The sequence below is a fragment of the Oncorhynchus gorbuscha genome, linkage group LG19, assembly GCF_021184085.1.
Source record: "Oncorhynchus gorbuscha isolate QuinsamMale2020 ecotype Even-year linkage group LG19, OgorEven_v1.0, whole genome shotgun sequence".
Classification (NCBI taxonomy): domain Eukaryota; kingdom Metazoa; phylum Chordata; class Actinopteri; order Salmoniformes; family Salmonidae; genus Oncorhynchus; species Oncorhynchus gorbuscha.
In genome coordinates, this window is record NC_060191.1 from 38,207,972 (window position 1) to 38,350,494 (window position 142,523).

The 142,523-nt window shown below is 43.3% G+C and overlaps 8 protein-coding genes and 1 long non-coding RNA gene across 15 annotated transcripts; 5 read left to right on the forward strand and 4 right to left on the reverse strand.

Moving 5' to 3' along the window:
* The first annotated feature begins 662 nt into the window (after positions 1-662).
* LOC124005012 (glucagon receptor-like) lies at positions 663-33,330 on the forward strand. Its single transcript, XM_046313840.1, has 14 exons — positions 663-832; positions 21,760-21,930; positions 22,419-22,515; positions 22,775-22,882; positions 24,934-25,055; positions 26,544-26,650; positions 27,101-27,254; positions 27,402-27,561; positions 27,645-27,705; positions 27,801-27,870; positions 28,795-28,883; positions 29,772-29,910; positions 30,134-30,175; positions 30,619-33,330. The coding sequence occupies exons 2-14, from the start codon at positions 21,877-21,879 to the stop codon at positions 30,973-30,975; spliced, it is 1,560 nt and encodes a 519-aa protein (XP_046169796.1). The 5' UTR covers positions 663-832; positions 21,760-21,876; the 3' UTR covers positions 30,976-33,330.
* Positions 33,330-45,516, reverse strand: LOC124005013 (cytochrome P450 2M1-like). The gene is made up of 9 exons (XM_046313841.1): positions 45,184-45,516; positions 44,291-44,453; positions 43,994-44,143; positions 43,566-43,726; positions 37,652-37,828; positions 37,298-37,439; positions 36,749-36,936; positions 36,509-36,650; positions 33,330-34,124 (listed from the first exon to the last, which is right to left on the reverse strand). The coding sequence occupies exons 1-9, from the start codon at positions 45,373-45,375 to the stop codon at positions 33,925-33,927; spliced, it is 1,515 nt and encodes a 504-aa protein (XP_046169797.1). The 5' UTR covers positions 45,376-45,516; the 3' UTR covers positions 33,330-33,924.
* On the forward strand, positions 45,444-73,781 carry LOC124005011 (CAP-Gly domain-containing linker protein 3-like). Of its 3 annotated transcripts, none has more exons than XM_046313838.1 (15): positions 45,444-45,554; positions 59,185-59,337; positions 60,234-60,373; positions 64,107-64,200; positions 64,356-64,517; positions 65,095-65,213; positions 67,397-67,633; positions 67,930-67,989; positions 68,756-68,891; positions 69,082-69,231; positions 69,710-69,844; positions 69,964-70,087; positions 70,334-70,401; positions 70,512-70,584; positions 70,718-73,781. In XM_046313838.1, the coding sequence occupies exons 2-15, from the start codon at positions 59,205-59,207 to the stop codon at positions 70,770-70,772; spliced, it is 1,686 nt and encodes a 561-aa protein (XP_046169794.1). In that variant the 5' UTR covers positions 45,444-45,554; positions 59,185-59,204; the 3' UTR covers positions 70,773-73,781. The 3 variants fall into 3 exon arrangements, with proteins under 3 accessions (XP_046169794.1, XP_046169793.1, XP_046169795.1); XM_046313837.1 differs by lacking the exon at positions 45,444-45,554 and adding an exon at positions 51,942-52,077; XM_046313839.1 differs by lacking the exons at positions 45,444-45,554; positions 67,930-67,989 and adding an exon at positions 51,942-52,077.
* Positions 73,782-73,841: 60 nt separating this feature from the next.
* Positions 73,842-75,457, reverse strand: LOC124005014 (homeobox protein goosecoid-like). 2 transcript variants are annotated; one of them, XM_046313844.1, is made up of 4 exons: positions 75,207-75,457; positions 74,630-74,683; positions 74,268-74,455; positions 73,842-74,168 (listed from the first exon to the last, which is right to left on the reverse strand). In XM_046313844.1, exons 1-4 carry the CDS (start codon positions 75,250-75,252, stop codon positions 74,028-74,030), a joined length of 429 nt encoding a protein of 142 aa, XP_046169800.1. In that variant the 5' UTR covers positions 75,253-75,457; the 3' UTR covers positions 73,842-74,027. The 2 variants fall into 2 exon arrangements, with proteins under 2 accessions (XP_046169800.1, XP_046169798.1); XM_046313842.1 differs by lacking the exon at positions 75,207-75,457 and having other exon boundaries at positions 74,630-75,156.
* Positions 75,458-82,729: 7,272 nt separating this feature from the next.
* LOC124006295 (nesprin-2-like) lies at positions 82,730-95,347 on the forward strand. The gene is made up of 10 exons (XM_046316224.1): positions 82,730-84,025; positions 87,401-87,460; positions 90,630-90,723; positions 90,931-91,113; positions 91,354-91,491; positions 91,627-91,758; positions 92,569-92,791; positions 92,964-93,064; positions 93,666-93,927; positions 95,213-95,347. Exons 1-9 carry the CDS (start codon positions 84,018-84,020, stop codon positions 93,861-93,863), a joined length of 1,137 nt encoding a protein of 378 aa, XP_046172180.1. The 5' UTR covers positions 82,730-84,017; the 3' UTR covers positions 93,864-93,927; positions 95,213-95,347.
* An 11,167-nt stretch (positions 95,348-106,514) lies between these two features.
* LOC124004750 (A-kinase anchor protein 12-like) lies at positions 106,515-116,047 on the forward strand. 2 transcript variants are annotated; one of them, XM_046313490.1, is made up of 4 exons: positions 106,515-106,731; positions 110,339-110,416; positions 112,596-114,506; positions 115,489-116,047. In XM_046313490.1, exons 3-4 carry the CDS (start codon positions 112,787-112,789, stop codon positions 115,509-115,511), a joined length of 1,743 nt encoding a protein of 580 aa, XP_046169446.1. In that variant the 5' UTR covers positions 106,515-106,731; positions 110,339-110,416; positions 112,596-112,786; the 3' UTR covers positions 115,512-116,047. The 2 variants fall into 2 exon arrangements, with proteins under 2 accessions (XP_046169446.1, XP_046169445.1); XM_046313489.1 differs by lacking the exon at positions 110,339-110,416.
* On the reverse strand, positions 115,675-129,224 carry zgc:162698 (Transmembrane protein 87A-like). Of its 3 annotated transcripts, none has more exons than XM_046313487.1 (21): positions 129,009-129,224; positions 128,357-128,429; positions 127,939-128,030; positions 127,539-127,658; positions 126,925-126,981; positions 126,749-126,805; positions 124,854-124,940; positions 122,873-123,011; positions 122,710-122,771; positions 122,344-122,527; positions 121,893-121,992; positions 121,645-121,738; positions 120,856-120,924; positions 120,021-120,129; positions 119,825-119,883; positions 119,315-119,418; positions 118,822-118,895; positions 118,473-118,534; positions 118,299-118,351; positions 118,018-118,048; positions 115,675-117,674 (listed from the first exon to the last, which is right to left on the reverse strand). In XM_046313487.1, exons 1-21 carry the CDS (start codon positions 129,141-129,143, stop codon positions 117,633-117,635), a joined length of 1,803 nt encoding a protein of 600 aa, XP_046169443.1. In that variant the 5' UTR covers positions 129,144-129,224; the 3' UTR covers positions 115,675-117,632. The 3 variants fall into 3 exon arrangements, with proteins under 3 accessions (XP_046169443.1, XP_046169444.1, XP_046169442.1); XM_046313488.1 differs by lacking the exon at positions 120,856-120,924 and adding an exon at positions 121,321-121,392 and having other exon boundaries at positions 122,873-123,008; positions 129,009-129,223; XM_046313486.1 differs by lacking the exon at positions 120,856-120,924 and adding an exon at positions 121,321-121,392 and having other exon boundaries at positions 129,009-129,223.
* Positions 129,225-129,620: 396 nt separating this feature from the next.
* On the forward strand, positions 129,621-134,256 carry LOC124004751 (calpain small subunit 1-like). The gene is made up of 11 exons (XM_046313491.1): positions 129,621-129,773; positions 130,041-130,113; positions 130,381-130,417; positions 130,636-130,728; positions 132,188-132,245; positions 132,512-132,576; positions 132,684-132,752; positions 132,974-133,052; positions 133,414-133,530; positions 133,635-133,693; positions 133,828-134,256. Exons 2-11 carry the CDS (start codon positions 130,067-130,069, stop codon positions 133,852-133,854), a joined length of 651 nt encoding a protein of 216 aa, XP_046169447.1. The 5' UTR covers positions 129,621-129,773; positions 130,041-130,066; the 3' UTR covers positions 133,855-134,256.
* A 6,520-nt stretch (positions 134,257-140,776) lies between these two features.
* On the reverse strand, positions 140,777-141,806 carry LOC124004752. The gene is made up of 3 exons (XR_006833522.1): positions 141,546-141,806; positions 141,136-141,227; positions 140,777-140,891 (listed from the first exon to the last, which is right to left on the reverse strand). It is a non-coding gene; the product is annotated as an uncharacterized LOC124004752 (long non-coding RNA).
* Positions 141,807-142,523: the final 717 nt, after the last annotated feature.

Here is a 142,523-nt window from a genome sequence, read left to right on the forward strand (position 1 = left end):
AACAGTGGGATTCTGGCACAGTTAATATTCACCGAATTATGGTTTGTTTGGTAAGACAGTAAAGATTCAAGTATTCTTGTCTTTTGACCTCTGAATATCCTTAATCCAGGGTCATTCTCTGATCAATTTAGAATATAAACTACTTCACATAAATATTTGGTCTTTAAAGGGACAATCTGCAGTTACTACATCCATTTTTGGAATGTTTAATTCATGATAAAGCTTAAACCCATTGATTCTTGAAGAGTATAATTTAAAAATGTCCCTTGGGTTTAGTTCAACTGTCGTATCCCATCAGAAGCTAACCTAAATGCATGTTTTTCCAATGTTTGTAAAGAAAATATATGTAAACTAACACTGTATAGCCTCAAAACATGGTTAGAACTGTCATTTTGATACCATGGATGGTCAGTCCTTGCATCCATAACTCGGTCTATGAATTTGAGTGTGGTTACATTTCTCCAGCCAAATCCCTTAACCTTTTGCCAAAACAGTGAATTGTGAAAATGCTTTGTTATGGTTTCAATTGCGTGAGCGACATCATTTTCCAATTGTATCGTGTTTTTCGTGCATTTCTGAGCGCCCAGCGCAGTCGACAGAGAGTGGGCGAGCCGTGTGCTAATTTGTTTCAATTCCTTGCAGAGTGGTTTCACAAGCTTCACAAGTATTTCAGCGCTACGGGTGGAGGCGCCTCTGTCTCACAAACCTTATTGATTCCTCTACATACCTGTATTTTTGAAATACGCTCTGTATTTGCCGTTTGAAGGCCATTTCACATGCGCACGGGATCTAGAAAAGAAACCTCCACTGAAAGAAAATGATTCCCAGAACGGTAAGATAATGCTTTCATTATGAATTTCAGTGATAGTGTTTATTAATGGTCTAAATTACATTGGCTGGCAACTTTGTAGTCTGCATTGATAGATGCACTTTTGCGGATAAAGTATATAAAATAGATATATTGTTTAAGTGGTTTAGCTCAGTGTGAGGCACATGAGCCACTTGCTGATAATTGTACATCATTTGCCCAATTATGTGTAACATGATTGTCGTTCAGCCACTTCAGGCGTCCAGGATTATGTAATGCTATTTAACATGATCAGAAAGCAGACTTTCGCCCGGAGAAATGTATATTCGGCCTAAATAAAACAATGAATTGATCATTATCACAGTAACAATTGATTAGAAATAGTAGGCTATATTATTAGTATTATTATTTGTTGTAGTAGTAGCTGTAGTGGTAGTAGTAAGCCGAGTGATATTTATATGATAATTTTCCTATTATGTAGAGTAGACTTTATATTCATATGTTATACTTTATATTTTATGCTGCTGCATGTTATTGGTTTTCCTATTAGGCCCTTTCGTTTCCCTTTCCATTAGGCCTATATTTATCTGATATGGTATGGTTACATGTTTGTTTAATTTTCAAACTGACAAGTTTGCAAACGCCAGTAGGCCTGTTGTCACATCAATATTATGATAAGTGCTAGAAAGTTACTACGTTGGAAATAACAAGTCATGGTTGTGCGTGCAGACTGCGGGTATGCTTCACATCTGTGCCTTGCGCACAACTAGCGCTCTCTACCCATGAATTTGCTCTTGACAGCTGTAGTGCAGCATGAGGGCGCGCTTCCAGAAACAAATGGAAAGGAAAGGGAAAGGGGGATACCTAGCCAATGGAAGGCGCTAATCTAATGTATTGATAGTTGGGCAAACAGCTGAAATCTTGTTGGTTTGAGGATTAACCTATTTGGCTAGGATTAACCTATTTTTGTTTTAGACTGTACAACTATTTGTGTGGCGTGGTAAACAATATTTTAATATGGGGGTCTTTCATTTTATAAAGAACGGAAACCTCATTTTACGAGAAAGCATATATAACAATATTGCTCCTTTGTTGAGGTTTGAGGTGAGTTCATGGGTTATTGAACACAGGACCTCGTAAATAAAAAATAAAAAAGAGTTCATTACAGATGTATTTATGTGATGTGTTCGAAACTGGTTGGTCAAGTTCTCATAGCAAGTAGCTGCAAGTAGTCCTATCTACAGGTGAATTATTCTTCAAGAGGCAATGGTGAATTCCTGACAAAAGACAACTGGACACTGACATGCATCATTTTGATTAGATTAGTTGTTCTAAGGCAGCTCCAAAATGCAGGTGTTTCAGCCTAGCTCAGTGCTTTCTGTGGTGGTGCGGCAGCCATCTGAAAATACGGAGCGTAGGGGTTGGTAATGTTTTCTAGTTGTGCCGTGTTTGGCTCAGTGTTCTGTCACTCATAGGGACACTATCGCCGCAAAATCTACACGGAGAGCAAAAAAAAATCAAGCCCCTTGGGAACTGCCATAGAGTTAAATTAGAAGTGCCCATCCATGAAGGCTCAAGGTCATTGGCCACAGATAAAATGTCAACTCACGTTATATCTACAGTAATTTTGATTGGACTGACTTTCAAAATCTTAGCTAGCAAGCTTGCAGTCATCATCATGAATCAAGTCGACAATCTACTGGCAAATTATTTTCAACCCGTGAAATTATTGATAAAACGTATCGGTGCTCATCGGCCTTTGGACATAAACATTGTACAACGAGTTGGAAATCGCAAATGTCACAATGGAAGGAGGGAATCAGGAATCAGTGGCTAACTGCAAGCATTGCAAAGCAATCACTAGCTTGCTATTCAGTGGAGTGGATGTGTGGTCCAAGTCTGGGTTTAAGGGTCTTTTTTACAAGCTTGGAAGGATAAACATTCAACATTGGCCATGCTGTCAATCCAGCATGAATTCTGTCGTTTTCAAAACAACTGGAAACTCAGAACTGGGAAATCTCAGACCTCAGTGAGTTCAAGACAACTGGGAATTCTCTGAAAAAAAGTGCTCCGATTGGAAAAATACATTTTGAAAGGTCATCCAACTCAGAATTCCAAGTCGAGAACCCTAGAGCTCCGACCTGAAGGTCACTAAACATCATGATTTGACCTTGTTTTTTTTTTCAAGTTCCCAGTTGTCTTGAAAGCACCCTAAATCCAGAGAATGCCAGACTTTGACAAAGTTTGATGGCAAAATGTGCCCACAAAGGAATGCAGCGCCAGCTTCCTGTTCAAGTGAGCACAGCACAACAAGGTGAGTCCAAACATGTCTTGTATGCTGCTGCATAAATTATGTAATATGCCAGGGATGTGTGTATACCATAGCTAAGAAAGTAATAGTGTGTGTAGTAAGCTGTTAGTAGCCATTTCACCCTCATACTTTAGCCTACTGTTCTGACTTGGTGGTGCACATGTAGCCTATAGCCTGTTATAGAGAAATGTCATTATTGAATATTGTACGCTTGCTTATATGCCCCCTTTATTTATCCTACGGTTCTGTCTTGGTGTACAAGGAGAATACTGCAAGAATGGCCCATGTTCTAAATTTTGTCACTGTAAATATAAAAAATGCTGAACAAATAGTTATATTGATTACGTCCGTCCTAGCTCGCTCATTAATGTCTTTATCGAAATTCCCTCTAATCTGATCTAATCTGCTTATGCCATAGTTTGTGACCGACCACCTTGATCCGGTCTTACGTAGCAACATTTGAAATTGTTTTTTTATTTTCACAATGGATGAAAGCAGACACAGAGCTATAAAATTGTATATCATACACTGCATTTGAGGAACAATAATTCTGCTTTGAAAGTTGATAGACTTTTAACCTCACTTTTGAGAAAATGGCCTCTGAATGTTTTGGTGCCTACTTGAGAGCTCTTCTTTGTCTACACCCATTCAGCATCATTCACACCCTCTTAACCTTTAGTCCCATCCAACTATTTAAGGGTTGATCCGAGCATTCTGTCCTAACAACAAAAGTCAAACACCCAAGCTAACTGGCTAACATTGGCTAGCTTGCTAGCTATTTCCAGACACAAATGAGAAAACTGCTCACTGACCATTTTACTCCCCCAAGCAGCTGGTTAGGCTGTGTTTATGTTATCCAGAGCGTTGGTGACTGCAACTGTGCTGCTGGCAACAATTAAAACATTTTTGCCAATGTTTACTGACATGACACCGGCCATATTCAACGGATGTCAGGCGTTCATAGATTCATCAGTTATTCTGCGCTCTGGCACACTCAGACGAGATTTCTCTGAAATCGGAGTAGATAGCCAGAGTAAATTTACCAGCTACTGTCTATCAACAGTTGTCACAGTGACATTCTATTGAAATGGTTACTTGCATAGTGGAGTCTTTTGTTAAGAAGTGTAGCTAGCTACCTAGCTAGGTAAACAATGAACCATAATCCCAAGTCATGATGTTACTACCCTGCATGAATCTGCAGTTGGCTAACCAACCAGGTTCAATGTTAGCAAGCTAACATTAGGCTATATCTAGCAAAGCAAATGGCTCTGAGATGCAAATAATAAGATCATACACGTAACGTTAGCTAGCGAGCCAGACAGCCAGCTAACCTAGCTAGCTAACAGTACACTTTAACTTGAAATGAAAATGACTTTCTGTCAAAATTAGAAATGAGTAATATCTGAAAATGTAGCTCTGCTGTGAAGTAGTCACCCGCGACATACGCCTAGTTTCCTGAGACAAGTCACATTTGTATAAGCAAGTCAGCCATATCAGCTATGATTTTTAAAAGGCAGTAAATGTTGCTGAATGAACTGTCATGCTGCCAGACAAGGCTCTGCTGATAGCCAGTTGTAACAGTGGTAAGGCTTTGGAACTGCTGTTGAGACAGCATTATCTAGGCCCTAACAGTTTGTGGGTATCGTTTGTCACTGTTAAAGTCCAATGAATGTATTATTCAGTGTTGTGTAGTGGTTTTCCCAACGAAGATTTACATGCTAAAATCACAACTGATGATCACTATGATTTATGTTTAGAAATGTTAGTTCGGAGTAAAGTGTCAGTACAGTACTGAGTGCTGATAGGCACTCAGAGATTTGGCTGAATGATAATACTGATGGACTGTCACATGTGTTTCTCGTCGCCCTCTGCTCTCCACCCTCCTGTTAGTGGTAGGGGCTTATGCAAACAAAAACCTTGGCTCCCATTGTCACGCTGTACAAAATGACAAACAGTACTGTTCATATTTTCTCTCTTTTTTAGACCAGCGCTGTTTCCTAAACATCATCCCCAAACACAACCACCTCACCACCGTTGCCTTCTACTGGTAAAGCATGCAAGCAAGATGAAAGTTATTTTTGAACATGTGAGAAGGGTAACAGTTCAGCGTGGCTTAGTGCTTCTTCTTTCGTAGCAGGTGCTGTCAGAAAGTTACATGCAATGCATATACACATATTTGTACGTCCAGATGTATTTATATTCACAGAGATGCACTACAGGCCACACAGACACACATCAGCTTAGCAACTCACGCACACATATACTGACTCTCTCTCTCTCTCTCTCTCTCTGTCTCTCTGTCTCTCTCTGTCTCTCTCTGTCTCTCTCTCTCTCTCTCTCTCTCTCTCTCTCTCTCTCTCTCTCTCTCTCTCTCTCTCTCTCTCTCTCTCTCTCTGTCTGTCTCTCTCTCTCTCTGTCTCTCTGTCTCCCTGAGAGACGTGATCACGGAGGCCAGCTGTAGTAACGGTCCCATTACGTAAAATGAGAGCTCTTTCTGCCGGGCGTGTCAGCGTGAATTGGGCTGGCACCTAATGCTCCTCTGTTAGAGGCACAGACAGTTGTGCCGTGTGTCTGTCAATGCGCTGGCCCACGCACCTGACACCACTCAGAATGACAGGGTTGTGACATCAGGCACTCCAGGGATGTGGTGCTAATGGGTTCAGTAATCACTGTTTAGAGCAAAGGAATTTTATACCAGCAGGGGCGTCTGGTTGCTGGGATATGCCACAGCTCCTACACTTTACAAGGAGTCCAGGAGTGCATTGCTGTAACACTCTCTCTCTCTCTCTCTGTCTCTGTCTCTCTCTGTCTGTCTCTCTCTCTGTCTCTGTCTCTCTCTCTGTCTCTCTCTCTCTCTCTCTCTCTCTCTCTCTCTCTCTCTCTCTCTCTCTCTGTCTGTCTGTCGTCTGTCTGTCTGTCTGTCTGTCTGGTCTGTCTGTCTGTCTGTCTCTCTGTCTCCCCTGAGACGTTGCTGTAGTAACGGTCCCATTACGTTGGTGCTGTCTTTCAAGGAGTCCTGCATTGCTGTGGCTTGGTAAACATCCGTGGCTTGCAATTTGTTTAAAGAGAATCCGCCGCAATTACGTGCAGACGGACACAGAATGGATGTCGTGAGCAAGTAAAACGTGTGTGGGCATTGTCCTATGGCACCCGAATGAAATAGATTACTGCCGTATTGACCTATTTGTGCTGACAGTGAGCCAAAGGCCCAATATGTCTTGTTTGACTTTAATGGATTGTATTAAAATATGTGCACGTACAATCTAGGAAGATTGGTCGATGCTTGATCAAGGTGTTCTACTTTTGAAGATTATAAAATGTATCCGTCCTTGAATATTATCAATGATCTTCCAAACATATTTTTTTTTTAGGATTTGTTTGGGATTTTCCGCAATGGATATTGTTTATGTACCGATATCAAGACGGGGAATTTCCTTTGTACCTGTTTGCCGTCTTGAAAATATAAGTAAACAACACAAACATCTTGTAGGTTGTTAATTGATTACTTTCCTCATTTCAATTACACATGCAGTATAATTTTCCATTCAGTCATACCCATGATCCGATCATGCACTCAGATTTTTTTTTTTAAATCTAATTTGGTCAAAGAGGTCAGCATGAATGGGCTATGGAGTCCCTAAATTGTACAGAAGGTTGATCATGGCAGGATAAAGGCCAGTAACAACATATTTTCAGTCAGACAAGCATACTTAAAGCATCTATGACCTTCTCATGAGACACCACCCTGCATAGACAACAACAAAAACAACCCGACAGCAGACAGCAGACAACAACAACAAAAACAAAAAAGTTGCTTTAAACATCCCATCCTGTCATTCACTATGGGACGTTCGCGTCTCGATTTGAAGGGAATACCTTAACTGGTATGCTATTGTTGCAGGTCTTTCTGTTGGCACTTCTACAGTACATGGGAACCCCACGAACAGTTCTCCCCTCATTTCCTTCACCCTCTAACTTAGGTAGACTTCTAAATTGCCTGAGGGGTTTCATTTGTTTCTAATCCTCCTCTATGGGGATGTGCCAAGGCATAGCTCCGCTGCAGCTGGACTGAAGATAGACAGCGCATAGAGCTTTTCTTATCTGCTTCGTGTAGAGAGGGAATCTATGAGGTATCAGTGCAAATATGATATCCGAATCGGTTGACCATTTTAAGGACGATATTGAGATGTGAATCAACTCGCATAGGTCCAGAAGTCCAACCTTGGGTTGATTCTTATAAGCTACAGAGTTCTCATGAATTTACTGGGTCTTTTACAACAGTTAATTTTCTTGTCGCACCAATTGTTCATGTTAGATTCTACTTTGATATGAGTCTTTGGTCTTGACAGAGTAGGTGAAGTCCTATTTGTTCTGTTTACAGTAAGTCGGCTATTGCATTTAGAAGGAAACATTTCTTCTCATGTTTACTCAGTCCTCCATATTTCACCTTTGAACTTACTGACCTATGATTTTGACAGCCGAAGTTACTTCCAGGGAATGTCTGCTTAATGATTGATTAACTGTCTTGCCAAGTCGTGGCTGTTATGTCATGTGTTTAATTACTAATTAAAAGGACTAAGGCGCCACTTATGAGGAAATGGGAAAAATGTGCCTATCATCAAGCATTCAAGACAGAGAAAAATAAACTGGGGATTTTAATGACGCCTCCTCTTTTATTTGGCAATTTTGTTGCCTCATGATTTATCAGGGAAAGACCGTAACGTAACCTATCTGGATAAGAGCGTCTGCTAAATGACTTAAATGTAAATGTATCTGTTATGAGATGTCAGACATGGCTATTGTTTGTTTTAGCATTATTGTGTGTGTGCGTGCGTGCATAACATTAATACATTTAATTTGTATAGCGCTTTTAATTACAGAGTTATCTTAAGCTCTACTGAGGATATATATTTTTTTACAATTATATAATAAAACATTTAGAATCAAGGCAAGTTAAATAGCGATAGTGGGCTAGGTGCTAAATACATTTTGGATTGGGACAATGACTATCAAAAATACATAGGCACGGGAGCAGAAGGCTCGGTCCCCCATCGTTCGAAGATGTGTCTTGGGGACTTGAAGCCTTAGGGAGTGGCTAGAGTGGATAGTGCGAGGTGGCTCACTGATTGAGATGAGGTCGTTGATTTAGGTGGGGCTCAACCCATCAAAGCTTTAAATACAAGCATGAGGATTTTATAGTTGATCCTGTAGTTCACCGGTAGCCAGTGGAGTTGGGCCAGGATTGGGGTGATGTGGTCTGACTAGGGCTGTTTCGGTGACCGTATTACCACCACACCGGTGGTCACGAGTCATGAATACAGTCAAATTCCACGTGACCGTTTAGTCACTGTAATTAGGCTTCTCCAAGCTCTGATGGTCGTGGCGGTCATTAGTAGCCGACCAAACGTTTAATTACCTGGTACTCAGTACTCTATTGTCCCTCTAATCACTCTGACATCAATGCAAATTGAAAATCTAATCAAACACTTCATGAGAGCCCATGAGTTCATGTTGCGCAACATTTCTATAGGCCATGCAATTGCGGGAGAAAACAGAGTAATGGGCTCTATTAAAAAGAGGATGATTCCATCAGCTTTCTATAGGCTAGGCCTACTATATTTATTTCTCAACTTTCCTAATATTGAGCATATTGCTTGTCTTTAAAACAGGAGTATAGCCTACCTAGCTGGTATGAAAATTAATGGAGCCTTGTCACACATATATTATTTAGTATATGTAAAGACAAGATTAAATCAAGAATAATTTGATGGGGAAAAATATTAGCCTATCACTTGTGAATGATATATTATCACTTGATGCCCAGCATAAGGCAAGAAACAATATCTTTTTTTTGCGACTTTTTCGATTCATAGTCACACACCTCATGTAGCCTAGGCCCGCCCATAGGCCTATAGACTTTGATAAGTTTTGAACCACAGCTAAAGTGGTCAAATAACTTCTTAAAATTAAGCACATTAATCTGCTTTACAAGGGATGTAGAGCCTAACTGGCTGCGCGTGTGTTTCAAGTTTGGGAAAGATAATTTTCACCATGAAAATGCACCTTTAGCCTCCCGAGTGGAGGCGCATGGCAGTGCTTGAGGCATCACTACAGACCCGGGTTTGATCCCAGGCTGTGTTACAGTCGGCCGAAACCGGGAGACTCATGAGGCGGTGCACAATTGGCCCAGCGTCGTCCGGGTTAGGGAAGGGGTTTTCCTTGTCCCATGGCACTCTAGTGACTCCTTGTGGCGGGCCGGGTGCAAGGAAGCTGACCTCAATCACCAGCTGGACGGTGTAGCCTCCACACATTGGTGCGGCTGGCTTCCGGGTTCAGCGAGCAGTGCGGCCGTGTTTTTTTTTCCGGGGATGCATGGCTCTCGACCTTCGCCTCTCCTGAGTCCTGAGGGGAGCTTCAGCAATGGGCCAAGGCTGTAACTACCAATTGGATCTCACGAAAAAGGGGTACAAGTCTTTTTTTAAATAATGCAACTTGTGGCAAATTCCTGCATGGAGCCTTCACCGTGGGCTGCAACTTTAAGAGCGCATCAGCAGTCAGAAAGGATGAAATAAAGATGGCTCTTCCGGCTCTCTGGGAGGTAGCTCTCGGTTGGCGTGGCAGTTTGATTGAGGTGTGCAATGCTGCAGAAGTCTTCTCTATTTTCAGCGTGCTGAATTTGTGAAGTGTTTTAACTCGATCATCGGTATTGCCTCTCTAGATCGCGGTTGTTATCTTTTGGGAACGCACCAGTTATTGATGGGATGGATTAGTAGCAACATTGTTACGAAACTTTGACATACAAACAAACAAACCATCAGACGGACAGACTGTGCAACTACAAGCCTGAAGTCAACAGCTAAGACCACTCTCTCTCTCTCTAGCTTCCCTCTATCATTCCAGTGCTTTACACTGCAGCAGACCTTCTATTTTTATCAATGTGCTTCGCTTTGATGTTCAGTGTCGCTGGACTATTATTGCCAGAAGTATCTGGGTTGACATTGTAGTTACAAGGGAGGTTGCTTGCAAGTTTATGGTTTATTGCTATTTGAACTGTATTGATGTGGGGTGATACAATTGACATGTGGCCAAGAAGATTTTGGACATTTTAAGGCCTTTGTTTTGTCTATGAACACCCCCATTCATACACTCCCATTCATACCCTCTGCACTCCTCCACTGGGAGGTAAAGACAGATTATTGCAAATCCGCTAATGTTGATGACTGGGTTCTTTCTTGTAAAATTGTTTGTATGAAGTTGCCGTTAAATTGCTCTGCCATTCTTATTGTATGAGGTATTATTAGTTGGGTTACCCCTGTGCTGTGATGTGGCTATCTGGTAAAAAGGCTACACTCTAGGCAGTCTCTTCTGCTGATGTGTGTGGGTCTGGTAGTGGTACTCTCTCTATCCTACTCTTTTCCTTTCGGCAGGGTTAATACCTACCCCTCTCTAACAATACCGCTACATCCTTTACAATAAAAGCATTACATGCATAATCACATTTGGGGTCACTTTTGATATTGGTGTTTTCCCGCTAATGTAAGATTCGCGCTTATAGCCTACTGCCATGTGCACATGGCTGCCCTTATAATGTGAAGAAATAGCCTAATACTTTATCAACATTGAAAGCTAAATGTGTTGATCTGTTGTGTCAGCCACATTGTGTAAAACTTTTTTTTTTATGGTAGTGCTTGTAGTCATTTGGGATCTATCGCATCCCACAACTCTCCCAGACTATGTTTGGAATATTTATCTTTCACACAGAATAGAATAGGTCAACTTTTATACGTCTTGGGATAGTAGATTGACATAGGCTAGTGCTTTTCCTGTTCGTTAGGTCTACTCATCTTGTTGGCTGACAAAGAGTAAATGTGGACAGTTCTTCCAATATCTTCAATACGCACCTTGGAATTGGTTAAAGAAATGGGTAGTTGCGTCCCCAATGTATCTGTCTTTACTTGTAGAGAAAGAACTGATCACGTGATGGAGAGCCATTTGAGTGACAGGTGCTTCGTACCGTGCAGCACTCAGGGAAAAGGGCACAGCGCAGCTTTCCGGGCCAAGGGCACAACAGCCACACAAAGGGGATGCCGCTGTGAAATTCGAGGGATTGTCAAGTGATTGTCAAATTGCGAATGAGAGACTGATGAAGTGTGTACAGCCTGCTCAAGAACCAAAGCAGAGATCATGCCTTTCAAGAGCCTATTTTCAAGTCATCGTTAGAGTCGCATCATGCAGCATTACAAAGTATTACAAATCAAAACATATAATCCAACGTTTGTAGAACAACTGAAGTTACATTAATAACTCTAAATTAAGCATATAGGAGTACCCATTTCTTTGTTAACCACTCAACAAAGAATAGCCGCTTGTGCGCACTTCCCTCAAATCATTTGGAGAAAATATCCTTTCTATTTTATTCAGCTTTGTTCAATTGTATTCTTCAATCTTAAAAATAAATAATGACAAGGAATTCTAAGCAAATCTTGCCAGATAAATTAACTAGTGTAGCCCACAGCCATATGGCATAGCCAGATCATGCTATTCTGTTCTTCGGAAATGGAGTATTTAAACCTGTCTAAAATAAATCATGGTTTATTGTGAAGGTGTAGGTTATATTATATGGACTTAGACTTTTTAAAATGTAGATGTTCCAAAGGTCTGCATCAGTGGCTTGTAGGCCAGGAGATGCTAAATGTGTTTGTCAATTAACGCAGAGAAGGATAGAGAAGGATCAAACTTGACTCCTAAGCTGGAAGATGACAGAGGACAAGTGGATGGCCTGGCCGCTGATTATAGGGCAGATGTTTCCAGCACTGGTGACCTGCTTGGGTTTCCCAATAAGCATAGCCTCAGTCTTGCTACTGTTCAACTGGAGGAAGATCTGACTTATCCCCAGTGGAGGCTGCTGAGGGCTGGACGGCTCATAATAATGTCTGGAACGGGGCAAATGAAATGGCATCAAACACACGGTAACCATGGTAACCACCTGTTTCATGTATTTGATTCCACTCATTCATTTCCAGCAGGTACCACAAGCCCATCCTCCCCTATTAAGGTGCCACTAACATCCTGTGACCCATACCCATGTGTGTGTGTGCTTTTGTATGTGTGCCCACATCGCCGCCTATTCGCGTGTGCGTCTACACTATGTGCGTGGGTGCTTAGAAGCCTACTGTTTGGGTGTGCACAGGACATACGTGAGATGTAAGGAGAGTTGCATCTTTAGCCATCTTTGTATACATTCTCTTGGAATGTTATCAGCCCTGGTGAACTTTGTGTGGAGACGAGTTTTATGAAAGCAGACAGAGAGGAATCTGTATGTCACAGTCCAGTTCATGTTTTTAGCCTACAAGCTCTGATGTCTTGCCATCCTGTGTAGTCGAAATTGTAATTTAACCACACAGTGCTCTTTGGCATTGGGTCGTTATGATTTATCAGGAGAATCGAGTAAAGTAGCCTCAATCTATTATGTATGCACAGACACACTAATGATCTCATAATTAGAGCCAGGAGTTTTGAGGCACAATGCTTTTACCGGTAATTCCAGCATTGTCCACTAGTGTTGCTGGTTGTGCGTGTACAGCATGTTCGGTAGGGGGGGATTGTCTAAGCCAGGGGAGGCATAGCTCTACAAACCTTAATCCCACACAACCGATTATTTGTCAGGGAATACTATTTGTAGATCAGTCAAATCAAATCAAATCAAATCAAATTGTATTTGTCACATACACATGGTTAGCAGATGTTAATGCGAGTGTAGCGAAATGCTTGTGCTTCTAGTTCCGACAATGCAGTGATAACCAACAAGTAATCTAACTAACAATTCCAAAACTACTGTCTTATACACAGTGTAAGGGGATAAGGAACATGTACATAAGGATATATGAATGAGTGATGGTACAGAGCAGCATACAGTAGATGGTATCGAGTACAGTATATACATATGAGATGAGTGTGTAGACAAAGTAAACAAAGTGGCATAGTTAAAGTGGCTAGTGATACATGTGTTACATAAGGATGCAGTCGATGATGTAGAGTACAGTATATACATATGCATATGAGATGAATAATGTAGGGTAAGTAACATTATATAAGGTAGCATTGTTTAAAGTGGCTAGTGATATATTTACATCATTTCCCATCAATTCCCATTATTAAAATGGCTGGAGTTGGGTCAGTGTCAATGACAGTGTGTTGGCAGCAGCCACTCAATGTTAGTGGTGGCTGTTTAACAGTCTGATGGCCTTGAGATAGAAGCTGTTTTTCAGTCTCTCGGTCCCAGCTTTGATGCACCTGTACTGACCTCGCCTTCTGGATGATAGCGGGGTGAACAGGCAGTGGTTCGGGTGGTTGATGTCCTTGATGATCTTTATGGCCTTCCTGTAACAACGGGTGGTGTAGGTGTCCTGGAGGGCAGGTAGTTTGCCCCCGGTGATGCGTTGTGCAGTCCTCACTACCCTCTGGAGAGCCTTACGGTTGAGGGCGGAGCAGTTGCCGTACCAGGCGGTGATACAGCCCGCCAGGATGCTCTCGATTGTGCAGTGATTCTACTTCTCAATTTGCTCAAGCTGATCCTATCCAACAGACTCAGAAGTTGTATCTAAAAAATAGATCAGTTTAAAAATCTATATATTATTGTTCTTTATTTAACTACACAAGTCAGTTAAGAACAAGTTCTTATTTCCAATGACAGCCTAGGAACAGTGGGTTAATTGCCTTGTTCAGGGGCAGAAGAACAGATTTTTACATTGTCAGCTCAGGGATTCAATCTTGCAAACTTTCAGTTATTAGTCCAATGCTCTAACCACTAGGCTACCTGCCGCCCACAGTTAAAAAGGAGAGTCAATGAAACCAACCATGGAAGTCCATTGGAGTTAATTCAGGGGAGTAGCACTGACCGGGACTCGAACCGATGTCCAGTAACTGTCAAGCCAACACCTTAACCATTACATAACATTTCCTAGGATTTCCTTCTAGCAGCAACACCAGTGGACAATGCTGGAAATACCAGTAATAGCACAATGCCTCAAAAGTGCCCCCAAACTTTTTTCTAATGGATGTCAGACACTGTATTTTATCATTATTGTGTGCATGTGTGGGTGTGTGCTTGCGTGGGTATGCTGGCTTTCGTGCCTGTGCATGTCTTTGCCCATTTCTGTGTACTTTGCCATATAGTATACCGGTATGTGTGCGTAAACATGTGGAAATTACAGCTCTCTCTCTGAAGTAAAAATCACAGTGGTTACTATGTGGATCCCCGCATTCCTCCCCCCCTCCTCCACACAACAACATGATTGAAGATGGATGTCACTCAAGGAGAAGGGCCAACGGGTCCACAGCTTCCTGTAACTTTCCTCTGCTCATCAGAGCTCTGATCTGCCTCAGAGACACAACAACAGCAGGAATTCAGCAACAATTCCTCTCCCCTTCCCTTGTTAGCTATAGTGCTGAATCTGACCCCAGCTTCTGAGTTTGAATGTCTGAATTTGAAAAGGCATTCATTATTCTCATCTCTGTAGCTTACGCCATCCATGCACCACACATTTCATTTTTGAAATATGCTCCCTGTGTGCTAAAGTGCTAATGCATGGAGAAGGTTTATTTTCTCCCCGCTGACAGTGTCTACAGCAGTGGCGACCCCGTCATTCGGGGCAGGTTTTTGAGCCCCATCTGTTCAGCTAAAAAGATATATACAGTACCAGTCAAAAGGTTTGGATACACCTACTCATTCCAGGGTTTTTCTTTATTTTGAATCTTTTCTACATTGTAGAATAATAGTGAAGACATCACAACTATGAAATAACAAATATGGAATCATGTAGTAACCAAAAAAGTGTTAAACAAATCCAAATATATTTTTGATTTTAGATTCTTCAAAGTAGCCACCCTTTGCCTTGATGATAGTGTTGCAAGCTCTTGGTTATTCTCTCAACCAGCTTCTCGAGGAATGCTTTTCCAAACGTCTTGAAGGAGCTCCCACGTATGTTAAGCACTTGTTTGCTGCTTTTCCTTCACTCTGCTCACTCTGCGGTTCAACTCATCCCAAACCATCTCATTTCGGATGTGGTCATGTGATTGTGGAGGCCAGGTCATCTGATCACTCCATCACTCTCTTTCACTCTCCTTCTTGGTCAAATAGCCCATACACAGCCTGGAGGTATGTTTTGGGTCATTGTCCTGTTGAATAACAAGGGATAGTCCCACTAAGAGCAAACCAGATGGGATGGCGTATTGCTGCAGAATGCTGTGGTAGCCAATCTGGTTAAGTGTGCCTTGAATTCTAAATAAATCACAGACAGCGTCACCAGTAAAGCACCCCCACACCATCACACCTCCTCCTCCATGCTTCATGGTGGGAACCACACATGCGGAGATCATCCGTTCACCTACTCTGCATCTCAAATTTGGACTCATCAGACCAAAGGACAGATTTCCACCAGTCTAATGTCCATTGCTTGTGTTTCTTGGCCCTAGCAAGTCTCTTCTTATTATTGGTGTCCTTTAATAGTGGTTTCTTTGCAGCAATTCAACCATGAAGGCCTGATTCACGCAGTCTCCTCTGAACAGTTGATGTTAAGATGTGTCAGTTATTTGAACTCTTGAAAGCATTTATTTGGACTGCAATTTCTGAAGCTGGTAACTCTAATGAACTTATCTTCTGCAGCAGAGGTAACTTGAAGAAAGTTCTTGAAATTTTCCGCATTGACTGACCTATCTTGTCTATCTATCTTGTCACAACACAACTGATGGGCTCAAACACATTAAGAAGGAAAGAAATTCCACCAATTAACTTTTAACAAGGCACACATGTTAATTGAAATGCATTCCAGGTGACCACCTCATGAAGCTGTATGCGAGAATACCAAGAGTGTGCAGAGCAGTCATCAAGGCAAAGGGTGGCTACTTTGAATAATCTCAAATATAAAATATATTTTGATTTATTTAACACTTTTTTTGGTTACTACATGATTCCATATGTGTTATTTCAAAGTTGTGATGTCTTCAATATTATTCTACAATGTAAAAAATTCAGAAAAACCCTTGAATGGTGTCCAAACTTTTGACTGGTACTGTGTATGTCATGCCTGCTCCCGCTCCCCCTCTCTGGCGCTCATTATGCACACCTGTCACCATCGTTTCGCGCATCAACGCCTCATTGGACTCACCTGGACTCCTTCACGTTTTTGATTGCCTCCCCTATATCTGTCTATTCCTCCGTTTCATACCTGTGTCAGCATTAATGTCGTTTTGTTTCCCCTGTTCTGTTTCATGTACGTTGTTTATTAAATGTTCACTCCCTGTACATGCTTCTCGTCTCCCAGTGTCTGTCCTCACAGTATATATATATATATATATATATTTGTTTTTTTGTGGCTGTTTTGCATGTTATTTTGGCATTAATACGTCACATATAAGTTTGCAAACAATGTAAAAAAAAATATATTTAAAAAATCATAGAGTTAATAAAGCCGCATACAAACATGTTCTCTTTTATGCTTTCTTGAGTAAGGCAGCTCTATAATGCAGGTGTTTCAGCCCAGCTCAGTGCTTTCTGTGGTGGTGCGGCAGCCAGCGGTAAATGCAGAGCATAGGGGTTGGTAGTGTTCTCCAGTTGGACTGCCTCTTATCCACTCATTGTTCCCTTATGCCATAGCTTGAACAGCTCAACAGTCAGTAGAAACCACATTTGTTATGCAAGTCAGCCATATCAGCTATGTTTTCTAAAAAGGCAGTAAATGAGACTGCATGAACTGTTTTGTTGCCAGACAAGGCTCAGCTGATAGCCAGGTGTAGCGGTGGTAAGGATTCAATCCATGGTGCTGAAAAGAAAGCTCTGCTGTTAGGGCAGCATTATGTAGGCCCTAACAGTTTGTCAGCACCGTTTGTCACAGTTATAATGCAACGAATGTATTGTTTAGTGTTGTGTTGTGTAGTGGCTTTGCTGGCATGCATCTAAAAAAAAAGAAGAGTTTGCCCCACCAAGATTTACATACTAACTTTGCCACTAGTCTACAGCACTATAAAGTGAGCAGTGGGAAGCTGACTTGCCCCAGCTTGCCGTATAGACGGCGTCTATCTGTCTAAAACTGGCCGGGTCAGGTCGCACCCATCCATTGCCCTAATTATGCACACAAACTCAAATCCCCAGTTCTAATCTTTCCCCTGTTTGAAGCTGCCGCACTTCCAGGCCTTAGTGTTATTACCTTAGTCACAGATGATGAGTTGGAGGGGTCACCGAGGGCCACTGAACTGACCTGAAATAGCCCGGGTGTTAAGGAGATCCAGTAGCCTAGCTCTGATCCTCTTACAGTCTCTGCCGAAACAGTTTCCCGCTTGACCAGGGTGGAGAGGGTCACACATCATCCACCCTGTTTTAAAAGCATGTCTGCCCTTGATGACAGAAAAACTGTGACAGCACTGGTCAGAGACAGTCCCTCTACTGCAAGTTACATGCAACCAGAACCCCTGGCTCATGTGCTTCCTATTACTGTTTGTGATCGGTGAGAGATGCCAGCTTCCACACAAGATTAACTGTGTTGTAGAAGCTTGGGAAATAGGAAAAACACAACCTGAAAAACTGAGGGCGCAGTTTAGATAACACAACTGACGAGATATCCTTAAACCTTGTGTTTGGTTGGTGAATTACTTGCAGTTCTCTCTTGTTTACATTCTCAAAAGCCTGTGACTCTACTCTATATCACCAGGTTGGCATTGATACATGAAGTCATTGACATGGTAAGTAGACCTGAAATACAATGAATAAATAACCGTCTCGATCTGTGCACTACAGACACTATATCAGCCAACTCCAGGCTGTCATTGGTGAACATTACCCCACTTCTTGACAGTCCCATTTTTACATCTTTCTTCAACATCTTCTTCATCTGCTTATATTTTTGTCTATTTGAGTCCGAGACGAAGTGCCATTCTGTCCCGAAGCGATAATCCGTTTTTCAAAATCATTTGGGCTTAAAATGAGGTGTCGACGAAGCCTTTTATCATTACAGGGTGACAGAGGTTTGCCAAAGACACACGAATAGAATCCGATTTCTCCTTCAAAGCGTATCGTCAGTTAAAACCTGAGCCAATGTTTTGAAGGAAGCCTAGACGGAGGACATTTCTCACGTCATTTCATCTGGTGGATTGAAGCGTGCATGTGTTCCTTCACTGGGCCAAGCTTGTCACTGCCGACACAGTACAGGGATGGATTAAACCTACTTAACCTACACACAAATGTCAAAACATTGCTACCTTTATCACCCCTCATGAAAGGAGGCATGATGAACATACCATTAATTATATACAATACTCTAGATTATATCACATTTTGGAAAATCACGTGGTACCTTGATGAAGAGTGTCTGTACTGTAGCTTGGTTTTGAAAAGTAATTTCTTTCTTGACATAAGTCATCCGTGCTATGTTGCCTTTCTCCCTATTCCTCACGTCTCGCAAACTTTGGCCAAACCTGTTATGGCAGCCCAGGTTGTCTCATGATGCTGCCTCTTACCCGTCTACATTCTGGCGTCAGATAGGTTCCAGTTTGAGTGGTTTCCTGCCAGGTATGACTGGCAATGAGGCAGGTTATCATCATCATCACTCCCATCTCATGCCAAGAGTGCTCTTTATATAATTACAGTCTATGTGCATACTGTAGCTGTACATTCCACTGAGACCCTACAGAGAATACCTCTTTTTCAGATAAGACAAGATACAGATAAGTCCGTAATTGTTTGCCTGAAACCCCAGCAGCTTTAACGGTAGGATCCCCTGGATGTTTTGTGAGACGAATTCCAATAATGAGAATTCAACCCTGAATATTCTGGCAGAACGTAAACTCTCGTGAAAAAAAGGATTGTTTTGTTCACAGTGGTGCACTGGAATTGCCCGAGGCCCAGGGCCACGCTAACGAGGCTGGTTTTCATTAGGATTCAATACTGTGCAAATATGACCCACCACATATAATGTGCAGGTTCTCACCCAGACGATGTGCAAATCGTTTCCTCATATTGTCTGTTGGATAACATGGAACTTCCTTTTCTGTTTTGCACGGCCATAGTACGTGTAATGGGTGTATTAGGGTTCAGTAGCTTGACTGACATGTTGACTTAAACGAAGATGTGTTTATCAGGATGAGATGACATGGTAATAATGGCCTGTCGGTTCTTGGTTTTAGTCCAAACCCTTCACAGGTCAAGAAAACCCTCACAGTTTGTCTGCTTGTTCAAGAGTTACTGAATAAATTAAACCAGAACCAGAGGCATCTCCAGCTTTGAACCTTAATAGTTATATTCAGAGCGTTCTTCTGAAGTGAAGTCTGGGCTTTTCGGGGTGTTTTGGAAATGGCTGCTCATAGTTTGTGAAGGAATAAAGTACCAATGGTGGACTTTGGACCACAATCTGTGTTTTGAGTAGCTACTCTTGATCTTGTGTGTATGCTACAGTGTTTGTCTGCAGACTTACTGGATTTTCTTTTGTACCGAGGAAGAAAATAGAGACACCTGCTGGGAATTGGCCCCTGAAAAGAAAAACAAGCTAGACGAAGGCAGGATACTGTGCAACTCCCCCTCAACTCTTTTATGCTCTAAAACTCAAACATGTCATGTTCGATGAATGTACACAGTTGGGGTTATTTTTGTAGATGTACAACGTTTTTCAAATCACGAGAGATGTAATACAGCACAAGAAAAATAGAATTCAGAGGGAAAAAAAGTCTTGTCAATGTGACTGATGTGATGCGTAGAATTTCCAAATTCCTTGTGCAGGAAGAATTCTCGGTCTGAAAAAGGATCCCCTGTGTGCATGAACTCTTTGTAAACAAAAGCACAAACTCTTTGTATAAAATGTTTGATCCCCAACAATGAGGTTAGTACAGTACAGTATGTACATTGAGGGAGTTGCTGTGTAGACCAATGTGTTCCAGCTCTTTAAGTAACATAGCAGGCACAATGGGAACAATATTTTATGTTCAGCGTTTGTATTCTTTTATTTTTTTAAATGAATGTTTCCCCACTTTCGTGGTTTCCAATTGGTAGTTACAGTCTTGCCTAATCGCTGCAACTCCTCTACGTACTCGGGAGAGGTGAAGGTCGAGAGCCGTGCGACCTCCAAAAACACAACCCAGCCAAGCCGCACTGCTTCTTGACACAATGCCCGCTTAACCAGCCGCCGGAAGGAAACACAGTGTCGGAGGAAACGCCGTACACGTGGTGACCGTGTCAGCGTGCATTACACCCGGCCCGCCACAGGAGTCGCTAGTGTGCGATGGGACAAGAACATCCCTACAGGCCAACCATCCCCTTATCCGGAAGACGCTGGGCCAATTGTCCACCGCCCCATGGGTCTCCCGTTGATCTCCCGGGCTGGCTGCAACAGAGCCTGGACTCGAACCAGGATCTCTAGTTGCTCAGCTAGTGCTGTGATGCAGTGCCTTAGACCTCAGCACCACTCGGGAGGCCGTGTTTGTATTTTTAAAGATAATTCACACAGTTTTCCACACTCTTTAGCACACCCCACAAAAAAAAACATTTAATAATTGACCACAACCCGGTCATACATGACTGAACAAAACACTTTGTCTCTAGATACAGGCATGCAGCTTCTTCAGAGCTATATTTACAGTTAGGCCAACTTTTAGAATTTTGAATATTGTTCTAATTCTAGACATTCAGTTACATAGCATTATACCATGGCATTGTTGGACACTCATTTCTGATTGGCTTGAAGGGCATTCTAAATTGTGCATTATTTCCCCCATAACAGTGTATTTGCACGGTAGAATTCAAAGGCTATAGTTCATTCTTACCAGTTTGAGCTGCTTTTGAAAGCAGAAGAAGAATTGAAAACGTTATTGACATTGTTGAATTCAATGTTCTTAATAGCAAGCTAGGACTGATGGTTTGGTTAGCTAAACTAGCAAGTGTGTTTGTTTGGTTACCAAGGCAGTAGCCCCTCGTTGATGATCTGTTTCTTGTTTCAATTTTCCCCATGTAATATTAATGGGGAGCTAACATGGCTGCCATAATTATGTTGTTGTGACATGTAAATGCATCATAATGCAGAAACCTCAATGTCCTAACTCTCTAAATAGAGTATATGGCTCTGAGCTTCTTTATGTAGATGTTTCCAACATTACAACGACTGGCCCCCCCATCAGATTGTTAGATAGCACTCTGGTTAGATTTCATTGAGATGTCTTTGGGAGACTTGGGTGTGGACATGCTCAAATTAGCCTACACTACAGTAGCAACAAAATGGGTGTCTTGTTGTCACAGTGTCCTTGGGAAATAGTGAGCCGAAACCGCACATGCTCTAATCAGCTACATGGCCTCATTGGCATTCATGGATTCATGAATGATTACATGTTGATTGGGCTCATTAACATTTGAACTAAGTGGCTACATCACTTGACGAAATTATAAATTCTCATCTGCCACAATTATTGGGACGGCATCATTGATCCCGTGCCATTACGTTTTGACTTCCTTTCCACAAATCAAATGCCAAATCCTATTCCCATTGTGGACCCACAAGCTTGTTTTAGCGTACTACATGATAAGAAGTGTAACCCAAACCCATATTGTGTGATTGCTCTGTACTGTACACAGTAGGTCAAACTGATTGTGTGTGTTGTTTTGCAGGGTGTGGGCTATGGGGTGGAGGTCTGAGGCAATGCCTGGTTCTGGCCCCCCTGGGTCAAAAACACCCAGCAGCCCTGAGATGATGAGTGGCCCTCCGCCCTGGCACTCCTCTAAGTGATGAAGACCCCTGCCATCCTCCTCCTCATCCTGTCTGTCCTGTGCAGAACTGTGGTAGGCACATTTAACTTTGTTTCTGCTCATTACGGCAGTAGTGATTGTACTTATAACATTACTTTGCACCTTCAATCCCATCCGTAGAAGTGAGTCGTGTCATTAGACGCTTCCCTCGTTAGTTTGTTTGATTGTCCTCAGGAGCCGTTATGAAATGTAAGTCATGTGAAGATGATTCACCGTTCTGAATCACTGCAGATAATAATGGTCTGTGTGCTTTATAGAACACAATCAGAGTGCTGGGAAGCTGTGCTTTAACAGTAGTGTCCGTTTGATGTGCTTCGCATCCTCAATCAATGCAAGCTGGTTTAGTGAATGTATATGTCAGCTTTTATGGAGAACTTAAGTTACAACACTACACTAAGCCAAGGCATTAGTGCTTTATATCCAGTCAGGTTTTTAAACCCAGTGAGGTATTGTAGGGCTTACCCAGAAGAACCCACTGGGGTTGACCCCTGACCCTCAATCTTGTGATTTATGACCGGCAGCTTGTGTCAACGAAGACGGTGAAGCACACGGTGGAGGAATGGAACAGATACAGGAACGAGTGCCTGCTGAGAATGAGCACGGACCCCACACCCCCAGGTAAGACAAAAACAGACGCCTGTCCCAATCAGACAAACCCCGTTACGGGTTTATAAATCAGATAGAATAACATCTAAAACGTTATCGTCTAGAGTAGACAGTAGAAATATGCAGGTGGCTTCACAATTATAATGGCTTCATCACCCCTTAACTAATTAGTCTCTATCCTGTTTAGCTTCAGAAAAAAAATGAAGGATTCAGGGTCTGTCTGCTTACTTACTTACTTACGGCTTACTTATATCTTCTCTTCTCCCCCCAGGCTTGTTCTGCGGCCGTATGTTTGACATGTACGCCTGCTGGCCGGAGGGTGTCCCCAACACCACGGTTAAAGTGCCCTGCCCGTGGTACCTCCCCTGGTACAACCAAGGTACTGGTGTGGCATTGGTTAGTGCTTTATGGTTCGGTAGGATAAATGAGATTTTGTTTCATCCGACTTCCAGCTAAGGGGTTAATGCTAACACTGTTTCTGTCTAAAGCCGTACAGAATCAGGCCCCCAGTGTCTGGTCTGGAGTGTGAAATCATAAGCTCTGCTGGTCAGCTGCTGCGTAGCAACCTAGCGGCGCCAAAAAGCCCTGGGGCCGTATTTATAACCCTGCCCATTTCTGAAATAATATTGATTTTGATCAACTTGGCACATGACATACTGTACACAGTATTACAAGCATACGCATGTTTCCCATTATAAATCAGCCTTGTCTTAAAACTGTGGACGCTTGACTGAGCGTTAAAACTTTGCCTGGAAAACGTTTCATTCCCCTTTTATGATGACAATAATGCCATTTATTTGCAGGATTTTTTGGGAACTATTGTCAATAGACCACGTAGTGCAAAAGACTAATTGTTGTTCAAAAGTTCATCAATAGATGATTGGGTTTTTGGATTTCCTGCCTTGGTATAGACTCTAAGGTGAAATAGGCAAGGATGTTGCGCTCCTATCGAGACAGCAATACTGTAACCTACTCATACTGTCAAATATTTGACATAAGCTACCGGTCTATTTACTGTGTTGGCAGTAATTTTAATCTTTAGCAGTAATTTATGCTGTGTCTGGAACAGGACTGTGCCCGTTTCTGAACGAGAAAAAAATGGCAAATTATCGGGGACCTGTCAGCGGAACATTTGAATTCAACAATGTTTTATGATGGACTGCCCACGCACTCTGAAACAAATGTAGGGCTGCAACAACAACAAATGACAGTGCTCACGGTTGTATTTCTTGTGTGTTTTTGTTCTATTTGGCTTTTTATTTAGTTATTAGAGCACTACTGATTTTCATTACTGCATTGTTTTGAAAGGGCAAGCAAGAAAGGCATTTAGCTGTACGAGTCGTGGCCAAAAGTTTTGAGAGTCCATATTTGCAGTGTTGACACTTCTTTTTCAATTTTTCAAGACCTCTGCAATCAGCCCTGGCATGCTGTCAATTAACTTCTGGGCCACATCCTGACTGATGGCAGCCCATTCTTGCATATTCAATGCTTGGTGTTTGTCCGAATTTGTGGGTTTTTGTTTGTCCACCCGCCTCTTGAGGATTGACCACAAGTTCTCAATGGGATTAAGGTCAGGGGAGTTTCCTGGCCATGGACGCAAAATATCAATGTTTTGTTCCCTGAGCTTCTTAGTTATCACTTTTGCCTTATGGCAAGGTGCTCTATCATGCAGGAAAAGGCATTGTTCATCACCAAACTGTTCCTGGATGGTTGGGAGATTGATTTAGGTGCAATCTTACTGGCAGCAACATCCTTGCCTGTGAAGCCCTTTTTGTGCAAAGCAATGATGACGGCACGTGTTTCCTTGCAGGTAACCATGGTTGGCCCAAGAAGAACAATGATTCCAAGCACCACCCTCCTTTTGAAGCTTCCAGTCTGTTATTTGAACTCAATCAGCATGACAGAGTGGTCTCCAGCCTTGTCCTCGTCAACACTCACACCTAAATTACGATCGGCCACCCCCCCAAAAAAACGGTGGCCATTTTGTGCTCTAAAATGTGTTCATTATGATCAAGTTTTATCCCCACTGTCAATTATTTTAAATTCCGCTACAAATCGCGATATTTCATTCAATCGTGATCCATTCTGACTGCTACATACATTTTGTCATCACACAGGACCACGTGCGGACACAGACCAATAATGGGGGGACACAGACCAATAATGGTCATGCAGGATGAAAACCACTACATCGACCATGATCCTTTGCTAGTTATGCTAGTTACAGATACTTTCACCATGATGCTTAGAAATTTGGGGTGCCATTCAGTCCCATTCAGCAATATGGCGCGCTTCGGGAGTTTTCCATAGGAATGTGTGGATGACTTCAGCGCTATCATCATCTATTGGTTTTAATGTCAATGTACAGAATTTAATTTGTCTCATCTGTTTGACTTCTTCCTTCATCTGTCCCTCCCCATGTCTGTGCAGTTCGTAATGGGTATGTGTTGCGGGAGTGTGGGCCTGATGGCCAGTGGGCCATTAACAACACCAGCAGCACATGGAGGGACCACTCCCAGTGCAACGCAGACAACAACCAGCAGGTGGCACAGGTAATACCCATCATGCACCATTCCTGAAATAGACCCTCTTCTCAGAGCACATAAAACACATGGCTAAGAGGAGAACAAGATACTTTCAAAGGGTTAATGCTTTTAATTACTGCATGTCATTTTTTAGAAAACTTCACCAGTAGTCTTAGGAGACCCTCCAAGTACTGACAGATGCTTTGAGAGGTTAACTAATTTATGGCCAAATAGCCATTCAAAAAGCAATGAGTAATAGAGTAGGTATTCCAATGGCATACCACCTGTAGGGGACATAGAAATGCACTTACCAGAATGGCCATTCTTTTACGATAATGCCCGAATGCTCTGATTGCTTATGGATGTTGAGGTGGGCTAGCAGCAGCAGTTACTGTCCCCTCATGTTGACTTCCAATCATCCCTATCAGCATGCTCAACTCAAGTCACCCTTACCCTCTCTCAATTTCACATCTAGTGCTGCACTCCCTTACGAGCTCAGTAACGAATGGTCCATTTACTACATCAATAGAAAAGATGTCATTACTTTCGTCAGTCTAATGAATACTCAGGAGGAAAAAGGTGTAGATACACACGCAGAGCGCGGCAGGTGTTTCTTTCGCCTTCGCAGAAGGCAGGAGCTGTGGTCATACACAGGTAGGCAAACAGGCAGGTGAATCAAAACTAGGACTGAAGGCTATAACTGGTTCTCACAAACGAGCTGGGAAAATACTTAGTAGAGTCAAAACGAACAATACCTCACAAAGGCACAAACCGAATGTCCTGAACTAAATAACGAGCTGATGAGACCAGGTGAGTAACTAATACAGGTGAAATCAATGAACGAAAATGAAAGACAGGGCTACGTTCAAGAAAACAAGGAAACAGAACACAAGATTGACTAAGGAAATTAAATACAGAACCTTACAGTCAGTACTACATACTGGATTATAGATCTGCCAGGGCTTCAGAGTGTGAGGGTGAGCTCTGAGAGACACACAGTCCTCTCTTTATGAAGAGGGAGACAGCCGTCACCTAGGGGTTATGTTTTTGCTGGCAACCAATGATGCAACGCTGCTTTGCCTCATTGGCCCCACATCTGAAATGTACTCCAGTCTGCAGCCAGACTCCCTGATGATAAGAAAAATAGGTTGGTAAACGCTGATCGCTGTTCGCAGTGAATTAAATAACGCTCCCTATATTTCCAATGCATTTTTCCGCCACGATTGGTGTGTAAATGTGCATTTTTAATAGGAGTTTATTATAGTCTACTGAGCATCATTAAAGTGTTTTTGAACATTTTCCAAGGCATAATAGGCAACAAAACAAGAGGACTTTTTGCGGTCAGTGCATCTGCTTCGTCTGTATCTGTGTCCCTGTTTGCACTCTTCCAAAAGGACAGGACATTAGTACAGCACAGCACATCAACAATAGAGTCAGAGAGTTATAGGTGAAAACAGGGTCATGTTGTTCCCTCGTCTACTTGGGATTTGAGTGCAGGTCTTTGTTTGTCCACAGGAGAACCAGATGGTGATCTTGGCCTACTTCCGGGTGATGTACACTGTGGGCTACTCTCTGTCCCTGGCCAGCCTTTCCCTGGCCCTCATTATACTGCTCATCTTCAGGTAAATGCTGGCTCTGGCCACAGTCCTAAACAGTATACAGTCCATATTTATATGTCAGGATTTGACTCTGACTATGGGACTGTTTGTTTGGACTGAGGCAATGGCTTCACTTCTAGTCATCTGATGTGAATTAGGTAAATGTAAATCATACAGATCTTCATTTGAGCCAGTTTGCTACAGCAGGAAAATAATCCTGCAGCAAGAGGAAATGTGAATTATGTGGATTATAATTTAATGGATATTTCTTGTTATGGCAAGTTCTGAAATGTTAAAGTGGGAATGACAAACTTTAGAAGCCTTTTTAAACGTTGAATACACCCCTACTGTGCATGAAAATTCTCATCAACAAAAGAGTGATCAAATTAAAATCCTACACTCAACCTATAATGTACATGATGCTGGAAAGAATTTTGCGATACAGTAATCTCATTGTCAAGTGTTGTACTCTAGGAAACTAAGGTGCACCAGGAACTATATCCACACCAATCTGTTTGCGTCCTTCATCCTGCGAGCCATATCCATCCTCACCAGAGATGCTGTCCTCACCAGGGACACCCCAGAGTTTAGAGACAACAGAGACGTGTCCAACGTCCTCAGTGATAAGGTCGGAACCAAAGGCTGTACACACTAACACACGTTACAGAAACACACACTCGAGCGTACCGTTTAAAGACACAATTCGTCTCTCATACATTAGACAGCCATCCTTGACCTCCGCCTCTGACATTTGACCCCTGACCTTTGCCCCCAGGCCCTATCTGGCTGCCGTGTGGCCCAGGTGCTGATGCAGTACTGTGTGGGGGCTAACTACTACTGGCTGCTGGTGGAGGGCCTGTACCTTCACAACCTGCTGGTGCTCATGGTCTTCTCAGAGAACAGCTACTTCTGTGGATACCTCTTCATCGGCTGGGGTAGATATACACACACACGCATGATAAATAATGTAAATGCTGCTTCCTGACAATAATGTATGGGTTTATGACACTGTGTGTAGGATCCCCAGTGTTATTTGTGGTCCCCTGGATTATAGTGCGGTACCTGTATGAGAATACACGGTGAGCCACTCTCATTTCCATTCAATCTTATTTCCTCATCATCTGTTACTAAAAACAGAATTCCGACTGAGAGATTGTGACATATCTCCTCCCAGGTGCTGGGAGATCAACGAGAACATGGCGTACTGGTGGATCATCCGCACACCCATCCTCCTGGCCATTCTGGTGAGTGTGTGTAATGTGTGTGTGTGTGTCGACTGTGCTGTGTGCCCTAAAGCAATGGTGGTCCAGGGGTTACTCATTCTTCAACCCACCGCTCCTCTCCTCTTCCCCCTGCAGTCTTGTCTCTTTGAAGTTAGCAGACCGTGACAAGCCTGGGGAAATTGTGCGAATGTGAAAGCTGAGTGGGCATGTTTTGGTTCCGGAATGCACTGTACATTAAAATGAATGGATGACTCATCAACCCAGAAGACGAAATGAATGTCACTTGGTTTCTTTCCTTTTCTTAGTAACACTTAACATGTTCCTTGAAGCTTGATCTAAAGAGTGTTTAATTAGCGTCTCTTAGTGAAACTCTGAGAGGAGGAAAATATTTTTTTTTTCTACGGTATTTTGCATCAGAAGCAACATGCCAGAAGAGATGAGGATTCTCCTGTCACAGATGATTTGTAATTTGTCCCACAACTCTCACATTTCCCCTAAGGTCTAAATGCCTAACATCTTTTGACATAGTTAGTCATGTTAGACATAGACTGTGTTTTCTATCTCTGTTTTACTTTTTTCATTGTATTGATGTGTATATTTTTATAATTGCAAGGCTCATCTGTAAAATAGCATGACAGCCTGTCAAAATAAAGGTTAGGTAAATAGGATTAATTTGCACGTAATACGATGTGCTGTTGCACTCTGTCACCTGGACTTTGCAGTTAATACCCCTAACATGTTGCAGTCTGACTTTGGAACTCAAACTTATTGTGGAATTCTCACATATTCACCCTGCTTCAACAGTCATATAATACTGAAATGCCAGAGAACAGAACAGACCTATTTGGATACAAATCCTTTTTTTCTCTCTGACATTAATAAAGCTAATACTCGGCGGTTTGATGTTGATTGTGTTTTATTTATTTATTTATTTTTTTATTCCAGGTCAACTTTTTCATATTTATTCGGATCATACAGATCCTTGTCTCCAAATTGAAGGCAAACCAAATGAGGTACACCGATTATAAATTCAGGTAAGAAAGATACAGCACCTTTTTAATCCATGAATGACATAAAAGCAGATCAAAATAAAAACACAAAACAAACACTGTATTGTATCTTATAAAAACTGATGAAGTCAACTCATTGCTTACACGTGTTTTATGTGTTTCTTTGTCACGTAACTTTGTCTATGTCATACCTTGTTAAACACTGTCGCATTCACGGAACATTACCGTACCTCGGGCAGCGCCGTTGTCACCTATCCTCCAGGCTAAACACACGAGGACTCTAGTCTTGTGCGAGTCAGCAGACATTAGGATGACATGACACTATCCACACAATTCTTTTTGTTGATCCAAACTCCGTTGACATCCATTACCTCAATAATCCATCACTAAGTTAACTTGCCCTTTATAGTATGCAGCATAAAGGGGAGCTGTGGAATCATTTGATGTTTCTGTGGTGTTCAACGGGGGCCTTCCCATCCTTTGATTGTGAGCCGTGGTCCTTGGAGACGGTGTATATACTTTTTTTTTTTTTAGGAAACCAGCCACATCCAAGAGACCAGTTGCATGCATAATCCTCTGAACTAAGCCTGGCCTCGAGGTACGCCGGACAACATGAGTCTGATTGGAATCTAAGGTGCAGCTGATGCACTGATTCTGAGCCACCAAAAGAGTCATGGGAAGAGAATTGCCTTTCTGATTTCCCAAGATGCTTTGAAGCCGTTACTTAACATTCCTGCTCTTGAGTCCAGGTGTGGAAGTTGTGGCTTTCTTTGTTTGGCGTTTTATGTGTTTGTGTGAAAAGTGAACCATCCATTGATGTCATTGATGAAAGCGATTCACCATATAGGACCAAACAGACCTCTCTAATAGTTGCCCTGGCTTGGCTCTGTAAAGGATGCTCTGTGTGTGCAGGTTGGCAAAGTCCACTCTGACCCTCATCCCTCTCCTCGGCATCCATGAGGTTGTCTTTGCCGTGATGTCAGAGGAACAGACCGAGGGCGTCCTCCGAAATATCAACCTCTTCTTTGAACTTTTCTTCAACTCTTTCCAGGTAATATGATGAGATACAAAAGTTATTCGTCTATATGGGGGTGTGTTTGGGTATGCATGCTGTGTGAGTGAGTGTGCATGTGTCCCGTGCCCGCACGCACTCTTGCGTGTAACTCCATGAACATTCTCAGTGTGGTGCTTCTGTTAGGTACTGTATGTGTTATATGGGGGAAGATGGATTACCTCTCTCTTCTTCTGATGCCTCTCACTCTCTCACCCCACAGGGTCTACTGGTTGCCATCCTGTACTGCTTCGTCAATAAAGAGGTGAGTAAGGAAGTGAAGTGTGCTCTCAACAAAGCCCAGGGCAAAATGAGCGCACTTGAACAGCTGAGTTTACGACACGTTCGTCTCTGTTTGTTCCTATGAGAAGCCAGCGCTTTCTGTGACCTGCTGGTTATGACACCCTGTCACTGTGGGTTAAGCTGTCACACAGAGAAGCTCACTACGTTAAGTCCACAGGGCAACGGTGATGTCACTGAGGGGTCCAGCCATGTCTAGAGTCAAGAAGTGGTTAGGCCCCTGTGTGACATGAAATGTCTGATGTATTTCCTGTTGAGATATGGCCTAGTTTGGTTGAGGTAGCATACATACTGTAGTGCTTAAAGAGAATAAAGATCAAATTTAGATACAATTTGTATCCTGGTCAGATCATAAGGTCAGGAAGAACTCATTACCTTCCCTCGTTTATCTCTCTCCATCTCTCCCAGGTGCAGTCAGAGATAAAGAAGAAGTGGCAGCGATGGAAGCTGGGCATGAACGTCCTGGACGACCTTCGCAACACGGGCAGCAACACGCCACAGGGGGGCACCGGCGGCGGGCAGTGCCACCACGACCCGCCCTGCCAGCCTGACTGTCCACAGGAGGATACCCACAACCTCTTCTCGGACGCCTCCGCCTCGGGGCCGCATGCCCACCCGCGCCCACACCACCACCCAGGGGCCAAGAAGGGCAAGGCCTACTGCTACATTTCCGCCCGCAAGCAGGTGCTGAACGGCCTTGATGGAGCTCCGCTGGAAAAAGGGGGCGGAGAGGGAGCCATCAAATACTCTGAGAGCTACTGCTGAGTGGCTCGGCGAGGGGGATAACGACTAGCTGGCTCCCTTTGTAATTTCTAGTGGGTGGAATCCAAAGCAGACAACCTGCCTGCTTCAGTTGTGTACTTCCAGATCTATGTGGCCGACTGTAGTTGGTGTTTCATCGAACCCATGTCTTAATAGTTGTGTGAACGTGATCCTGGACTCATTGGATGATTGCCAGAATGTTTTTTCTGCACTGGCCAATCAGGCTGTGTGTTGTGACTCCTATAGGTTTTCAGTGGCAGATAAGATGACCCATCCCAAGTGCAATATCGCCTCAATCGACCTAGATTGACTTTTACATTTTTTATTTCACCTTTATTTAACTTATTTACAATGACAGCCTACCCCGGCCAAACCCGGACGACGCTGGGCCAGTTGTACGCCGCCCTATGGGACTCCCAGATGTTGAGAAAAGCTACTTCAATTAGGAAATGAACACCGTCCAACCTTGATCTGCTCTGATTCGACTGTTTTGGGGGTTTGCTTCTTTTGTTTTCTACCTCTTGCTCTACTAGTGGACAAAATGGAAACGTTATGTGCCAACCGTGGACCGTCTTTTCATGTGCAATGGATAATTCGAACAATAGTGTGTCTATATGTTGGTATTGGACAAACTCAGTGAGGGACTTAGAGAAGGCAAGAGGTGAGTAAAACCAATATTGTCTTCCCCAGTGAGCTAGCCGCACAAACACTATGGTTTCCCTTGGCAACACTGTGTTTTGAATTCCTCTCACCCAATCGTTTAACATCTATAAAGCCCTTTGCTCTCTCGTCATACATTTACTGCAACCTTATAGGCTTAACTGAATACAGTGAGCAAAGGAACAGCGTTCTTATGCAATATCGTAGACCGTAAGGCAGGCGCATTACTATCATGGTGGTGGCTGTGTGTGAGGCATGACTTCTGCAAATGAGAAAGAGACATTCTCGGATTACACGCACTGTCAAAATGGGTTGAATGATTTGTAAGGTCCTGTTGACATAGTGAAAACTATCACAGAATGGAAGGTGAACGTAATCCAGAGGTCTTTTAAGTGCTGTATCTACATGCAAATGAAAAGACGATAACTGGAATGGCGTAGTCTGTGGCACCTTCTTCTTTCATCTCCTGGATTTATCACAGGTTTATGCAATCTGAAATGCAAATGATCTCTATCCTGGTGAGTTCTGGTAGCCTGTTACCCTCCACAAATAGTTTTTTTTCTTGTAGGTTTTCCAGACTAACCATAACCACTTACCACCCAGCTGACAGTTGTATATTCCCCTGAACACAGGTCGTAACATGCCTCGAGGGAATCTCTCTTCTGCTTCTGGGAATTAAGGTCCCAGTCCCCCTGCTGTCATGTGGCCTAGACACTATGGTGCAATAAGAAATGGCTCTCTACATGATGAACCACAGCTACAAAATGCTCAAGTATTCTACTGTGTGTGTGTTGATGGTATGTAGGTCTATGTGCCTGACAGCATGTTTGCAAAGCTAGGATCCATTCTGTTCATCCTATGTGAAGACGTCTGTTACATTACATATATCTGTGTAAGGATGAAACAAACTCAGTTCTCCAGGCTAGAATCTGTGACAAAATGTTTTGCCCTGATTACACACTCACCCTTAGTGAAGATTTGAAATACCAATCAACCAATATGAGTTTCGCTAAAAGGCCACTTGTTTTTGTGTGTGAACCCAGCTAACAATCTCCTACTCCTATTTAAAGAAGGGTCTCAATCTAAAACGAACACAGCGTAACCCTAACTTCTCCAGATATAGCTTGACTACTCGGTGTGTATGGATCTGTCTGAGCATCCAGAGCCCTCAACTCATTTTATGGTGTGTCATTTGAGGGTCACATTGCACCTAGTCGCTATCCCCCGGTTGAACAGTGGTTCTATAGGCAATTAAACCAGGCAGCTGTCAACCTCCCTGTATTTCTGTCTTCTCATTCACTCCAAATGGGACCAACCCATTACCCAAGCATGTCCACCATCCATCTCTCAGTGTCATCAAAATGTATTATGTCATACAAATGAACTGATCATTTTTTTCACTAGCAGTATTCCTACTAAGGTCATTACTGGTGCTTGCCTCGATGCCTCTGGTGGCAAAAATCATTACTCGAATGGTGTGTGTGTGTGATATTATCTTAATTTCCAAAGTGGCTTGGCTGAACCTCACAAATTCTGTAATAGCATTCACAAACTGAGCATTGTACTTCACATATCCTCTTGTATAATGTACCTTTGGCAACAGCACATGTAACCTTTTGCAATTGTGTTTGTAAAACTGCTTATGTCAGACATTGACTCTTCAATAATAATAAAAAACTATCGGATGTAGCATAGAGTTAGTTAGCATTGCTAGTATGTGTTACAGTGGTGCCGTGACCTGGATCTAGGAGAGTGGACAGTAAACTGTGGTCAAAGGGTGGTGGATTCCATGGATGCCTACGTTAGAACCATGCAGTGAGTTAGTACTGGACTGTCACCCTGGACCCATAATGCATTGGGTCCATTGTGGCATGGGTGGAACGTATTACGTAAACGTACATGACCTTCTGACTTAACTCGGCATGTTCTATATACCTGTCAACGGGTAAACAGGGTGCACTGACACTCAAGTGATATTTCGCTGTGTGTGAATATGTTATCACGGGGCAATTACAGTACAAAGAACAGCACCAAATCTGACATGCTGTATATGTGACATGAATGGACACTATTTTTATTCACTTTTTATGTACATATTTGTTATTTTCACCAGTAATTTAAATTAAATTATTCTTAATCTGCCAGTTTAAGTATGTCTATTTTTTTGTTTGTTTCTGTCTCTAACAAAAAAAATAGACAATAATGAAAGATATGACCACTTTGCTGTTGAGCCTCCTTGTTCAGAAAATAAATCGCATTGAATTTCATCAAGATTAAAAGTTGTTTTATCAATTAAATATTTGCTGTCCTGAGTTTGACATAGCATGTGTAGGGGCGCGCCAGGCGGCCAATAAAGTAGGATACTACAGTATCGTCAATTTCCTCTGGAGGTTTTGTGCCCCTGAAGGTGAAGCGCTGAAGAAGGGAAGTAAAGAATAGGAAGAGCACCATCCTGGGAATCCCCATTCCATCTCCCAGGCAGGAACGCTTCCCTGAGGGACAATGAGAGAGGTTACCTTCAGTACTCAACCTACAATCCTGAGACTGAAACCTACACATAAATTTCACTGGTCATCCCCAAAGCCAACACCTGCTTTGGCCGCCTTTCCTTCCAGTTCTCTGCTGCCAATGACTGGAACGAATTGCAAAAATAACTGAAGTTGGAGACTTACAGTGGAGCAAAAAAATATTTAGTCAGCCACCAATTGTGCAAGTTCTCCCACTTAAAAAGATGAGAGAGAGAGGCCTGTAATTTTCATCATAGGTACACTTCAATTATGACAGACAAAATGAGAAAAAAAATCCAGAAAATCACATTGTAGGATTTTTTATGAATTTATTTTCAAATTATGGTGGAAAATAAGTATTTGGTCAATAACAAAAGTTTATCTCAATACTTTGTTATATACCCTTTGTTGGCAATGACAGAGGTCAAACGTTTTCTGTAAGTCTTCACACACTGTTGGTGGTATTTTGGCCCATTCCTCCATGGATATCTCCTCTAGAGCAATGAAGTTTTGGGGCTGTTGCTGGGCAACACGGACTTTCAACTCCCTCCAAAGATTTTCTATGGGGTTGAGATCTGGAGACTGGCTAGGCCACTCCAGGACCTTGAAATGCTTCTTACGAAGCCACTCCTTCGTTGCCTGGGCGGTGTGTTTGGGATCATTGTTATGCTGAAAGACCCAGCCACGTTTCATCTTCAATGCCCTTGCTGATGGAAGGAGGTTTCCACTCAATATCTCACGATACATGGTCCCATTCATTCTTTCCTTTACACGGATCTGTCGTCCTTGTCCCTTTGCAGAAAAACAGCCCCAAAGCATGATGTTTCCACCCCCATGCTTCACAGTAGGTTTGGTGTTCTTTGGATGCAACTCAGCATTCTTTGTCCTCCAAACACAACGAGTTGAGTTTTTACCAAAAAGTTCTATTTTGGTTTCATCTGACCATATGACATTCTCCCAACCTTCTTCTGGATCATCCAAATGCTCTCTAGCAAACTTCAGACAGGCCTGGACATGTACTGGCTTAAGCAGGGGGACACGTCTGACACTGCAGGATTTGAGTCCCTGGCGGTGTAGTGTGTTACTGATGGTAGGCTTTGTTACTTTGGTTCCAGCTCTCTGCAGGTCATTCACTAGGTCCCCCCGTGTGGTTCTGGGATTTTTGCTCACCGTTCTTGTGATCATTTTGACCCCACGGGATGAGATCTTGCGTGGAGCCCCAGATCAGGGGAGATTGTCAGTTGTCTTATATGTCTTCCATTTCCTAATAATTGCTCCCACAGTTGATTTCTTCAAACCAAGCTGCTTACCTATTGCAGATTCCGTCTTCCCAGCCTGGTGCAGGTCTACAATTTTGTTTCTGGTGTCCTTTGACAGCTCTTTGGTCTTGGCCATAGTGGAGTTTGGAGTGTGACTGTTTGAGGTTGTGGACAGGTCTTTTATACTGATAACAAGTTCAAACAGGTGCCATTAATACAGGTAACGAGTGGAGGAGAGAGGAGCCTCTTAAAGAAGAAGTTACAGAGAGCCAGAAATCTTGCTTGTTTGTAGGTGACCAAATATGTATTTTCCACCATAATTTGCAAAGAAATTCACTACAATCCTACAATGTGATTTTCTGGATTTTTTTTCTCATTTTGTCTGTCATAGTTGAAGTGTACCTATGATGACAATTGCAGGCCTTTCTCATCTTTTTAAGTGGGAGAACTTGCACAATTGGTGGCTGACTAAATACTTTTTGCCCCACTGTATATCTCCCTCACTAACTTTAAGTGTCAGCTGTCAGAGCAGCTTACCGATCGCTGCAGCTGTACACAGGCCATCTGTAAATAGCCCATCCAACCAACTACCTACCACATCCCCATATTTGTTTTGTTTTTCTGCTCTTTTGCACACCAGTATTTCTACCTGCACATCCTCATCTGCACATATAACTTTAGTGTAAATTGCTAAATTGTAATTACTTTGCCACTATTGGCCTATTTATTGCCTTACCTCCTTACTTCATTTGCACACACAGTATACAGATTTTTCTATTGTGTTATTGACTGTACGATTGTTTATCCCATGTGTAACTCGGTGTTGTTTTTGTCACACTGGTTTGCTTTATCTTGGCCAGGTCGCAGTTATAAATGCGAACTTGTTCTCAACAGGCCTACCTGGTAAAATAAAGGTGAAATAAAAAAATAAAAAATAAATAAAACAAACACATTGGCCTTGTTTGTTATGCAAAACATATCAAACAAGATTTTAGCAATGTGTTTGTATATTGTGTGATGATGAGGCTTTTCCTCTGAGAGCTACTATGGAGTGGTTCTTGTTTTCACAGTCTCATATTATTTTATTAGCCACTTGTAACATGATCTTACCCAGTCCAAAAGCAAGAAATCCATTGTTTTCCTTAAAGCGTCCATTTTCATCCAGGAAGTTCTCTGGGTCAAACTCATCAGGCTTCTTGAACAGTTTGGGGTCAAACAGCACAGAGGACAACAGTGGAAACACCGTGGTACCCTGGAAGAATTACAAAAGAGCTCTTACATAAAACAATTGGCAGTTTAGCAGGTAAAAATAATAGACGTTTGGGATAAGTTTTCAGAAATGGTGGTCACCTTTGGGATGCGGTAGTTGTGGAACGTTGTGTCTCGGGTCATTTGGTGAGGGACAGCAGTGGGGGCAAGACACATACTTCTCTGGATTTCGTGGATGACAGCGTCCGTGTAGGGCATCTTATGTCTGTCGTCAGCCGTGGGGACTCTGTTCGAGCCAATCACCTCGTCTATCTCCTTCTGAACTTTCTCTGAGGAAGAGAGACAGTCATAGACGTTCATAGCATTTGGGTCCTGTCATGTATGTTTATATACCGTGTTTATAGTGTATTGAGAATGAAGAAATGCCAGCATGTATGTGCTGCTTACATGGTATGTAATGTAAACTCTCTGTTGCAGCTCTTCTTTGGCTGGTTTTCCAGACCCATATTATTCCTCTGACTAAAAACATGTTCAATAGGGAATCTCCATTCATTATAGTGCTTTTTAGTCCAGGAAAAGGTTTCATCTGCATCCTGGAAACTGGCCCATCAAGTTGGGTTGCAGTATTATTTGCTATATTTGCAATAAATTAGTATAACTTCAATAACAGTGATACAGAAGAGAGGATACCTTGTATGTCAGGGTACTTGATCATCATCAGACAGGCGTGTGATAGGGTGGAGGACAGGGTCTCTGTGCTGGCAGCAAACAGATCCCACACACACGGAAACAAGTTGTCATAGTTGAACTCGGTCCCTGGCTGATCTTTCTCCTACGGAAAGTTACCTCTAAATCATACACTGATAGGAAATTTATGAGAAAGTTTGTGAGAAAGTTAGACTTTGCAAAAAGATTCAGACACAAGTAATCATTGATCATATATTTAGGAAAACAGTGCTTTCTGGTGGCTAGTTGGTGCTATTACATATTTTTGATCCTGTAAGGGGTTTAACATTAAATTCCAGAAATCAATCACTGTTTTACCTCCAGCATTTTAACCAGGAATACATCAAAGTAGTCCTGGGGGTTAGAGGTGTCCAGGCTTTTAAGGCGACGATCTGCTTCCAGTCGTATGTAAGCTTTGGCCTTGGCTATGGCCTTAAACAGCTCTTGGTGTTTTCCTGGAAAGCACTCAACGATTCTGGGGGAGATGTTGTACAGCTGGAAGAGGAGCAACATAGGAAACATGGGAAGGAAAGGGTGGTTGTTATACTTTTGTTATCATTATCCATTTTGGAAGAACAGGTGTAGATAAATAACAGGCATATCATAAGAATTCACCCCCCGTGGATTTTTTCACATTTTGTTGCATTACAAAGTGGGATTGAAATGGATACAATTGTGATTTCTTTGTCACTGATCTACACAAAATACCTTATAATGTCAAAGTGAAAAGAACATTCTATAAATGTTTTCATATTAATAAAAAATAAAGAACTAAAATGTCTTAAGTTATAAAGGTATTCACCCTTTGTTATGGCAAGCCTTATTAGGTTCAGGAGTCCAAATTTGCCTAACAAATCATATAATAAGTTGCATGGACAATAATAGTGTTTAACATGATTTTTTAATGACTCAACCATCTTTGTACCCCACACCCACAATTATCTGTAAGGTCCCTCGGTTGAGAAGTGTTTTTCGAGCACAGATTCAACCACCAATGCCTTGCAAAAAAAGGGCATTGATTGGTAGATAATTACTATTTATTTAAACAGACACTGAATATCTCCTTGACTGTGGTAAAGTTATTAATTAGGCTTTAGATTGTGTATCAATACAACCAATCAAGTTTTTTTTAAGGGAAATCGCTGAGCAGTTTCCTTCCTCTCCGGCAACTGAGTTAGGAAGGACACCTGTATCTTTGTAGTGACTGGGTGTATTGACACACCATACAAAGTGTAATTAATAACTTCACTATGCTCAAAGGGATATTCAGTGTCTGCTTTTAGATTTTTTTTTACACACCTACCAATAGGTGCCCTTCTTTGCGAGGCATTGGAAAACCTACCTGGTGTTTGTGGTTGAATTTGTGTTTAAAATTCATTGCTCGACTGAGGGACCTTATAGATAATTGTATGCGTGGGGTACAGAGATGAGGTAGTCATTCAAAAATCACGTTAAACACTATTATTGCACACAAGTGAGTATGTGCAACTTATTATGTGACTTGTTGAGCACATTTTTATTCTTGAACTTATTTAGGCTTTTGAATAGTTATTGACTCAAGACATTTCAGCTTTTAATGTTTAACCTCAAATGTAAAATGTGGGTTTCCGCCTAAATAGATATACCCAAGTAACTGCTATTCATGTCTAATTACATGATTCGGACATGCCAAAACGTGGTATATTTGGAAAGAAGACATCTGGGAGATTATGAGGAAATTATCAGAAGATACATAGGAGATGTAGTTCAGAATACACAAGATCAAGCACACATAAAACACGTTTTTTTTTGTTTTATATTTTGAAAGTCATCTTTCATTGACAAGCTATAAGTGAATTATTGATGTTCAGAGCTGGAAAGACATCAGACGGCTTCCACAACATGTGAACAATATCAGATAAAAATTGGGATTGATAGACCTAACAACTAGAAATGGGCAGATGTTTAAGTACAGTGCCTTGCGAAAGTATTCGGCCCCCTTGAACTTTGCAACCTTTTGCCACATTTCAGGCTTCAAACATAAAGATATAAAACTGTATTTTTTTGTGAAGAATCAACAACAAGTGGGACACAATCATGAAGTGGAACGACATTTATTGGATATTTCAAACTTTTTTAACAAATCAAAAACTGAAAGCTTGGGCGTGCAAAATTATTCAGCCCCTTTACTTTCAGTGCAGAAAACTCTCCAGAAGTTCAGTGAGGATCTCTGAATGATTCAATGTTGACCTAAATGACTAATGATGATAAATACAATCCACCTGTGTGTAATCAAGTCTCCGTATAAATGCACCTGCACTGTGATAGTCTCAGAGGTCCGTTAAAAGCGCAGAGAGCATCATGAAGAACAAGGAACACACCAGGCAGGTCCGAGATACTGTTGTGAAGAAGTTTAAAGCCGGATTTGGATACAAAAAGATTTCCCAAGCTTTAAACATCCCAAGGAGCACTGTGCAAGCGATAATATTGAAATGGAAGGAGTATCAGACCACTGCAAATCTACCAAGACCTGGCAGTCCCTCTAAACTTTCAGCTCATACAAGGAGAAGACTGATCAGAGATGCAGCCAAGAGGCCCATGATCACTCTGGATGAACTGCAGAGATCTACAGCTGAGGTGGGAGACTCTGTCCATAGGACAACAATCAGTCGTATATTGCACAAATCTGGCCTTTATGGAAGAGTGGCAAGAAGAAAGCCATTTCTTAAAGATATCCATAAAAGTGTTGTTTAAAGTTTGCCACAAGCCACCTGGGAGACACACCAAACATGTGGAAGAAGGTGCTCTGGTCAGGTGAAACCAAAATTGAACATTTTGGCAACAATGCAAAACGTTATGTTTGGCGTAAAAGCAACACAGCTCATCACCCTGAACACACCATCCCCACTGTCAAACATGGTGGTGGCAGCATCATGGTTTGGGCCTGCTTTTCTTCAGCAGGGACAGGGAAGATGGTTAAAATTGATGGGAAGATGGATGGAGCCAAATACAGGACCATTCTGGAAGAAAACCTGATGGAGTCTGCAAAAGACCTGAGACTGGGACGGAGATTTGTCTTCCAACAAGACAATGATCCAAAACATAAAGCAAAATCTACAATGGAATGGTTCAAAAATAAACATATCCAGGTGTTAGAATGGCCAAGTCAAAGTCAAGACCTGAATCCAAATTGAGAATCCGTGGAAATAACTGAAAACTGCTGTTCACAAATGCTCTCCATCCAACCTCACTGAGCTCGAGCTGTTTTGCAAGGAGGAATGGGAAAAAATGTCAGTCTCTCAATGTGCAAAACTGATAGAGACATACCCCAAGCGACTTACAGCTGTAATCGCAGCAAAATGTGGCGCTACAAAGTATTAACTTAAGGGGGCTGAATAATTTTGCACGGCCAATTTTTCAGTTTTTGATTTGTTAAAAAGGTTTGAAATATCCAATAAATGTCGTTCCACTTCATGATTGTGTCCCATTTGTTGTTGATTCTTCACAGAAAAATACAGTTTTATATCTTTATGTTTGAAGCCTGAAATGTGGCAAAGGGTCACAAAGTTCAAAGGGGCCGAATACTTTCGCAAGGCACTGTAAGTGGTGTCAGGTGTGGTCACGGGTCGTTTCCAAGTGTCCCTAAACCTCTCCAAATGGCATATGTCTGTAAATTAGATAATACCAATGCTATTACATATTTGCAATCCCGAAATGCTATTTGTTCAGTATAAAAACCATTTCTACCATGTCAACCTAATTGTGGTGTTATGTTATCCAGGGTACATTCAAGTGTCCTTTCAACCACTCCAAAGTGTCCAAATGTGGTAATTGCACTGTTTTTGCACACTGGATGTGCCTAAAAAATATTGTTCACTATAAAAACGACATTTCTACAACATCAACCTCTCTCAAACATTGTGGTGGTGTCCGGGGACATATAGAGGATATCCAAGAGTTTTTTCAACCTCTCCAAAGTGCCTGAACGTTTAGCCTAGACATATCCAATGTATTGGTCCCACACACTAATTAGTTGTTTACAAAAACAATATAAAATTAACAGATATATTCCAAAATATATATAAAATGTCTTATTAAACACAAACTTGGTTACACACGTGTCCTTCACTAAAAAAGGTGCAAAAATATAAATAATATGAACTACTTACAAATGGCATTTGTGTTTGTTTTACAACCCAGGTGTAGATTATTATATTTCACATTCACCGTAGCTTGTCCATGTCGTGATAGGCTTTGAAGCAGTGCATCTCTGCCAGGAAACAAAAAGCTGGCATTTCGGACAAAAGATCAGCCATTTCACCTTCCCATCGTGTTTTGTTCAATGCTTGCAGTTCTTCCTTTAGTCTTTTGGCATGTGTGTTGGATAGTGGCGCTCACCTTGAGTGTGGGGTCTTGTGCTGGTTGTGAGGTTTCTTTGGGCCCCCAATTCAGCCATCTCTAAAAACCAGCTGCTCTCGGAAGGAGGGGTTTGACCTTTTGCTTTGGCCATCTGCTTGTGGAGAATGAAAGCATTTACTGTAGCAATATCCACAAAGTGGCAAAAAAAAAGTATTATACCACTTCCTGGTCTTGTGGGGGACCTGGTAGTAGACTATGAAAGCATCAGATAGGTCAACACACCACATGCTGGCATTGTAGACCTTCACAGAAAGGGGAACATTCTTCCTTTTTTACCCTTCTTGAGACACGGTTGTTATTGAATGCCTTATGCTGTGTGGTGAGCATGGTTACTTCCCTAGTGTCCTTCCATTTCACAAAAAGCAGCTTGTTAGTCCTGTTCCAACGTATGGTCCCCCTCTCCGCTGTCTTTGTCATGTTGTTTACCTTGGTCTTGGGGAAACTGTTAGGACAAATGGTGCCACAAGCCCTATTTTCTTTTTCAAGAGGGTGACTGACATAGCAGTGAGGGGTGAAGACCTTGACCGGCAGGGGTGCTTGCTGGGGAAGGGTGGCTCCCAAATGTCATGCATCCTCCACTCTGTGGTGAATAAAATACAGGGATATATTGTTGTAAGACACACATAATTACTGTTGACTAAATTCACAAAACAACATTACTGTAAAGTAAAAACCACCAAGCTTAAACTTTATCTGTACGGTGACTCACATAGGTGTGAAGCACACACAGTGCAATCAGTGACAGTTTGGAGGTGAAAAAGACAAATAAACAACGGCCATGAGTTTAGTGGCCTTTCCAAAGGATGAAACTAATATGAAACATAGACAATAAATAATTTTGAATTATGTAACATTGAAATGACTTGTTACATAGGCCTATGTAAACTAAATCCAAAGCACAAAAAGCATACAACTTCAAAAATAAAAAATGAAATACATATACTAATTTAGCTATATAAAGTAATGAAAATAATTTACTTACAGATCTAAAAGTGGGTCCAATCCTTCTAGAAAGCAGTCTTCGTCGGCCGAGTCGAAGTACTCATTGTCCAAATCGCTCCCCTGATCCGAGTCCAGTATTTTATTTAAAGTTTCTGTCGGTATACTTATTCATAGCTGCCTTTTATTTTAGCTGTTTGACATTCTTAGTTTGGCCAACAAAAAATCCCCCTTGAGAAGCGATCTTTTATGCTAAAGAGATGAAATTAAAGCGATGAAATCTGTTGACAATGTAATGCAGTGTGCTTGGTGCTTCTCATCTCTCGTAAAATACAAATTTTGACTCTCGGGGCTGGTGATCAATAACAGTAGGTCACAGGCAGACAAAGAAGATATCCTCATGATCTGTGGAATCCCGGCTTTCGGTGTGAATCGACATATTCCGTGTTTATTTCGTTTATGCTCCACAATGCTAACCAGAATGTAGGTGGAAGCCATCTTGAAATGAGGTCATTGGCTCGGCCTGCCCTTATACATTCGCATACCCATTTATGATAGTAAGTAACACCAAATATTTTAAGGCACAGATCAATAGCCAATATATTCAGCTTTCCGCAGACATCCTGCTTTTGCAGATAGGGGCAACTGTTCTCATATCAGACTGAATTGAATAAAACATCTAATAGGGTCCCCAGATATGGGGACTTTACATTTAAGAGGTTAATTCATTTGTAGAAATGTATAAAACACAATTCCACTTTGACATTATAGGGTATGGTGTGTAGGCCAGTGACATGTTGTTGTTTTTTAAAATTCAGGCTGTAACACAAACAAAAATGTGGAAGAAGTCAAGAATTGTGAATACTTTCTGAAGGCACTGCATGTGCTACCATACCATTGACACTTTGCTTTTTAGCATGTCGAAGTATGTATAGACAGGCTTGTAGAAGATCTGAAACTCTGGGTCGTTGTATTCAAACCTGCGCCCAAGGACTATGGACCAGAATAGGTTGATGATAGTATGGAACAGGAGCTCTTTGGGGTTCACAGTGGAATCTGGAAGAGACAGCAGACAAGCATAAATACGCATGCATGCACACCACAGGAGGTTGGTGGAACCTTAATTGGGGAGGACAGGCTCGTGGTAATGGCTGGAGCGGAATTAGTGGAACGGTATCAAATACATCAAACACATGGTTTCCATGTCTTTGATGCCATTCCATTCATTCTGTTCCAGCCATTATTATGAGCCGTCCTCCCATCCGCAGCCTATTTTGATGCACACACACACACAAACAGATGTCACAGACTTAAACAACATACCTCCATATTCACTGAAGGCTTTCACTAGACTCTTAGCTTCCTCTTGGACCCTCTCCTCGAGGCTCCTGCATCCTATTCCGAGGTTTTTCAGGGACGTCAAGGAGAAGTTGCGAAGAGTTTTCCATCTCTGCCCATTACTTGATCCCACCCCTAGATTGATGAGTACGACAGGACAGAGGCACAGACAGATAGGATGAATATAGCACAGTAGTTCCCTCTTCTAAGAAAAGTCCATTTTCACAGAGATTGACTATGACGCGTGTGTCACACCATCCCTCTTCCATTCATTTCACTCACCGTGCTCGTTAAAGAGTTTCAGGGTAATGGCAGGGTTGGCTCTTCCATTGAACTCTTCTCCTTGGTCTACCAGAGCTTCCTTGATGGCCTGATAGCCAGAGACCACCACTACAGGTTTGGGGCCCAACCACACAGTAAACACTGAGCCGTATTTCTTACTGAGCTGATGAGAGGAGGTGAGAGGTTCTTGAAGAATATAACTTATAACTAAGATCTTAGTACAACTGTCTTATCCCCACACAACCCCAAATTAGGCTGTTTAATCCCATAGTCTCTAAACAAACGATCAGGGTTGGGTAGATTATTTTCTGAATGTTGCTAGGTGCCTGTCCCAAATTATAATCAGTAATGTAACTTTTGGAATATACAAACTCAGTAACATAATCTGATTACTTTCAGTTACATTTTTGATTACTTGCCCCTTTAAGAGGCAATAGAAACATGTAAAAATTATCCAACAAATGGATTTGGTGTGTCATCATATTGGTCTCTGATTGTTCCACTTGCTCAGGTGGAACAAACTTGAACTTTTGCCTTTTTTAAATGCTGAATTGAATGTCATTTATGGGGGAACAAATGTTGTCTTTCTCGCATTCATCCTTTCTGAATTTAAAAGTAAACTGATAATCAATCATCTTGTTTTTCAAAAGTTGCTCTAATCTGATTACAATCATTTGGGTGGTAACGTAACTGACTACAGTTAGTTTTTGTTGTAATCAGACGACATGTATCTGATGACAGCACATGTAATCAGTTACTCCCCAACCCTGCAAACAATGTATACTGCAGCTTCAAATGATTAGAACTATGATATTGATCTATGACTGCAGCGCTTGCCTCCATAGCTCCATCTATGACTGAGAAAATCAGACAGCTTGTGGCTTTTAACTGACCTCCATGTAGGACTTGTCCGGTCGTTTCAGATCCATTTGTAACAAGTTACCAAGAAGAGGAATTAGTGAAGGACCCGGTGGCAAATGTCCATAACTTCTCCGTTTCCCCATGTACTTCCAAAGTAAAATAATAACCGCTATGGCCATTATTATGGACAAAATGTCAGTCTGCAGTACATGCTGTAAATCCATGTTCAAGTCACTTGAGGATTGAGATGTGTCAGAGCAACGTGGCAGTTACTCTTAGCTATGTAGGCAGAGAGAGAGAAAGACCACATGAAACCTAAATAAAAAATGAAAAAGCTGTGGTTGGAAGGTAAACAGGGAACTCTACGTGAACAAGAAAGACGTGTTCCCACAACACCTTTAGGGTATGTACACCCTCCTGCACTGTATATAGCCTATTTTAACAGACGACTTGCATTACTGTTCTGTAAACATTTTATGCAGACAAAATCATCGAAGGAAATACCCGCACAATGGACAGCTTCAAATCTAATTGTATTGGTTGCGTACACATATTCTGCAGATGGTATTACAGATGCAGCGAAATGCTTATGTTTTGTAGCTCCAAAAGTGCAGAACCTAACAACAAAAACAATACAAACAAATGCAAAAGATAAAAAGAAAGTAATTTAAAAATATCGTAACGAGCAATATCAGACTCCAGAATATGAATGTATATGTATATGCTTGTGTGTATCGAGATTATGGACAGTATGTGAATAGAACACGTGTGTAGTTGTAGTTATATAGGAAATAGGAGCCTTGACTAGAATGCAGTAAATACATATGAGGTGGGTAAAACAGTATGCAAACATAATTCAAATGACCCGTGTTATATTACTATATATAAAAGGCAGCAGTTTATAAGGTGCAGAGTAAAGTACTGGGTGGTAGCTGGCTAGTAACAGTGACTAAGTTCAGGGCAGGGGACTGGGCGGAGGCTGGCTAGTAACAGTGACTAAGTTCAGGGCAGGGGACTGGGCGGAGGCAGGCTAGTAACAGTGACTAAGTTCAGGGCACGGTACTGGGCGGAGGCCAGCTAGTGGTATCTATTTAGGAGGCCAGCTAGTGGTATCTGTGTGAAAAAGTAATTGCCTCCTTACAATCAATAACTGGTTGTGCCACCTTTAGCTGCAATGACTGCAACCAAATGCTTCCTGTAGTTGTTGATCAGTCTCTCAAATCGCTGTGGAGGATGTTGGCCCACTCTTGCATGCAGAACTGCTTTAACTCAGCAACATTTGTGGGTTTTCAAGCATGACCTGCTCGCTTCAAGTCCTGACATATCTCAATTGGGATTGGGTCTGTATTTTGACTAGGCCATTCCACAACTTAAAATGTGTTGCTTTTTAACCATTTTCATGTAGACTTGATTATGTGTTTTGGATCATTGTCATGTGTAACATTCGTCTTCCTCCTCTTCTGAGGAGGAGTAGCAAGGATCGGAGGACCAATGCAAAGCGTGGTACGTGTTCATGATGAATTTATTAAACACAGAACACTAAAACAAAAATAACAAAGAGAATGACACGAAACGAAACAGTCCTGTCTGGTGACATACACAAAGACAGAAAACAATCACCCACGAAACACAGGTGGGAAAAGGCTACCTAAGTATGATTCTCAATCAGACTAACGACACCTGCCTCTGATTGAGAACCATACCAGGCCAAATGCAAAACACAACATAGAAAAACGAGGGCGCGGGACGTGGACCCCACTCCACCATAGTCTTTCTCCGCCTCTTAACCTGCCTCCGTGGCACCTTTCGAGCAGCGACCCTCGCCGCCGACCTCGGACTGGGGACCCTAGCAACGGGTCCCAAATGGACGGGAGATTCCAGCAGCACCGGACAGGCTGGAGACTCCGTCAGCTCCGGAGTGAAGGGTGATTCCGGCAGCACCGGAGTAACGGACGGCTCTGGCAGCTCCTGACTGACAGGCGGCTCTGACAGCTCCTGACTGACCGGCGGCTCTGGCAGTGCCTGACTGGCGGGCGGCTCTGGCAGCTCCTGACTGGCGGGCGGCTCTGGCAGCTCCTGACTGGCGGGCGGCTCTGGCAGTGCTGGTCAGGCGGGAGCACCTGTAGGGAGGAGACAGAGAGACAGCCTGGTGCGGGGGGCTGCCACCGGAGGCCTGGTGCGTGGAGGAGGCACCGGATAGACCGGGCCGTGGAGGCACACTGGAGGTCTCGAGCACCGAGCCTGTACAACCCTACCTGGCTGGATTCTCCCCGTAGCCAGGCCAGTGCGGCGAGGTGGAATAGACCGCACTGGGCTGTGCTGGCACTGAGCCGGCTTCATGTCACCTGGCTCGATACCCACTCTAGCCCGGCCGATACGAGGCACTGCGATGTAACGCACCGGGCTATGCCTGCGCACCAGGGACACCATGAGCCTCACGGCATAACACGGTGCCTGCCCGGTCCACCTCTCTCCACGGTAAGCATGGGGAGTTGGCTCAGGTCTCCTACCTGACTTAGCCACACTCCCCTTGTGCCCCCTCAATACATTTTTGGGGCTGCCTCTCATCCCAGCCGCTCTGCCGTGCTGCCTCCTCATACCACCGCCGCTCAGCTTTCGCTGCCCTCAGCTCTGCTTTGGGGCGGCGATATTCCCCAGCCTGTGCCCAGGGTCCCTTGCCGTGCAGAATCTCCTCCCATGTCCATTCTGTAACATTCGTTTTCCTCCTCTTCTGAGGAGGAGTAGCAAGGATCGGAGGACCAATGCGCAGCGTGGTACGTGTACATGATGAATTTATTAAACACAGAACACTAAAACAAAAATAACAAAGAGAATGACACGAAACGAAACAGTCCTGTCTGGTGACATACACAAAGACAGAAAACAATCACCCATGAAACACAGGTGGGAAAAGGCTACCTAAGTATGATTCTCAATCAGAGACAACTAACAACACCTGCCTCTGATTGAGAACCATACCAGGCCAAACGCAAAACACAACATAGACAAACGAACATAGACAACCCACCCCAACTCACGCCCTGTCCAACATAAAACAAAGACATAGCAAAAGAACTAAGGTCAGAAAGTGACATCATGCTGCATGACCCAGCTGCACTTCAGCTAGACCCAACCACAAATATTCCAGTAACAGAGTTCTGATTCTGTGGATAAGGCTGTGGCATTTTTTCAGCCGGTGATTGTCAAGCAAATAACTGCCAGTCTCATGGCAATTGACCGTTAATTAACATAAACACATTTAGCATCTCCTATCTTCCATGCATAGCCTACAAGCCACTGATGTGGACCTTTAGAACATTGTCACGGATTCCCCCTTACACTGCTGCTCATTCCGTTCACCAGCTCCGGAAGTCTAAGTCACAGGCCTTATAGGAGTGACTGAGCTGGATCATTACCACCAACCCCGGACTGTCTTGTCTCATTACGCACACCTGGTTCCCCATTCCCCATTCCCCCTGATTTGTTCCACAGACATGTGACTAACAGAAATGGAATAATGTGTCCCTGAACAAAGTAAGTCAGTATCTGGTGTGGTCACCAGCTGCATTAAGTACTGCAGTGCATCTCCTCCGGCGAACTGCACCAGATTTGCCAGTTCTTGCTGTGAGATGTTACCCCACTCTTCCACCAAGGCACATGCAAGTTCCCGGACATTTATGGGGGTAATGACCCTAGCCCTCACCCTCCGATCCAACAGGTCCCAGGCGTGCTCAATGGGATTGAGATCCGGGCTCTTCGCTGGCCATGGCAGAACACTGACATTCCCTGTCTTGCAGGAAATCACGCACAGAATGAGCTGTATGGCTGATGGCATCGTCATGCTGGAGGGTCATGTCAGGATGAGCCTGCAGGAAGGGTACCACGAGAGAAGAGGATGTCTTCCCTGTAACGCACAGCGTTTAGATTGCCTGCTCAGTCTAATGATGCTGTGACACACCGCCCCAGACCATGATGGACCCTCCACCTCCAAATCGATCCTACTCCAGAGTACAGGCCTCGCTCATTCCTTCGACGATAAACGCAAATCCGACCATCAACCCTTTGTGAGACAAAACGGCGACTTGGCAGTGAAGAGCACTTTTTGCTTGTCCTGTCTGGTTCCAGCGACGATGGGGTTGTGCCCATAGGTGACGCTGTTGCCAGTGATGTCTAGTGAGGACCTGCCTTACAACAGGCCCTTAGTCCAGCCTCTCTCAGCCTATTGCGGACAGTCTGAGCATTGATGGAGGGATTGTGCGTTCCTGGTGTAACTCGGGCAGTTGTTGTTGCCATCCTGTACCTGTCCCGCAGGTGTGATGTTCGGATGTGCCAATCCTGTGCAGGTGTTGTTACACGTGGTCTGCCACTGCGAGGACGATCAGCTGTCCGTCCTGTCTCCCTGTAGCGCTTAGGCGTCTCACAGAACGGACATGGCAATTTATTGCCCTGGCCACATGTGCAGTCCTCATGCCTCCTTGCAGCATGCCTAAGGCACGTTCACGCAGATGAGCAGGGACCCTGGGCATCTTTCTTTTGATGTTTTTCAGAGTCAGTAGAAAGGCCTCTTTAATGTCCTAAGTTTGACTGTTAGTGTCTTAACGACCATTCCACAGGTGCATGTTCAATAATTGTTTATGGTTAATTTAACAAGCATGGGAAACAGTGTTTAAACATCAATGAAGATCTGTGAAGTATTTTTTTAAACAAATTATCTTTGAAATACAGGGTCCTTAAAAAGGGACATTTCTTTTTTTGCTTAGTTTAGTTGCGGAGTCCCTGTAATCCTAGAATCAGATCATTCAGGCGAGAAAAAACATCAACCAGATAGGTCAGTCATTTGAGAAACCTTTTTAAATCATGCAATGCTGTTAGATAAGCGAAAATGATAGTCAGTAAAGAAAACTTTAACGTCTGTCAATTAAAAAAAAAATACTTTGGCCCTTGTTAACCAGCGCACTTCTGTATGTTGTAAAAGCGTCACTTGGTCGCTGCCCATATCATTGCATAGTGCAGAAAATACATGAGAGTTCAGGGGCCTTGCCATAACAAAGTTAACCATTTCCACTGTAGTGTCCAAAACATAATTCAAGCTGTCAGGCATTCCCTTAGCAGCAAGAGCCTCTCGTGGATGCTGCAGTGTACCCAAGTGGGGTCGGGAGCAACTGTTTGCACGCACATTACCACTCCACTATGTCTCCCTGTCATGACTTTTGCACCATCAGTACAGATACCAAAACATCTTGACCACCAAAGTCCATTTGATGTCACAAAGCTGTCCAGTGCTTTAAAAATATCCTCTCCTGTTGTCCTGTGCTCAGCCCAGTCAAAACTGTTCGCTGCTCTGGCTCCCCAATGGTGGAACAAACTCCCTCACGACTCTAGGACAGCGGAGTCAATCACCACCTTCCGGAGACACCTGAAACCCCACCTCTTTAAGGAATACCTAGGATAGGATAAAGTAATCCTTCTCACCCCCCCCTCCCTCCCCCCCTTAAAAGATTTAGATGCACTATTGTAAAGTGGCTGTTCCACTGGATGTCATAAGGTGAATGCACCAATTTGTAAGTCGCTCTGGATAAGAGCGTCTGCTAAATGACTTAAATGTAATGTAAATGTCCTGGTTTCCAGTGGTTTGCAGAAGAGAATGTCTTCCTTAATTGACCCCCCCATAAACGTAACAGACATATACCCTCGGTAGCTCACCATATAAGAGGCTTCTAGCCCCTTCGTAGTAATGGTATCTGTTGCTTTTATACATGTATTACTACTCAAAAGTCATCTTAATTCTCACTCAAAAAGCTCCCATGGTTTATTTTTCAAATTGGCATGTTTTGTTTTTAAATGTCTGCGCAAGAGTGAAAGTTTAATCGAGTTGTGAGACAGTACTTTTGCACATATAACACACTGCGGCTGAGGAAAGGCACTACTCCCAATATAAGTGAACCCCAAAACAATGTAGTTCTCATATTTGCACCTCTTCGATGGTCCAACATCCGTGTCTGTTAGCTCTTTGGCTGCATCAGATTTACAACTGTCAGTGTCCATGCTAGCTGGGCTAACAATGTAGAATTACTGATGCTAGCATTGGATGTGCTCGTGGAAGCAGAACAACTTGTGTCGTGGACAGGTGCAGGTGTAGTACTGCTGGTAGTAGCAGTACTGCTGGTAGTAGCAGTACTACCAGTAGAGCTGGCATGTGTCTCTTACTTTTTTAACCACTTATCAATTGTCGCTCAAACGGAATGAGCAGCAGCTACGTTTGGCTACATATGGACCATTAGTGGAATTCCCCGCAAGAGAGTAACGGTTAATGTGATTGGATGTTAATTATTTGACATGGTGTTGTTATTTCGCTGAATACTAGATGGTTTCATTTTATTTTTGGCAGTGAAACGAGGCTACTCAGGCGAGAAAGAAACCTCACCCAAATGTATAGCCCCGTTAGAAAATATGAATGGACTGTTAGAAAATGTTAAGAATATATATATATATATATATATATATATATATATATATATATACATTTTCTAACAGTCCATTTATATTTTCTAAAGGGGCTATACATACAAACTCTGGCCTTTATTTTCTTAAAATGCGATTTTAAATGTAACCCTAACCACACTTATACCGAACCCTAATCTTAAATTAAGATTTTAAAAAGCCATTTTTTACCTCGTGAATTTTTTAATTATAGCTAATTTTGTGGCTGTGGTAACTAGGCGAATTCCTGTGCCAAGGAAGGACACTCACAATTGTGCTCGTAGCCTACGTTGTGTATGGTTGTGGTCCATGCGTGTTCACGCCCGTGACGCAGTCACAGAGAAAGACCTTCGCAGCATTATAGCAGCATCCTCAGCACCATTGCTGTTCGCATTTAGCTGAACCGCGAGGAAAAGCTTGAGATAATCAAAAAGGATTGTTTTGAGGTAAGATGAATATCATTCATGCATATAAGATTCTAATTATTATATTTTGTTTGATAAAATGTATTTGCTTCCTGTGTTTTTCACAGCATGTGTGTTTGCCTTGATACCGAGCCTAGAAAGATGGATGCTCTGAAAACACTGTTCCATGAAATCTCACTGGCGGATGTTTTTTTTCCGCCCATTTTATCATATAAACGCAAACATAAGACATCGGCCCATATATTATGCGTTTTCTCATTGTTATTGGATCAAAGGAATAGTTTCACATGTGATCTGTAAAATCCTCCTCCAGCATATGTCTCATTGTTTGTCAACGGGGCGTTATTTCTCGTTTTTTTCCATTTTATCATATGCACGTTGTAGAGCAATGCAATATGCACATTTTGCGTTATTGCTCATTGCAACACTAATATATTGTTTTTATTTATCGTCAATGACTCAAACATATAAGCTCTGGCCTATTGTTTTTGTCAAATTCAGTAGGATGGCATTAGTGTGACCCAGCCAAATGGTAAAATGCTATTCATTCCATTACAATAGGTATTGAATAGAAGATCAAAAAATCTGTAAGGTTTGTTGCACCTGTTTTTCCTCATATTTTGCTATCTAAATGTATTTGCCTCCAGGTTTTACACATCTTGTTGACTCATATGAGCACTGTTGCATAAGACGTAGTCATATACAGTACTCGATTTTATTCAAACAAATAATATGCTCTTGCTAATTATACATCACATTTATTCCAGTGAAAATGCTGTCTTTGACTGAGACTTCATTCATAAAACACACTACTGTCAGATCAGGGCTTGGAACTAAGAGGAGCAGGGCAACTCAGAGGAGACGATGATGGCTGCCATTACTGGACTCATAATTGGTGACAGGTATTGCACAGCACAGGTATAGTTATCTACCAGTCATCGGACCCTATATCTTGGATAGACTTTGTTTCAACATAATCCTTTTGGGGTGTCAGGAAACTTGTTGTATCACCCATTCTGCAGTGGCTATTGATTCAGTACAGATCATGGGAAGCACTTAAGAATGCATATAACTAAAGGAAGAAATCAAAGTCAAATGTAGGAGCTCGTGGGTAAAGTGACTCACTGCGCAGGGACATTTGCTCCCAAATCATCCAGGCTATGATATCTCTTGACTATGTATCCATGTTATGTTTCCATATCCAAACACGACTAGGAACCCCCTCAATATGATGCAACTGAAGGAAACAGGCGATTCGTAGAGTATCAGGTATCTGCCTGAGTGGGGTTTGTTCATTTAGCTTTGAGTCTGTATCACAGCAGAATCGGTCTCTGTTAATGCAGTTACCCTAACACGGAACCCAAACCGGCTGTGCACGTGTGCCATCGTGCAGAAATGTATTTTGTCCCCCCACACCAAAAGCAATCATGACACGCAGGTTAAAATATCAAAGAAAACTCTTTATGGCTAGTTAGCTTGCACTTGCTAGCTAATTTGTCCTATTTAGCTGGCTTGCTGTTGCTAGCTAATTTGTCCTGGGATATAAACATTGAGTTGTTATTTTACCTGAAATGCACAAGGTCCTCTACTCCGCCAATTAATCCACACATAAAACGGTCAACCGAATCATTTCTAGTCATCTCTCTTCCTTCCAGGCTTTTTCTTCTCTTGATTTTATATTGCGATTGGCAACTTTCATAAATTAGGTGTATTACCGCCACTGAACTCGTTTGTCTTTCAGTCACCCACATGGGTATAACCAATGAGGAGATGGCACGTGTATATCTGCTTATATAAACCAATGAGGAGATGGGAGAGGCAGGACTTGTTGCGCGATCTGCGTCAGAAATAGAACTGATTTCTATTTTAGCCCTTGGCAACGCAGACGCTCGTTGGCGCGCACGAGCAGTGTGGGTGCAGTAATTGAATAACATAGATTTCTACCTTTATTTTGCAATGTGTGTGGTCAGCCTGTAAGCGTAATGAATACAGCACAGACCACTGTATGGCCTCTGTTTTGCCTCACTGTTTGACCCGATAATGCTTGAGTTGGTAGACTGATACAATAGCACAGCTGCGCAATAGGATAAGGCTTTTACTGATTATGTGATGAGCTCTCTCTCTGTCTCTCTTTCTTCTCTCTCTCTGGACTTCTTTCAAAATCCTAAAGGATTAGCAGAGGCATGGATGGACAATATAGTCTGTGTATTAGATTACTTGGCAGCATAATCATGTTCAGGCCGGATGGATCTGTTCCGGTTGGAGCGAGTGGTCGCATCTGCACGTCGCTCCAACGGGTAGTATAACTTTTTCATTATATTTCATTATATCACAACGGTTTGATTTGTCTTATCTTAGCAATTTCTTCTCAGCTAGCTACATAGCCGTCTTTGTATCAAAGATAATTGCGTAATTATCGTATTTCGCCGTCCTAACGTAGTCTTCACTAGCCAGCTAGCTAACGTCCACTGATTAGCTGCACTGGAGAAACTATTACACTCAACTGAACGACTTGATTAGTTTAGTGTTAGCTAGCTACATAGCTGTCTTTGCTGTCTTCGTATCATCGTATCATCGTATCCAAGATAATTGTGTTGTTTAGGTTTAGAGTGTGTAGTCTTAGAGTGATTATCTTAATTTACCGAGGTTAGCTAGCCAGCTATTTGTCGTCCTTAACGTAGGTGACTCTGCTAGCTAGCCAACGCTAGCCAACGCTAGCCAACGTCTTCTGTATAGAACTCAACTACCCGGTCGCATTCACAGGTTGTATCACATTTTCACTTCATTTCATTACAGTACAACGGTTTGATTTGTTTGATCGTAGCTAGCTACATAGCTAGCTACATAGCCGTCTTTGTATCAAAGATAATTGTGTAGTCTAGAGCGATTTTCTAGGTTCGCTAGCCATCTATTGTCGTTCTTTTAACGCAACGTAACGTAAACAACACTGCTAGCTAGCCTGCTAGCCCCCGAATAGCAACACTGCAGAAACTATTACACTCAACGGAACGACTTGATTAGTGTAGTGTCAACAACGCACCCACTGCCAGCTAGCCTACTTCAGCAGTACTGTATCATTTTAATCATTTTAGTCAATAAGATTCTTGCTACGTAGCTTAACTTTCTGAACATTCGAGACGTGTAGTCCACTTGTCATTCCAATCTCCTTTGCATTAGCGTAGCCTCTTCTGTAGCCTGTCAACTATGTGTCTGTTTATCCCTGTTCTCTCCTCTCTGCACAGACCATACAAACGCTCCTCACCGCGTGGCCGCGGCCACCCTACTCTGGTGGTCCCAGCGCGCACGACCCACGTGGAGTTCCAGGTCTCCGGTAGCCTCTGGAACTGCCAATCTGCGGTCAACAAGGCAGAGTTCATCTCAGCCTATGCCTCCCTCCAGTCCCTCGACTTCTTGGCACTGACGGAAACATGGATCACCACAGACAACACTGCTACTCCTACTGCTCTCTCTTCGTCCGCCCACGTGTTCTCGCACACCCCGAGAGCGTCTGGTCAGCGGGGTGGTGGCACCGGGATCCTCATCTCTCCCAAGTGGTCATTCTCTCTTTCTCCCCTTACCCATCTGTCTATCTCCTCCTTTGAATTCCATGCTGTCACAGTTACTAGCCCTTTCAAGCTTAACATCCTTATCATTTATCGCCCTCCAGGTTCCCTCGGAGAGTTCATCAATGAGCTTGATGCCTTGATAAGCTCCTTTCCTGAGGACGGCTCACCTCTCACAGTTCTGGGCGACTTTAACCTCCCCACGTCTACCTTTGACTCTTTCCTCTCTGCCTCCTTCTTTCCACTCCTCTCCTCTTTTGACCTCACCCTCTCACCTTCCCCCCTACTCACAAGGCAGGCAATACGCTCGACCTCATCTTTACTAGATGCTGTTCTTCCACTAACCTCATTGCAACTCCCCTCCAAGTCTCCGACCACTGCCTTGTATCCTTTTCCCTCTCGCTCTCATCCAACACCTCCCACACTGCCCCTACTCGGATGGTATCGCGCCGTCCCAACCTTCGCTCTCTCTCCCCGCTACTCTCTCCTCTTCCATCCTATCATCTCTTCCCTCCGCTCAAACCTTCTCCCACCTATCTCCTGATTCTGCCTCCTCAACCCTCCTCTCCTCCCTCTCTGCATCCCTTGACTCTCTATGTCCCCTATCCTCCAGGCCGGCTCGGTCCTCCCCTCCCGCTCCGTGGCTCGATGACTCATTGCGAGCTCACAGAACAGGGCTCCGGGCAGCCGAGCGGAAATGGAGGAAAACTCGCCTCCCTGCGGACCTGGCATCCTTTCACTCCCTCCTCTCTACATTGTCCTCCTCTGTCTCTGCTGCTAAAGCCACTTTCTACCACGCTAAATTCCAAGCATCTGCCTCTAACCCTAGGAAGCTCTTTGCCACCTTCTCCTCCCTCCTGAATCCTCCGCCCCCCCCCCCCCTCCTCCCTCTCTGCAGATGACTTCGTCAACCATTTTGAAAAGAAGGTCGACGACATCCGATCCTCGTTTGCTAAGTCAAACGACACCGCTGGTTCTGCTCACACTGCCCTACCCTGTGCTCTGACCTCTTTCTCCCCTCTCTCTCCAGATGAAATCTCGCGTCTTGTGACGGCCGGCCGCCCAACAACCTGCCCGCTTGACCCTATCCCCTCCTCTCTTCTCCAGACCATTTCCGGAGACCTTCTCCCTTACCTCACCTCGCTCATCAACTCATCCCTGACCGTTGGCTACGTCCCTTCCGTCTTCAAGAGAGCGAGAGTTGCACCCCTTCTGAAAAAACCTACACTCGATCCCTCCGATGTCAACAATTACAGACCAGTATCCCTTCTTTCTTTTCTCTCCAAAACTCTTGAACGTGCCGTCCTTGGCCAGCTCTCCCGCTATCTCTCTCTGAATGACCTTCTTGATCCAAATCAGTCAGGTCTCAAGACTAGTCATTCAACTGAGACTGCTCTCCTCTGTATCACGGAGGCGCTCCGCACTGCTAAAGCTAACTCTCTCTCCTCTGCTCTCATCCTTCTAGATCTATCGGCTGCCTTCGATACTGTGAACCATCAGATCCTCCTCTCCACCCTCTCCGAGTTGGGCATCTCCGGCGCGGCCCACGCTTGGATTGCGTCCTACCTGACAGGTCGCTCCTACCAGGTGGCGTGGCGAGAATCTGTCTCCTCACCACGCGCTCTCACCACTGGTGTCCCCCAGGGCTCTGTTCTTGGCCCTCTCCTATTCTCGCTATACACCAAGTCACTTGGCTCTGTCATAACCTCACATGGTCTCTCTTATCATTGCTATGCAGACGACACACAATTAATCTTCTCCTTTCCCCCTTCTGATGACCAGGTGGCGAATCACATCTCTGCATGTCTGGCAGACATATCAGTGTGGATGACGGATCACCACCTCAAGCTGAACCTCGGCAAGACGGAGCTGCTCTTCCTCCCGGGGAAGGACTGCCCGTTCCATGATCTCGCCATCACGGTTGACAACTCCATTGTGTCCTCCTCCCAGAGCGCCAAGAACCTTGGCGTGATCCTGGACAACACCCTGTCGTTCTCAACTAACATCAAGGCGGTGGCCCGTTCCTGTAGGTTCATGCTCTACAACATCCGCAGAGTACGACCCTGCCTCACACAGGAAGCGGCGCAGGTCCTAATCCAGGCACTTGTCATCTCCCGTCTGGATTACTGCAACTCGCTGTTGGCTGGGCTCCCTGCCTGTGCCATTAAACCCCTTCAACTCATCCAGAACGCCGCAGCCCGTCTGGTGTTCAACCTTCCCAAGTTCTCTCACGTCACCCCGCTCCTTCGTTCTCTCCACTGGCTTCCAGTTGAAGCTCGCATCCGCTACAAGACCATGGTGCTTGCCTACGGAGCTGTGAGGGGAACGGCACCTCAGTACCTCCAGGCTCTGATCAGGCCCTACACCCAAACAAGGGCACTGCGTTCATCCACCTCTGGCCTGCTCGCCTCCCTACCACTGAGGAAGTACAGCTCCCGCTCAGCCCAGTCAAAACTGTTCGCTGCCCTGGCCCCCCAATGGTGGAACAAACTCCCTCACGACGCCAGGACAGCGGAGTCAATCACCACCTTCCGGAGACACCTGAAACCCCACCTCTTTAAGGAATACCTAGGATAGGTTAAGTAATCCCTCTCACCCCACCCCCCCTAAGTTTTAGATGCACTATTGTTAAGTGACTGTCCCACTGGATGTCATAAGGTGAATGCACCAATTTGTAAGTCGCTCTGGATAAGAGTGTCTGCTAAATGACTTAAATGTAATGTAATGTAATGTAAATGCGTGCTCACCGTGCAGTCAGACTTTGGAGGAAGCAGCCCTTGGACGTGACAAAAAAGACCCAGTGAATAATTGACGCTATCATAGACTGTTCCCATTTCAATGTTGAGATAAACCGTTTCTCAGTTGTGTTAGTGCTTCTGTTCTTAAGGGGTGTTTATAATAAATACATATAGCTTATTCTCTGACCCTAGATTGAACATTTATTTCACGGTGGAAATCCAGTCAACGTAATGGGCTAAAGGGTCCATTGTGTTGTATATAAATTGCATTAGCATCGACATCCTGATACTATAAGGCTTTTGCATAGATGTTTTACTGTTTGTTCAGCAGCCCCTCAGAAATGAGTGCTGCAATGTCCAACACATACTGTACGGTACATGCATCCCTGATTTCCCATAGTCAGAACGGATGTGCAAAATCTGCTGCTGCATATACTATTTGGAAAATATAGCTCAGCCCTTTAGCTATGTCCAGGACAATGATGGACATTAAAGACTTAGTATTAGCATGCACTGACATGGTACAATCAATTAGACTGCCTGTTAGCCTGTCTGCTCTCTGAGTCTCCTCATCTCTTGTCAGTAAGTGCAGTTATCAGTGAGTCACTAGTGACCGTCTCTCACAGGCCCTAGATCCAAACATAGAGCCTGTCTGCTCTGAGGGTATAGACTAGGCTGCCATGGGAACAAGACTATTGTAAGCTACTACTTCATGTGACTCTTGGCTGAGTCATAGACGCATGAGAACTGTTCAGAGAAACCTGCGATGGAGCTGTTTGTTCTGTAGTGCCACTCAAGGAATGTTTGTCATCCATCTTGTTTTCCAGGCCCGCCGACGTCTAGCAGAATGACTAAAGAGCAGACTGCCGAGGTGGAGGAGGAGGCCCAGCCTGCCTCTGAGTACCAGAGCCCAGTTCATGAGCCCCGGAAGAGGCCCATGGTCCACCCATCTGCCCAGGCCCCCCTCCCCAAAGACTATGGTGGGTCCTAGGCCTCAGGCTCCAGGGCCCGTCTCATAGTAGGAGTGCTGATCTAGGATCAGTTTGCTTTTTAGGTCATAATGAATAAGATTATATAGACGGGAGTGACCTGACCCCAAATCAGCACGTTGGGACGTTTCGTGAATACAGGCCAAGTCCCTTTGTTATAATGCTCCCTACTCAACACTCCTTTATATGTAACAGTGGATTTTGGGCTCTGGGCCATGTGCTGCTGTAGCCTCGGTCCACAAAGAGCCTTTCACCAAGCACAGACCACTGCCTGGTCAAAACAACCTCTGCAGATTCATAGAATCATAATGAAAATATGTAATAAAATGTATATGATCTATAAATAAGTGAACAAGGCCTTTTATGGCATGTTATTGATCCTTTTAGCAGATGGATTTTGACTTTGGGGCTGTTATATGCTAACAGTATGGTATTGCTGGACACTTTATGCCAATGAATGTAAGTGGTTTCTGCAGGCTAAAATGATGTGAAGCTTTTTATTTCAGTTTGCCCACAAGCTTCAGTGCATTTATTATGATGGTGTATTATAAAAACAAAGTAAGATCAATTGTGTTCCCACTTCGGTAGGGCTTCAATCTACCACATCCTGCTTTTAGAAACGGTGCTTTTAAACAGGACAGAAATATTGGACGTCCCACAGAGAACTCCATAAGTAATTAAATAGAGTGCACTAACAGGCCTGTAAAATACAACCCAAAATATATGTATATTTTGTAATAATAAAAAAAATATGATATTTAATATCACACATTCAGAATGAGTCAATATGCTGTCTGACAAAGAACAAAAAAATAGCAAGAGAGGCACATGTAATACTGATTTGATGAGGAGGATAATTATCTTGTTGGCATTCCCTACCCTTCCAGCCTTCACATTCTTTGACCCAAATGATCCTGCGTGTCTGGAGATCCTGCTGGATCCGCGCACCACCATCCCAGAGCTGTTTGCCATCATCCGTCAGTGGGTCCCACAGGTCCAGCACAAGATCGACCTCATCGGAAACGAGGTGAGTTACTGCCGGTCTGATTTTCAGCAGACTACAGGCCTGAATACAGCTCAGACACAACACTGGAGGCCACAACAAAAATCTTAACTCAGTGGCTCATGGATCTGCACCACATTCATACCCACACATGCCGTCCGAGCCGGCCCTAGCCATTTGTTGGGGGGGAGGCCCTAACTTGCGAGCAAAACATTTTGCTGCTCTTGACAGCGGAAAGGAACAATTGACATTTTAAAGTACATTTCCTCCAATTCTACATTTACATTACATTTAAGTAATTTAGCAGACGCTCTTATCCAGAGCGACTTACAAATTGGTGCATTCACCTTATGACATCCAGTGGAACAGCCACTTTACAATAGTGCATCTAAATCTTTTAAGGGGGGGGGGTGAGAAGGATTACTTTATCCTATCCTAGGTATTCCTTAAAGAGGTGGGGTTTCAGGTGTCTCCGGAAGGTGGTGATTGACTCCGCTGTCCTGGCGTCGTGAGGGAGTTTGTTCCACCATTGGGGGGGCCAGAGCAGCGACCAGTTTTGACTGGGCTGAGCGGGAACTGTACTTCCTCAGTGGTAGGGAGGCGAGCAGGCCAGAGGTGGATGAACGCAGTGCCCTTGTTTACCATGGGGCATATAAAAAATATTAGTTATAAAGCAAGTTTGCTGCTATTCTACAGGATTTGCCATGGGGCGGAGAGAAGATTTAGCAATTGTATAACTCATTTAATGCAATTCTAAACATTGTGCCATAGGGTGGAGAGAAATGTTTGCAGTTTTTAATGTGATATTTGAATGAGAGTGACTAACAAAATCAATGGGGGCCACCCAGTTGGTAATTCGGCTATGATTAATACAAGTTTAGATAGCTGGTTAGACTAATTTACTGATCTAAAAAATGTTAGCTGACATGGGCTAGTTGAGAGACTGTCCAACTGACATAGCAGGAGAAAAATTGCTGATGCACAACCAAATTTGCACCTTGTGTATTCTAATATTGTAACTCTCAACAATAAGTTGAGATCCCGACTGAGTTCCTTTTATGGACATTTTTCCGCGAGCCTACAAAAGAGGCGGGACGCCAGATGCCCATCCCTGGCCTACAAAGTTGAATTTGGCGTTTCACAAGGCTCTGTGCTTGGACCTATATAATTGTTTTCTTTATTTCTACTGTACATAACAGACCGATTGAGTATATTACTGCATAGTGCAGCAAAGATACAGGTCTCCAACCAAAATACAATATACACAGGAAACAAAATTCACCATGCAGTCAGTAGTTGAAGAGAACATGGAAACGCTCATCAACATACTGTAACACACAACAATGCACACCTTTTAGCTCAAATTCATTGAAATCTCATGAACAATATCAATGTATTAAATCCCTTACTATCTAAAGAGCAGTGACCTTTCAGCTGCATGCAACCTTCTAGAGTTGGTCACCATCACCACATGCTGCATTTGCAGTAAGGAGAGAAGTCCATTGGTCTGTGTCTCAGCTTGCTGCTCTGCTCTCGTGCTCTTCAGAGCTGCCAACAGGACAGACGCATCAAGTTCCTTGATCCCTGGAGGAATGCAGTCGATGCAGGCCTAGTAATTGTGTTGTTCGACCGCTCTTTGTGGTGAAATCCTGCGGCTCTGAGCCGGTCAGCAGCGGTACACTGTTATTGTTGGCCAAGGTCCTACTAGAAGATTACAGACTCGTTATCACACTAACCTAGTAAGTGAGTGTTTTTTGACAAAACCCACTAGTAGAGCCTCAACGTTGGTAAGGCTCCACAAAGAGAACCCATTAAGGCACAAGGCAAGCCTAAGATGAGTACTTCCCAGTCCCATGCCCATACACAGTATGTGCTGTTGAATAAGCAAGTGTATGTGTATGGGCATGGGATTGGGAAATACTCATCTTGTGTTTGTCTTGTGCCTTAATGGGTTGTTTTATTTTGGGATCTGTATTGTTGGGAGGCTTGGTGGCTTTGGCTTCTGTTCATCTGTTGCTCAGATGAAAGTGCACAGCTTTAGCTCAGGACCAACCATTACTGCAGTGTGAGTAGTGTTAATGTGACCATAGGAGTAGGAACTCTCATAACCCTGAGGGGGAAGAGTGATGAGGGTGGGATGTGAATCAACATAAAGTATGCATACTTCAAGTTTCAGACTCATTTCCTAATCCCGCCCTACTGTCTTGGAGAGAGGGAAGATATGCCCCATAAAAACACATGTACACACACCAAGCAAATACACACTCTTAGTTAACTCGGTTTCCTCTTAGCCTTGCAGATTTAGTGTTAGGATTGGTCGTAAAGTCAGCCTCAGTTCCTGGGTGTCCCCTGGGACTCCATGATGGCTGTGATTGATGGCTGAGATAATAGGGTCTTTCCATTACCCAAACAGGCTCTGCACTAAGACAGACTCTAAATCAGACCAGGCTGTCAGATATGGGCAAAGAACAACTCTGCTGCACTCTCAGTAAACAACCTCAGCCCTCTGGCAAATAGTCAATGTCTTTTTGACAGTATTTGAGAGTATTTTCATTAACAAAGATGCATTGACTTATCTGCAAAAGGCTTATGTGGATGTAGGCTTTTGCTCCAATCAAATCAGGAACGCACCTGATTCAACCTAACAAAGTCCTAAATGAAGTCGAATCAGGAGTGTATGGCTTTGGCACATACAGATTGGCCACCGCTTCTTAACAAGCTACTTGGATAGCCCCGAATTCCTTTTCGACAATGTTAGCCTCGTGTTAGCATTGTAGCTACAGGGATCCATCTTATAGAATCCATGTTGAATCATGAAAGTGTGCATGGTGGTGTCCTCATTAAGCCTCAGGAGAGGACTTGTCTGATAATATCTTGTTCATTCAGTTGGACTACATGCCTCTGTATGAAAAGGCATAGTCTCAGGGCTTGAGGAGAGTGTGCTCATTTCGTCTCTCTTGATTGACTCGGGTGGATATTGAACTGTCCCAAGATAGTTGCTAGTCCAGTTCAGGAATCAGGATGGGTCCTTTTTCACCTGTCACTCGACACCCGTCACTGCTGTCTGCTGGCACGAGAGAGAGAGCTAATTAACTGGAGCTTCACTGCATCTTCAAATCTTCACCGTTGGGAATATGGCTTTACATAGCACATCTGACACTCAGCGAGACATTGATGGAGGTTATTCCACGTTGTAAAGGGTGCCATGAATAGTTTGCTGTTATCTCCCATTAGTACTGTTTCCAATGTACCGAGTACAAGCTTAGATATTCAGCTGAAACAGCATAGTTAATGAATGTCACTTCCAGTAACGACTGCCATCATTTCAATATTTGTCTCCCTCAAATGTTTTACCTATCCAAAATGGCTGCCGGTTCCTCATGTAGATGGATGCTACTCCGCAAGGACAGCCTCTGATGAAGTTGCAATACAGTGGAAATGAACGTGGCGCTTAATTCATGACACAACAGGAAGCTATCCTCACCTTACCCATCATTAGAGTTCACGAACACGTGTCGTCTGTGCTATTTGGGTGTGAATGGCTCATCCTGCTAATGTGGCTACGCTAAGCACAGGGAGCATCACTCAGAGAGATGAGAGGCTATTGCCCTGGGGTGGTGTGGTCTGTATGTGTGAGTGATGACTGGCCTTAGTGTTTCATAGTGTTTTAAAGGCATCTGATAGTACTTCTCTCTCTGCCTTTCCCCTAGCCTCTCGCTCTCTCTCTCTTCACTGAACAGTCCTTGTCTCCTCTCAGATCTTGAAGCGTGGTTGCCATGTCAACGACCGTGACGGACTGACAGACATGACCTTGCTCCACTACAGTTGCAAAGCCGGGGCCCATGGAGTCGGTGAGACTCTCAAACAAACTCTCAACTGATTGTTCATTTCAAATGTCTGAATCCTTAATAAAGCTTTCATAAAATAAAGTGTTTTTAGTTTAAGATTCAGTGCAGTTTTACTGTAGATTCCTAAAAATTTTGTCCATCTTTGTGACCCCGTCCAGGTGACCCTGCCGCTGCTCTCAGGCTGTCCAATCAGCTAATTTCCATGGGGGCAGACGTGAGTCTCCGCAGCCGCTGGACCAACATGAACGCCCTGCACTACGCAGCCTACTTCGACGTGCCAGAGCTGATTCGCATTCTCCTCAAGGCCTCCAAACCCCGAGGTGAGTAGCGTCAACACAACCCATGTAGCCTACCTAGCCGACTAACAACATAGTCAGTCCTCGGGAGCTGTTGGACACTAATAAACCTCTCCAAACACTCCCCAGACGACTTCCCTCACCCTGTCCGCACACTCACTCACTGTATACACACACACTCGCACTCCAAAGCTCCTGCTTGGACCTTGTCAGTTCTAGCATGCTCCTGGTGTATGTCCTGTATGTTCCTGTATTTCTCCTCCCTCCTCTCCCTGGACTTCCAATCAGAACGAACACTGCATCCAGCCCCTACCAACATTGACCCAAGGCCATTTCATTAACTCCTACATTGATTTATCATCGCTCCACCACACCTGACCATTGATTGTGGCCGTTTTGTCTCAATTGTTATTTTCCTGCCTAAGGACCATGGGTCTCAAGCACAACACGAGACTCCTAAGAGATTAAATTGGCAATGCTTTCAGGGACCCCTAGGAGAAGGAATTGGCTTACGCTTTTAGAATAAAACTAAGACAATAGGTGACGTTGGCTTTACAATTCAGATTGATTTGATCTGAACCTGGTTGTACTGTCTCTGTAGTGCTGAATTCCACCTGTAGTGACTTCCACCATGGCACAGCCCTGCACATCGCTGCCTCCAACCTGTGTCTGGGATCAGTCCAGTGTCTGCTAGAGCATGGAGCCAACCCCACTGTCCGGGTAAGAGCACTATTGACTAGACCTCTCTTTTGTACGTCTCTTTCTCATGGTAACTAACTACAAACAGAAATGCTGAAATTGAATATGGCATATACACTCACTGGACAGTTTATTAGGTGCTTGATCGCTCCTACAGACAGTGAGTCTTATGGCCTGCTATATAAAGCAGGCAGACAGGCATCGAGGCATTCAGTAACTGTTGGATTGAACATTAGAATGGGCAAAACAAGTGACCTAAACGACTTCGAGTGTGGTATGATTGTCGGTGTCAGGCGCGCCGGATCCTGTATCTTCGAAACGGCTGCCCTCCTGGGCTTTTCGCGCACAACAGTGTCTAGGGTTTGCCAAGAATGGTGTGACAATCAAAAACCATCCAATCAGCAGCTGTCCTGTGGGCGAAAACAGCTTGTTGATGAGAGATGTCGAAGGAGAGCAGCAAGAATCGTGTAAGCTACACGCTTAGAGAAAAGGGTTCCAAAAGTGTTCTTCGGCTGTCCCCATAGGAGAACCCTTTTTGGTTCCAGGTAGAACCCTTTTGGGTTCCATGTAGAACCCTCTATAGAAAGGGTTCTACCTGGAACCCTTTAATTTTCTAGATATACTCTTAGAAGAAAAGGTGTTAACAGGCGGGCAGCAAACACATAAATAACACCACAGTACAACCGTGGTGTGCAGAATAGCATCCCGGAATACACAACTCGTCGATCCTTGTCATGGATTGGCTATCGCAGCAGACGACCCCACCGGATTCCACTCCTATCAGCTAAAAACAAGAAGAAGCTGCTCCAGTGCGCACGGGATCACCAACACTGGACAATTGAGGAGTGGACATCGCCTGGAACATGACAGCGAGTTCAGTTATTTTTGAGTGTCCTGGTCAGTCCCCAGACCTCAACCCAATAGAATATCTTTGGGTTGAGATGGAACGGGCTGTTCGCAGCATGAATGTACCGCTGTCTAATCTTCATGAAACTGCGTGATGCCATCGCGTCAGCATGAACCAACATCCCTGTGGAACTTTTCCGACCCCTTGTGGAATTTTCCGAAGAATTCAGGCTGTTCTGAAGGCAAAAGGGGGCCTGACCCGGTACCACAGTATATAGGTGGACCTAATAGAATGGGTGTGCATCTGAGGTTTCATGTCTCTTTGATATGATTTCTTGGTAACTTAAAAGGGAGCTGAACCTCCTGATTTGGCCTCGTTTTTCAGCTTGGTCATTAAGAAGCAACTTCATAAGAAATAACTATTTTTTGTGTGTCTGCACGTGGCAAGCAGTCTTTGGTTTGTACATTCACTCTCTCAAAACAGTACACGGTTACAGTCACTCACCCTTCTAGATAACGTGAAACAGTCTAACAGGCCTTGAAGTCGCTTAGGAAAGCTTTTGCTTTTTTTAGCCAACTTCTTTCACCAATTAGCTTTAGTCAGCTGGTGTGCGACCGTGGCAAGTTGGTTTGACATTTGATAACTCTGGGGCTTGTTAGGGACCATAAATAATTTACACAATGTAAATGGCGCTGTATTTTTTATGTTGCCCACCTTTTAGTTGTCTCATTAAATTATTTCAATATTTGTATTTGAATTTCTACAATTTATAGTTGGTTTGAGGTTGTTAGATCATTGAAATTTGGAGCTATTGGCATTTAAAAATATTGTCCCGTGTACATTGTGTAATTTACTGATGTCCCTAACTAGCCCCATAGGGCTATCGAATGTCAAACCAAATTGACCATGGACATTATGATCAGGTCTCATGCAGCTGTGCACCAAATTGATGATTACTTGGGTGCTGTCAGCTGTAGGCATGTGGGCAGGCTTAAAATAAACCCAGCCAAAGCTAAACTGTTACAGTACCCTTTTATTCCATGAAATACACTTTATTTCTATCATTTCGCAAATCTCAGACTGACTTTATGACCAAAACTATCCTATTTAGACTTTGTAGTCAATTTTAACAGTATAATAAATGTTTATGGCTCATATCAATGCCACATAGACCATTTTCAAAATGAGATGTTGCTTTTTAGGGGCAGTCGCTCTTTAAAAACACTGTTTCAGATAAAACAGATTCTGTTTCTGTTTTATGTGGGGATGACTTCGACACAAATATGCCAATTTATTTCTGATGTCCCTTTTTCTCTCCCTCCCCTCCCTCCTTCTCTGTCTTCTCTGTCTCTGACAGAATGATAAGGGCCAGGGGCCGGCCGAGGTGGTCCCTGACCCCATGGACATGACTCTGGACAAAGCAGAGGCGGCCATGGTGGCAAAGGAGCTGAAGCAGCTGCTGCTGGACTCTGTGCCACTCAGCTGCAACCTGCCCCGCGCCACCCTGCTCAACTACGACAACATCCCTGGCAACCTCATGCTCACCTCCATCGGCCTGAAACTGGGCGACCGTGTGGTGCTGGACGACATGAAGGTGTGTGTGTGTGTGTGTGTGTGTGCGGTTTGTCAGGATTGGGAGGCAAAGGGTGAGAAATGGGAGCCTCAAAGACTGAAAAAAGTGAATTAAAATAAACTGCTGAATTTTGTGAGCGCGTTTATGTGCATAAGACCATTGAAATGGCTTTCAATTATCTTTATATATTTTTTTATAGTGGCCAGTATGAGGTATCATTCATCCTATATGGTGGAGCCCTGCTGCTTGTTGTACTGTGTGAGAAGAGAACGTGAATTCTAGCAAACATTTATTCCCACTTGTGTTAACACATATAGCTCCCCAAAAAATCGAGCAGTGATGAAATTGACATCTCAGCTCTGCATCACCTGAAGCAGGTGGGTAGCCCTCGACCTGTGTCTTCTTGCATAACTGAGCACATTTAATCGTGTTTTCAGGTGTATTTCAATGACTGACCGCATTACTGACTGCACTAAACGACGTAGTCTCCCTCGGTGCATTCATTTGGTATTTACCATGCATCACTAACTGCACTTCAAATGCATTGAAAACCTATGTGTGGCCTACTGTATGTCAGCAACTGGAATCCACTCAAATGAAATGGTGTCCACATACCTTTGTATATATAGTGTATGTCCTACTGACCACAGTATAATCACTTAAAACATGTTATTGTGTTGAGATGGGTAGACTACTAACCATAGCCTAGACACAGAGCTGGCCAACCCTGTTCCTGGAGAGCTACCCTCCTGAAGGTTTTCGCTCCAACACTAGTAGTAACTAACCTGACTCAGATGATCAACCAGCTAATTATTAGAATCAGGTGCGCTAGATCAGAGTTGGAGCAAAAACCTTCAGATTGGTAGCTCTCCAGGAACAGGGTTGGCCAGGCCTGGGCCCTAGTATCTCAGTAGTAAAGAATGACAGAAAAGTAGCAGATAAGCATGCTGCCCTGGTCTAGAGATGTCTCTGAGACTAGTCCTACCTCAGTGCTGTGGAGAAGTGTTGTTCACCATTTAATCCTGCCTGGTATCACCTTCAATAATACAAATAGCTTGTTTTGTTCGATGAGCCCCTGTGGGGATCAATAAGGTTCATTCAATTTGATAGTCAAAATCCAATATAAATGTCTCTCCTCCACAGACGGGCACCCTGCGCTTCTGTGGGACCACGGAGTTCGCCAGTGGCCAATGGGTAGGGGTGGAGCTGGACGAGCCAGAGGGCAAGAACGACGGAAGTGTGGGGGGGGTGCGTTACTTCATCTGCCCCCCCAAATTGGGTAACCACCTGTTATTTCACTCACATTTTGGGAATTCTTTCTTAAATCTATTGAAATGCGCTAAGATTCCCCGTGAGAAAAGAGCAAAGAGAAGACTTGATTTCATAACTTTCTTTGTCAGTTTTATGCAGGTTTTATGCAATGCAGGTTTTTTTCAGGGTTTTCTCTAATCACTTCTATTGTCCTGAAGGTATCTTTGCTCCAGTGTCGAAAATCGCCAAAGCTGTTGAGCTGGCCCCCTCCTCGGTCACCTCCACACCCAAGACGCCCCGCATGGACTTCTCCCGTGTCACAGGAAAGAACAAGAAAGAAAAGAAGGAAATAATGGAGAGAGAGAAAGGTACAGGAAAGTGAAAGGGGACACCTAGTCAGTTGTACAACTGAAATGCGGCTTCCACAAAAGAGTTTCCCCATCAAGGGCCATGACATTCATTCTCATAGGAGCACAACAAGCCATCTGTTGAATCACAGTCTTTATAACACATAAATAACACATGACTCATAGACTTTATAACACATTATAAACTGGTTCGAGCCCTGAATGCTGATTGGCTGACAGCCATATACCACGGGTATGACAAAATATTTGTTTTTACGGCTCTAATTACGTTGGTAACCAGTTTATAATAGCAATAAGGCACCTCGGGGGTTGGTGGTATATGGCCAATATACCACGGTTAGGGGCTGTATCCAGGCACTCCGCGCTGTGTCGTGTATAAGAACAGCCCTTAGCCATGAAATATTGGCCATATACCACACCCCTCGTGCCTTATTGCTTAAAAATAACTTGTTAACTAACATTTGATTTCCTCCATCAGCTCTGAGGAAGAAGTCTATGTCCGTGGCCAGTCTGGACCCAGATGGGGTGAAAGTGGAACTTGGAGACCGGGTGCTGGTTGCTGGTGTGAAGCAGGGAATCATACGCTATTACGGAAAGACAGACTTTGCCCCAGGTAGGTCTGCTGGGAAATCAAGTCACTGCAACACTGGTGGTGGTAATTTCAAGAAATGTTTGACAAATGCTTAGAAATGTTTAATCAAGTTGAACTATTGATGATGTCTGTGTGTCCAGGTTACTGGTTTGGTGTGGAGCTGGAGCAGCCCACAGGAAAGCATGACGGGTCTGTTTTTGGTGTCCGCTACTTCACCTGCCTGCCCAAGTACGGCGTCTTTGCACCCCCGTCTCGCGTACAGAGGTAACATTACCTATTTTAACACCTGGTTTTTAAAAATGACCCTAAGATTACGTAACGACTTTATTGATAAGAAAGCATTTTACTGTACAGAACCTGTGGCATAAGCATGTTACTATGCTTAACAGTCATTCTCAGGCGAAGATCTAGACAATATCAAACGTTCTCTGTTGTGATTGTAAAGGTTCATTCTGAACCGACTGACCGTCTTGTACAATACTAAGCACGGCTGTTTTAATGATCTCTCAGAATCGGCGGATCAAAGGACGGTCAGAGCGGCGACGGCACGATGGTGAAGAAAGTCCACCAGGTGTCTAGTAAGTATCCACGGTCAAATCCGTCCGGTCATGTTAGCCAGCCCATGTCATCATGTACCTTCTCCTCCCACGTCTGCATTCTATCCAAAGATGTTCTTTGTTTATTCTAGTGAACCAGCCGAAGCGTAAATTCAACGCGGTGAGGTCACCTAAGGACATCACGTCTGAGAGCTCAATATCCAGGTAGAGTCTCTTCTTTTCCTCTCTGTGTTGTCTCTGAGTCAACAAATAGCACCTTAGAAATAAGCTCCTGTTGATGAATATGTCCAGTGACGCGAATCCCTCTCCTCTTCCTCCTGCTCATCCTCTTCCTCAGGTTGCTGTTCTGCTGCTGGTTCCCCTGGATGCTGCGAGCCGAGATGCAGTCCTAACCACACTCTCCTTCCACCTCCTCTTCCTCCTCCTCAAAAGATCTACTGCTCTCCTCTTAGTGTCCATCTTTCATTTGTGCTTTTCTCTCGCTGTTGCTGTCAGAATTACAGTAGTGAATCACTGCCCCCCCTCCCCTCCACTCTCCATTCCCCTTGATTGCAGTCAGTCCTATAGCAAAACCTAGTGCCTTGTATGTTAACTAACATCCTGCATTCCGTTTGTAACACTAATAATGAGACAAAATAATTGTAACTCGAAATCTGGGACACAAACTCTACAAAAGCAACTATCTAATAGATATATTCATTTAGTTTTTGTAAGTTTCTCTATTTTGGTGTCGATTGCTTGTTGTTACCCTGTCAGAAGTTGCCAAAACCCTTAGACCAGTCAGCCAACTTCTCATGCCATGGAGCTTCTACTAGGGAACCTTTCAAATGACTAAGTACATACTGATATACTTTGATTTGCTGCTGCTTCATCCTCATTTACAGTATTTCAGAGGAGACCAACACATTGTCTGTCTGTCGTACTAAAGGGATTGATCCAAAATGTGTTACTAATTTATTTTCCCATAAACATGCCTTTTTATTGTGAAAAGATGTGACATGAATATATGGTCATGTTCTTCTAATGTCATATGTCCTAAAGAAAACAGGGTTTAATATTATTCAGGATTCCTACATCCACTATTTCTCCACTTGCACTCTGAGAATTTTCCCAAATGTACAATTGGAAATTTGTATATAGTATTGATATGCTTGTTAATGGGCTTGTGTAATTGTAATATGCTCACACTTGGTCCGAAAATGAAGTTCCTGGTCTCCGGAACTAAATTCTTTGAGAGATCCCTGTTAAATACTAGTTACCAGTTTTAGGAAATGTAATGCTAGCACGTACGTATGTCAATCATAATGTCCCAACTTCATTTCTGAAGGACATCTTTATCTGCACAGATAACTCCTCTACCCTTGAAAGACAATTTTCGAGCAATGGTATAAATCGTGGTATTATAGACACCTCTATTTGTCCATAACCTGGTCAAATAAGACTTTCATAACTTGGTTTTAGGTGTTTATTGCACTTTTGAACCAGTTGGTCTCAGATCCAAGTTACGTTAACCAAAATAGCTGCTCACCCCAAAATGTAATATAAGGGTAAACCACTTAGGTTAATATTGTTAAAGCTGTTTTCTTTATTGTGTAGCATGAAGTAGCAATAACTTTTGCTTAACTTTTAACTTAAACGTAATGTTAAAAAAAGCTTTATTTGCCCACATTTTTAAGTTTTGTTTATAGAAATAGGACATCTACAGGGGTACCAAAATATACTTGTTCAAGATATGCTTCTTAATAAACTAGTACCCTCCTCCCCATCTGTAGGTTCCTTGTGGCACCAAAAGTGTTAATCTCAGGCTAAATCTGCACAGACGGAACATCTGCTAGAACAGTGCTGCCACAGTTTACACCCTCTGTTGGCTATCCTCTCATGCTTCTCTCTCCTTCTCTCTCAAAGTTAGGCTTTGGTAAGTCTGTGGGTGTGAGCATTAGGGAAAAAAAATATGACCGTCTAAACTTGTGTGCGCTTAATGTCAAAATCTATGAGTATGTGCATAAAAACAGCAATATTTAACTGTGTACTTTGCAATGTGGATATGGATAGTGTCTTTTGTCTACTCAACACTATGTAATAACACCATGAGGAGGAGAGAAAACACCTGAACTTCCTCCTGCACTCTGAACACCGTTGTGAACATCCTGTGTTAACAGCACCGCGGAACAACGACAAAAATACTCATTATCAGGAAGTGTCTAAATACTGTTGCACCATGTCGTTCTCCAAAATCGCCCCTTGTAAAATGTGGCACTGAGCAATGTGGAACTGAACGCAACAATGCGTGGTTGTTTTTTATTTTGCTAGTGTAAAGTTATGACTAGGTCTGTAAGAGAGCCGCTGAACAACAAGGATACTATGAGGGAATCAGCTTCCGCTTGATTTGATCTGAATAAGGGAGAGGAGTATATCCAGTTTGAGAGAAACTCGTCCATTAAACCTCAGTCATTTATTGGGATACTTAAGATCCTGTGGCATTTGGAACTTTTCTCATTTTTAAAATTTAATTTAATTACTATCTCAACACAAAATGTTGCAAACTTTATCAGGACAGCTCGCTTTGTTAAAATCCTATGTTAGCCAAGAAAGGCTCAAATTATACTGTGTCAAGGACTGTGAGTTTCTTTACTAGTAGATAACAAACAAATCCTCGCCCCATACTGAAGTGCTTGATAATGAGTACGAACACATCAGAATGTCTTGTCTTTACTACTTATGCTGGAAAAATGTCATTAGAAAAAAATGTCAACATTGTTCATACTTACTACATGGTTGAGTTCAATAGTTGGTTGACTGGCAGATTTTATGCTCAAGAAAAGTCGTTTGATGCCAAGATTGACCAAAATGGTGTAGTTATTGCCTCGATGTTACACTCTGGTAGCATAATGTGTACCATAATATGCCAGTAGATGTCACTAATGTGTTACTTTGTTATCATCTACAACTAACAACTTGACAAGAATCTACGTTGATGAGTCAGTCCTCTCTTCAAATGTTATGTTCATTCGAGGACACTATGAACATGTATGTAATCTTATTAAGTGGTGTACTGTCATGTTTTTTTTAACTAAAAAAACATGTTATTCTAAAACTATCTCAACAATGGTTAATTTTCTTCATAGACATGTCGTTGCAGTTTGTTAAAAATATATTTTGATAATTTCACTAAGTGTACTTTTATTTTCCAGTTTTCCAGTGTGTTGGTGTCTGTGTCCAAAAATAGTTAATTAACTGGGGGTGGGGGTGTACTGTTGGATTTATTATAGTGTCGTGAATAATATTAATTGCATGCTCTTTATTTGCTGAAAGTTTCTTTTTACGATGGTGTATCTCAGCATGAAAATGCTTATAATTACAACTCTGACTATGAATCTAATAAAAGTTGATGTTGTTTTCTACATTTGCTGTTGCTTGCTTTTGTTCAAACAACTTTAGAGATAAATCACTCAGACACTTACTGTAATTGCCCAAATGTGCATTTATTGCAGGTCTAAACAATTAAATTTAGTTTTTACATTAAATGCCCACCGATTAATTGCTATATGGGGATATTTACGCGTTGTGAGGGAGCCTAATGGCGTATGAACTCAAGTGAACATAAATTAGTGTAAAGAAATCATATGTTCTTGTTATCATCAGAGGAATCATGAGAAGCTGTTTCCCTGGAAGCTGCGCTTGTCGGAGACTGTTGGCCGGTCTCTTTTCGAAGTAGCCAGGTCTGGGGATTCGGCCTTGATGCCGCTCTTCTGCCTCTTTCGGCGCGCACGACGGTTTTTGAACCATACCTAGAGAAATGGAACAAATTATGTCAAGTCCAGAAAATAACTTGTAACTTAAACAGTTACACAACCACTTTTCTAAAAGCAAACGTATCCTTCTCTTACCCTAACACTTTCCTCCGTGAGGCCCATCTTCCTGGCTAGTTCAGCCCGTCCCTCCACGCCGGGGTAATTCGTTTGTTCGAACAGCTGATCCAGTTGTTTGGTCTGGCTGTCCGTGAACACTGTGCGCATTCTGCCACGATTTATTTGGTTTCCACCTTGGTTCAAGTAAGTGCACAGAGGCTGAGACCCTGAGATTTTAAAAAATATTTAAAAAAAAACATGATTAAGCAGTCAAAAGCAAGCAAAGAGAAGAAGAAAAATGGTAGGCCTATACTTTGTAACAATGTAGCACTACAGTTCAATACTTTGTGGCCTCAACATAAGTCTATGTAGTGACATAATCAAATGTAAAACTATCTCACCTCTTTCATCGTTGAAAACTCTGTGTTGAGTTGCAGTAGGACACAGATTAATATCTGCATGATGACAATGAAATGATCCATAACTAAGGTAACTGCTACTAGAATCAAACGTGTGTGATATGGTCGGAACCTGCAGCATGTGTGCGGTTGTCATATTTCCATATATACCATATTTCCAGTTTTCATTATGTGGATTTGAGTGTCCATGGTGGAAGGTGCCAGACAAACATGCAAAATGTTGTGAAGATTCGGCTCCAGTTGTATAAGAAGGTCCCACTTCAGTGCCTAAAATGCGTTCAATGCTGAAGTTTGAAATGTTGTTCGTATCCATGCTCAGGGGTAGAAGTCCCTCTAAAACAGTTAGGTACGTGCTCAGGGCTACTTTTTTGTCTCACCTCTCCAACCAGGGACACTGTCCTCCTTCAAATGTGCAGTCTTATGATCAACCCCAAATTATATACTCATCCATTGACAGTTCAAAAACAAGATAAATTGTCAAATGTAACCCCTCATTATTATGCCATTTACATCCCTTTTTGTACTAAAGAAAATGCCTAATGGCCCATAATGGCTTTACCTTTTTTGAAGATGTCCATTTCAAACGGTCCACGCAGATTCATCATAAAATAACATATACATATTTGGTTCAAAGGATAATGACTTTGATGTCCTCGAATCAAAGTAATATACGCAGTGATTGGTTGTAATTAGTGCTTTTTGACTGATTAGATAGGACGGTCGAAACGGACGATACTAACCGTATGGTGCTTTATGGTGCTTCTGGGATTATACGTGAACAAACATGTCAAGCATTTCTGTTAAAATGGTGTCAGACTACTCTCTGTGATCCAACGTCAATGTAAAGAAACTCAATTGGACATCAATGAGGGAGATAAGAAACCAGACCATAGCTGGCTCATTGATGTTACCTCTGGATTAACTAGATGTAACAATGAACTCTAAATGGAAGAGTATGTATAAATAAATAAAAACTTGAATGAAGTGATCCGTCTCCCAGTGGCAGTTTAATGTTTAATGAATGGGATTATATGGTTAACATAGTCATTTATGTGTTTACATTGTCTTGCCAAATGCAGAATCCTACAATGTAACATTTTACATAATGACAGATGTGCTATCGAATTAAATCATAGGCTACGTTATTTACAGTTCATTCATTTAGGTGTCACTACGCACTACAGAGACTCCGGAGAAAAAGAGGCCTTTACTGTTTGTTTTACGCATAGATTTATGGGTTTTACGCGCTCTGGGATATAATAGGATGTTAATTGTATCACCCTGTTGCAGGAGAACCTTCCTGCAATGCAGAACATGTCTAACTCGTAGTGTATTTGAGGTTTAAAAGGCTTTTGAAGTTCGTCATTTTCACTTTGAAATGTCATACTTGATTTTCACTTACGAAAATTGGATCAACTCCAACAACAATGTCCATTCAATTATAGTCCACATAATAATTCACATTTCCTGTTGCTGCATGATTGTTTTCCTGCTGTATGAAACTAGCTCAAATTAGGATTTTACACAAGACATTTGCATGAGTGAGTCTTATGATCTTTCGTATATGTGGGCTACACAGACGTCCATTTTCAACGTCAAAAATTATTTTGTGAGCATTCACAGCAGCCTTGTGTAGGCATAGTCATTCATAACTCTGAATAACTGTACACAGCCAGCCAATAACTGTACACAGCCTGTAAATAGAACACCCAACTACCTCATCCCCGTATTGTTACTTATCCTCTTGCTCTTTTGCATCCCACTATCTCTACTTGCACATCATCATCTGCACATCTATCATTCCAGTGTTAATGCTAAATTGTAATTATTTCGCCTCCATGGCCTTTTTATTGCCTTACCTCCCTACTCTTCTACATTTGCACACACTTTACATAGATTTTTCTATTGCATTATTGACTGTCCATTTGTTTATGTGTAACTCTGTGTTGTTGTTTTTGTCGCACTGCTTTGCTTTATCTAGGCCAGGTCGCAGTTGTAAATGAGAACTTGTTCTCAACTGGCCTTACTGGTTAAATAAAGGTGAAATAACATAATTAAAAAATCAAATAAATAACCCAGTTATGTAAGATCTTTGTCTGATATATGCTGCTATTGTCTTTGTAACCAGCTGGTGGAGCCCTTTTCCTAAAGACTCCAAAGATGTGCGTTTACTTTGATCATTAGAGGCGTAAGTAGGGCACGAGCACAATTTATTGAACAAAGCGAAAATACTTCACAACGAGACAACGAAACCATCAACGACTGATACTAGCACCCGAATCCAATTCACGAACAACGTTTGTGAAATAGTTAATGTCACAATTGTCGTGTTTGAAACCTTTTCGATCCGTGGTGTGAGACGGCACATGTCACTTTTTACGCACTGAACGGATCAAGAGTAATGCGCTTAACCTACTCCATTCCAGTCAATTACCGGAGCCAATCAGAGATGCTTTGTAAATCCCTACGTAAAATAACCGAATATAGGTTCATATTTCTTGAGTTTTTTATGTACGCTGTTCATATCTGTCTAATAGCCTAACATATGATTACTTTTGTCCATCGAAGGCAGTGCATCCCCATAATCACGAGGGCATACTATATATTAGTATCAATAATATTTGGGAAATATATATTTTTAATCATACTGTACCTTTTGGAATACATTATGTATGGCCATTTATACCTTTGACCAAATGGGGTTTCATGTTCAAAGAAAGTTGTTAGAACTAAATTTTTATTTCACCTTTATTTATTTAACTAGTTAGGCCAGTTGAGAACAAGTTCTCATTTACAACTGTGACCTGGTCAATAATGACCAATAACTGCGACCCTGGATAATAGTTACGACACAAGTAGCCATATGATATTTAGATGGCACATGATCTGTATGGGTTATATGTAAATCCATGTTTTAGATCAAAGAGGTGTCATCTCGGGCATGTTAGACTTGCAAATGCTGACAGTAACTGACAGGACTCAAAAGGGACTAGTGTACAGATCAATCATCCTACTCTCTGTGATCCAACGTCAATGTAAAGAAACTCAATTGGACATCAATGAGGGAGATTAGAAACCAGACCATAGCTGGCTCTTTGATGTTACCTCTGGATTAACTAGATGTAACAATGAACTCTAAATGGAAGAGTATGTATAAAACAAAACAACTTGAATGAAGTGATCCGTCTCCCAGTGGCAGTTTAATGTTTAATGAATGGGATTATATGGTTAACATAGTCATTTATGTGTTTACATTGTCTTGCCAATTGCAGTATCCTACAATGTAACATTTTACATACTGTGAAAGAAAGGCATATGACATTCTTGCATGTGAAACCTGACATCATTACAGAAACACAGCCAGACAGGAGAAAGAATGTCAGGCCTGTGCTACAAGGATTCATTATTACTACCGAATACTGTAGTTTCAAGGCTCAACCTCTGAGAAAAATATTACTCCTCTGCCGGCTGTGAAGGATTTGGACAAACATTCCCTTAACAAGACTTCCCTGTCTACATGCACTGAAAGTTTACAATTCTAGAGTTTTGGGCTTTAACCCAGAAATGACCTAATTCTCATAAAGACGACCTACATGAAATACAGAAATAAAATGTGCTCATTGTGCAATATGCTACCATCAGGGTCAATCTTGTTAAACTGAATAATCAAAATACAGGGAGTCTTTCTTCCCGACGATATGCCTCTGCACCAATCTATCAGTCATAGTCTGTTTGTGTGGCAAATTGAGAAACATCACTGGTCAGCATCAGCATTCCTCCCTGACAAAGAGCAGCATTGACGTGTTTTTCAAAAAATCATTGACTCTTCTAAGATTCAATCAGCTAGGATGCTAACCAAGGCTTCTACCTGCCCTGCTCCCGCTAAGTGTAATGCTAAAATATTTACTCTTGTCTGAGATGAAGACCGGAGCTGACAACTGCAGCTTTTTCCAATGGGAGTACGAAACTCTACAATAAGGAGGGAGGGTTCATGTAACTGAGATACTTTTTTGTGTTTACAATTGGGTTTAATTTGTGGAAATTATAGCCACTTGGGGTTATTGCAATGATGTGACTTGTTAAACCTGGACCTTGAAAACAATCGTAATGCCTGACGAATAGCTTACATTCTGTAAATTGTGTCTCACACAGGTAATATATATGTAATGGCTCAGTAATGATAGTATTTGTCTCATGTTTTGAGCTCTACAAATCAATGCCGATGACTTAATCATAATTTTTCTTCAATTCGTCACCATACAAGGAATGTGAATATTATATGAGTATCGCATCAAGTATGCATTGAAAAGCAGCTCAATTTGCCAGACCACTTACATAATGATTTGACTTATCAAAGATGATCAAAGACTATCTGTCTTGTGTAGTGCAAGCTATGGGCAGTAGGAGGCAATACACATGCCCCAAAATTATAATACTTCCACAGCCATTTACATAACATTCCATGCTTTAGAGAACTCCTATAGATGTGCTAAGTCTAACAAAGGCACCAGACAAAGTCAGTCACAAAGATAAGGCTGTGACTTACATTGGAGAGCCCAATTAGCATAAACATCAACAGAATAGGGGCACCATTTCATGCTAGGTTAATAGGCCAGACCAGGGACGGACATTTTGTGCCCTCCTGGGAGGGCTCTGCGTAAATGGAAGGGATCCGCTGGAAGGGAAATGAGTGTCCCATCTACTCTGCCATTGACTACCAACCTTGCTCCCACCCTATATATTGTATGCCATGTCACCTGAGGCAACGCAGTGTCCAGTTCCTGATACTATCTGTCCACCACATATCTCAATGGAATTCATTAAGTTGACCACAGAAGACTAGGTTTCTTCCTTCTGTCTCAAATCAGGTAGAAATATTATCCAGTCAGGGCTGTAACCCTCTCTATTGACTACTGAGATGCCATGCCATTCGGTCTGTGGAGCTCTGATGACGAACCTCATCCCTGCACCCTGTCGAAATGAAATGAAGCCTCACCTTTCTGCCTCAGTGGCTCTGTGCTTTTTTGCTACCCCGGAAAGGCCAATTGGAGAGCCCACTTCCCTTCCCACTCCAATGCATAATTAAAACAGAGAGGACGGAGAGTAAAACCACTCTGATGCATAATTACAGTGTTTTTTGTTCATAATTAGCAGAGTGGGTAATCCATTCAGACGTGCTCACTGAGTTATCTTGCACGCCTCGTCCCTTCCCCCATCTCCCCCTCCCCTTTTAAAAAAAAGAGATTTGACGTTAGCTTCGGTTGGAGAGCGGGAACACGGTAAGCATATAATCTCTCTCACTCACTCCCCCTGTTCCTGCTGAAGCACAAACGAAAATCGTCTGACTGAGCCCCCTCTAAGACATGAGCTGAGAGAGTGAAGCCATCATCTCAGATTCTGATGTGCAAGCGTGAATCTCTCTCTCTCCCTCTCTCTCTCTCTCTCTCTCTCTCTCTCTCTCTCTCTCTCTCTCTCTCTCTCTCTCTCTCTCTCTCTCTCTCTCTCTCTCTCTCTCTCTCTCTCTTTCTCTCTCTCTCTCTCTCTCTCTCTCTCTCTCTCTCTCTCTCTCTCTCTCTCTCTCTCTTGTGCTGTATCTCGCTCCACACTGAGGCTCTGTATCTTGTATATGTGACTACATTGGGGTGAAGGGCTCCCGAGTGGCACAGCGGTCTAAGACACTGCATCTCGGTGCTAGTGGCGTCACTACAGACACCCTGGTTTGAATCCAGGCTGTATCACAACCGGCTGTGATTGGGAGTCCCATAGGGAGGCACACAATTGGCCCGATAAGAATTTGTTCTTAACTGACTTGCCTAGTTAAAAAAAAAAAAAAGTTTTTTTTTATTTTTTATTTATTTCACCTTTATTTAACCAGGTAGGCTAGTTGAGAACAAGTTCTCATTTGCAACTGCGACCTGGCCAAGATAAAAGCATAGCAGTGTGAACAGACAACACAGAGTTACACATGGAATAAACAATTAACAAGTCAATAACACAGTAGAAAAAAAATGGGCAGTCTATATACAATGTGTGCAAAAGGCATGAGGAGGTAGGCGAATAATACAGTTTTGCAGATTAACACTGGAGTGATAAATGATCAGGTCATGTACAGGTAGAGATATTGGTGTGCAAAAGAGCAGAAAAATAAATAAATAAAAACAGTATTAAAAAAAAGTATGGGAATGAGGTAGGTGAAAATGGGTGGGCTATTTTCCTATAGACTATGTACAGCTGCAGCGATCGGTTAGCTGCTCGGATAGCTGATGTTTGAAGTTGGTGAGGGAGATAAAAGTCTCCAACTTCAGCGATTTTTGCAATTCGTTCCAGTCACAGGCAGCAGAGTACTGGAACGAAAGGCGGCCAAATGATGTGTTGGCTTTAGGGATGATCAGTGAGATACACCTGCTGGAGCGCGTGCTACGGATGGGTGTTGCCATCGTGACCAGTGAACTGAGATAAGGCGGAGCTTTACCTAGCATGGACTTGTAAATGACCTGGAGCCAGTGGGTCTGGCGACGAATATGTAGTGAGGGCCAGCCGACTAGAGCATACAAGTCGCAGTGGTGGGTGGTATAAGGTGCTTTAGTGACAAAACGGATGGCACTGTGATAGACTGCATCCAGTTTGCTGAGTAGAGTGTTGGAAGCCATTTTGTAGATGACATCGCCGAAGTCGAGGATCGGTAGGATAGTCAGTTTAACTAGGGTAAGCTTGGCAGCGTGAGTGAAGGAGGCTTTGTTGCGGAATAGAAAGCTGACTCTTGATTTGATTTTCGATTGGAGATGTTTGATGTGGGTCTGGAAGGAGAGTTTGCAGTCTAGCCAGACACCTAGGTACTTATAGATGTCCACATATTCAAGGTCGGAACCATCCAGGGTGGTGATGCTAGTCGGGCATGCGGGTGCAGGCAGCGATCGGTTGAAAAGCATGCATTTGGTTTTACTCGCATTTAAGAGCAGTTGGAGGCCACGGAAGGAGTGCTGTATGGCATTGAAGCTCGTTTGGAGGTTAGATAGCACAGTGTCCAATGACGGGCCGAAAGTATATAGAATGGTGTCGTCTGCGTAGAGGTGGATCAGGGAATCGCCCGCAGCAAGAGCAACATCATTGATATACACAGAGAAAAGAGTCGGCCCGAGAATTGAACCCTTTTTTAAATATTTTTTTTATTTTTATTTTTTAAACTAACAATGACTAAATAGCTTGTAGCTAGTTAGCTGGTTAGCGTCTGGAGGTTCTTGAGTGTGTCATAAAAATAAAATTAAAATTAAATTTGCCTTGCTGATGCCTCTCCTTTGTTTCACTGTAATCAACAACAAAGGGTCTCCTTGCGGAGGGGGGAGGGGCTGCCTATTAGTACAGTGTGAGTTAATCTGCTGTGCCTTCTATTATGACACAAATACAATTACAATGCACCCTGAATCTGTATAGATCCCATCTTCTTTCACTGTCCCCTAAAGCCACAGGGTCTACTCTAAACCACAGGGTTTATGAGTCACTTCTTTATATTAGTCAATCCACTATTTCTGAAGGCCTGATATTCTCTGTGTTCAAGACAACTTCGGTGAAAATGATAGTACCCTCATATGAGTATACGGTGACTGCAGTTTAGAATGAACATCTGATGCAATTCCCTTCAACCTCTTTTTATGCCATCCTTATGTAACTGGCCTACAATATGCCTTAATTTGAATAATAACATACAGGGGGCAGATGAGCCATGCACACAGCCTGTATAATTCATATAAACATTTGCAGTTATTTCAAATGATCCAGACATCTCATTGATGTTTTTTTTTATTACACTCTCGAAATAACCTTTGATGAAGATATTATTGTTTTATATATATATATATATATATATATATATATATATATATATATATATATATATATATATATATATATATATATATATATATAATTAAAATAATCTTCAACTTAATTGTCCATTGCATTTTTAAGTTATTTAAGAACGGATTTTTATTTGAGAATTGTGAGTACGTGACACATTTAGGTAGACGGAAGTTTAACGCAGGTGAGTACTGCATGCGTTTGAGGGGTGTGGTTTCAAACTACCAGTGACAGGTCAAGTCACCGGGGACATTCTAAACAACGGTGTGCTCTTCCGATAGTGATTACGTTCAACCAGAGAAAGCGGATAAACCTCACAAATGACATCCTATGTGATGATTCAAACGTGCACATATTCCCTCCGAATTTCGAGTAGGTGTTTATCATATTTAGGCATCGAGCGAAATGGGGCTCCCAAGTGTCAAGACCTCCCAGCTTGCATGAATCCCGCCTGTGAATCCGGACCAAGCAGAATCGCAAGTTACCTGTTTATTTCCCAGTCTCAATGCTATTGATGATTTTGACGTCAACATAGCGTAAACTTTCGAGCAGGCCTATTAAAATGTAAAAGTGCATGTTATATCATTCAGGTTTTTTTTTGTCGAGAGACAACAAAGTCGGTCATTAACAAAACATTCAACATTTCGTCAATGTCATTACTATATCCAAAAACATGGGAGGTATTTATCTCCGGAAGTACCAACTTGTTGGCCCAAAGTGCCATTTCCACGTAAATTGTTTTCAACAGGCACCGGTTACTGTATGTCTGGCAGCTGTGTTATACAGTATGCATGACACATTGTTACAGGTGGATTCCCTGTCATGCCTTGAGGTTATTTCTTTTGAAGGATGTGGCATCAATAGCCTTACTGCTGCACCTACAACTCCTAGTGGAACCAAATGCTTCTCATCCCATCTACGTTTCACTGACAAATTGTGTACTTTTCCACAAGCTAGAAAGCACTTTTACACAACAAAATGCACTTCACTTTTAAGGGCCGATGTCTAAAAACCAATGTAAGTAAATGCCAATGAATGAACCAAGTTTGTGTAGAGGCCTAATGGGAATGACAGTGTATCTTCACAGCCCTTTGACAGTCATTCTTTCATCAGTGACCAGTAATTAGATCAAACGATTCTGCTCTTTTGAGCAGTGCTTGACCAGAAGAACTTGGTGTCGGCTAATTAACTACTGAATCAGTCAGCAACATCCCTTGGACAAGTGCCAGGCCTTGGATCAAGAAGGCTGACAACAGGCTTGTGAAACCCAACTCATGTGAGCAGTCACGAATCGGGATATCTTGGATAACTACCTACTTGACTATCCCTGACCAGAGATAAAGGGTGTGAGGACAATAATCAGAATGAGAATCGCAGGCCTTTCTCATGTCGGTATTGATGATACCCTCTCATCATTCAGGATTATAAATCGTAGTCACACAATGTCCCCTCTTAAGGGGCTCAGGTCCTCTAGAAGAGCATCTATCTGGCAGTAGAGTATCTCTCCAAGCCCACTATGAAGAGGTGAGAGGGAAAATGGACAGGAAAATGATTTCTGAACTGGATTACGGGTCAGATTTATTTACCTGATGGTCTCCTATGAGCAACATTTATTGTGTAACAGGAACTTTTCAATGTTGTGATTATTTTTGGATTCCACCCAGACATCCGTTTTGATTAAGTCTGTCTGTCTATCTGTCCGTCAATGCCCCGCTTGCAGACTTCCATTGCAGGCCTCTAAATTGTTTCCCAAAAGGTTGTGTGCGTTGGCTTTCATTCCAGTCAATTTCCGTTGCATTCATTAGCTCGCTCTCTTAGGTATTTAGCCAAACACATTTAATTCTGTTCATTTCCCCTGATAACGTCGATTGAAGGAATTGTATAACACAGGGAACATTGTAAGCCACTGAGTCTAATTGAGTGAGGGCTCCAACCCTATAAGAATTGAGTTCCATTCCCATGTCCTATATACATGTATACTGCATTGTGTGTGGATGCATGATGCTCACCCTAAAGAGAGGTGCGGTCACTAATGAAGGAATGTGTTCTGCATTTGGACAAAGATGATCCCCACAAAGCCATTGAACTCTACAGTGCTGTGCTCTCTTTGTGATCGTTTTTTTCTCTCTTTCTCTTAGCAATAGTATAGCCACGATATCCAGAGCACCAGTTTCCCATGCCTGATCAAGCACTACATTTTAGATATAATCTCTTTAATAAGGGGTGTATCTGACACCAAGGATAATCTGTGTAACCTAAAGTGTACTTGGCCACACAATCTCTGCCTGTTCCCAGCCCAGCCTCTTGGTCCTTTGTGTTCATAATTTCTCTATTTTCTGTCCTTGTTGTCTTGTACTCATCACCTACTTTAGGCCTGTATACACTATACAGACACTTGAAATCTACAGACTGGGGTATTGCTGTTGGAAACATCTAGTCGGATTTCACCAACGTAGCATTGTATTCCAAACACACCTTTTTAGTTAATATTAGTAAGAAATGCTTGGTAATTCTAGCAGCCTATGAAATATGAAAGCTTTTGTAGTGTATTTGATGTTTACCTATGTTTTTATTAGAGTGCAGTAGTGGTAGAAAGTAATATTTGTCTTTCAGTCACTGAGGCCATTGTCCCAGGGACTTGCGGCACACATCTTGCCAGAGTGCTGTCTCGATACTACAGTACACAACTCACTCACTCTATCATGATTTCTCCTATCTGTCCCTCTCAGCCTTTCAATCTGTTTCTCTTCTCTCTCATTCCTGCTTCGCCCTCCATTTTGTCTGCGCCATTTCTTTCTCTGTCTCCCTCAATTTAGGAACAACCTAGTTAATGGTGAAAGAAAGTTTCCATCCAGGGTCACCAGATCTCTCTCCCGGCCCGGACCTGCTCCGTTTCTCCCGCACAACTGACCGTGTTAAGTGTTCTGATCTTGGATCAGTTCGGGGTGACTGATTGGGGGAGATTCTCTCCATGGCTGCCTCTATCTCTGTGCAGAAAGTGGGATAGATCAGGTGTCCCTGGCCTGTCTTTCGCACTCCATCCGGACAGCAGAAAGGCACATTTGTTCACTTTGAGTCTTTTGTGCTCCCGAGACAATGGCCGCAGTCTCGGGAGCACAGAGAGTTTGAGGGGGATGGGTAGGGAGCAGCAGAAGACGTGAAGCCACGCTCCATTTTTCTCTCCTCCTCGCTGGCTGTCCCTCCAACCTGTCACTGGAAACACAGATGTCCCCCACGGCTGCTGCTCCTGACTCTGCCCGCGTTGTGGCACAGAAAGGAGTGGGCAGGCACGCTGCATAACATAGACGGGCACTGTGGACGTGTCAATAGGCACGGTAAATGTTGGGATGAGAGTAGATGTGGGTGTTTTGCAAAGATGTCATTATTTCAGCTATGGTGACGTGCACGGTTGTCACTTTTCACAATTAGTTATGTTTCCCATGGCTCTGTGTGCTTGCTATTTGTTTAATTTTGCGTACTGTGCCTGGTCCCTTTGATCGGATTGCATTTGCCCTCAGAGTTGTCGAAATACTGAACTAATTGGCATGGACAAAAAAATGCTGAAGTTAAGGTTTGTTGAGCAAGACCAACTACGGGGTCACTGGAGGTGCTGTAGAGCCCATCTAATACTATCCAGGCAGATAAATGTGATTCATGCAGCGGTGTGGTGCCTCGGTCTGTTTTGCCCTGAGCCTCTGCTCCAGGCATTGGACCTGCATACCAATAACTGTTTTGTTTTTTTCACCATGAGGAGAGGAGCTGCCTGCCCACACCCAGACAAAGAATGACTTGTCCCAGCTGCCTATAAATGTTTAGTGTCCACTGCAAATCAGACGGTTAAAGGGATGCAATTGCCAATTATTGTCCCCGGACACTGTCCCACTAGACGCAGGCCTGGGCAACTCCAGTCCTCAGGGGGTCTGATTGGTGTCACACTTTTGCCCCAGACACACCCGACTCCAATAATCAACTAATCATGATCTTCAGTTAAATGCAATTAATTTAAATCAGGTGCGTTTGCTAGGGATGGAGGAAAAGTGACACCAATCAGGCACGTGAGGACTGGATTTGCCCAGGCCTGCTAGAGCATGTAGCCAGGAGTACGTGAGCTGGAGGTTGAGTCAATGTTAGGCAAATGACAGTTAATACGTTCTGTCAAGGACTGAATAGCAGACTGACTCCATAGGTTAACGATCCTCTTTTCCCTGGTAATGTTCCCGCTCCCAGCCTGTCCGTCAGGTGGATCCAGGATGCTACTGGTGTCAGTTGACGAAGCATCCATCAAGGCAAGGAAATGTCAACTGGCCAATCACACTTTAATGGCTGTGTTGACGATGTCATTATTTTTCGTTTGTCTCGTACAGCAGCAGGGCTCGTCCGGGCCATAACTGGCTGATGACGTCAGCAGCTCACCTTTTGTCTGAGCCGGAGAGTTTTTGTTTTTTTCTTCCATAGCAGACAAGCACTTTCACTGTTTGGCTTCATTCAGCTCCGTCTCACTTATTCAAATGTGGGTATTGTTATGGAAAACTACCAAGATGCACCTGCTTTGCTCCACCCCTACCCCGACAGCAAAATGACGCATGCACATTGTGGGCGTAAGCTGGCATTAGTTTACTTGTCATATCCCTATTCATGTATTCATGGGCAAGTAGTTGCACTAATCTGTGCTGAAATGGTGACTTGGATATCCAGTCTCTTTGGACTGCACTATACTATATACACTGCTGGCCTTTGCCATACTCTAAAGAGCCAGGTTTAACAGAGTAAATGTACTGTCATTGAGAAGTAGCCTATTGGGACAGTATCATCACCTGCAGCCAGTGAAGCCCCCTGTCCTTTGTGCTGTCTAGAGGGGACTGAAACCTACCCAACCCTCTCTCTCTCTCTCCGTCCCAGCACGCAGAAATTACAAGAGTGCCCTTTCGAAGCTGTGACATCTGCAGGTTCCATTATTGGGTGAGCTCCCCTAACAGTAATAAAACTGCTTTCGATTTTCAACTCCACCGCCTCAAGGTCCAATGCGGTGACTCCGTGCCCTCTTGTGATGGAGCAGTCAGCCACACGCGCTTATGAATGTTGAGATCTGACTGACGCTGCTCTCTCATGAGTAAAGAGAAAAGGACGTTTCATGTTATTCATATTTACCTAATGGCTGGCGAGCAGCCATTTTGAAAGCCCTGCTTTCTCTTCTATCGGAATATGAAGAGGAGAAGATGGCTGTTGATAAATCTGTGTCTTGTTGGTACTGTTATTCCCTGTCTCATTAGTCTAAGGGCAGAGGTCAATCTCAGGCCGGTCGGTTCTGCAGAAGTCCGTCTACTGTGCTGGATTATCAAGTGTGACATTAGCCCAGAGGGGTTCGTTGACTTGCCGATGATTAACAATAGGCCCCCGGTAGCAGAGTAGCCGACCTTCCATGGTGCATTCAGCAGGTAAGGGACCGGGGGAAATCTATTTGGCATTTTCTTTTGCCAGGGCCAGAGTGGTGCCCTCATAACTCTTCTGGGCACAAGTGTGAAGTGATTTATCGTTCTCCAAGGCTGAGGGAATTCTTAAAGAGCCTACAGGCTACTTCCACTGTCGGGATTTGTATTTAATTCTGCATTAAAAATAAATAAAAAAAACTGCCATGGAAAAGAACACTCCTGTGTTAACTTGTTGTGAGGTTTTGAGTCTCCAGGGCATCTCAATTAAGTTGTTTACGGGACTTTTGATTGACAACACTAGTAATGTGAGCAGATTGGGTTGGCATAATGCCATGGTAACCATGTGAACCTAGTGCCCCCTGTTTGCTGTCTCCGCGAGATAAGCACTAATTACATTGGGGTGATAAAATCATCCCCTTTTTTTGATGTGGTCCTTTAACTGCTATCATCATGTGTGATACAGTTATCAGACTCCACCGACAGCCTGGCCTCACATCTGCCCTGCGTAAAGTTTATCTTGGCAGTCGCTGTGACCTATGGACTTCAGTTTAGTCATTAGAGCTGTGGGCATGTCACTCTCAGAGATTGGCTGAAATGGAAAGTATCTCACGGCATTGTGCCACACAAATGAACCAACCAAGAACTACATAAGACGTTTGCCAAGAGTTCCAACTTGATTGTGAAATCTGTGCGTTGACTCAAGAACTTCTGCAATCCTGAATGTTCCTCAGGAGGGATATGAAAGGAATATTAAGTATAGATAGTTGGGCCGATGGACTCTCACAGGTGGGATTGTAGCTTTCCGGTGATGTGTATTGGAAACATCCTCCACACTGTTCTACTTACCCAGGAAGGAGCTGTCATTCCTTTTCACATATCGACATGCCTTCCGCACTGAAGCACGGCAACATGGAATTACTTTTTAAGGAATGACAATGAGAAGACTGCATCAAAAAAATAACCTTCAATTCATTACATCAAAATGAAAAGAAACCAATAAATACAAATATTATCTTCTCAAAAACGTTTGAATATTGTCCCATACAAAATCTTTGTTTAGTTTTTGGCGACCCCACTGAAGTCCCCCCCCCTGACCCTACTAGGGTAGGGTCAACACCCCAAAATTGAATGCCGCTGCTCTAAATGGTATTTAGACAAACATTAGTCTTTTTGCTGATCTTTTCAGTTTATCAAAGATCTGACCGCCTCAAACCTGTGCCCACACTGAAACGTTATCTGACAGGCTGCTGCCCAGTGTGCTGCCCAGTGTGCTGCCCAGTGTGCTGCCCAGTGTGCTGCCCAGTGTGCTGCCCAGTGTGCTGCCCAGTGTGCTGCCCAGTGTGCTGCCCAGTGTGCTGCCCAGTGTGCTGCCCAGTCACTGAATAAAAGCGAGAGAAAGGAGGAAAGAGAAACTCTACTGTAGAAATGACAGACAAACAACCAGGATTGAACAGACGGGATCAGACAAGTGCATGTTTCAGACGAGTTTTATTACACATCCTCATCTTTTGTTGTAGGATTTTTCTAAAGGTAGGCAGCAATGGATAATGTCAATATCGGTGGGACCAAAAGGCTACTCTACTGTTATCATTTCCTATTCAACAGTCCGTAATGTGAAAACGTTCTGTTTTCAGCTCCTAACCCCCTTTAGAGTGGTCTGAAGTGTGGAACTGCTGAGTCATAATTCATAAGAGGGATTGCTACTGCAAAACGATTAGATGGCCCAGAAAATAACCGCTTGGCCATTCGGGTACTTGCCTCACTTTGGGAGAGGCATTCAGCTACTCGCCATCTGCGCTGTCTCTCTCAATTCCTGGGCAGTCATTCAGAACACTATTTGTAATGACTTATATGAATAACCCATCAGGGTGAACTCGGGTACTCACCCAACACTGAGTGTACTCAAAGATCCCCCCCCCCTTTTACAATAGTTTTTTCAAAGATGGCACCTTTACTGGGTGCATTGAAAGCATGTAGATTCCATCTAATAACATACTATAGACGTTATGTTACTGAGAAAAATACACTCAACGCAATTCATTTGGAAGTATGTGTTAATTGTCACCTCATTTCGGAGTGTTGTAATGCAGTGACACTTTCGCACGCCAAACAGGTGGAGCCACCCAGGTGACAGGTGGAGCCCAAGATGCCTGTGGGAGTGCCACTCCCAGCCGGTAGTCATGGATACCATTGTCCCTGCACCACAAGAAGTGACAATGTCGGAAGAGGATGAACGTCGAGTCGCTACCAAGTCTATGAACAGCCCCTTGGGATTGGACCTGATCCTACAACACACTGAGCCCCTACTTTCCGAATACCACTTCCTGCCTCTACTAGAGCTCAATGAGGAGCCCCAAGACTGTCTGCCACTGGGAACCTGCTTGATCCAAGATGGAAGCCCATCTCTGGATGGATGTGTCCATTGAGTGTTTCCCAACTCAACACATTTGTCTTCTCTTCTGACCCCAATGGGGTTTTCTCAAGTGTATTTGCTGATTGAAGGATTAAGTCCTAATTAATGTGGACAGTTAATTAATGGATAGTAGATTATATTGATCAACTGCAGTGAACCACACTACCCTAATTAATGTGCGTTTCCATTTACCAGTCTGGCCTTTGTTTGTTTATGTATCTCACAAAGGTTGGAAAGAAAATGGGTGCTATATGGCATGAGTTCATTCATCTCATTCATCTCTCAGCAATTGGCTCCGATTGGCGGAGAAGGCTGCCGACTCCCCCAGATCTGCCCATGTGCTCTTTGTCACTGCCAAGGAGGAGCTCGAGAAGGTTGAGGTAGGAGACCAGATCAGACCATCTAATGGCCATCTACAGCCCCATGTTGGTGTTTATGTCCTCAGTCATTGCGTAGAGACACTGTCCTTGTTATTACAGGTTTAATAGAGATGTTATTTCAGAACTGTTTCGTTCACCTGTATAATAGAACGAGTATCTCTCTACTGTTCAATCTAAACCCCAAGTTGTTGTGCTCTCCCCTCCCAGAGCCTGAGGACCCAGGCTGGGGCTCAGGTGGTGCAGCTGGACAGTCTGACTCTTAGGAACAGGACCCTGACCAGGCTCTTTGATGGGGCCATGCGGTCACGCCTGTTGGGCATGGCCACGGACTGTGGTCAACGCTGGGACCGCCTACATGGGACCATTGAGAGTGTTTGCCGCAGACTCAAGGTAAGAGGTGCAAGATACCCCTTCCTTCATCACACAGATGTCTAAGGCAGGGGGACGTTTTCTTTTTTGAGCTACATCTGATTCCTCCCAAATGTATTCAGATGCCAGCATTGGACTAGACTATTATTCTGTATCTATATTGCTATACCTCCACCTCTCTTGGCCTACAATGTTATATTTCCCCTCCCCTCGCTTCACGTGCTCTCTTTCCTACCCAGTCTCCTCCTGCCCCTCCCCTAGCACCGTGTGTCCCAGCGGGAGGAGTTTGAGGGCCAGCGGGAGGAGATGGCTGTGTGGCTTGCTGACATGGACCTTAGGCTGACCGAGGTGGAACACTTCTCTGGATGGGACACCTGTGACAAGATGTGGGAGCTGCAGGTAAAGGACATGGCCTAGGACTGTACTGGACAGGACTGACCAGCCAAGTAATCTGACCACGCAATCAGTGGTCCTCACTTTTGCCTAACAACATTTTGCATCTGATTTACCTGGTCATTTATTCCCATGAGCGAGGCGCTGATCCAGAAGAGCGAGCCAGAGGACGTCCAAGACATCGAGGCGGGGCTGCAGGAGCTGCTGCTCTACTCTGCCCACGTATTTGAGGGAGTGGGCCGTCTGCACACACGCCTGCTCAGCATGAGACTGGTAGGCTACGCTTAACCTGTATCTTTAACTGCACCAGCCACTCTAAGGCCCTGCTTTTCTGCACGATTTCTTCTCTTCTTCTAAGCTTCTGTCCACGGCTCTGAAAGGCCTATATGGGTCTTAGAGTGGCTGGTGAAGGAAGGAGAGGGGATTTGGGGTTGTGGAATATGCCCATGCTGTTCCAGGCCAAACTGAGAACAACTCTACCATTTAGTGTGTTTTTGTAGCATCCTGTAGTAGTTCTCTTCCATTTATATGTCCTCCTTTCCTCCCTCTCCCTATCCTTCCTCCCTCTCCCTTCATCCTTCCTCCCTCTCCCTTCATCCTTCCTCCCTCTCCCTTCATCCTTCCTCCCTCTCCCTTCATCCTTCCTCCCTCTCCCTTCATCCTTCCTCCCTCTCCCTTCATCCTTCCTCCCTCTCCCTTTATCCTTCCTCCCTCTCCCTTTATCCTTCCTCCCTCTCCCTTTATCCTTCCTCCCTCTCCCTTTATCCTTCCTCCCTCTCCCTTTATCCTTCCTCCCTCTCCCTTTATCCTTCCTCCCTCTCCCTTTATCCTTCCTCCCTCTCCCTTCATCCTTCCTCCCTCTCCCTTCATCCTTCCTTCCTCCCTCTCCCTCCCTCTATCTTTCGATCCCTCTCCCTATCCTTCTTCCCTCTCCCTATCCTTCCTCCCTCTCCCTCCCTCTATCTTTCCTCTCTCTCCCTATCCTTCCTCCCTCTCCCTCCCTCTATCTTTCCTCTCTCTCCCTATCCTTCCTCCCTCTCACTCCCTCTATCTTTCTCCCTCACTCTATCTTTCCTTTGTCAGGTGTTTGAGGATGACTGTGTACTGACTCAAGCCTCTGACTCCGGCTGTCCGTCTGAGGTCCTGTTGGAGCAGGATGGTGTGTTTGAGAAGAGCAGCGCCCCAGACCAGCAGAACCCCCCCCCCAACCTGGACCACATGGTGCTGGAGTGGGACCCCTCCGTCGACATCGGGGGCCCCGTCTCCCAATCCAACGCCGACTTGTCATGTTTCAGCGCCAACACAGGTAGGCGATTTAAAGAAAGGTTAATGACGCAGATAGAATAATGCACTTGTTCTATCCTCATCCATTGGGGTGCCATGAGAACATTTTTAAATGATTAACGCTGTCATTGTTTTCGATATGTGTTGGTGAGGCTTGGCACCAGATTTGAGGTGTGCTTGATTCATTCAAACAGATCGAGAAAAGCCATTGGCCAGAGATGGTGTAAAGAGGCGGAGTTACCTCAGCTACATAGGCTCTCAGTCTGATATAAATGACAGAGCAGCAGAGGAAATGGTGAGTAGACCGAGCTCCTCCTGCTGATCTTTATTTTGGCTCTTCGCTCGACCACTGTTCCCTTAGGCTCAGAGGCACACGCAGGTCAACATGTTTTTACAATATTATCAGGAATGTAAACTTGTGTTCAACCGGCAAAGGAATTTGAATAATGCGTTGGACAGTGAATACTGAAGTATGTGTGAAACAAATAATGATCCATTGAAATGATGACACACAATGTTGTTCTTCACTTCGATTAACATGGAGTATGTGGGGTGGAGTATGTGTATGTGAGGAAAAAGCTAACATAGCTCTTTTTTTTAGTTAAGCCTAAAGCCAATACTTCCATTATCATCGGTGTCAGTACAGAGAAGCTTTGTTTTGCTGGTGTGACTAATAATACTGATTGTTTTGAACTCGTAACCAAACCCATTGGATTTTATAGTGGAAGATGCAGAAATGTAGGTATGATTTTAGCATCGGATTTAAGCCAGAAATATAAAGAATTCAAAGACTCCTCTGGGTTTTTGCATATTAAAACCAAAAATCTCAATGAAAAGTTAGTTCATTCCAGGTCAAATTGACACAATCTATCCTCACTTGTGGCTGGTGTTTCCAGGGGCCGGAGAGGAGGTTTGAGTATGCAGGCCCAGTGGTGTTCTCAACTCCCACAATCCAGAGTGTCAGAGATGACAAACCTCTACTCTCTGGCCACTGGATGACCTCCATGCCCGATGGACCCTCCCAGGAGCCTGTGAGCTTTGACCCGCATCAGCGCCTGGCTGGGACAGACACACGGACACACTGTCCCCTCTAAAGCCCCCTCGGTCCAACAGCACAGAGCCTGCTCCAAGGTTGTCCAGACCAACAGTACTTGGAAGGTACATCTTAAACCCAGTAAAACTCCTAAGCCTTTTAACAGACTGATCCAGTGTCCCCCCCCCCCCCGAGAGTGAAAACACTGTCTTAGACAGAAACCCTCTGATCCTTTGAGGACATTCAACTTGGCACACACCCAAAAAAGAACAGCCGGCGCAGTCTGAACCGAGTGAAGTTGGAGGAATGAGGTGCTAACAACAGTACCTTTCATTGAGCAACATATTGCATCCCATGAGCATCCTCTAGCTTTCTGGAATGGCAGAGAAATGTGCCCTGGAGCTTCCACGAGACTCCTGACCTTCCACGCTGATTAGGTTCTGCTTGTGGTCCAGAGAGGAGCGTGTACTTTACAGTGAGACATGCACACAAAGGTGTTTGGTTATATGCAGACCTGTATGTTGGAAAAGGCTCACTTTTACTGTGAAGAGCTCTAGGAATTGACGTTCCCATGCATTATTTGCAAAAAAAATGCATGGATCATTTAACGCTGGTGAAATCACGAAAAAGTAAATATTCATTGAATCATGTGAATCGACAACTCAGTGTTTTGTGTTATTGCATGCAGCTTTAAATTCATTGCCCGCTATTTTGGGTGTGTCACATCGCCTACAAACTGTCTGTTTTATATCTCGTCTTTCTCGTAAACAAATCAATAAGATGTTGATTTATAAATGCATCGGTGTAGCAGAGGCTACGTTTCTTAAGTGTCACCAAAACAGAAACCGCCCAGGAATATTTCCCCTTCCCTCTCCCAAAAAACGGGTCTTTTTTCTTTCTAATTAAGCTGTCTGAAGCCAAGCCTGATTAAAGCATTCTGTTTGTCAGAGGGGGACACGTCCGTAAGAAAGTGAATCGCTGTGCTGATGGAAAGCCTGATTTCACTGCAAAGCCTCAAACCTTGCGGAGGAACCATTTCCATTTCAAAGGGGCTCCTTTAATGTCTCTGCGCTCGAGGCTTAATTGGCTGCTTTACAGGGACGGAGGAGAGCTCTGGCGTTAACTGGCTTTTTAATATCTGTCGTAATTGCAGGCGAGCGCATAAAGACCAGACACACCATAGGCCACGAGCGTTAGTCAAAACCCAGTGAGGGGATAGAGAGAGAGCGTCGGACAAGGGGCTGATGGGTTGGTCCCATGAGAGAGGGTGTGTGTGTGTGGCAACCTTATTGGGCCGCATCTATGAGTCTCTTTTGATTTACAATTGGCCCTTTGTTGCATATAAACACTGTCATGTAGAATGAGTCTAGCCTGTGCCGTAACCCAAACTGCTTTTTGAATGTGTGACAGTGTGCTGGTTGCTCTGAGGGAAGCCACAGTCTCAGGTACATCCCCGTTCAGACACGCCCCCAGGAGCTGTGTTTGACCCCCTACACCTGACAGTCATGTGACCTCCAGCTCAAGTCTGATAGGATGGCTTGTAGACTTCAATTAAACCCACAGGTAACAGTATCACATGCTTTATTATTGCCGTAACAGTTAATGGCAGCTTGTAAGATCAAGTTAATTCACCTGTTGTCTTCAAAATGTACAGCAATGTACTGAAGATGACAGGTTGTATGCAGATCACAGTAGAAGTTAAAAAAAGAAAAAATAATAGTATCTTTGCCAGCTGCCTTGTAAAACGCTGTATAGCTAGGCCTACAGTGCAGAGGCCACAATGAATGCATCCCCTGTCGGGTTAGCTGTGTGTGTACACAATCCCTCTCTCTGTTGATTCCTCTTTCTCTGCCAGTCTCCAGAGGAAGATACACACTGCAATGCCTCATGGGAGGTGGTCCATAGTGAGCAACGGTGAGTAAAGTCTTATTCACGTGGAAACCATGGCCGCCTTTAAACAGGCAAACCAATTCTGATCTTTTGCCCAATTATTTATATTTTGACCAATCAGATCTTTTGCCAATATTTGGGGAAAAAAATCAGAATTAGTCTGCCTGCGTAAACGCAGCCTATATGTTTTAATATTCAATGCTTTGGTTCAATTTATATTACTGTACTATCATAGTTTTTACTTATAAGCGTATTTGAGTGTATCTATATATAATAACTTGCATAATGACAACACTGCAAATACCTGTCGTGACATTTTACATTTGATATTCCAATCAATACCAATTAGACAGTGATGGCAAATCTCACTCCTCCATGTGATTTATTGACATTAAAAACAGCACACACTCCCAGTCACAAAGGTCAATAACTACTCCGGTCTTAAACGATGCTGAGACTTAGAATTATAATCACGCTCCTTCTATCCACGCTTCTCCTGTAGGCCAGATGATTGCCCTAACAGACAAACACAGTTCCGCTTTTGGCCCCTGGGGGCCGTGTGGGTACTAAAGACTCTGAGGAGCCCAGTGTTCCTGGCCCTGCTGGTCTTGCCTATAGCACTCCTCATGGACCCAGAGTGCCACCGATCCAACTCCCTGGCTCTCTCCTTCCAACTGGCCCTGAGCTACGTCAACGGGCCCCCGCCAACCCGAGGGACAAAAGTGTCACAGAGGGGGCACAACACACCCCTGGTGAGCCTGGAACACACCTGATTCAGGGGTCGGACAGTCCCAGAATGCCTTTGGATTTCAGAGCCTTGCGTAATGCATTAACAAGGAGGCCGTATGAGGGAAAACGAGAAATTAAGAACTGTTTCGCCCAATCAAAATGTGGGCTTGGTATTTATCTGAATCCCTCCACCAACCTGCTGGCAGAAGTGGCCCATGACTTAATGGGCCTGATTTGTAACGATCTCTAATGGCATTCATAATGTGTCTTACTATGCCAGAGTAGCACTTTTGTTGATTGGTCTGTCATGATGGTTTTGTAACTTATTTATGTGGCTGATTTAGAATCTATATGGAAGACTTAATAACGGCAAATGCTTTGAGCATTTCTCTTTGGGCATTTGATGAGACAACGTACACATTTATCTGCATATCAATATTTATTATGTCAAACCTAAAGAGAGATTTCGATTTATCCGGTTCTATCTGCATTTTTGTCCAAATTGAGTTATTGACATAGCCTTGTTCTGTTCAATGTTCTCTACCTATACAGTACATTAAATACCCCAATTTATGTTAAGTTCAAAAGAGTGCAAGATAACATTGCTAACGTCATTCAAACCAATGCCGGTTCGGAACTTTTAAAGCCAATTATCTCAGAATTAGATATTTACAAATGGATCGTTATAGTCCCAAGCTCTCGATTTCTCATGGGATTTCTGCAAATGAATGATACTGAATGCCCGAGTTCGGATTTACTAGGGAGACGTGCGGAAATACCCCATGTGTAAGTAATTTGTAGGTCAATGGGATAGGTGACCTGGCTAATGCACTTACAGGAGGATAAATTAGCAGTCATTTTGTACTGCTGCATGTGTGCGATCTTGTTTGCATGTGTGGGGGTTGTTAGTATATACTCAATAAATGTAAACAGGGTCCAGCTGGAAAACAATCAGCCAAAAGCCAATGCATCTGAGGCCAGTGAAGACAGTGTAAGCCTCTAAACATAATGTATGTGTTATGTAATGGTTTATGGTCCGTGCTTCTATTTTGACACAGTGGGTGCAATCCTGGGTCTCATCTATACAACGTCACAAATGTAATGTCAAAGTCTGAGAAGTGAGAGGGAAAAAAAAATTCAAATACATTTCTACTCCATAATATTATGAGGTACATGCACCTCATCTGGAAATGTTGGAGTATGTCTGCCTTGTGCTTGGGTGTGTGTGTTTGTGGGGGAGTGATTGCACAGACTTTTGATTCTTGTCCGTCCAGTGTGTATCAGCGTGGAAATGTTGTCGAAATGTGACAAGTCAGATGCCTCAGCTTCTTGCATTAATGGAGGACTTTTAATCTTCCGCTTTATACAGAAGAGAGTATATCTGTTTTTTTTGTTTTTTTAAATGTGGAGTTCCAGACCTGTACATGCATCATGAAATAAAGGAACAGTGTGAGAACAGAGGGGTATAGATCTTCTCCTTCTCTGGAATGTGTGTGGAATGGTATGTCATGTGATTCTGATTTCGCGATGACTTGCATGAATCTGGGCTAGTGGGTTAAACTGAAAGGGGGTTTTGTACTGGCGCATGCAACAACAACAACAAAACGCACCCAAGAATGTTTCAAATTCAATTGGTACGCAAATAAGTTAATGTTGGAAGAATTTGGGGATGGCGTTTCAACACCATGTCTTGCCAGTGGAAGTGGATCCTGATGCATAGGGCCAGAGATTCAGGGTTGTATGGCTAAAGAGGAGACCATAGTCTGATAGGTCTTGACTAACAGGGCCACTCAGTTCACCCATGCTAATAAGGCGCATTGCAGTGTATTTAATCTGTTGTTTGTCCTGTTTTTCCAATGACTCGCAGAGGGGGAGTCGATTTATAGAGCGCGAATTGCCTGTTTGTGTGCGTTTGGCACAACTGTTAATACATTTTAGGACCTGCGTAGAGACTGAAGGGCATGGAGCACTAGATTAGACTCTGGACAGTGATATACTGCTGGGTATCTGGTGCCACCAGCCAAATGACTGTTTAAAAATAAAAATACACTTTTTTTTCAAACAGAACAAATAAATGCTGCCATTTTCCCTTGAAGGACAAGCATTGCGGGCCCAGGGGAGAAACGGGTGTCTGCTCAGACAGCTGAGTAAATGAGACTTGTCCCCCGAGACATTCTGAGTAAACAGACCTTTCCAGCTGAGGCACTGACACGCTGATGTACCTCTTGCACAGCAAGTGTGCATACTGTAAGAACCAGTGTGAAGAATGTCTGCTCCCTTCCCCTGTATTCTGGATTCAAGCCAGAATCCTTCTCGAACTGTACAGTACTGGCCAATGTTTTTAGACCAATCTAGTCAAACCTGAGATGAAAGGGCCTGTTTTTGTGTTTCGGTGTGGATATGTTTCTCTGAAGCAAAGTGATTTGTTTTGCTATATTCCTGCTAAAGCACCCGAAGTTCATTTCACAGGCTCGGAGCCAAAACAATGTATAAAACTAGCCTGACTCACATTAGTTACCATCGCTAACTGAGTTCAGGAGGACAGCTATGATCAGGCTGGCTATCAAGGTTTTGATACCGACCGTACCACATATCTCAGCGCTCAATAGGGGCCTTGCTTGAGGTTTTCCCACTAGAAATCACGCACAGCATCACCAAATACTTTGAGAGTGTTTTTATCAGAAGGTAAATCCTACCTCAACTTTAAGAGAAGCAAAACAAAAGTGTAAGTTATTGTGAAGATGATCTCTTACTGCCATCTTGAACTAGGTAGCCAACAAAGCTCTAACAAGGAGGCCTTGTTAGCGCTGTAAATAAGAAAAACAAGTTAATTGAATTACAACACAAACCAAACCACAGAAGCCTTTGGGCTTTCTGATTGTAATCCTTTACTTTACTGCATCCTTTGCCTTGAATTTTATGGCTGATGAATAATCCACAATAAAAGTAGCATATTAACTTTCTAATATCACATATTGAACATTTGTGTATTCATCATAGAAAATATGTATACATCTACGTGTACATTTTTTTATAGTATGAATCCAGAAAATCTCCCTAATATATCAGGACTGTGACCTGATATGGAAGCTAGTGAGTGAGTGTTGTCATATGCTGGCTCACTTGGCAAGTCGTTGTGATACTTAGTGAGAGTAACTCCTTAAGCCTGCTTTCTGTACTACACCAAGTGGGTTACAGCTAAGCTAATGAAAATGCCCAGCGTTGGAGGAATATGCACTTGTTTACCTCCTGAGATTTAGAGCGCAGGGTTGACATTTTCCCCATCTGTGGAAAGAGGTTTTTCACATCTACTAGGGTTGGCAGAGGGACTGACAAACAAAATGGTGTGTTTCACAGTTGTGTAACTCTGTTGTTTCATAGATATTCTGTGACAGGTCCCCTCCCCTGTGTCAAAATGGAGAAACCCATGACCGGTCCCTATCCTATCTATGCCCTCTGCATAGCACTGGTGGGGGGGAGATGATAATGAGATAGCATACAGCTAATCGACAGAATGGATCACCATTGGCCCAGCGGGAGGCTGGCACAGCAACAACCGTGATTGAGATTGACAGGTTGGGCACACATAACCAGATTATGGAGAAATCCCTGGTAAAGCATCACTTCAGGACACGAGTGTTGCACTATTGGGTGGCTACGACAGCTGCAACTCATAGGTCTCCCATGCATGAGCAGAGGCGTTGGCGTCGACGTGGACTCTGCTGTGAGCAACACATGAACTAATCAGCACATCTAGAAAGGTCAACGTGCTGTGCTGTGTGTGGAAGTATCTAAATGCATTGTGAACACAGATTTGGGGAAAGTGCCCATAAATCACCTACAGGTGGGGATGGATGGACACGTGAAGACACAGTCATGGCATCCATTTTGGGGTGGATGAACTTTGAACTGGCAGTTGGTTTAGGTATGGGATGACAGTCTATGGTTTACCCAATCGTTGGTTTGTTTGGTTATAGGAAGGTTGTTTGGGATGGTCTGACAACACACAGCAAGCAAACAACCTCCCTCATTTTCATAGCTAACCAGAGGCGTGTTCCATATTTGCCTCAGTGAATCACAGTACATCAGCGAGTCACCATTGTCAAACGTTCATGTACTCCATTGCTTCCTCCCTGCTCTCGATGAGCACTGAATTCAGACGATAAGAAAGAAAGTCGACAGGAGAAAATAATGCATTTACACCTGTTTTCCTCCAGGGCAGAAAGTGCAACAAAAAAAAAGCAAGGTACTCTAGCCAATCACGATCTGCTTCAGAGGAGTGTGGCTCAAACCTAATTACACAGATTAATGTCCCGTGGAAAGTGACATTACCTAAATGGACCCAGGAAAAGAGAGTGAGACTGTGCACATCAAAACCCCAACATTTTCAGTCTAAATGCTAATGGATGTCTCAAATCAGCCAGATTAAAAATACACAGATATATCTTCGCGGTGCCTTGCTCTCTCCTGAGTCAGATAAGATTTTCGAGCACTCTTTAATTCCAGCGCACAGGCTACCTCAGTTGACAATGACTATAAGCCCAGATGACGTCCCCCTCCCTATAGCCTCCACTCTGTTTTAATTCGTATTGAGAAATATTTGGGGGCTGGCTGATGCCACTTAATATAATGTTTACATTGCCTACATTACTCATCTCATATGTATATACTGTACTCTATACCATCTACTGCATCTTGCCATCTTTATGTAATACATGTATCACTAGCCACTTTAAACAATGCCACTTTTATATGTTTACGTACCCTACATTACTCATCTCATATGTATATACTGTACTCGATACCATCTACTGCATCTTGCCTATGTCGTTCTGTACCATCACTCATTCATATATCTTTATGTACATATTCTTCATCCCTTTACACTTGTGTGTATAAGGTAGTTGTTGTGAATTGTTAGGTTAGATTACTCGCTGGTTATTACTGCATTGTCGGAACTAGAAGCACAAGCATTTCGCTACTCTCGCATTAACATCTGCTAACCAGGTATATGTGACAAATAAAATTTGATTTGATTTGAGGCATGCATCAAAGCACAGGCATTGAAAAGCCCCCCCCCCCCCTCTCTCTCTCTTTAACCCTGACTCCTCCTCCATGGTCTTCCTATTCTTCGTCATTGTTTCTGCAGTCCACATTGATTAAATGGAAGGCTTAATCCTTCTGTAACCCCACACATTTATAGACAGTGGTGTCGGCCTATTGTAAATCTATGTGCAGTAAATGGAGTGGCTGCAGATGCAATTCGATTGGTTTCCAGCGCCTGTGTTTACGGCTGCGTGTCAGAGCACGTGCTGGTCATCAGGCTGCAGGAACCGGCTTCTTAAAATAAGACCTTGTCGCCCTGGACAAGAAAGCGGGAACTGGAGTTGACAGGTAGTGTTGTGAGCTAGACACGGCCTTCAGCTGAGCCTGCCAGAGCTGAGGCACCCAACACCCCCACACACACACTTGCTTCCTGACGCGCACAGCAGGCGTGTATGCTCAAATACAAACACGCACACGCTGTTGCCAGGCGTTAGGGAGGCAGAGACAAACACCTTGTGAGCTCTGCCTATGCCATTCACAACACCCTCGCAGCTTCACTTAAATGTGTTGACACTGAAATCCCTCCACTGCTTGGGGTACATTCGATTCTATGTTTCAGTCCCTGTAGAGGGACTCTGCTGGCTGTGGGATGTTTGGGTCTGAGAGCTGAGAGACATCCAATGCAGAATGCCAAAAACTAAAGCCATTAATATGACACTGTTCAAAGCTCCCATCCCTTGTAGGTTGGCACATAATTCATACTGTCTGTGATGGTGGCAGGTAGCCTAGCGGTTAATAGCGGTGGGCCGGTAACGAAAGGTCAATGGTTTGAATCCCTGAGCCGACTAGATGAAAAATCTGTCGGTCGCCCTTGAGCAAGGCACTTAACCCTAATTGCTCCTTTAAGTCATTCTGGATAAGAGTGTCTGCTAAATGACTGAAATGTAATGGTGTATCTGAATGGGTGTTATTTATGATCAAGCCCTTGAATGGCAAATATATCATTACCCTACACACACTTCATCAGAGGCGGCGAAAGCCTCTCCAGGCACAGACAGCTTTCCCTCTACCTGTCTGTGACATCCAAATGACATTGGGTTTCACTCACTCAGATAGCAGGTGAAAATAATGTATTCTCTGATTGGATCAGCCAGTGGTGGAGGGGAAGGAATGATGAAATATTTCAGGCACGTTGGCTCCAGCCTGCCTAAGCTGGTCAGAGGCATGGCAAAGCCAGCCGTTCTAGCTGGTGATCCCACAAAAAGACAAACACCCCACTCTGGGGCTAATTGGCCACGCCCAAAACAACAGCTAACTTAGGGTTACTGGGGAGAGAGAGCCCACTGTGTTGTTGTTGTTGTTGAGGAAGCATGGATGGTCTGGGTAGACTAGAGTGTAGAAACTCCACCGAGTGTAACAGAGGAGCCATCCATCCACCCTCCCAAGCTAAGCCCACCAAATGATTTATTGAGCAGAACTTTGGTGACATTCCTGCTTCAGTTAATGTATGCACCGTTCTTAAACCCCTTGATGCACCATGCAACACCCTCCGCCTCCATATAAGGAGATGATTTCCCATGGAGTCATGCATGACACAGCTGCACTGTGGCCTCCTGTGCCCTTAATCATAAAACGGATGCCTAGCTGACTCAAAGCCAGCGGTGTAGCCTAACCTGCTCAGACAGACACGCTGGCATCCTCCACAAGGAAATTAAGGCTCAGGGAGCGAAAGAGACCAAGTCCTAGCAGATGCACTGTCTTATGAAATATTAATCACACAGCAATGCTTTTCCAGTGCAGCGCACCATTTACTCTATCCAGGGGACACATTTAGTCCAATATTAAAACTGAGAGGCACAAACAAATATGATGTTGGCATCCATATGTTGATGATGTCAATAATATTTGCTGGTCTGTGGTGTGTAATGAGGAGCAACCAGACACTGCACTTGACACATTTATGAAATTGCTTATTCCATTTACTAATAAGTACACAACCATTAAGAAAATGGCTGTAAAAAAACAGTTAAATCCGCTTGAATTGATGAGGACATTGAAAAATTGTATGGTTGAGAGGGATGAGGCAAAAGGTATGACAATTAAGTCTGGCAGCCCAACTGATTGGCAAACATACTGCAAATGAAGAAATCATGTGACTAAGATAAATAAAAATAAAAATGTACTATACTATGAAACAAAGATAAACGATATAAAGAATGATAGTAAAAAAGGTTTGGAGCACCTTAAATGAAATTTTTGGGAAAAAAGCCAACTCGGCTCCATCATTCTTTGAATCAGATGGTTCATTTATCACAAAACCCACTGATATTGCCAACTACTTTAATTACTTTTCATTGGCAAGATAACATGCCAGCAACAAACGCTGACACTACACATCCAAGTATATCTGACCAAATTATGAAAGACAAGAATTGTACTTTTGAATTCCGTGAAGTCTGTGTGGAAGAGGTGAAAAAATGATTGTTGTCTATCAACAATGACAAGCCACCAGGGTCTGACAATCTGGATGGAAAATTACTGAGGATAATATCGGATGATATTGTCACTCCTATTTTCCACATCTTCAATTTAAGCCTACTGGAAAGTGTGTTCCCTCATGCATGGAGGGAAGCTGAAGTCATTCCACTTCCCACGAATAATAAAGCCCCCTTTACTGGCTCAAATAGCCGACCAATCAGCCTGTTACCAACCCTTAGTAAACTTCTGGAAAAAATTGTGTTTGACCAAATACAATGCTATTTCACAGTAAACAAATTGACAACAGACTTTCAGCACGCATGTAGGGAAGGATACTCAACAAGCACGGCACTTACACAAATGACCAATGATTGGCTGAGAGAAATTGATGATATGATTATGGGGCCTGTTTTGTTAGAATTCAGTGCAGCTTTTGACATTATCGATCATAGTCTGCAGCTGGAAAAAATGCATGTGTTATGGCTTTACACCCTCTGCTATAATGTGGATAAAGAGTTACTTGTCTAACAGAACACAGAGGGTGTTCTTTAATGGAAGCCTCTCAAACATAATCCAGGTAGAAGCAGGAATTCCCCAGGGTAGCTGTTTAGGCCCTTTGCTTTTAACAATCTTTACGAACGACATGTCACTGGCTTTGAATAAGGCCAGTGTGCCTATGTGTAACAGTATAACTTTACATCGTCCCCTCGCCCATACCCGGGCGCAAACCAGGGACCCTCTGCACACATCAACAACAGTCACTCACGAAGCATCGTTACCCATCGCTCCACAAAAGCCACAGCCCTTGGAGAGCAAGGGGAACCACTACTTCAAGGTCTCAGAGCAAGTGACGCCACCGATTGAAACGCTATTTAGCGCGCTCCACCGCTAACTAGCTAGCTATTTCACTTCCATTACATATGTATGCGGATGACTCAACACTATGCATGTCAGCGACTGAAATGACTGCAACACTTAACAAAGAGTTGCAGTTTGTTTCGGAATGGGTAGCAAGGAATAAGTTAGTCCTAAATATTTCCTAAATGAAAAGCATTGTATTTGGGACAAATCATTCACTAAATCCTAAACCTCAACTACATCTCGTAATGTGGAAATTGAGCAAGTTGATGTGACAAAACTGCTTGGAGTAATCCTGGATTGTAAACTGTCATGGTCAAAACATATTGATACAACAGTAGTAGCTAAGATGGGGAGAAGTCTGTCCATAATTCTGCCTTCTTAACACTATCAACGAGGCAGGTCCTACAGGCCCTGGTTTTGTCGCACCTGGTCCAGTGTTCAGTCGTGTGGTCAGGTGCCACAAAGAGGGACTTGGGAAAATTGCAGTTGGCTCAGAACAGGGCAGAACAGCTGGCCCTTAAAAGTACATGGAGAGCTAACATTAATGACATGCATGTCAATCTCTCCTTGCTCAAAGTGGAAGAGAGACTGACTTCCTCACTACTTGTTCTTGTAAGAGGTGTTGATAAGCTGAAAGGTCTGTTTGAAACACTAGCACACAGCTCGGACACCCATGCATACCCCACAAGACATGCCACCAGAGGTCTCATCACAGTCCCCAAGTCCAGAACAGACTACGGGAGGCGCAAAGTACTACATATGGCCATGACTGCATGGAACTCTATTCCACATCAGGTAACTGATGAAAGCAGTAGAATCAGATTCAAAAATCATGTAAAAATACACCTTATGGAACAGCGGGGACTGTGAATGAACAAAAACATAGGCACAGACACATGTATACACACACATGATAACATACACACTATACACACACGTACATATGGATTTTGCATTGTAGACATGTCGTAGTGGAGTATGGGCCTGAGGGCACACACTTAGTGTGTTGTGAATTCTGTAATGGATGTATTGTAATGTTTTTTAAATTGTATAACTGCCTTAATTTTGCCGGACCCCAGGAAGAGTAGCTGATGGGGATCCATAATACAGACAAATACAGACTGCCTGAGCACACAGCATAATGTTCCGCTGCATCCTCCCTCTGCTCTGGCGCCCCAGGCCCACTGATGGAATATTTGTGATAGGCTATTTCTCTCCATACACCTTCATTTGTCTTCTGTTTTGCAGTCTCACTGTATGGCAAGCACATGGCCACTCGGCTCTCCAACATGGCCGACTCACTAAGCTGCTTGGTGAGATGAAGGTTGTCACATAGTGTGGAATCAAGAGGTAGTTTCCAGAAGAGAAAAAAAAGATGCTGGAATAAAAAGGGATTTTCCTCTGTGTATTTCATTGGTGGCGGACATTGTGTTAGATTAAATGCATTGGCATTTCAATGGACAGTCAATTGGTGGACAGTCCAGGTGTCAATTCTTCTTCATGTGCTTGAAAGGTCATTGTTGCCAAGTCACATGAGTTCAAGACAAAGATTCAAAACAATGGGCTTTAAATCGCACAGATTTACACAAATCAAATGCAAGTGGCTCTGAGCTCTGACTGGGCAAATTACTGCGGGAAACATTTTACGAACCGTACTCTAACCCTCTTAGCAGTGGGGGTGGGGTGATATCCATGGTTGCTAAGGGCAACGGGGTGAGATAGATGGTGTGCATTTGCGGAGCCGCAGCTGCGCGTCTGTTAATACCAACGCGACCCTCACGTCCCCGCGCAATTCTCAACACTGGGTTGGCTGCTTCAAGACATGAGGATGCAAGCGGGGATTTAGTTTCAGTGTCTTTTACCGTCTGGAGCAGATTATTACCTTTCTCCCGCACACAGAAACGGATTTAGACACACGAAACAAGGTTTGTATATATTATTCGTTTTTTTTCTTGTAGTCTATTATAGTGTTTGTTAAACGCGGTATTAAATGCATATAATGATTAACTCCTGTGATTTCCATTTACCGTTTAATTAACCTTTATAGTCATACAATATGGCTATTGTTGATGAAACTCTTGGATGGGGAGCTCATCTTGGTTTTTGTTGGAGGATCTCAACGTTAAGGGACTGAACAGGCTGTTGATGGCTGATACATGCTCGCTCTACGCATATCAACTCTGGGTACATAAGATAGCCTACATAAATTAAATGCTTTTTTTCTGGCATTGCTTTGTTTCGATAACCATTTGTTTGGGAAGACAATTGTGAGCTCAAAAACAATGTCATTTGGTGCCTGAGTCCCTGAGGCTCCTCATTCAATCAACTTCCACGCCATTCGCTAGACTGCCCCCTCACACATTATAAGACAGACTGCCCCTCACACATTATAATTAAACGCATTCAAGTGTGAATTTAAACGGGGCTAAGTAGGACCTCAATTCCAACATACAAACGTAATCTCTCAGGAGGGAAAAACTGGCGCTTGGGATGGAGGTTTCGAGAATGTGTAGTCTCGTCTATCAGTTTCACCACAACAGACAAGCGCTGCATTTGCTGGGAATTTGGCGCTTGAGTTGTTTTCCTCTGAGGATTTCATATTATATTAATCACGTCTGTGTTGCTTCAAGAATTCTCTGAATGTAATATCGCTTCATTCTTCGAAAAGATGGCTATAAATCTTTTTTTCCCCCGACATGACTTTTGTCTATGATGATGCATTTACGCGTTATAACGCGGCCCAGCTTTCTCAATAGGCAAGCCCATCTATTGTTCTGAATGCGTCTTGGCAGCAACTTGGAAACCATTTCTGTAGTTGTGGTTTAATTAACATGTTGAATTCCCTTACATAGACTATATAGCTCAAACATTTCGAGAGGAAACTATCAGTAAAAACATTTCGATAGACGCTTATTTTTAGACTAGCCTACACAAAATGGGGGGGGATTTGTGAATCACGTTAGCAATGCAAATGAGCGTTTGAAAAGGACGGGCACCTGCTGTCTCGAGCATTTGCATTGGCTTTTTCACCAGTGGTCCGTGGACAACATTAGCGTGAGCAACAGTAGTGGAATCTGTTGTTCGCCTTCAAAATAAAAGTCCCCCGATTGAAACGTATTCAAGTTCGACTACATACACAGTCGTTGGAAGTAGACTTGGAAAGTCATTTCCAAAGTTAGTTTGTTATGCGCAATACTAGCTAATATTTGTGTGAACTCTACATGGGTGTCACTGAGTAGGCTGATACCCCATTTCATGGGTACACAATCCATAGGTTAGGCTGTAGGGTGCATTATGAATATTCAATACTCATAATAAACTAGTTACATAAATGGTTTAAAAAAAATAGTAGGTGATTTTCCACAGTCAAAGTCCCACAATAAGAGCTAAGCTGCTAATATGTATGTAAACTCTACAGAGTTATCTTCTGCGGGTGTCACTGAGTAGGCAGATACCCCGTTTCATGGATGCACAATCAATAGGTTGTACAGTACAGTGTATATGGCGGTCGGTACCATTTAAGATGAGGGAGGATGCTTTTGATGTAGCATGTTCTTATTTATATTACAGCATATTGGATGACTGTCATTCATATTCCATTCACCCAGCTCAATGTAACATTGATAGGTTTAGCCTACTACATGATACTCAACTTTTCCCTGTACCCATCATGAGGTTGCTACAACCTAGTCTATGAATGAAAGTTTACAATGTAGGTGCACATCTAGCTGATCTAGGGTGTAATCAATAGTCCAACAGTTGCAAATGAGTTTATGTTGGACAAATTTAGCTATGTCCCGGTTTCCTTCCATTGGCTTCTGTTGAAGAAGCGTTTTTCAACAGAATCGGCAGAATGAATACACCCTTGATCACACGCAAACACAGATCACTTTCATAGAAGGGACATCAAAACATCATGATTACTTTGCTCGTTGAATACGGTTCCTACGGAAAGTATTTAAACCCCTTGACTTTTCCCACAGTTTATTACATTACAGCCTTATTCTAGAATTGGTTAAAAAAAAAACAATTCTCAGTTTTTAGATTTTTTGGAAAATGTATTAAAAAATAAAAAACACAGAAATACCTTATTTACACAAGTATTCTGACCCTTTGCTATGAGACTCGAAATTGAGCTCAGGTGCATCCTGTTTCCATTGATCATCCTTGAGATGTTTCTACAACTTCTTTGGAGTCCACCCGTGGTAAATTCAATTGATTAGACATGATTTGGAAAGGCACACACCTGTCTATATAAGGTCCCACAGTTGACAGTGCATGTCAGAGCAAAAACCAAGCCATGAGGTCTAAGGGATTGTCCGTAGAGCTCCAAGACAGGATTGTGTCGAGACACAGATCTGGGGAAGGGTACCAAAAAATGTCTGCATCATTGAAGGTCCCCAAGAATGCAGTGGCCACCATCATTCTTAAATGGAAGAAGCTTGGAACTACCATGTCTCTTCCTGGAGCGGGCCACCCAATCAAACTCAGTAATCGGGGGAGAAGGGCCTTGGTCAGGGAGGTGACAAAGAACCCAACAGAGAGATCCTTGATGAAAACCTGCTCCAGAGCACTCAGGACTTCGGACTGGGGCGAAGGTTCACCTTCCAACAGGACAACAAACCTAAGCACATAGCCAAGACAAAGCAGGAGTGGCTTCGGGACAGGTCTGAATGTCCTTGAGGGGCCCGGATCGAACATCTCTGGAGATACCTGAAAATAGCTGTGCAGCAATGCTCCCCATCCAACCTGACAGAGCTTGAGAGGATCTGCAGAGGGGAATGGGAGAAACTCCCCAAATACAGGTGTGCCAAGCTTGTAGCGTCATACCCAAGAAGACTCAAGGCTGTAATTGCTGCCAAAGGTGCTTCAACAAAGTACTGAGTAAAGGGTCTAAATACTAATGTAAATGTGATATTTCCGTTTTTTGTTTATAATACAGTTGCAGCTGTCTCTGACCAGGCGAGAAAACCTTTCCAAGCCAAACCTTCATATCATGATTGCTAACCGCTACACACAGTCTACATCGTGGTCACCATATTAGCTAACATGTAGTCTACATAGCTACGAGGACTAACGTGTTTGTAAACCTGCTACAATCATGCAGTACAGTATACAATCATTAAGCAGTTTAGCAGTTACACCGGCGGGCCCGGTGACAATAAATTAATTAAACCAAAAGCTTACCTTGACTTGGAAGAGTTTCATTGTTGGATAGCCATGGCCAGCTAGCTAACATAGCATCCCTCTCTGTTTGAGCCAGGTTTTGAGTAGGTTAAACTAGCTAGCTGTATTCACTAGCTAAGTGAAAGTTTGAAAATACAATCAAATGTAGCTAGCTAGCTCCCTCTCTCTTGGTCTCTCTCACTGGCTTCTCCTTCATTTTGGAATCATTTAATTTGTTCAAAACTATTCAATTATTGTCTTTCTCTCCCTTTGAGTCAACTACACACCACATTTTATGCACTGCAGTGCTAGCTAGCTGTAGCTTATGCTTTCAATACTAGATTCATTCTCTGATCCTTTGATTAGGTGGACAACATGTCAGTTCATGCTGCAACAGCTCTGATAGGTTGGAGGACGACCTCTGGAAGTTGTCATAATTACTGGGTAAGTCTATGGAATGGGGTGAGAACCGTCAGCCTCCTAGGTTTTGTATTGAAGTCAATGTACCAGGAGGAGGACAGATACTAACTGTCCTCCGGCTGCACAATGGCACTATCCTATAGAGTGCTGCTTTGTTACTGTAGAATTTCATTGTAAAATTGTGTTTTAATCTATTATTTGGTGACGTGAATATATGTAGTATAGTTTTATCTAAAAATCCTAACTTTTTTCACTATTTTTATTTTTATGAAATTTACTGAGGAGGATGGTCCTCCCCTTCCTCCTCTAAGGAGCCTCCACTGAAGTAGCAATGGTGGAAAAAGTACTCAGTTGTCAAACTTGAGTAAAATTTCTTATATTAAGGAAACCAAATGTTTTTTTTTTATTAACGGACAGACAAGGCTTACTCCAACACCCAGACATAATTTACAATCACAGTATTTGTATTTAGTGAGTCCGCCAGATCGGCGGCAGTATGGATGACAACACGTAAAATAGTAAAGTATAAATACACCACTGTTATAAGTAGGCTATGCAGTGCAATTTCAATATATATATATATTTTTTGGGGGGGGGGGCAAATTAATAATTGCATTTTTGTTTACTTTATATAACAACATTCCTAAAAATAAAAACATTATCTAGTTCCAACTGTGGAATGATTCCACATTTTTAAAAATCCGTTTGCTTCATTTTATAATGGGAGACTTTTATTTTGAATGGGAACCTCCGATGCCACTATTGTTGCTCACGTTAATGTTGTTCACGACACACTGGTGGCACCCCACCCCCTCTCTCATTAGAATGAGCTTCTATTTCGGCAGCGCATGATTGGAGCTCACAGCTAAACTCAATCGCAGCGTCTAAACCCCCTCGCGCTCACTGCTGGTTTAACGTAACAAAGGGAGAAGAGTGCTCAGATGAAAACGGGACAAAAAGGCTAAAGCGCGCGATTGTCCTTGTGGCAGGACATGTAAGCGTGGTCTCCACTCCCCCACAGACGCTCGTTCCTTTTCACGCAGTAGTATCCTAACTCGGAAATCCGATTAAAATGTGTTATTGGCATCGTGCCCCTCTCAAAATACAAGACAGTTGTATTACAATGTATGTTCCTCTACTCATTTTACGTCACATGCATTCATAGGGTCCGTTTGATTATTCCAAAGTATGTGACTGGTTTACATCAGCAGGTGCCCCTCTGGTGTTTTAGATTGGAGACGAAATAGATTCGTTCAAATTCTCAGCTGGATGATTTATAGAAATCTGTACTAATCTATAAAAATAGTATAACCATGGATGACATAGCTACGTTACAAAATAACCCACTGCCGACTGGAAAACAAGGTCAGCACTCAGCAGCACATGATGGGAGATAAAGGGGTTGTCTGTGGTTGAAAGGGGGAAGGGGGACTCGGGGGGACTCAAGTCTATAGAAAATCATGGCCAGAGAAAATAGGGCATATGTAACTTTCTGTGTTGCCTATAACCTTTACTGATGTTATGATGCAATTATAAACCAATTCCCTGATAAACATAATCACGGTGGCTTATTATGTCTATAAATGTTCAAATTAGCTATGCCTCGTGTAGATTTTCGTACAATAAAATACAAGAAATCAAAGCTCTGTTTCTTTGTCATTGTCCTTTATGGAGATTTGCTTGAGATGTTCTATTTTTACTCGCCTCTGCTGTCATTGCATGTTATTGTTCAACCTTACTAGGATGTCAGCTTGTTTTTCCTGGATACTAAAGCCCAGACATAAACTCTTCAAATAGTTCTGAATTGTAAACAAAACCACAGATCCTATTTTCTTAAACAGCAATGCTCTCTAGCATCTAGGTGACAGGAGTCAGACCCTTGTGGCAACATGAGATTATCTGGAGCATGTTATGCCATGTGTTTATTCCCCTATGACTGCTCCGGGCCATTCATGTCATTTCCTCCTTCTTCAAAATGGCCATCACCCCTCACATAGCATTTGTCACGTTACATTATGTTGGTTTGTGCTTGGATGCATTGGCTTTAAAACCATTTGTGTAGGCCTTTGCTGTTGTAGAGATGCACTGTGTATTCTATCAGCTCTGTCTGGAGTATCCAATACTAAGTAATGGACTGTCTGTGTTGTTGATTTATACATTTAATCCCTTCTCATTTAATCCCTTCTCATTTAATTTCCACCAGGTTCGTGGCCCTCATTCTCACTACAGAATATGATGCAGAGGCCCTCCTCTCCAAAGGGAAGTTGGATGGGAATACTGCCATACGTGTCAGCTCGTGATCAATGAACTCAGTCCATTCAATCACTAAAGGAACTAACCTGAACTACTGAAGAAAAAGTGGGGATACAACGACACAGACATCTCTTTGCGGATATGGCGGCGACAGATGCATGTTCAGCGCCTGTACAGGAAGACGGCACCACCACCGAGACTAAAAAAGAGGTGGAGCCCAAAATCTCAGAGACTGTCCCAGAGGCTGTCACGGAGGCTGTCACGTCTCCACCCGAAGAGGCACATCCAGCCGGGGAGACCAAACAGAGCACAGAGCAGCCGGCCGATGGCAAAGCTAAACAGGCCTCTGAGAATATTTTCTCTTCCTTTCTGAATAAGAGTGGGCTGGGAAAAGTCATGGGAGGGAAGAAGAAGAAGGAGCAGAGCACTGAGGCTGTGGAGGCTAATGGAGAGGGCAACACAGAGCAGAAAAAGGCCTCTGACCAAGCAGAGGAGCCGGCAGCCAATGGCACAGAGGCAACGGCTGAGGACCAGGCCATTGAGAAAGCTCCGGAGAACCAGGTGAAGGTCCGATCCAAATCCTTGGACAGGTTAGAGGACCCTGGGGCCCTCAATGCCACACTGGAAGATGCCCCGGCAGCAGAAGGATCAGAGAAGCCTGCGTCTAGTGCAGCGACCAAACACATTAAACGCTGGCATTCCTTTAAGAAGCTTATGGCCCAGAAGAGTCACAAGAAGAGCACAGAAGAGTCTAAGGAGGCTGAAGGTAGCGAGGGTGCATCTGGGGGCACGCCTGGTGACTCTAGTACACTGGACTCCAAGGCTTCAGAATCCAGTGGCCAGAAACGGTGGAAACTGAAAAGGTCATGGACATTCCAGGGACTGAAAAGAGACCCGTCAGTCGTAGGCATCAGCAAAGCCACTACGGGTGAGAAGGCGGAAGTTGAGGAAAATGCCACAGAGAACGATGAAGCGGCTGCGCCTGAAACAGACGAAGCCAAGGGGCAGGTAGACGGTGAAACACAGAAGACAAACACAGACAGAGAGGAGGAAAAGGGAGCCACCGCCGCCCCACACAAATCAATGAACCAACACGCAGATGACATTTGGACCTCCTTCAAGAAACGCGTGATCCCCAAGTCCAAGCGGTCAGCAGACACGGTGGCTGCCAGCGGGGAGGAGGAAGGTGCTGCCGCATCTGAACCGGCCGAGCAGATGGAAGAGGCAGGCAAAGAGCAGGCCAAGTCGGCCAAGGCCAAGCGAACACATTTTAACCGTGCCGTTTCGCTGAAAAACTTCATCATGCGAAAGGGGAAGAGCACCAGCGTGGAGCAGGGAGACGGAGCTCCGAAGGAGGGTAAGGAGGCGGCAGATGGGGAGGCGAAAGACACAGAGGACGAGGCTGCCCCAGCTGGCACGTCTGACAGTCAGCAGGCGGCAGACGGGGAGGCGAACGACACAGAGGACGCGGCTGCCCCGGCTGGCACGTCTGACAGTCAGCAGGGAGAAGCTGACGCTGCCCAGGGCGAGAGCAACGACAAAGGAGAGGCTCAGGTGGCCAATGAGCACACAGTCGCCGATGGAGAGGCAAAGGAGCTCGCAACGAGCACACCGTCTGGTCCTGAGCCAGAGAAGGCCAACTCAGCTGAGCCTGCAGCACCGGCAGAGCCTGCGGCAGAAGTGAAAACCAACTGTGAGAATGGTTGCTCGAACGGCACGCCCGAAGAAGAAGCCACACACAATCATGAAATGACCCTGAAAAAGGACGGACCAACAGACGAGGCCAAACAAGAAAACACCAACTCGTCGATGGACACCAAGATCCTGAACCTCGGCACAGGAAATGCAGTAGCCCAAAGCGGTGAGTTTGCAGCAGAAATAGACTGTGGTGATGATCTCCAGCAAAATGGAGCTAACATGATGACAGAGGGCAAATTAGAACTAGGGACTAGCTTTTTTGAGTTAGAGGCCGGGGGGGAGGGACCTTCTCAAAATGGAGGGTCCCATTCTGAGTCAGGGGAGACCAATGCTGAGCCACATGACCAAGAGGAAGCGCAGAAGAGGATGCTCTATGAGGCTGCTGCATCCATCATACAGACAGTTATGTCAGCTGCCACTGAACAGTTAGAGAATGAGAAGAACTTCCTGGACAATGGTCTGACGTGTTCTCATTCTGCCAATAATGGGAATTACCCCAGATTTCGTCATTGAGCTTTTACTCATTGAGCAGGGTTCCCCCCCAGTTATGGTGCTGGGTGAAGCTTTAAGTGGAGGCGTAGTGTAGTTATGTGATACTGAAATCCATTCACCTACTTTGATGCAACACGCTGAAATCCCTTTAAGGACACTCAACGCTGCAGTAGGTAACATGAAGCATGTAAATAGTCAGCAAAAGAACCACTGAACTTAAGGATTACTCAAAGGTATCCATGTCACAGCACAGAATAGAAAGGTCACTGTGAAAGCGGGTCAACTGACATCAATGTTTTGTCAATCAAAGGATTAGTACGTTGTTTTTTTTAAGTGTCACTTGGGCTGTCCAGGAACAAGATTAAGCACCTTTCTCCCTGAGGTACCAGTTTATTGATGAAAGTAGTTTTTACCACACATGTTTGATTCACAGTTTTCAGTCAGCGACCATGTCTACAATATTGTTATTTACCCTATGGAGTAAGTAGAATATGCTGTGAATCTGTGTCCAATAGTCTTGAGTAATACTAACACTTAAAACCTAAGATTATCTGTTAGCACCTTGTCTGCTACTAATTAAACGTTTTCTTTGAATGTTATGATTTAAATATATATTTTAATATAATTCAATCTTTTCTGTTATCATTCACCAGAAAAAAAGGCGGGAAACGTGTGACGACACACAAAGAGGATTAGATCTGCATGGGATTCGTTCAGCGAGGAGCTTTGATCACCCCCCCTCCCTCCCTCCCTCCCTCCCCCCAAAACCGGAATAATCACATGTTTACGCCACAATTCACCATGGTGAGAGCGATGCAATCCATATAGATGAAAAAAAATACTCCAAAGCAATAATTCAGTCATCAATCAGTGCAGTTCTTGCTTACCATTCCATTATCGATGTAAATGTTTTGCTTGTCCTCTACTAGTGAGATTTTATATTGTCAAAAAAAAAGGAAAACGTTACATCCTTGTCAAATGTTCATCTCTATGATCTCTCATTCCAGAAGAAGAAAAAAAGACTTAGTTTTATATCAATTGCCATTTTATTTGTAGTTTTGTCAATAGATATTTCAAAGTGCACCCGAGAACACATTTGAAATGATTGCCCCCCAATGTGGATTAATGAAGTAATGTGTTCTAATCTCTTTCTGTGTTGTTTTTAGACTGTTGTGTACATGAATAAACCACCATAAAATATTAAGTCAAAAATGGTTTGTTCTTTTCTAAACACATCTTCTCACTAACGCAGTAGTGATATGTTTTGTTGATCAATGATGTCACATGTTCGCTAGCAAATTGTCAAAAACTAGAACAAATAAAAAACGAAAGTCGCACAACTAAAAAGAACCTTAATTGCGGAGGCTATTTATGCATAATACACTTAGGAAGGCATTATGGAAATGCTATTGGTCATTCATCTCTATGATAATCCTACATCCTTTCACCTAATAGCAGGTTTGTACATGATGTATTAGCTGGAGTACTTCAATTTCACATTGAATAGCGTCAAGTGATGTGCTCACTCACGGGTAAATGACTTGTTTCAGAAAGTCATGTCTGCTGTAGTCTGTCACTGCCCTGGCAGTTGAGGGACATCCCTGTTACCGTTCTGTAAATGCGCTCAATACAGAACTATCCATGAAATCACCACCATACTGTTGTCTGTAAAAAAACTAAATCTCTGGGATTAAGTTATTAGAGAGATGACAGACAAGAGCATATTATAAAACAGACATTAATCCCAAGATAATAGCTACATGTTATGTGACGTTATTGGCTAGCTGAACATACACGGAATGTGCATAAAATGGTAACCTGCAGTGACAGACAAATACAGGGTGGCATCATTGACATCCACAGCCATCCAAGGAATGTAGACCTCATTCACCTAAAAAGGTGTTCATGACATGGATCATTACATTCCTGTTCTGCCAAATGGCAAATCAATCAATCAGGACAAATAAAGGTGATATTGTTGTTTTCGTATGCGTGTTAGCGGTTCATTTATTAACAAACAAAAGCTCACAATATGACTTAAAAAAGGTATTTTTGGCAATACAACAACTAATACAAAGTGGCAGCTGTAAGAAAAACACCATCATTATTGGATGTGCTGACCAGATAGTTGGTTGTTATCAGTGGGAACAGACACAATAAAACAGTCCTGCAGTGACGCTGCTCTGCCCTCAGGCAAGTCCACTGTGTGTTGACTATGTCTGGAGAATTACACCCGCTTAGATAGCGGTCACTCTAAAAGGGCTGCCCTATGAGGAAACAGAACAGTGAGATGTCACTAATGGCCATTTGTTTGTTAGAAGAACGAAAGAAAAAGGGTGAACCGGGGACTGTAGTGCAGTGTGTGTGTGTGTGTGTAACAGTGAAAGAGAGAGAGACAGACAGACAGTCAGAGAGATCAAAAGAATGAGTGTGTGTGGGGAGTGTTGTAAGGGAGTGTGTATGATTGTGCTGCATATTGGAGAAAGAACATTGCGGAAATCACATTTAAATCACATTCTGCACTTTAGCTACGTAAACAGTGAAAGGCAAGATACCATTTGTAGTAAATAATCTCGAATGAAAAAAACCGACATATATCCATGAAAATATAAATAAAAAAGGCATAAAAAAAAGAAAAGTAGTCTGCTCATTACGTCATAGTTTATCCCATCGTATTTACAACCGCTGCTTACAAAGCTCATAAGGAAGGGATAACAATATCCTTCATACACAGACGTAAGGTTGTCCAACGTGCTGCACTGTCTCTTGTCTGCAGTAGGCATCGTCTCCCTTGCGTCTATTCCATTTTGGACATCTCAAATTTGGTTGTTATGGTCTCCTGTGGGGGAAATAACGGCATAGTTGGAATGACTTTCCAAAAAGGGACATGAGTGTTATCTTGTTATCTTCTCTAAAAATATGAAATAATCATAATTGGAAAATATCCCTTCCATCGACACTCCTACTAGCTTTATTTGACATGGGGGGGTGAAGAAAAAGCAAGACAGAAAAAGCTCCACCAAAAAACACCACCCTTTCCGCAACCTCTCATTGTTCAAGCCAGAAAGAAAACAGGGTGGAGGTATAAACAGGCTGATGTGAACATGACGAGCTACTGCTCTTTAATAAGCACGGATCTGGCACCCCCTGCAGTTCACGCCAGGAATAACACATTGTCTTACCTCATCAGAGTCCAGCAGAGGTGGGAGTGCACTGGAACAGAAAGGAAAACATGTTCCGATTCATTGACAACGTCTTCTCATCAGAAAATCAACTATCCTTTCTGTGCTTGTTTCACACATCGTCATAGAATGTAAACTGATTTCATAGCTTGAGAGTTTCAACGTTCTTACCATGTAATAACCACCATGTAATACATTTCTCGTCAAAATGATTATAATATCACTGTCAATAATGGTTAATGTTACTAACATTTCTGCAACTTCAATTTTCTTGCACTTACACATCTGACATTGAAGAGGGGATATTCTCTTCGACCCATTTCAGATCCTCATCCTGGGGAGGGAGGGGGGGGGGGGGCATTTCACCAAGACAACTTTCTCTGAGCCATAAAATGTCATTTATATCCTATATTCTTAGCATGGGTGGTACCCTGGGGTACAGAGAAGGCCCTTACCACTTTGTTGGGCTTGGCTGTTCCATTTGCCTCGGACTTCAGACCCCTCATCTTCACCCCCTCTGGAAGTACACAAAATTAGGACAGGATCAGAATCACAGATTACTGTTGGCCGAGTCAAATTGCATTCTATCCAAAAATGGCTGCTGGGAGAGAGAACCAAGGTACATTCATTCATCCCATAGATTATCAACACACTATGGAAGTGTCACAACTAGGCCAAAGAGCTCTAAGTATCAAGCCATAGAGTATGATACTGCATTTCCTCCTCCAATTAACAAAACGCAGTATCAACTTGTGTTCCTGTGGGTGAAATACCAAAACAGCCTAATACAGCAGTGACCCTTACCAAATGTATCATTCATCAGCTGTTCCTTTTCCTCATCGTCACTCTCATCGTCCACTAGGGGGCTGAAGGCATATCTAAAGGGGAACAGGACATGACATCACAGATCAGGGGCATGTTCAACAGGACACAACGTTGTTGGAACGTTCAGATAGCATATTTCTATGCAGAACAAACATTCTTCTCGGACATACAGAAGAAGGAATCACGTCGGCTCTATTCATGGGATTCCTATTGGCAACGTTCGACAACATGGCTCAACTCCATCTCAATTCATTTGAGTTGATTTGGACATCGGATTTCTCCATTCGATTGCAATTTCATGTCCTGAATTGAACCCAACTTTGCTACAGATGTCTCTGGTGACACACTGAAGGATCCTAGCCAGTGCCTCAATCCCTAGATTCGAAATCAAACACGACTTTGGTTTGTGACAGGGTTGAGAGGGTTTTGGCCGTGTGTTGATTTGTTGAACTGTTTAGCTGTGACCTCTAACCTCTGGTTGTTGGCCGAAGGCCGCCACAGGAACATGATGACCAGAAGGATGGTGGAGAAGAGGAACCGCCAGAAGGCATCTTCTATCCACAGCTCCTTCCAGTCCTAGAGAGATAAGCAGAAGAGAGAGATAAGAAGAGAAAGACGATCTTCCGAATGCTAAATACCAGTTCACTAGAGGTCAACTGTGTGTATGTACGCTAGCCTCTCGGATTTGGTCTACCAACGGGGCACAGAAAATTGGTTACATTTCCTCGCCATCAAAATGTGCAAGAAAAAATATCATTTTCGATGCTCCCTGACTGTCTAGCTTACATTTCAGTGATTGCTAGCGAGCTGGACAAAGTAGGTCCATTATCCTTTCTACCCAGTTTCCATTTTGGTTTTAGACATTTTTAAGTATATTTAGTTTGATTATTATTTTTACTGAAGCGACATACTGGCTGGATGTGGGCCTTATGTCAGACACCCGTGGCTTATTAAGTAATGTAGTAAAACAAACACGACTCACCGACTGGCACTTTGAAAACTTGAAGGTCTTTGTCGTCCAGATAATGAAAATGACTGAGGCTGCAGAGTAAAACAGTGACAGGCCAAATATATTAGTGAATGTTTGTAATCATGGGCACACCAGGGTGTATAGTACATGATGCATGAAATGTCTCTGTCAAGTGGTTGCAGTAGCACAGCCGCAGACAGCTCCTTACCAATAACGGCGAATATGAGGGTGTTGGTAAAGTGGCGATACAAGGAGAGCTTGACCACGTTTCTTCGGAGGCGAAGGAGCTTCATGGTCTGAGCCAGGCTGATAAAGATGTGATTGGCTGTCAAGGACTCCAACATAACCCCAGGACACACCCCACTAACAAACAGCCCACCTTTGAAATACAATTCTCAACAGAAACAGTTTACCCAATAATACCAGTCTTCTTCCATTGACTGTCAACATAACCAACACAGAAGAGTTTGCCTACCTTGTCAACTGAGCTGATATACCCTAACGTAACCCCAAGCTAATCAGGTTGTAAGGGTGTAAGTGTCTGAGGGTAGTCAGCCATTATCTCATTACTCAGGAGTTGAGCTCCCCTCTGCCCTCTATAGCCAGGTTAAGCACGGCTGGAAAACCTGGTATGGTCTTAGTCATCGCTATTCGAACTGGTTTTCTGGCTAACTAACTGAATCCACTAAAATACTGTTCTGTCAAACTGCAGGAGAAAATGATCGGTGAGAATAAAATAATGAAGTTATTGATAGCCTTGATATAAGTGGCCCTGTAATTAAAAATGTAATTAATCCGTGCGACTATGGCTCCCTCTGATGTCTAAATTAGTCTTTGTGAGGCGGAGCATATTTTGTGGAAATATTCCCTTCTGGGTTATTCCCTTCTTTGATACAAAGGCAGGCGAAAATAGAAGGAGAAGGTTTAACACCAACTACCACCAAGGCACTGGCGCGCACAGGGATTACAAGAAGTGAGAGTGCTGGGAGAGGAAGGCAGAGGGGGATGGAGAGAGCTGTGCAGAGGGGTACAGTACAGGATATCCACCAGCAGAGGGTAGTGTCGAGCACAGCCAAAGGAATAGCAGCCAGCAGCACCAGATCATCTTCAGCCTGAAAGGGACAGGGAGAGGAACGGAAACACACAGCGGGGCAGCAGAAAAGGAGGGAGGGATCACCGTCACATACTCTTCAGGCAGCCATGCAGATAGATAAACACCAAAAGGTGTAGAACCAAACTGCTGCTCAAAGAGGGTTGGGATAAAACTGGTTTGATCAATTATGAGAGACACTGGTAAAAGGGAGGAGGATATCAGAGTAAGCTTTAGAAACACAACTCAATACAAGCATGCCCAGAGAGAGAGAAACAACAACAAAAAGAGTCTGAAAAAAAGAGCTCTTAATACTGACAGACTAAACTACATACAGTGACTACTAGACTAACTAGCTGACTGCCAGACAGGCAAGACTGATGGCCTCCGGTAATGGCTGACCACTCCAAAAGGATATCCACCACACAACACACGAGTCAGTGAACGCCAGAACAATGTCACACAGTAGTCTGCTACTGCCCCCTTGACCCTGTGAGAAACACAGGCAAACACTGACAGTGGAATGACGGTACTACTACACACACACAATATTCCTGGCATCCTTTGATCAAAGATGAAGATATTCAACAAAGGGCATCATGGCATTGTTTGGTTTAGCTCCATATCAAAAACTTACCAACGTGGTTGAAGAGTCTAGTTACAGATAGTGCAGGTGGACTATATATTGTGGGGGAATACTGGAGATAGCCTATTGATCAGAAAGGAGAGAGACCAGACTTACCGAATTGACCCTCAGGATTCCCTCGACAACAGAGAATATAAGGTAGAGCAGTCCCACCCCAACCACCCTGTGTAACAATGCACCAAGCCTTGGCCTAGGGAGAGAGAAAGAGAGAGAGGCAGGCAGGCAGAGAGAGAGAGAGACAGACAGACATAGACAGCGAGAGAGAAAGAGAGAGGGAGAGAATTGGCAATAGAGTTTAACACTCGCCATTGTCTTCTTGACCTGTTATGAAGGGACTGACTCACTTGACAATTCCATAACCAAGACTGGCGATGATGACGAGCACACGGGCCAGGGTCCTCTTCACTGCTGATAGGACCTCCGCAAACACTACTGCCCCCTGGACTGTTGGGAAGACACAGAACACAAATAATGCTTATTAACAGAGTACAACAGCACTTTTAGCACCACACTAGGATCTACTGCGCCTTACCCAATTCCAACCATGCCCACCAGGAGGATTTAGCTAGAAAAGCGTAGATGTGTGCTTAGGTGTGTCCATGAAAAATGTGCACTTAAACCACACGTAGACTCCCTTAAAAGGCCCAGTACAGACAAATATGTCCCCCTCCCTGCCCGTACAGAAAAACCACATTAATTTCACATGATCACGTGTGAAGTGTTCCAAAAACACTTTTTTCCACATGTGAAATCATGTGGGATTTTCTGTACGGGTGTGTGTCTCCGCCTCCTGACCTGAGAGGCCGTCGTAGCGGATGCTCTGGAACTCGGCGTAGTACACGGCCTTCTCCAGCATGCCCAGGAAGATGACCCCGCCGATCCAGAACTGAATCCTGAGCAGCTCTCTCCAGTAGCAGGCTGACAGGCCCAACCACAGAAGGCCCAGCAACACATAGATGACACACATCACCATGTAGAACTGCAAAAGGGACAGTTAGTTGAGCTGGCAAGGAACTAGAGAGTCTGTAGTGTCTGATAAGCTATGTCCTACAGGCACACAGCTTAGATGCTCTGTGTATGTATCATACTACATGTATGTAATGAAGCTGTAATGTAGAGTGTTTTCCATGTCGACAACTTATCATGGCAGAATTGACTTACGATCATAAGAGGCCATTCCGAAGCTGAGATGTAGTCATGGGGTCCTTTCATACTGACTTGCACTGCAGGGGGTGAAGAACATAACAGTAACATTAGCCTATTAGCTAATGTAGTTTTAAAGTATTGGGGACTCAGGATTCATGTGAGTGGTGGAGATCCTTACGTTGGATGTTGCAGTTCTGTGTTGGGACAGAGTCAGTGGCAGCGCTGCTCTTCTTGATCTCTTGGATGTGGACGATGAACATGTAAGGGCCATCATCCCAGGTCTGGGCCACTGCATCAAAGTGCTGGGATGCAAACTGCTGAGGGCCCCAAAAACGGGGGGGGGGAATGCTGGTTTTAACTAATTAAATAACAAAATAATATGATCTACACAATCAGTCTCTGTGTGTAAAATGAAAAAAAAAAGAATTGTTAATGTGAGCCTAACTCACAGCTAAAAAATGTAAAGAAAGCAATCCAATGTCATCTGCTGCCTAGACTTTACTGCAAATGACACTCAATGTCTTGAGAAAAAACCATACACTAATATTGCAGTTAGCCATGACAGCCTTTATAATAGAACGCTTGTGACCACACACATAAATATTGCACTTGGGGGAAAAATATCTTAAAGTAGAAATAGAATGAAACAAACAAGCACTCTATTTTTGCTCTATTATAGTGGCCACTATAGACATCGATCAAGTGCACAGGGGTACATGTGTGCAAAAGTAACATTTACTGAGTACAAAAAAAGTATAACCCCCCCCTACCACACACACACACGTTACTGTCATGTTCAACACAACAAAAACAATATATTTGGGCTACACTACATATTATTACATTGTACACTTTCAAAATTTCATCCCTTTCCAACAGAATCAATTACATGACCTAAACGCTGCCCGTTTCTGCATAATTCAAGCAGGCAATGAGCCCGTCGGGTCTTTTCAAAAATGGCGGGTGGGGAAGCGAAACTAATGCGTGATAGTGAGAAGGAGGGATGTTGTGTGGGAAAATGGTTTTTTTCCCACTCGATCTGTCCAACTTATCACCTTATCGCCTCTAAAAATGTACATAAAACACTATAAAGAGTTTATATAATGTGTCATTACATACCTATTTGAAAGTTTGTGTCGAATTTGAATCGGGTTTTTAGGTCGGTGCCAAAGCGATCTTAGAAGTAAACAGCGGCTTTGAGAATGAGGATTGCATGCAATGATGACAAAACAAATGACTAGGTATCCCCCTTACCCCCGTACCCCCATCCATTTCTTCTTTTTAAAGGATGATAGAAGTGCTACACCTGGTGGAGAGAGATTGTAAGACATAAATAGTTGCTTTATGCGTGCTGTACGTTACGACATGACACGCCAAGATGTAACGGAGGGTCCGTTTTTTCAACTTTTCTCCAATACTATAGAGCCATTACCATGTCGATCAACGCTTGAATAGAAACCTTGCTCACACCCCCGATTTTGACGTCAACACAGTCGCTACAGTCCCATTAGTTCTTTGCAGCCTCGTTTGAACGTTGCGGTTGCGCACATTTGTACGGAATGGGGTGAGTTGACTTTACTTGTTCCACCACACTTTCTCCCTCACCTCAAACTTTCCAAATGCCAGTTGTTTTTCGGTTACAGCTCATGAAGTAAGCTTCATCATCCTTCTCACCCCTGTCTCTCTTCTCTCTTCAGTCGTGTGCTACATTCTGTTGTTATGTGAACGATTGGCTGAGCCTTGGATACAGCCAGTATTGCTCCAAACGCACATCACTCGTTCGCTTACAGCTAGTAGTGATCAAACCCTCCCACAAAACTTTTCTCATCGGATCTACACGAACCACGTAAGTCACATATTTTGGATTTAAAACTACGAATTTCGCCGAAAGGTGACTAGTTTGCATCCCTGAAAGTGGTGCTGGGGAGTTTAGGAGTATTGAGTTACATTATAGGATCTCTATGTCTTGGAGAAACAGGCAGATGAGTCAAAGAACATTAGGAAATAGCTAGCTGAACAAATGTTTTCCCAGCGGTACAAGAAATTAAGAAAGACAATGAAAGAAAGTGTGTTAGTGTATCAATATCCAGGCACGCTGTTTGTTTAGCCAACAGGTATGTAAGCCATGCATATCTTCATTCTGGCATGGAAACACTCACCACTTCTTTCTTTGCAGCGGGGGCTGGGGCTTTCCCTGTGGCCACAGTTGCCTCTGCTTTGACGGGGGCATTTTTCTCAGCAAGTGCCTAAAAGAGATTAAATATAGTGGTACACCTGACTTCCCCGATATGGAGGCCTTTTGCTAGGCTGAGAAATCACAGCACCCAATTGCCTTACTCAAATGCATCTACATTATATTTTCATACATTTTGTATATACACTGCTCAAAAAAATAAAGGGAACACTAAAATAACACATCCTAGATTTACATTTACATTTAAGTCATTTAGCAGACGCTCTTATCCAGAGCGACTTATCTGAATGAATGAAATATTCTTATGAAATACTCTTTTCTTTACATAGTTGAATGTGCTGACAACAAAATCACACAAAAATTATCAATGGAAATCAAATTTATCAACTCATGGAGGTCTGGATTTGGAGTCACACTCAAAATTAAAGTGGAAAACCACACTACAGGCTGATCCAACTTTGATGTAATGTCCTTAAAACAAGTCAAAATGAGGCTCGGTAGTGTGTGTGGCCTCCACGTGCCTGTATGACCTCCCTACAACGCCAGGGCATGCTCCTGATGAGGTGGATGATGGTCTCCTGAAGGATCTCCTCCCAGACCTGGACTAAAGCATCCGCCAACTCCTGGACAGTCTGTGGTGCAACATGCTGTTGGTGGATGGAGCGAGACATGATGTCCCAGATGTGCTCAATTGGATTCAGGTCTGGGGAACGGGCGGGCCAGTCCATAGCATCAATGCCTTCCTCTTGCAGGAACTGCTGACACACTACAGCCACATGAGGTTTAGCATTGTCTTGCATTAGGAGGAACCCAGGGCCAACCGCACCAGTATATGGTCTCACAAGGGGTCTGAGAATCTCATCTCGGTACCTAATGGCAGTCAGGCTACCTCTGGCGAGCACATGGAGGGCTGTGCGGCCCCCCAAAGAAATGCCACCCCACACCATGACTGACCCACCGCCAAACTGGTCATGCTGGAGGATGTTGCAGGCAGCAGAACGTTCTCCACAGCATCTCCAGACTCGGTCACGTATGTCACATGTGCTCAGTGTGAACCTGCTTTCATCTGTGAAGAGCACAGGGCGCCAGTGGCGAATTTGCCAATCTTTGTGTTGTCTAGCAAATGCCAAACGTCCTGCACGGTGTTGGGCTGTATGCACAACCCCCACCTGTGGACGTCGGGCCCTCATACCACCCTCATGGAGTCTGTTTCTGACCGTTTGAGCAGACACATGCACATTTGTGGCCTGCTGGAGGTCATTTTGCAGGGCTCTGGCAGTGCTCCTCCTGCTCCTCCTTGCACAAAGGCGGAGGTAGCGGTCCTGCTGCTGGGTTGTTGCCCTCCTACAGCCTCCTCCAAATCTCCTGATGTACTGGCCTGTCTCCTGGTAGCGCCTCCATGCTCTGGACACTACGCCGACAGACACAGCAAACCTTCTTGCCACAGCTCGCATTGATGTGCCATCCTGGATGAGCTGCACTACCTGAGCCACTTGTGTGGGTTGTAGACTCTGTCTCATGCTACCACTAGAGTGAAAGCACCGCCAGCATTCAAAGGCGACCAAAACATCAGCCAGGAAGCCTAGGAACTGAGAAGTGGTCTGTGGTCACCACCTGCAGAACCACTCCTTTATTGGGGGTGTCTTGCTAATTGCCTATAATTTCCACCTGTTGTCTATTCCATTTGCACAACAGCATGTGAAATGTATTGTCAATCAGTGGTGCTTCCTTAGTGGACAGTTTGATTTCACAGAAGTGTGATTGACTTGGAGTTACATTGTGTTGTTTAAGTGTTCCCTTTATTTTTTTGAGCAGTGTATTTGATTATGATATCAGATTGTGTTTGAATTGTGGATTTACCTCCTTTGGATCCTCATTGCTCCTTTTCCTCATCGCTTGGTCCTTGTCAGTGACAGGCTAGAACAGGGGGATACAGAGACAGTCATTCAAATGACACCTTGGCGAATTACTGTGTTACTATATGCACCTGCATGCTCTATTTGTATGCAAAACCTGTCTTGCTTTAGCCCACTGACCTGTTCGTGAACTGGCTCAGTAAGCCTAGTCGGCTCGTCAAATTTGTTGAGAGAGAGCTGTTACAGAAAACAAAGTAGAGTAGCAACCATTAGACAGTGATACGCCATGAACACCCCCATAATATAGCCTCGCCATGAGCTGCATTGTATACGAACACACTTACTCAGAACTACAAACACTTCCTAATGATCAGTTACAAGCTGCTATATTCAGGTCACACTTTAGTGAACAAACAAACTCAGAAAGACGACATGAAAGAGTGAGGTGGAACACATAATGAGGTTGTGGTATTTGCAGTATGCTTTTTCCAACACTTTATTTCCCTGTACTGATTCCACTGGTTCTACCTGCCATTTAATAGGAAGTTAGTTACTAGCGAAGTGCTCTTATTTAGAAACAAATAATTAACGCATAGGTCATTAATGTGTTATTAATCTTGCAGAATGTAGACATGTAGCTCTGAATATTGCATTATGTGGCATTGCTGTAGAGTCTGGCTTTACTGTGACAATAAAAATGTTACCATGTAAATGCCGAGATATTTCTGTAAGGTACTGTAAAATAAAGTGCCACCATGCTTTCTTATGAGACACTCCATTGCCACATACTGTACCTCAATGTGGGTCATGGTCTGTTTGCACTCAATGACAGGGTACTGGTGGAACACATAGAACCCACTTCCTCCTTCCTGTTTCACATCTGTCATCCTGAAGTAGCTCCCTGCCTTCAGAGGCTGCAAATCAAACAGGTATGATAAACTTAATAAGTTAATAAGTATTTGCACAAACCACACTGTCTATGCAGTCATAAAACAAATCATAAAAAGCGAATGACACCGCGCCGCCCCTCCCCCCATCAAGACACTATTGCCGGTTGTTAAATTGAGAACATCAAACTAGCTGAAAAAAGGAAAAGCTGGAGAGTTTATGGAATACAACAGGTACATTTAGTCCAGCGTGAACGAGTCCATTCAGAGTGCAGTTAGTTTCCAAACGAGAGAGAGAGGAACTCACGTCGAGACCGAACACCTCGTCGAAGCAGCGGGAGCTCCTTAGGTACCAGGAGATGTTGAGTTTAACCGGAGGGTCACAGTGTTCCGTCAACCCTGGAACAGTAGACATGTTATGAAAACAACTTGGAGCTCTCTCCAGATCTGTTCCTGTCTGAGGGCCAGAGTCAGGGCCAGAGGCTACTACTTCCTCCCACTACTACTTCCTCCCACTACTACTTCCTCCCACTACTACTTCCTCCTCCAACAGGTTTTCCCACGCTCTTACTGTCTACTCAATAAAGTAGCATCTTGTATACAGTAATGCTATCATACAAATATACTGTATTGACAGCAATCATGTTCCTGCAATATGATATTCTAAAAGGTTCAGTAAATATCGGAGTTTTATCCTAACTTGCAGAACATAAGAGCCTACTTACATTTCAGCTGAATGCTCGTATTGTTAAACATAGTCTTGGTGAAGAGGAAAAAGCTCTGCTTCTTTGTAGTTTCCTGGAACACAAGAGGTGACAGAAATGTCAAACATCTGAGTGCTGCAATAGATTTTGACAACATTTAGATAGTGAATATTCTGATTTTAAAAAGCTGTTAGGTTTTAAATGATCTGAACAAAATAGCTGAATAGTTTATTAAGATATGTCGGTAGGCGTGATGGTGAGCCAATATGTCATTGCCCAGGGGCAGGTAGTCTATGAATCAATGGATCAGATTACTTATTAATACTTGTATTGACTAGTTCTAAACAACACCATGTTGACTAACACCGATAAGGTAAAATAATACGGATAATTTGGCCGGCCTAATCAAGTGCGAATGATACAGTGTTACATTGTTTATAATACAGTGGAAGCGGTTACAATGTTGTATTGTTGTAATCGCCAGAACCGTGCATAAAACGTAAAACTGAGGCAAGCGTCGTCTCAATGCTTTCCGAAGATTGCGACAGTATATCAACTCTTGTAATAGTTTCATCTGGCTGAACTAAACAATGTTCTTAACAAGATATCATAGGGTATCTAGGCTACCGATAATGCTTTGATAGCATGATACTCTACGCACAAGACAACTTACACTGTTGGCGGTCAAGGTCCATTTCCCCGGCTCTGACACTGCATTTAACGGGCGAGTAAAGTGAATACAAATGAATAAGAATAGCACTTTTGTCAAGTCCCATGTCAATAACCCTGTTTTCATGGCGCTCGCCATTTGTACCAGGAAGCAGCCACACGACAACTTCGCCCCTGCTTCCTCTTTCCTGCATCAGTCCTTGGTCTGACATAAGCACGTAGGCGGTCTTCCGTGGACACCAAACGGGAGAACACAGTGTAGCTTATTTTTTCCCCAAACGTTTCCCCTCGTTTCAGACATCTACATTGCATGCAATTTGTAGGTTATGCAAATCGGTCTATGTATCGAATGGAAAAATTACATTCAAGCTAACATTTAATAGGGCATGAAATCCTACACGAAAGGATGTGTGTAAAACAGCATCAGTTAAATGCACTGAACATTAGGCCGATGTACCCTCATTTCATCATTGTGTTACATCTATGTGAATCAAACATAATAAAAGTGTCCTTAAAATGTTCAGAATAATTCTCATCCGTAATGTCATCAATAGGGAAACGACAGTAATTCTTGACATCGCGCTACGGGTTATAGGACCCAGAGCCATTCCCGACCTGTCTCTCCCTATGGTGCGCACTTCTCTACTGGGCAGGGGTGTGGAGTTCTGATGCATTGAAAAAGAACTCCTTGTAAACCAGTTTTTTTTTGTACCCAATAGGAGTGCCATCGCGTCAGTCTCTGCCGACTTCAGCGAAGCATTTGATCCCTGTAAGTGTTCTTCTCAAATTAAGACAATCTGATTTCCTTCATACGTTTATCTGACTGTTTCATGTTGGTGTGTTTTGGCTGTGTTTTGTCTGTTTGTGCTGCTTGCCAATTACAGGCCAGTGAGAAAAGTTTTCAGAGGGAGCATCAAAACCAATAGCACATTTTATTTTCAGCCGGACATACCGTATTATAGCTTACTTTCTCTGTTGTCGCCTTTTTTGTTTAATCGATTAGATGTTTGATTTTTTTCTCTCTTGACTTTTGTAGATTTCCCCCCGCTGTCCCTCATCAAGATGTTTCTGGCTAAAAAACTCATTGGTGGCATCCTGGATGTTGTGAGGTAGGCACTACAGGTTCTGTTTGCACTAACAAAACTCCCTTTGACACACACACACACACACACACACACACACACACACACACACACACACACACACACACACACACACACACACACACACACACACACACACACACACACACACACACACACACACACACACACACACACACACACACACACACATACATACAGTCAGCATACTGACTTCATGACTTTGCACACAGTTTTCATGAAATAGAAATAGGTCCTTGTATTCTCCAACAGCAACATCGACCCCAGTCAATTTGTGCCATCAGATCCTGTGAGTAAAACCTTTTAGTGCCTATTTTCTTTCACCACAAGTTCAGAACATCATAGTCTTATGAACATATTTTAGAAGTAAAACTACTCTTTTGAACAAATTAGCCACAGGTGTGTGTGTGTGTGTGTGTGTGTGTGTGTGTTGGCTTGCATGCCAGACTGCAGTGAAGAGGGCTGTGTGTTCGTGCTAACAGAACCCGTTCTGTGTTTGTGTCCTAGCCTCCACCACGCAGACCTCTGGCCTACGCGGAGCAGAATGAAAATGACGAGGAGAGACAGTTTCGCAAGATCTTCCAGCAACTCGCTGGGGATGTAAGTACTTGTTGTTTTTCAACATACTCCCTCCTACTACTCTTATATCTATTCACCTCTGAACCTACTGACCTTTCCTATCCTGTTCAGAGACAAGCCCAGATAAGTCAAGTCAACAATGCCTCTCATGCTTGATTCTAACGATGAGTCATTGAGAGATATTCATCTTAGGCTTTTGGCCATCAAATACAGTGCTATACGTGTGTCATTTGTATAATTGGGCGACTTGTTGAATGTTTTAAAGAGGCTGTTTTCATTATGTGGATATCCACAAGGACGACACACAGTTGTTAAAATAATGTCTATTAACCCACCGTTAGTGGTTTAGTGTAATGGAGTGCAGAACAACAACCAGTGGAAATGAAGTTACCGTATTGTGTGTGTGTGTGTGTGTGTGGTGTATTGTCTTTTGAAGTAGGCGCAGCCAAATAGTAATGGCGTGGATGGTAATTTCATTTATTGGCTGATGGTACACTGGCACAATCAGTGAAACCCTGTATCGCAGTTAAGTCTTGTTTGCATTCCAAACCCTTCCCTCCACCCGTTCACCCTGCTTCATCTGGAGCCGGTCTTCAGAATGTGATTCATCCATCTATTCAGACATGGTGAATTTAAGGCTTCAAATGTGCTCTCTGTCATTGCACTGCTGTCAAACAATAGAAGCCTTTTGGAAGAGTACAGTAAAGAGCTCCAGTTGGCTTAAATCATTGATTCCACCCCATTGGTTATGGTGATTTAAGCCCAGGGCTCCACCGACAATCCCCTTCTCTACAGCTATACTCACGATGATTCACTGCTGTTGGATCAGGCAGTGGTGGAGTTTTGATGACAACCCAACCCTGGTTTATTCCACGGACAGGAATTGGGACTGGTTCCTCCTCTGTGCCTCCTACCATTGTCTGACATGGCGGCTCTCCTGTTTGGTTAGTTTTGTGTGGGTGGGGTGTAGATAGTGGTGAATACATGTTCTACTGGTACGGTCAGCTGGTAACGATTGACTTTTTAAATTGATGACTAGCCAACCTCATTGAGGCCTTTACTCATAAGGGGGGGGGGACACAAGCTGCATATGGAATGAAACCTAAAGACATGCTGCACCTGCTGCAAATGTATCTGCCAAAGTTCTGAAGTTGTTACCATCACTTTGGTTGTTCTGATATGTCACGCAAACACACAAATACAGAGAACTATGTATTTGGTCCATGATTGTACCCATAAAACACCGGTGGAAATTACTTATCATTTATTACTTCATGATAAAAATCTGTATTTCTGCCCCTGAACAAGGCAGTTAACCCACTGTTCCTAGGCCGTCAGTGTAAATAAGAATTTGTTCTTAACTGACTTACCTAGTTCAAGTTTACATAAAAACATTTTGTTTCAGTGTACTTTTGTGAGCTGAGTTGTGACGCAAATACATGGAGGCATATTTACCTGTGGATCTCTCTGTGTATTATAGGACATGGAGGTGAGCCCCACTGAACTGATGAACATCCTCAACAGGATCATTGGCAAACGTGAGTCCTATTCTTACACAAACACCATGCGTGTGTCTACAGTATACTTGTCATTGCATTCTTTATAGTATTTATGTGTATCTGTGTGCATGTACCTTTTGTTCGACAGCATGTCTATGCATGCCTTTTTGTATCTATGTGCTCTCTGTACACACACACACACACACACATTTTACTCATATCTAGATTCCTCTTGTACAAGACTGGTTCCATGGAAGGGTTTACTTTGTTGTATTGAAGCAGTGGTCTGTCTGTGTTAATTTCAGGTTCTGACCTGAAGACTGATGGCTTTAGCATCGAGTCATGCAGGGGCATGGTGGCTGTCATGGACGTATCCTTCCACATCTGTGTTTGTATTAGGATGGAGGACTATACTACAATATATACTATCAGAGTAGTTGAATTATTATTTTTTTAACCTTAACCCTGAGCACACAGAGTGACAGCACAGGGAAGCTAGGTTTCCACGAGTTCAAGTTTTTATGGAACAACATCAAGAAATGGCAGGTGAGTTTCAGTTCTGTTTTTGACAATCGGCAACTTCAACTACAATTGATTTACATGTATTTGCAAGGTGTTCATATAACACCCCATACAACTTCCAATAGTCCTCTTACTCCACTACTGTAAGAATGTTGTTTTTATAATGTCATGTTAAAACCCTCTTAATAAAAGGTGCTGCCAACTTTGACCTCTCGGGCGTGACCTTACTTCCGCCTCTGTTGCAGGGCATCTACACATCAAATGACGCAGACTGCTCAGGGGTCATCTCCTCACGAGAGCTGTCCTCTGCCTTCAAATCTGCATGTGGGCTTAGAAATCATGACAACCGGAACATGGAATTGCATATTTCGTTGTCATCATAAGGCCTTTATAACAGTGTCATAAGGCCTTTATAACAGTGTCATAAGGCCTTTATTACAGTGTCATAAGGCCTTTATTACAGTGTCATAAGGCCTTTATAACAGTGTCATAAGGCCTTTATAACAGTGTCATAAGGCCTTTATAACAGTGTCATAAGGCCTTTATAACAGTGTCATAAGGCCTTTATAACAGTGTCATAAGTGACAACAAATGCTGATGAAAGCTAGCTTTTTTTCCTACATATGTGTTTGGTCTCATTGGTGTCTCTCTCTCTCTCTCTCTCTCCTGTTATGTCCGTGTTCAGGTTTCCCTCTCAACGACCAGCTCTTCCAGTTGATCGTTCGCAGGTACAGTGACGAACAGGGCAACATGGACTTTGACAACTTCATTGGGTGCCTGGTCAGACTGGACGCCATGTGTCGTAAGTGAATCCTCAACATTCCCCTGCTCAGTCCGATTATGTTCTTGTTTTCAGACTATTTACTTTTCATTACACTTCCGTAATAGTGTTTTGTGCATTTTCAGGAGCCTTCAAGACTCTGGACAAAGATAATAATGGAAAGATTAAAGTCAACATCCAGGAGGTAAATTAGTTTTCACTATTTCCTCTGCAATTAAACCGTGTGTTTTATAGGGACCATTCGTATGATTAATGAATGGATATAGACACTGAAATGAAACCTAAATAACCACACCTCGTGTTTTGCTTTCTTTGCAGTGGCTTCAGTTGACCATGCACTCATAAAGCATCAGGGAAAGCCTACAACAAGTCTGCATTCATCTCTCTCTCTCAAGATTTTATTTCAAAGTACCATTGTTATTCATTTGCCGTTCAGTCATGAATGTTAATTAAATTAATCACTAGATGGCAGCATTTGCAGCAACACCGGGAAAAGCACAAATCTACTTTCTCTCCATTAGTCCAAATGAAAAATATATAAAAAGGTAGTTCAGTTTTCTGTTTACCTTTTTTTGTCTGGTAACACATTTTTGGTCAAACATTCTGTACTGCTATGTAATATATGCATTCTAGTGCTCAATAAAGGGCCAATATTACGCAATACTTGCAGCTGTCTCATTACCATTTCTACATGTTCTGCTTTTGCTCATTAAATAATTGACCTCTCGTGTTTGAAGATGACTTTAATCCGTTTGTTGTATTGTGGTTATTTGACTGACTTTTGAAAACCAAGTCAATAATAAAGTTGATTGTTCTCAAGGACAAAAACCACCTGAGCCACTGCCTGTTTCCTCCGCTACCATCCAGAAGAAGTCAGTACAGGTGCATCAAAGCTGGGACTGATGAGACTGGAAAAACAGCTTCTATCTCAAGGCCATCAGAATGTTAAACAGCCACCACTAACAGTCTGCAGCTTCCATACAGACTCGAAATCATTGGTCACTTTAATAAAATGTGTCACTAGTAATTTTAATGTTTACATATCTTGCACCACTGATCTAATTTGTATATACTGTGTTTTATTGCATCTTGCCTATGCCGCTCTATCATTGCACATCCAAATATTTATATATTCTGATTCTATTCCTTTACTTAGATTTGTGTGTATTGGGTAGTTGTGGAATTGTTAGATTACATGCTAGATATTACTGCACTGTCAGAACTAGACGCACAAGCATTTCGCTACACTCGCAATAACATCTGCTAACCATGTATGTGAAAATAAAAGGGAGCCGCACACTAGGAGCTCGGATGCAAACATGTAATTACCAACGTTTCGACAGCCAAGCTGTCTTCATCGGGGTATAATCAAACACTGCGGGATGACTCGTTTTATATAGTGTCAAAAGACACAGGTGTCTGTAATCATGGCCAAGACTGGCCTAATATCATTGGTTAATGATCAAATATTAAAATGGCATACAAACAAATGGATAGCATACGATCAATTACAAACAATTACAATGGCAAAGTCACAATAACAAGAATGGCTTCAGATCAAAGTCTACGTTGAGACCGAAAGGAGCAAGGGTCTTTAAGTTAGATCCAGGCAGCCTCTCGTTTTAACAATAAATTATCAAGGTCACCCCCTCTCTTAGGGAGGGTGACATGTTCGATGCCAATATAACGCAGAGACGAAATCGAGTGGCCTGCCTCCAAGAAGTGGGCCGCAACTGGGTAAGTAAAGTTAACACCTAATGGTGCTACGATGCTCTGAGATACGTACTTTTAATTCGCGCTTTGTTTTACCCACATTTTTTACCACAAGGACAAGTTATAGGATAAATAACTGCCTTAGTGGAGCACGTAATAACACCTTTAATTGGGATCGATTTTCCTGTTTGTGGATGTTTGAAGGATCTACGTTTATAAGTGCCATTGCATTGAGCACAACCATTACATTTGCAATTTCCATCCAGTAGGGGCGCAAATAGACGTGGTTCAGGAATATCTTTGGGTGGTAAATCAGAGTGTACCAATTGGTCTCTGAGATTTCTGCCCCGCGAGAATACGACCAAGGGAAGGTCCGTAAACACATTACCGAGACTTTCATCGGATTTTAGAATGTACCAACGATTCCCTTAATTTGTTCAGAACGCTTTGAATAGCGGGTAGTTAGAACACAAGAATGCGTCTTTTTGCGAGATTGACCTTGAAAAAGGTTATGTCTCGTTTTTTGAATTTTCTCAATGGCAATATTAATCTGATCATTTGTGTAGCCCCTGGAGATGTTTTGCATCACCCCTCCAAAATATCATCAATATACCGTTTCCAAATAATGATGTTAGGCAAGAAAACATTTTTGAGAGGATTGAAAATAGACTGTTTCTCAATGTAACCCACATACAACTTAGCATAGTTAGGACCCATGGGGGATCCCATAGCAGTGCCCTTCGTCTGAATAAAGAAATCATTTAGAAACATGAAATAGTTCATTTAGGGTCACGTTGCAGAAGAAAATGTTCCATAGTTTCAATACCGCCCTCGTGTGGAATATTTGTGTATAACGACTCAACATCAAAAGTAACTAACAAGGTATTCTCAGGGAGAGCATCAAGAGATTCAATGATAGAGATCGTACTGCTTGTGTCCTTTACAAAGGAGGGGAGCTGTTCTGCGAAAGGTCTAATAAAAAAGTCAACAAAAGTAGATAGAGGGGCCATTACTGCATCAATGCCCGCTACAGTAGGGGCCGTTACTGCATCAATGCCCGCTACAATAGGGGCCGTTACTGCATCAATGCCCGCTACAATAGGGGCCGTTACTGCATCAATGCCCGCTACAATAGGGCGCCCTGGAGGTTTTGTAACATTATTTCGTCATTTATTTTGTAAGTGTAGAAAGTGGCAATTTTAGGGTATTGAATAGCCAGAAAGTCATGTTCATTTTTGGTTATCTGACCAGAACTTAAATACCCATCTAGGACAGTAAAGATATTATTCTGAAATTGGGAAGTAAGGTAACTTCTGAGTTTCTTGTAAAAGGTGTTGTCAAGCAGCTGTCTACGACACTCATTTACATAAACTGTCCTATCCATGAGTACAACCGACCCATCCTTATCAGCCGGACGAATAAGGACTGACGTATCGGATTGTAAATCAAGGAGATGTCCAACATCTTTTTCCACAAGTCTGCAATATGTCTCGATAGAGTGATTGCGATTGGCCGGAGGTATAAAATAACTCTAGCTTCTAAAAGGAGTCGGAGTATGTGCAGGAGAGCAACCTACTGGTTCAATAGAAGTGCCAGAATTAGGGGAGCTAAAGTATTCCCTTAAACGGATGTTTCTAAAAAATAAAATAAAAACTTACAGGTCTATCTTAACATCAAAATCATTGCACTGGGTTGTAGGCACAAATACCTTGCTTGATAAATGAAAGACACTCGTGGGTTCTGGGACCGTTTGAACGGTCTCCTCTGCCTCTGATAGTCGTTCCTTCTTACCCCGTCGGGTGCGGCATCTCGTCGATGCGCGTGCCTGCGGCCACCCCTGCCCTTCCGTCCGTCCAGTCTCTCGTTGAATAAAAAAGCTACCACTGGAAGCCGATAAGGTGCTGGTTGTAGAGCGTTGGTCAGACGGGGGTGGATGGACGTAAGCGTCATCCCTCCTGCGTCTGCCATGGAGAGGAGGAGCAGGACCTCCCTTGTCAGGGTTTCTCCAGAAGTAGACTTTATCCTCGGCCTTGTCTTTTTTGTCTTGGTTGAATTTCTTGATTTTAAGTTCCTTTATTTCTGTAGACAACTTGTCCTGGAGCGCTTGGTAAGTTTTCATCAGTTCATTGAACATGCCATCATCATTAACAGCTATTGGTAAAGCTGTGCGTTTTGTCTTTAATCGTGTTATCCATTTCAATAAAATCCCTCTTCAACTGGTCAACAATTAATGTCAACCATTTTATTTTCAAACCATGTGTATGTGACCAATAAAATTAGAGTTATTCATCAGCACCACTCTTGACTTCCACCACTGCCGACTAATAGCCTAATAATAATAATAATATATGCCTTTTAGCAGACACTTTTATCCAAAGCGACTTACAGTCATGTGTGCATACATTCTACGTATGGGTGGTCCCGGGGATCAAACCCACTACCCTGGTGTTACAAGCGCCATGCTCTACCAACTGATCTACAGAAGGACCACGAGAGAGAGAGAGAGAGAAACAGGGTAAACCCACTAAAGCAGAAGAGAGAGAAAAAGGGTAAACCCACTAAAGCAGAAGAGAGAGAAACAGGGTAAACCGACTAAAGCAGAAGAGAGGAGAGAGAAACAGGGTAAACCTACTAAAGCAGAAGGGAGGAGAGAGAAACAGGGTAAACCTACTAAAGCAGAAGGGAGGAGAGAGAAACAGGGTAAACCTACTAAAGCAGAAGGGAGGAGAGAGAAACAGGGTAAACCTACTAAAGCAGAAGAGAGAGAAACAGGGTAAACCTACTAAAGCAGAAGAGAGAGAAACAGGGTAAACCTACTAAAGCAGAAGAGAGAGAAACAGGGTAAACCTACTAAAGCAGAAGAGAGAGAAACAGGGTAAACCTACTAAAGCAGAAGAGAGAGAAACAGGGTAAACCTACTAAAGCAGAAGAGAGAGAAACAGGGTAAACCTACTAAAGCAGAAGAGAGAGAAACAGGGTAAACCTACTAAAGCAGAAGAGAGGAGAGAGAAACAGGGTAAACCGACTAAAGCAGAAGAGAGAGAAACAGGGTAAACCGACTAAAGCAGAAGAGAGGAGAGAGAAACAGGGTAAACCGACTAAAGCAGAAGAGAGGAGAGAGAAACAGGGTAAACCTACTAAAGCAGAAGGGAGGAGAGAGAAACAGGGTAAACCTACTAAAGCAGAAGGGAGGAGAGAGAAACAGGGTAAACCTACTAAAGCAGAAGAGAGAGAAACAGGGTAAACCTACTAAAGCAGAAGAGAGAGAAACAGGGTAAACATACTAAAGCAGAAGAGAGAGAAACAGGGTAAACCTACTAAAGCAGAAGAGAGAGAAACAGGGTAAACCTACTAAAGCAGAAGGGAGGAGAGAGAAACAGGGTAAACCCACTAAAGCAGAAGGGAGAGAAACAGGGTAAACCTACTAAAGCAGAAGAGAGAGAAACAGGGTAAACCGACTAAAGCAGAGGACCAGGAGAGAGAAACAGGGTAAACCCACTAAAGCAGAAGGGAGGAGAGAGAAACAGGGTAAACCTACTAAAGCAGAAGAGAGAGAAACAGGGTAAACCGACTAAAGCAGAGGACCAGGAGAGAGAAACAGGGTAAACAGACTAAAGCAGAAGAGAGAGAAACAGGGTAAACCCACTAAAGCAGAGGACCAGGAGAGAGAAACAGGGTAAACCTACTAAAGCAGAAGAGATTAATGTTGGCTGCCTAGTATATTTATTTGCGCACTGCATGGGGAAAAAGGAGAAGCACAGTGAACAGCGACTGATGATGTGAGAGCAACGAGAGAGCGGCTGTTCAGGGACAGAGCGGACCTTGAAAGACCATAAATCTCAATGATGATCCTGACACATTGCTGCAATCAGCATTCCAATTGAATGCTCCCTCAACTTGAGATATCTGTGGCATTGTGTTGTGTGACAAAAGGCACATTTTAAAGTGGCCTTTTTTAATTGTCCCCAGCACAAGGTACACAAGTGTAATCATACTGTTTAATCAGTTCTTGATATGCCACACCTGTCAGGTGAATGTATTATCTTGGCAAAAGGGAAATGCAGATTTACAGTGATGTGAACCAATTTGTGCACACAGTTTCAGAGAAATAAGCTTTTTGTGGGATCTTTTATTTCAGCTCGTGAAATGTGGGACCAACACTTTACATGTTGCGTGTATATTTTTGCTCGGTAAATTTGATATCAGAGGGTGTTTGAGTTGTTGATTTACCTCTTCGGTGCTTCTTACGTCATCCTAGAGACAGTCATTCAAATGACACCTTGGTGAATTACTGTGTTACTGTGCACGCACACGCATGCTCTATTGTCCACTTATCTAACAAAACAGATCACCTGTATCTAATTTTTAATAAAAGATGTATGTATATAGAAGGATTTGTATTTAAAACCTGTCTTGCTTTAGCCCACTGACCTGTTCGTGAACTGGCTCAGTAAGCCTAGTCGGCTCCTCAAACTTGTTGAGAGAGAGCTGTTCCAGAAAACAAAGCAGAGTAGCAACCATTACATTTACATTACATTTAAGTCATTTAGCAGACGCTCTTATCCAGAGCGACTTACAAATTGGTGCATTCACCTTATGACATCCAGTGGAACAACCACTTTACAATAGTGCATCTAAATATTTTAAGGGGGGTGAGAAGGATTACTTTATCCTATCCTAGGTATTCCTTAAAGAGGTGGGGTTTCAGGTGTCTCCGGAAGGTGGTGATTGACTCCGCTGTCCTGGCGTCGTGAGGGAGTTTGTTCCACCATTGGGGAGCCAGAGCAGCGAACAGTTTTGACTGAGCTGAGCGGGAACTGTACTTCCTCAGTGGTAGGGAGGCGAGCAGGCCAGAGGTGGATGAACGCAGTGCCCTTATTTGGGTGTAGGGCCTGATCAGAGCCTGGAGGTACTGAGGTGCCGTTCCCCTCACAGCTCCGTAGGCAAGCACCATGGTCTTGTAGCGGATGCGAGCTTCAACTGGAAGCCAGTGGAGAGAGCGGAGGAGCGGGGTGACGTGAGAGACATTAGACAGTGATACGCCATGAACACCTCCATAATATAGCCTCGCCATGAGCTGCATTGTATACGAACACACTTACTCAGAACTACAAACACTTCCTAATGATCAGTTACAAGCTGCTGTATTCAGGTCACATTTTTAGTGAACAAACAAACTCAGGAAGACGACATGAAAGAGTGAGGTGGAACACATGAGGTTGTGGTATTTGCAGTATGCTTTTTCCAACACTTTATTTCCCTGTACTGATTCCACTGGTTCTACCTGCCATTTAATAGGAAGTTAGTACCAAGCGAAGTGCTCTTATTTAGAAACAAATAATTAACGCATAGGTCATTAATGTGTTATTAATCTCGCAGAACCAGACAGGTAGCTCTGAATATTGAATTATGTGGCATTGCTGTAGAGTCTGGCTTTACATTGTAAATAAAAATGTTACCATGTAAATGCCGGGATATTTCTGTAAGGTTCTGTAAAATAAAGTGCCACCATGCTTTCTTATGAGACCCTCCATTGCCACATACTGTACCTCTCTGAGGGTCATGGTCTGTTTGCACTCAATGACAGGGTACTGGTGGAACACATAGAACCCACTTCCTCCTTCCTGTTTCACATCTGTCGTCCTGAAGTAGCTCCCTGCCTTCAGAGGCTGCAAATCAAACATGTATGATAAACTTAAGTATTTCACAAACAGTCATAAAACATGAATGACAACTGCGCTCCCTATCGAGACCCAAAATCTTTCATTGCCCGTTGTTCAATTGACAAGGAACTAGCTAAAAAAAGGGAAATGCTGGAGTTTATGGAATGCAACAGGTAGAGTGTGAATGTCCAGCGTGAACGAGCCCATTCAGAGTGCAGTTAGTTTCCAAACGAGAGACAGAGGAACTCACGTCGAGACCGAACACCTCGTCGAAGCAGCGGGAGCTCCTTAGGTACCAGGAGATGTTGAGTTTAACCGGAGGGTCACAGTGTTCCGTCAACCCTGGAACAGTAGACATGTTATGAAAACAACTTGGAGCTCTCTCCAGATCTGTTCCTGTCTGAGGGCCAGAGGCTACTACTTCCTCCCACTACTACGTCCTCCTCCAACAGGTATTCACACGCTCTTACTGTCTACTCAATAAAGTAGCATCTTGTATACAGTAATGCTATCATCCAAATATCCTGCACTGACAGAATACCATCCTACAATACTAGTCAGAGGAAGGGTAATCATTGTCTTGCTATATGATATTCTACACGGTTCAGTAAATAACTGAATTTTATCTTAACTTGTAGAACATAAGAGAGGCATACTTACATTGCAACTGAATGACAGTATTGTTAACATTGTCTTGATGAAGAGAGAAAAAAACAGCTTCTTCTAAGTTTCCTCTTACACAAGCTGTGGAAAAATGTCAAAGGTATTCGTACTTGGGGCTCCCAAGTGGCGCAGTGGTCTAAGGCACTGCAACTCAGTGCAAGATGTGACACTACAGTCCCGGGTTTGAATCCAGGCTAAATTCGGCTGTCACGTCTAATCAAGGTGGGTGGAATCAGGCGCAGAGAGCAAATAGCGATAATAAGTTTATTCTCCGGTGAACAAAATTAACACGGTCAACCCAAATACAAACAGGGTGAAATTATCCAAAACAGGATAACAGACAAACCGGAGAATAATAAACACAAAAACACTGACAGACGAAACGAATGACAAAATAAACAATCCCGCACAAAACAAGGGCGGAACAACCTACATTATATACAGACACTAATTAACTAAACAACACACAGGTGAAAACAATCAGACAAAACCAACAGATACACGAAAAGGGATCGGTAGTGGCTAGTAGGACGGTGACGACGACCGCCGAGCACCGCCTGAACGGGCAGGAGAGCCAACCTCGGCGGAAGTCGTGACAGTACCCCCCACCTGACGCGCGGCTCCCGCAGCGCGCCATCACCGTCCTCGAGGACGACCCGGAGGACGAGGTGCTGGGCGATCCGGGTGGAGGCGGTGGAATTCTATCAGGAGAGAAGGGTCAAAAATGTCCCTCACCGGAACCCAGCATCTCTCCTCCGGGCCGTACCCCTCCCAGTCCACGAGGTACTGTAGGCCCCCCACCCGGCGTCTAGAATCCAGAATGCCTCGAACTGTATACACCGGGGGCCCATCGATGTCCAGAGGGGGCGGAGGGACCTCAGACACCTCACTTTCTTGCAGGGGAGAGACACATGAAACGAGGGGTTAATATGGTAATACCTAGGAAGTTGTAACCTATAACACACCTCGTTTATT

Coding starts and splice junctions, on each gene's coding strand:
- LOC124004750 (XM_046313490.1), top strand. CDS start 112,787: ATGGCGGCGACAGATGCATGTTCAGCGCCTGTACAGGAAGACGGCACC. Junction 114,507..115,488: donor AAATGCAGTAGCCCAAAGCG/GTGAGTTTGCAG, acceptor ATCATTCACCAG/AAAAAAAGGCGGGAAACGTG.
- LOC124005013 (XM_046313841.1), bottom strand. CDS start 45,375: ATGGATTTACAGCATGTACTGCAGACTGACATTTTGTCCATAATAATG. Junction 43,727..43,993: donor AGCCTTCAGTGAATATGGAG/GTATGTTGTTTA, acceptor TGTCTCTTCCAG/ATTCCACTGTGAACCCCAAA. Junction 34,125..36,508: donor ATTTCTTGCTTTTGGACTGG/GTAAGATCATGT, acceptor ATTGTCCCTCAG/GGAAGCGTTCCTGCCTGGGA.
- LOC124004751 (XM_046313491.1), top strand. CDS start 130,067: ATGTTTCTGGCTAAAAAACTCATTGGTGGCATCCTGGATGTTGTGAG. Junction 130,114..130,380: donor GGCATCCTGGATGTTGTGAG/GTAGGCACTACA, acceptor ATTCTCCAACAG/CAACATCGACCCCAGTCAAT. Junction 133,694..133,827: donor TTAAAGTCAACATCCAGGAG/GTAAATTAGTTT, acceptor CTTTCTTTGCAG/TGGCTTCAGTTGACCATGCA.
- LOC124005012 (XM_046313840.1), top strand. CDS start 21,877: ATGAAGACCCCTGCCATCCTCCTCCTCATCCTGTCTGTCCTGTGCAGA. Junction 27,706..27,800: donor TACCTGTATGAGAATACACG/GTGAGCCACTCT, acceptor ATCTCCTCCCAG/GTGCTGGGAGATCAACGAGA. Junction 28,884..29,771: donor TACACCGATTATAAATTCAG/GTAAGAAAGATA, acceptor CTGTGTGTGCAG/GTTGGCAAAGTCCACTCTGA.
- LOC124006295 (XM_046316224.1), top strand. Junction 91,492..91,626: donor ACAAGATGTGGGAGCTGCAG/GTAAAGGACATG, acceptor CCCATGAGCGAG/GCGCTGATCCAGAAGAGCGA. Junction 93,065..93,665: donor ACAGAGCAGCAGAGGAAATG/GTGAGTAGACCG, acceptor TGGTGTTTCCAG/GGGCCGGAGAGGAGGTTTGA.
- zgc:162698 (XM_046313486.1), bottom strand. CDS start 129,143: ATGGCGAGCGCCATGAAAACAGGGTTATTGACATGGGACTTGACAAAA. Junction 126,982..127,538: donor AGACCATGACCCACATTGAG/GTACAGTATGTG, acceptor TTTCTGTAACAG/CTCTCTCTCAACAAATTTGA. Junction 123,012..124,853: donor CCGCTGCAAAGAAAGAAGTG/GTGAGTGTTTCC, acceptor TGGGGCCCTCAG/CAGTTTGCATCCCAGCACTT.
- LOC124005014 (XM_046313842.1), bottom strand. CDS start 74,960: ATGGATACGAACAACATTTCAAACTTCAGCATTGAACGCATTTTAGGC. Junction 74,456..74,629: donor AGTTTTCAACGATGAAAGAG/GTGAGATAGTTT, acceptor TTAAAATCTCAG/GGTCTCAGCCTCTGTGCACT. Junction 74,169..74,267: donor TCACGGAGGAAAGTGTTAGG/GTAAGAGAAGGA, acceptor CCATTTCTCTAG/GTATGGTTCAAAAACCGTCG.
- LOC124005011 (XM_046313838.1), top strand. CDS start 59,205: ATGACTAAAGAGCAGACTGCCGAGGTGGAGGAGGAGGCCCAGCCTGCC. Junction 60,374..64,106: donor TCGACCTCATCGGAAACGAG/GTGAGTTACTGC, acceptor GTCTCCTCTCAG/ATCTTGAAGCGTGGTTGCCA. Junction 64,518..65,094: donor CAAGGCCTCCAAACCCCGAG/GTGAGTAGCGTC, acceptor CTGTCTCTGTAG/TGCTGAATTCCACCTGTAGT.